General features: G+C 35.3%; 5 protein-coding genes across 5 annotated transcripts; 2 read left to right on the forward strand and 3 right to left on the reverse strand.

Annotated features, from left to right (window-relative positions):
- Positions 1–849: 849 nt before the first annotated feature.
- LOC132546774 (ubiquitin carboxyl-terminal hydrolase 5-like) lies at positions 850–21,773 on the reverse strand. Its single transcript, XM_060210492.1, has 21 exons — positions 21,675–21,773; positions 20,244–20,354; positions 19,770–19,895; positions 19,379–19,433; positions 18,616–18,734; positions 18,220–18,326; positions 17,394–17,629; positions 16,776–16,870; positions 13,900–14,093; positions 13,360–13,431; positions 12,292–12,367; positions 11,208–11,330; positions 10,231–10,384; positions 7,133–7,190; positions 6,634–6,756; positions 6,299–6,387; positions 5,906–6,013; positions 5,262–5,405; positions 4,688–4,824; positions 3,900–4,032; positions 850–3,091 (listed from the first exon to the last, which is right to left on the reverse strand). Exons 2-21 carry the CDS (start codon positions 20,343–20,345, stop codon positions 2,919–2,921), a joined length of 2,424 nt encoding a protein of 807 aa, XP_060066475.1. The 5' UTR covers positions 20,346–20,354; positions 21,675–21,773; the 3' UTR covers positions 850–2,918.
- A 1,815-nt stretch (positions 21,774–23,588) lies between these two features.
- LOC132546771 (cell division cycle-associated protein 3-like) lies at positions 23,589–26,237 on the forward strand. The gene is made up of 3 exons (XM_060210490.1): positions 23,589–23,814; positions 25,594–25,773; positions 25,981–26,237. The coding sequence occupies exons 1-3, from the start codon at positions 23,589–23,591 to the stop codon at positions 26,235–26,237; spliced, it is 663 nt and encodes a 220-aa protein (XP_060066473.1).
- Positions 26,238–28,428: 2,191 nt separating this feature from the next.
- LOC132546763 (ceramide-1-phosphate transfer protein-like) lies at positions 28,429–34,719 on the reverse strand. Its single transcript, XM_060210481.1, has 2 exons — positions 34,598–34,719; positions 28,429–33,114 (listed from the first exon to the last, which is right to left on the reverse strand). Exons 1-2 carry the CDS (start codon positions 34,717–34,719, stop codon positions 32,604–32,606), a joined length of 633 nt encoding a protein of 210 aa, XP_060066464.1. The 3' UTR covers positions 28,429–32,603.
- Positions 34,720–37,528: 2,809 nt separating this feature from the next.
- LOC132546738 (AP-2 complex subunit mu) lies at positions 37,529–47,236 on the reverse strand. Its single transcript, XM_060210455.1, has 11 exons — positions 47,157–47,236; positions 46,662–46,789; positions 45,830–46,095; positions 45,426–45,508; positions 44,767–44,902; positions 43,949–44,099; positions 43,329–43,460; positions 42,905–43,040; positions 40,840–40,937; positions 40,290–40,401; positions 37,529–39,426 (listed from the first exon to the last, which is right to left on the reverse strand). Exons 2-11 carry the CDS (start codon positions 46,733–46,735, stop codon positions 39,292–39,294), a joined length of 1,323 nt encoding a protein of 440 aa, XP_060066438.1. The 5' UTR covers positions 46,736–46,789; positions 47,157–47,236; the 3' UTR covers positions 37,529–39,291.
- Positions 47,237–47,655: 419 nt separating this feature from the next.
- On the forward strand, positions 47,656–49,459 carry LOC132546745 (large ribosomal subunit protein eL22-like). Its single transcript, XM_060210464.1, has 4 exons — positions 47,656–47,671; positions 48,353–48,472; positions 48,869–48,990; positions 49,279–49,459. The coding sequence occupies exons 1-4, from the start codon at positions 47,663–47,665 to the stop codon at positions 49,424–49,426; spliced, it is 399 nt and encodes a 132-aa protein (XP_060066447.1). The 5' UTR covers positions 47,656–47,662; the 3' UTR covers positions 49,427–49,459.
- The last annotated feature ends 78,448 nt before the right edge of the window (positions 49,460–127,907 follow it).

A 127,907-nucleotide genomic window follows, 5' to 3' on the forward strand; every position in this document is an offset into this window, starting at 1 on the left:
CCCCCTTTTCTCTCCTTCAACACCCCCTTTTCTCCCCTTCATCACCCCCTTTCCTCTCCTTCAACACCCCCTTTTCTCTCCTTCAACACCCCCTTTTCTCCCCTTCATCACCCCCTTTCCTCTCCTTCACCATTCCCTTTCTTCCTCTGAACGACATTTTTGACATAGCAAGATAGTTCGTCAGAGTAAGATGTTAATCAATTGTTCAGGTGGCAGAGACGTCATTCCGTATATTTTTTGGCCATATTAGTGGATGTAAAACCAGTTATATATATTGGACGACATCTCTGCCACCTGAACATTTGATTAACCGCTTACTCTTCCGAACAATATGCTACCTCAAAAATATCTCACTTTTTCCATTATGTCATATCATGAAATGTCCTTTACTTTCTCTTTTCCGCTTTGACTTCCATGAGCACTCTTCATTATGTGTTTTCTTCCAATGCACATCACTCCTAATCTGTTTTTTCTCTCATTTTCCCCATTAACTTCCGAGCTTTTTCATCTTTCCACCTCTGTGTGCCTTTCAGGAAGTAGGACAAGGGAAGTAACCCTTACAAATGTCAAAGAATATCAATGCCCTGACAGGAAGTTACAGAGAAACTAATTACCTCATCCAACCCCTGTGAAAAAATATGGATAAAGCAAATTCTTGGCAATTTTAGTCTTCATTATATACTTCTGATAACTGGGATTACTTTTGTACTGTGATTTTGTGGACATGATTTCATAAAAGTAACAAAATGAAAGCATGTTACACTATAATCAGAGGTCATTCCCACCCAATATTGATGTACATTTTCTACTGTATATTTAAGTGTAAAAATAATAACTAAACCATGGAAATTCCTTTTATTAACTTTTATTGAAACAGCAAATGCTCAGGGAAGTAAGATGCCATTTTAAAGTTTCCAGATTATGTTAAGAAAATCTAGCAGTTTTACCAAAAGCAGCGATAATTTTTGTGTATCATTTCTAAAATGATCAATATCAATGTGTTTATTGCTCCTGAATGTTAAAAAGGTTATTTTGTCCACGGTTCAAATTTTTGCAGTTTTAAATAAAGCTTGAAGTAGGAGGGATTGAAGGATGTCTTTTTAAAGCAAGCTATGAAATGACCTTTAGGTGTGTTTCTGTATCTATTTTATTTTCAAGTAATCTATTTTTCCAGCTACTATTCATCCTCAGAAACAGCAAGAAATAGAATCCCTTGAAAGTAATTAACTTTTCAGTAAGTAGGAATCAATCTAATTAGGAGTCATCAGATGAACACCACTGTACAGTACCATACGATATAATATTTAATACAAGTTACAATACATGTATTTCTTATTCATCAGTTTATCAATCCCGTTGCACCAATGCAGCCAAACAAAGTTACATGTAAAAAATCAAATAATTAGAGGCAAATATGTGTTTCAACCAAAACATGAAAAAATTTATAATTTTCCTATTTTTTCACTATGAAGTGTTTGTTGACTGGATGTATGTATCGTTAATCACTTGTGAGAATGTCAATTTCATATCCATTCACACATCGGTATCATTTACAGATTTACAGATCTATAAATAACTGAACTATGATAATCATGATTGTGAAAAGCTTTTTTCTTGGAAATAAAGCAATTAGTGACAAAGCAAATAGTAAAATTGACAGTAATGATATAACTAGTACAACATTAAACTAGATATCCTTTCAGGATAACACATTAACGTATCACAAACAGGCATCACCATACAAGTGTATTACAACTGCGTAACACCTTCTCAAAGAGCAACTCTGTATAACTTTTCACATATATTAAAATAATATTCATCACCATGCTGATTGAAGTCAAAAGATGTTAAGGAACATTATATTGAAAATTATTCATCACTGTCCTGCTGAAAGTCAAATTCAACCTGATATTTAGCACTATATTGAATAATATTCATCACTGTCCTGCTGGAAGTCAAAGTCACCCTAATATTTATCAGCAATAGATACACTAAGGTAAATGAAACCTTGATTAAGGTACAGCGACAGACAAATAGACCAACAGGTGTTTTGTGTCAAAGAAACATTCACAATTTATCAGTTTTATAATGGTAACAGTAAATTTTGCATGGAACTCATATGCTGTAATATTTTTATCAAAATATATGTTAACTCAATTTTCATCAAATTAAGAATCAAAATGAGAAATTCTATTTGTATCAGAGATCTATATGCTCAGGTTTTTTCCAAATTAAAATGTTCACCTCCCCATCTCCAAAACTTTTTTTTGAATACTCGTAATTAAAGAGCATCTTTCTTGTGATCCTGTGTAACCTAGACAATCATGATGAAATATATTTAATGCTGGTAACACTAGTTTATTTGTGTATTTCCATTATAACCAAGTTTGCCTTGAAAGTTCCTTCAGGCTGCAGTGCATGGTTTTCACATCAGAAGATTTACGAGTCAATGTTTTCATACTGGATGCATACCTGGTTACTAAATCAGAAATAATTTTATGTCATACTGTAACCACCAATCTTTCTTCAGGATTTCAAAGTTTCACTACTGAAACATAAGTAAGTTTTGTGCACAGTACTGTTAATGCACATGACTAGCAACAATCCTTAATGCATGTTTTGTTTTTGCAATCAAGAGTGCTGTTTAGTCAGTAATTTTTTAATTTTTGCAACTTTCTTTTAAAACAATAGAATTTTATTTTAAGGAATACAAATTTTGCAATCCAGATGTTAAGGGGTGTTTAAAACACACATCTCATTATTTTACTGATGAAATTTTCAAGATCAGGTTTATGTACTGCAAAACAGGAAAAATATTATTTCCATCAAATTAACTGACATAAATAAAACAAATTCAGCAAACATCCAACTTCACTTTTGCAACATAAAATACAACCACCGTTCACATCTACCAGCCCTCATACTCGCTCATACAGATACAGGTAAGCCAGATCTCGAGGCGGGTTCTCAGACAGTGCCACCTTTTCATCATTAAATATCACCCAGCGACCATCTTTACGGATGTGACACACGTAATGGCCGACCATTGTAGATGTACCCATGTGACTAATGAACGCTTTCAGGCGGTATTCTGTGGAAACAATAGAAACAACTTTAAGTATAAATTTAATTTAGTTTAGGTTAAGTATTTCAATTATACACACATATCTTAACCTACATTACCATTCTGTTATAAGTTCTTAACCTACACAACTATTCTGTTAGAAGTTCTTAACCTACATAACTATTCTGTTATAAGTTCTTAACCTACATAACTGTTCTGTCAGAAGTTCTTAACCTACATAACTATTCCGTTATAAGTTCTTAACCTACACAACTATTCTGTTAGAAGTTCTTAACCTAAATAACTATATTGTTATAAGTTATACAGAAGCTTTCACATATATATTAAGACCATTAGAGCGATGAAACCATTTATTATGATATCCCACTAGTTATAATTTTTCTGTGTATAAATATTCCCTCTATAAAAAACCCAACTCTATCCTGATATTTTCCCATATTTCATATCAGTTAGGATATTTTCTTCTGCTCAGAAATGATTTTTGAAAGCTTGTAATTTCCAGGCTTGTGTCAATATTAGACATGTTGGCCTTTCATTGTGACACCAATTATCCACTAAATAGTTTTAGCCAGTCCAAACTGTATAGGGTATATTACAAACGCCCCAGGCCTGTAAACAACTAAGTACTTCAATTTATCATACAACAAACTTAACCAACATTAAAGAAACACAGAAGTATAAGTATATACCACTAAGTTGTACGATATTTTAAAACTGAACACAAAGAAAACCTGTCACACACAATAGTATCACTGTGCACTTATTAGGAAAGTAGGTGTTTATGACTAGTATACTCAGAGCTTATCCTACATACTTTCTCGTCCGTCCCTGAAGGCAGGCTGTGATGGGCCAGCACCTGCACCTGCTGGCTCTTCAGTTTCCATGGGAGTATTTAGTTCATCAACATGGCTAAAGATCCAGTCAGCAGCTCGTTCCACATTGTTATCCTAATGAACATAAAATATTCATAAGCTTATGTAAAGTTCTGGTGAGAATCATATGATTTCTCATTTTTATTACAAGCAAATGCTAAGAGATATAAATTTATAGAAAATATCTGATTTCTTTAAAATACAAACTACTATTTTCCACTGTCTATATATCACAGAAGTCAAAATTCAACAAAGAAATTGTTCAAATTCATGTTTCCAGATTTCATGTCCTTGTTAAATTAAGAAAAGAAAAGTGATATGCACAACTAATGTCTCAAGGTTACCTTAAAGTTGGTGACATGTTTTGTATGGTACAGGTCAGCTGATCAAAACCAAGGTAGCTCCCTTATATTCCTGACATTACCTATGACATTCAGGACCACTTACTATGGCAGAGAGTGACATTTACTGTGACCTTGAGTGTTACATACTGTGACATTGAGCTTTTCATACAGTGACCTTGAGTGTTACATACTGTGACCTCGAGTGTTACATACTGTGACCTTGAGTGTTACATACCGTGACATTGAGCTTTACATAATGTGACCTTGAATGTTACATACTGTGACCTTGAGTGTTACAAACTGTGACCTTGCAATTTCAATATTGTGGCCTGGAGTGACATTATTTTGACCTTGAGTGTCATTTCTGGTGACCTTACATATCTTACCGTGGCCTTGAGTGCCTTAATAGCCTGGTCTCTAGTGAATCCCATGGACATAATCATGACAAGACTATCCTCATTTGGTATAAAGTCTTTGGCTGCTCCTTTCTTCACTCCGGGTGGCGTGAACGGACTGGAGAAATCTGGAGTTAGACATAAAGATTAAGAGGTCATCACTACAAAGGAATGATTTGATTTATACTATCTTACGTCATTAAAGGAAGATCTTCATGTGTATGCAAGGTGAGTGTGTGTGTTGAATGCATGTTTTTGTGAGATGTTCGTGTAAGCCTCTTTTGTGACAGTGTTTAAATGAAGGTGACTTTATAGTGCAACCACACTGAAGTATACCATGAAATGCCATTAATTTAATTAGTCTAGATTCATATTTTTTTTATTTCATTCAATAAATACATCTCAAGAGTGCAAGGTTGTAGTATAAAAATTCAGTTTTGATAGATTTTGCCTGCTCCTTTTCATGGTACATAATTCTCACTCTTGTTTAAATCTTTCTTTGTGTTCACATCAGTGTCTTACATTTAATCACACTGACCTGTGTATCCTATGTGTTCACACTTACCTGGATCTCCCATATGTTCCATGACCCAATTCATGGCAGCCTCTGCTCCACTGTTGTTAGTGTTGAACACTGCTCGTTTACAGCCCTCTAGAGGAAACCCCATATCCATGAGTTGGGCCACCACTGCCTCATCAATCTCTATAACTACAGAAAACAATCTGATCTACACTGGATGTTTTATAAGGCAGAAGTATAATGCAGATTTCACTGCTATACAACTATATATAATAGATAATATTTAGAAACTGACACACTATGAACATTATGAACTTTGTAACATACAAAGTTAGGGATGGACAGAGTGTAAAACCTATAGTCTCTTTAGTAGTGCCAGCTCCTTACTAATAAAAATAAAATACAACCTTTCAAAATATCATAGGACCATGTAAATCATAGGAAAACTATATCTTAAAGCTATAATGACGACAATAATTTCTAATCAAATCTATATGTAGTAACAATGGTTTAGATAGTTACTTCAGTATGCAACTTTGTTGAAGAACTAATAATATCAGTAAAATGTTGAGAAACTGCAGTAAAGTAAGGTCTATTGTATATCTGTAGGGATAACAGACAGGAAACACTATTTCATAGCTGGGATCACAAGGATGTTTGCTTTAAAGCAGATAACAAATGTAGTTTACCAGGGGTTGAATCATCCTGTTCCTGTGGTAGCTCCTCCTCTCCTGGCTGCAGGCCACACCCCCTTAATGACGCTAAATCTATTTCCTCGGGCACATCTATAGAAACATCTGTAAGAGAGTGTATAAATCATAGGCTTGTTTTTCATGTCATTCTGCTGACCTTTTTTAAGGTCACCTGAAGGCATTTATCTTCCTGGGCTGGTCACACCAATATCATGATTCCTTACTTAGGTCAGTAATACAAATTATATTCCCTAATAAGGTCAAGTCAATGCCATATTTCATAATTCAAGTTTAGATTAAACCATGTTTCCTAATTTAACACTGAATGAAGGTCACGATTCCTACGTCTGATTGCTGGTTATCACTGCCTGTGTTGTTCGTGTTACGTACCAAGCTTTTTAGGAACCCAGTCCTCCCCAACTGTAAATTTCTTAAGCTGTACCATCAAATAATCGGGAAATGAAGAAAGACGTGTGGTTCTGAAAATGAAATAGGATTCTCAGTCTTCGAAGTAGCATCTTCAAACAATATATTTTTTCAAGGGTTATGGTAATAGGAATTTGTCTTATCATAATAAACTGCATACCTTTTCTACTAATTGCATTTAATTCACTTCAATGTTGATGTGAGGGTTACAGAGAACTAATTACAATGTATCTCTAAGGGATCAAAGAAACATTTCTGTCAAAACCTTAAGCAGTGTAAAATGTTTTTTTATTTCTTACTTCCTTGCTGTACATTTTCCTTTCAGTGCAGAACTGTAAAAGTCATCAACAATTTCTTCAGCTTGGAAACAATGTAGGCAAGCAGACAAAGGAATTCTGGGTCGCACAAGCTCTTTAGGATCCCTGTCATTAATAAATGTTAAATTCATTAAGTCTAAGCAGTTATTTTTTTATTTTTGATCAGAAATTAAATATACACCTTCTAAGAACCATGCTTTTCCCTTATTCATTTAAATCATTGTTTTTAATTGTTTTCGATTCTCTTTTATCAATACATTAAATAAAAGACCTGCTAAAAATCCTGATAAGACTGTAGACTTCAGAAATAAAAGAACTTGAACTTAATCTGTCTAATTTTTAATAAGCATTTGATATATGTACAGATGTAAATCAAAATAATTTTTAATCATTACATTAAAAAAAGTATTACATAAACTTTTAAAACACCCTCGTTTAATGTGACACAATAAATAGACACCAAAGTAACAATTAGACTTACATTCTTTTTCCTTCTGCTTCTACTTCCTTCTTCTTTGCTTCATACTGTTTCACCTCATCTGTTAACAAACAGTTACACATCATCACATACTGTGTCACCTCATCTGTTAACAAACAGTTACACATCATCACATACTGTTTCACCTCATCTGTTAACAAACAGTTACACATTATCACATACTGTGTCACCTCATCTGTTAACAAACAGTTACACATCATCACATACTGTGTCACCTCATCTGTTAACAAACAGTTACACATCATCACATACTGTGTCACCTCATCTGTTAACAAACAGTTACACATCATCACATACTGTGTCACCTCATCTGTTAACAAACAGTTACACATCATCACATACTGTGTCACCTCATCTGTTAACAAACAGTTACACATCATCACATACTGTGTCACCTCATCTGTTAACAAACAGTTACACATCATCACATACTGTGTCACCTCATCTGTTAACAAACAGTTACACATCATCACATACTGTGTCACCTCATCTGTTAACAAACAGTTACACATCATCACATACTGTGTCACCTCATCTGTTAACAAACAGTTACACATCATCACATACTGTGTCACCTCATCTGTTAACAAACAGTTACACATCATCACATACTGTGTCACCTCATCTGTTAACAAACAGTTACACATCATCACATACTGTGTCACTCATGTTACACATCATCACATAACATCTGTTCACCTCATCTGTGTTCTGTTAACAAACAGTTACACATCATCACATACTGTGTCACCTCATCTGTTAACAAACAGTTACACATCATCACATACTGTGTCACCTCATCTGTTAACAAACAGTTACACATCATCACATACTGTGTCACCTCATCTGTTAACAAACAGTTACACATCATCACATACTGTGTCACCTCATCTGTTAACAAACAGTTACACATCATCACATACTGTGTCACCTCATCTGTTAACAAACAGTTACACATCATCACATACTGTGTCACCTCATCTGTTAACAAACAGTTACACATCATCACATACTGTGTCACCTCATCTGTTAACAAACAGTTACACATCATCACATACTGTGTCACCTCATCTGTTAACAAACAGTTACACATCATCACATACTGTGTCACCTCATCTGTTAACAAACAGTTACACATCATCACATACTGTTTCACCTCATCTGTTAACAAACAGTTACACATCATCACATACTGTGTCACCTCATCTGTTAACAATTCAAACAGTTACACATCATCACATACTGTGTCACCTCATCTGTTAACAAACAGTTACACATCATCACATACTGTGTCACCTCATCTGTTAACAAACAGTTACACATCATCACATACTGTGTCACCTCATCTGTTAACAAACAGTTACACATCATCACATACTGTGTCACCTCATCTGTTAACAAACAGTTACACATCATCACATACTGTGTCACCTCATCTGTTAACAAACAGTTACACATCATCACATACTGTGTCACCTCATCTGTTAACAAACAGTTACACATCATCATCTGTTAACACATACTGTGTCACCTCATCTGTTAACAAACAGTTACACATCATCACATACTGTGTCACCTCATCTGTTCACAAACAGTTACACATCATCACATACTGTGTCACCTCATCTGTTAACAAACAGTTACACATCATCACATACTGTGTCACCTCATCTGTTAACAAACAGTTACACATCATCACATACTGTGTCACCTCATCTGTTAACAAACAGTTACACATCATCACATACTGTGTCACCTCATCTGTTAACAAACAGTTACACATCATCACATACTGTGTCACCTCATCTGTTAACAATTCAAACAGTTACACATCATCACATACTGTTTCACCTCATCTGTTAACAAACAGTTACACATCATCACATACTGTGTCACCTCATCTGTTAACAAACAGTTACACATCATCACATACTGTGTCACCTCATCTGTTAACAAACAGTTACACATCATCACATACTGTGTCACCTCATCTAACAAACAGTTACACATCATCACCTCATCTGTTAACAAACATACACATCAACACATCATCACATACTGTGTCACCTCATCTGTTAACAAACAGTTACACATCATCACATACTGTGTCACCTCATCTGTTAACAATTCAAACAGTTACACATCATCACATACTGTGTCACCTCATCTGTTAACAATTCAAACAGTTACAACAAACAGTTACACATCATCACATACTGTGTCACCTCATCTGTTAACAAACAGTTACACATCATCACATACTGTGTCACCTCATCTGTTAACAAACAGTTACACATCATCACATACTGTGTCACCTCATCTGTTAACAAACAGTTACACATCATCACATACTGTGTCACCTCATCTGTTAACAAACAGTTACACATCATCACATACTGTGTCACCTCATCTGTTAACAAACAGTTACACATCATCACATACTGTGTCACCTCATCTGTTAACAAACAGTTACACATCATCACATACTGTGTCACCTCATCTGTTAACAAACAGTTACACATCATCACATACTGTTCATCTGTTAACACCTCATCTGTTAACAATTCAAACAGTTACACATCATCACATACTGTGTCACCTCATCTGTTAACAAACAGTTACACATCATCACATACTGTGTCACCTCATCTGTTAACAAACAGTTACACATCATCACATACTGTGTCACCTCATCTGTTAACAAACAGTTACACATCATCACATACTGTGTCACCTAATCTGTTAACAAACAGTTACACATCATCACATACAAACAAAACAGCCTTTTTAAATGTTTTTATGGCAAACTATAACAAATTAACTATTTACACATTTATTAAAATTGGATAGAACACTAAAATCAGTAACCACACTGAACATACATCCTTAGGTCAGCTGAAGTTTGATTCCTGCTCATTTCACTTTATAAATAAAATGTTAACCAAATCAGAAGATTTACCATTATGCAGTGAATGGTGACCCACAACATTTAGATGAAAACATGACAAATATGACATGACAAGAATGGAGAAGTGATCCTTGACATACACCGTCTCACCTTCATGATATATGATACACACCTTTGTTATTGGCAGCCTCCACAGGTACAGGTAGTGCCAGACAATAGTCACACCTGTTCGTATATTTCACTTTATGACTCTGCATACATTCTACTCTCTCCTCCACTTGGAACTTCATACTTCCTGTTGGATTGACCTGCCCCCCAGTATTTCTCTGAAAAATGCACATTTTCTAAAATAGACACCTCAGGTATTTCTAAACAAGCCCTTCGTTGCTGGAATGCAACAAACTCAGATTTAACTATATGATTTATATATGCTTTCTCAGCAAAGGTAGTGTCCACCTGTGCAGGATTGAATGGCGTAAGTACAAATGTATTTGATTGGAGTTGTTATTGTTTTGTTGTTTTGATGAATAAACAGTTAAAAGAAAAAGTAGAAATTTCTTTATTTCTGTTTAATTACTGCCATTTCATATAACAGATTAAATATATATGCGTGCGTGCGTGTGTGTGTGCATGTGCATGTGTAATGTTTATAACTGTCTATATGTATTCAAGATATAGTACAGCAGAATCGCCATTGTACCTCATATCTACACATATTTTGACAGTTGGTAACCAGGTTTACAAAAAGATACAGAATAAGTGATAAACAAAGCCTCTGACTGGTCCATCAGTAACATAAACGTTTACCTCTGTGAGGTTTAAGACCAGAACATGCATCACATGCATATCATCATGAATTGATAGGTATTACTTCTCATTACAGTAAGTATAAATCTATTGCCTTTTCATTCCAATGAAAACTAACATCTCTGCTGATTTCCTCCAATGAAAAGGGAGAACACAGATCATCTTATCATGTTTACCAATCAAAAAGACTGATACAAATACATGTATTCAAATATTTTTCTTTTATGTAGCTAATATTTTAGTATTTTACTACTTAATCATGCAAGAAACAGAAACATTAAACACACTTGTGAAGCACATTTTTTGTTACTGAAGACTCTGATAAATCATACATATACTAACCTCAATAAGGTTTATTAAATGCAAGAGGAATTCTTGTGCATCCTGTTGACGTTTGGTAGAAAACTCTGGATGGCCTTGTCCAATAAGTGTTTTAAACATCTGTGGACGTACACCTGTTGGTGGCTGTAAATCATATAAACAGTAATTCATTTCTATAGGTTTTAATGTCACAGGTTTTAAATAGTTTCATGTGTATTACATCAAATGGTAATGTACTTCTGTAGCCTTTCAGGTTTTAAGTTGTAAGTAATCCTGTCCATTTCTTTGTTGTTGGATTGTTCATCCATGTAGTCTAACATCATTTTCATCTATTCATCATAAAAAACATTTCCTATTCATAGTAACAGTGACCTTGGCCATTGACCTTTGGATATGAAAAGCAATACCAAGCAAGCACTTATGATAAGGAAGCACTGTATGAAGTTTGAGTCTGATTGTCTATATTGAACTCAATTTATTGCTAAAAACCTTTGTGCGGACCATGGCGCTGACATAGTTATACCTGTATGTCGCCTTTGGCAGGTGACACAAAAAACAGGTGTTCAAAAGTGTATGAGAAATGTTAGCATGGTCTCTAACGTTCGATACATGTAGTTTGACAATACAATTGACATAACAAGACAATGCCATTTTTATATCTGTCGCTTCACTTTCTATGCTGTTATCTGGTAAAAATTGCTTACAAAACTGTTTTCTGATCCCAAATTAAAGAGATCCCGAAATGTAGAGGGAAGAAATTTAATGAAAACCAACCTATACAAGATACACTTCAGTACCTAGAGAGCAATGTCCTGATTAGGGGCAGTGATCAGTGGAAAATACTTATAATCATGTTTTTTTCTTTCCAAATTTCTTTTTTATAAATGAAGTGATGAAAATCAGTAGATATCAGTTGGTACTTATATAAACACTGATTTCTCCGCAGAAAAATGTGAAAAAATGCTAATGATCAGATGAGATATAAGGATAGTACCATGCAGTTGAAGATTTCCTTCACACAAAATAAGCCATAGTATTATGCACTTTTAAATAGTATTAGGTAAGTATTGATGAGTATTTTATGAAAGGTCTGAAAGCTACTTACCAGTATGTTTTCACTGACATCCTCTGGTGGCGGTTTAGAGTACTCTCCACTGTTAAGGCCGAGTCCTAACTTGGCCCTAAAAATACCAATAATAAACATACCACATACTATATATACAAGCACCGTGGTCTAGTGGTAGGACATTGCGATAGTGATGGAATGGTCACTAGTTAATTTCTGACATGGATACCTTGCTGTATCTGAGGACAATATACTTTTATTCTAGATTTGTTACAGAGGACTCAACTGTAATATTGTCTACAAGACATTAGTGCCTAATGGCAGCTCTGGCTGTATACTCCCCAGAGAAGATTACGTCTAGTAGCAAGAGCAAGCTGTCAACCAAGTCTTCTTCAAAATACAGGAGGAATATAGGAATATTTTTTCAACAGATCTAGGAGTTTTTTGCTAGTTTTGAGGCAAAATAGTGGAGTTTTCCAAACGAAAATCCTTTCAATCAAAGTCATTTATACTAACAATTCTTATGCATAGCAAATCATAATCTGAATGGGCACCTAAAAGGCCAATAACATGTTGTACTGCCTTACAAGGTGCCCATACAGGTGATAAAGAGATGCACTGAATCATGTTCTGGTGGCTGGTGATGCTGGTGATGCTGTTACTTACAAATTCTCTAACTTGTAAAATAAAGAAGCCAAAAGCAGTATCAAAGAAATGTTTACAATCTCTACATTTATTGGTGAAAAAATTCCTGAAAAATATAGGAATACTTTTCAAAAAATAGGAAAATATACTAAATAAAGGTCTTTGAACCAAAGTATAGGAAAATATAGTAATAAAGGAATTGGTTGACAGCCTGCAAATGGTCTGATAACCATGGACATTAATGGTAATTTGTGAACTATTTTGAGATAGCCTTGTTACTGTAATAAAGAGGTATGTAAAACCTTGTTATCTATAGAGTTCCTTACTTTTGAATGAATGCAAATATGCGTGCTGAGTTTAGTATTGTCTTTGGTCTATTTTTTATTAAGCTACTGAAACCATTAAGGGAATGCTATACTAACATATACATGAGTTTACCATAGTACTGGAGGGATTACTCACATCTGTACTACAAAGTCGCTGGATGGGTCCTCTGAGGCACACTGGAAAATGTCTACAGCATTGTCACAGTACCTGTGGAACACAATAATAAGGCTTTTATTTCTCAGCTATAAAGGGAAAATCTCAAACAAACAAACAATAAACTACCACTTCTTCTGTAACCCATATCTACACAATAACCATTTCTCTGTATCATGATCCATCTATATAAAACAACTCCCATCCTTTGTACAAAAAACTTCTGCAATTAAACAACCCCTTTCTTTGTACACGAACCCACCTCTATAAAACAACCCCTCCCTCTGTGCAAAACCCACCGTAATACAACATGCCCTTATTCTAGACACAAACCCATCTAAATAAAACAACCCTTCCTTTGAACAACCCACTTATATACAACTTCTCCCTTCTGGAGAATAACCCACTTTTATACCAAAACATTTTCCTCTGAACAACAACCCACCTCTCTACAAAGCTCCTCTCTCCATATGACAACCCCTTCCTCTCTTCGACAACTATTTCCTCTCTGGAACAACCTACCTCTGTACAAAGTCTGGTATGGTGAATAGAACCTGCATCACAGAGTTCATGTAGCAACTGTTACCAAGGTTACGCATGCCTGTGTATCCTGGACCATACAATGGAGTTAGCTTGCTTCCAGCTTCCTGGATTACGTCCCACTCTCCAATCTTCTGGTTCAAATCAATTTCCATCTCTACCATTGTCTTGTCTGTCTGAAAGTTTTTTCTCCATGTGTCAGTCAAGTGAATTTTTAATGTCATGAAAAGCATAATTCTGGTGGTATACATGTAGGTTTTAATTTGATATCAAATTACAATTAATTTTCTATAAGGTCAGCCAATTTCATTTCAAATTTTTAGAATGGACAGTCCATGGATTCATTTGCTATTTTTGAGATTGATCAGTCCAGGAAATTTGCGTTATTGGGCAGAATTCAACTTACTGTGTCAAAATGAATATTCTATTAATATTAACATTGTTGCTGACCTGATTCAATCATGAATAAACAAGCAAGGTTGTGTGAGAAAGGAGTGTGTGACAGTTGAAATTGATCTGCCCAAGGGAATTTGAGTGATTGAGCAGAAACAAATTTTCCATTAATAGTCAGTGACTTTAGCCTTTGACCTTTCACATCAAAAAGCAAGCCATGTCTGTAGGGAAGCATTGTGTGAAATCTGAGTTTATTCAGTCAACAGGAAGTTGAGTTATTGAGAGAGAACAAATTTCAGTTTTATAGTAATGGTGATCTGGACATTTCACCTTTCAACTCAAAAAGCAATCCAAACAAGCACTTGCAATAGGTAAGTAGAGAATAAAGTCATTGTCCAGAAATGGTGATGCAGATGGATGGAATTACAGACATTGGTATAACAATGATAATCATTTGTGACCAGAACCTGTTACTATGGTCAGCATATAAATACTGAATTTGGTCTTCTCAGTTGCACAACAAGGTCTCATACTCCCAACAATTAAGGTTGGTCTCACACTCCCAATAATTAAGGTCAGTCTCAAACTCCCAACAATTAAGGTCAGTCTCACACTCCCAATAATTAAGGTCGGTCTCATACTCCCAACAATTAAGGTCAGTCTCATACTCCCAACAATTAAGGTCAGTCTCACACTCCCAACAATTAAGGTTGGTCTCATACTCCCAACAATTAAGGTCAGTCTCAAACTCCCAACAATTAAGGTCAGTCTCATACTCCCAACAATTAAGGTCAGTCTCAAACTCCCAACAATTAAGGTCAGTCTCAAACTCCCAACAATTAAGGTCAGTCTCAAACTCCCAACAATTAAGGTCAGTCTCAAACTCCCAACAATTAAGGTCGGTCTCATACTCCCAACAATTAAGGTCGGTCTCATACTCCCAACAATTAAGGTCAGTCTCAAACTCCCAACAATTAAGGTCAGTCTCAAACTCCCAACAATTAAGGTCAGTCTCAAACTCCCAACAATTAAGGTCAGTCTCAAACTCCCAACAATTAAGGTCAGTCTCAAACTCCCAACAATTAAGGTCAGTCTCAAACTCCCAACAATTAAGGTTGGTCTCACACTCCCAATAATTAAGGTCAGCCTCAAACTCCCAACAATTAAGGTTGGTCTCATACTCCCAACAATTAAGGTCAGTCTCAAACTCCCAACAATTAAGGTCAGTCTCAAACTCCCAACAATTAAGGTCAGTCTCAAACTCCCAACAATTAAGGTTGGTCTCATACTCCCAACAATTAAGGTCAGTCTCAAACTCCCAACAATTAAGGTCAGTCTCAAACTCCCAACAATTAAGGTTGGTCTCACACTCCCAATAATTAAGATCAGTCTCATACTCCCAACAATTAAGGTCAGTCTCAAACTCCCAACAATTAAGGTCAGTCTCAAACTCCCAACAATTAAGGTCGGTCTCATACTCCCAACAATTAAGGTCAGTCTCAAACTCCCAACAATTAAGGTTGGTCTCACACTCCCAATAATTAAGATCAGTCTCACACTCCCAACAATTAAGGTTGGTCTCACACTCCCAATAATTAAGATCAGTCTCACACTCCCAACAATTAAGGTTGGTCTCACACTCCCAATAATTAAGATCAGTCTCACACTCCCAACAATTAAGGTTGGTCTCAAACTCCCAACAATTAAGGTCAGTCTCAAACTCCCAACAATTAAGGTTGGTCTCAAACTCCCAACAATTAAGGTCGGTCTCAAACTCCCAACAATTAAGGTTGGTCTCAAACTCCCAACAATTAAGGTCAGTCTCAAACTCCCAACAATTAAGGTCGGTCTCACACTCCCAATAATTAAGATCAGTCTCACACTCCCAATAATTAAGATCAGTCTCACACTCCCAACAATTAAGGTCAGTCTCACACTCCCAATAATTAAGGTCAGTCTCAAACTCCCAACAATTAAGGTTGGTCTCATACTCCCAACAATTAAGATCAGTCTCATATTCCCAACAATTAAGGTCATATTTGAAAACAAATTTATAACATAGTTTTTGTTTAAACTTTAAATTAAATTTGATTTCAACTTAAATTTAAATTTAAAGTTAAAATTTAAACTTGCAATAATGTTAACTGAAAATCATTGTTCCTAAAAATCTTGACTTTTTATATCTATTCAATTACATTATTGAGTGTTACTTTGTTCAACTTAACAATGCATATCTAAATAACATGAATTTCATATATAAATGAGAAAATGATATACCAATATTATGAAAAAGGTCAAGAATTTTTCAGCAGATCTTTAATGAGGTTATACTCTAGTTTATTAACTCTGCCATGAATGGAAGAGGCCCATCATTGTACATGTTCTAGAGCTGTGATACTGATACCAATGTAATGCTCGGCTGTAGTTTAACAGCTCCGTCGTGGATGACAGAGGTTTGCCATTACCTTTTCTAGAGATGTGATGTTGATACCAAAGTGAGCTAAATGTTTGTCTAAGTACGGGTCCTCCACCATATCATCTTCATCATACGAAAACACATCTGTCAACAAATTATTTAATATGTTTATATATGTTTAGAAGAATAAATATTTTCATATGTTTCGAGGCAAAACGTCCCTATAAATGCAACTGAACTAAACAAATCAGAAAGATTTACCAATTTCTGTAAGACATGAATGTCCCAGCTCTCATACACTGAAATATAAATAGCTGATGGATTTGCAGAAATTATCAAACATAAATTTTGACCCATTAATCTATTATTATTATTGTAACATTCTTAATGGTCCATCAACACATAAAAGGTCATGAGGGCCATCAAACGGTAAAACACACAGCCATTAATCTTGACCACCATATATGAAAAAGGTGTAGAACTTGATGTTATAATATTAACATGTAAATATGAAGCAAATCAGATGTGACATTGATTGAGAACAGGATGGAACAGGACATGACAAATGGACATGGGTAATGCTATATATCCCAAATATATGGCAGAGTTGTGAATTACCCAGGCCAAATGTTTTTGTAGTTAAGCCATTTACATAAGCATGCCTCACCTGCTCCATTGACAGTTATTGTTCCAAGTTTTACAGCCAGAGGGTAGCGTTTTTCATCGTAGTAATCTACAGCGTGGTTGTTGCCTCCACTGCCATCAAAGAAGCGACGACCACACATGATGCTGCCATCGGTCAAATTTAGCCACAAGTTGGTGGTCAGATCACATTTCTCACATTTCCAGCCAGAGGGTGGAATTTTTTTCCCATTGTCGAGTTGTTTCAGATTCTCGGCATGTCTGTGGCAGTGAACAATGAAGGCAGCTATACAATGATGTATTTATATCTTATAACAATTCTACATAGAAAACATGTTCAGATTAATACCATACACAGAATTAGTATATAGTGTTAAACCCAACACTACCAGTACAGTGTGTATATTAACAAGACCTATATTACAAGATGTTTGAACTATAATCCACAATGTCATCCCCTCAGATTCTTGATACCATTTTTTGTTTCTATTGTCAGTGATTTTTGTTCTACATTTCATTTCTATTTTGAATTCTAATTTTGTGCTGTATATTGTTGTATTTTCTTTGTGTTGATTTACGGAGTGTGTGGTATCATTTTCCCACTACTACCCTACAGATATGTACTTATGTCTGCTGAAAGGCAGAAAGGCTGTAATAGTGGACGTAAAATCTGTTATATAGATAAACAGATATATAATACTATTAAAAAGACTATTTAAAACCCTAATTAGTGACATAAAGGCACTATAAATACAGACTGAAATATGTGTTTAATTGTACTGAGAACATTTCATCATCACTTCAATAAGAGACTTAAACTACTTTCTTTTCTAAATACGATTATAACATACTTGGAAACTTTGCGTTTCTCTCCTTCCCACGTCCCTGACATGGCAGCAGCTTCAGCCATTTTCCATGCATCATCAGCCCCTAAAATCGCAGCGACTGAGATCTGGACCTGTAGCAAAATAATCAAATCTTTATTCCAGATCGACATATTGATCTTCTTTATCTTTAGTACAGCCCAGTAACTACAAGGTTCTACAGATCAGTTGTCTATCTGATAGACTGGAGGGTTAGTAGTGCAAAAGAGAGCACACTTGCCAAGACAGCCAGGATTCATTTCATCTAAGTTTCCTCCCGGTACTTTCCTCTAGCATTGTGAACCTCTGCATGCTATTGATAAAGTTAACAAAACTAAACCAACAAACAGACAAAAGGCCTGTGTAAGAATTGTGTGAGATTACCATATCTGGCAAGTCTGGAGTATCCAGGGAAATTACAGTCCACTCAGGCAACACTACAACTGAATTCTGCTCCTCAAACACATATTTCTTTTCATCTACGTTAAATCCACCTTCAAGACCTGTCACATAACAAAAAATTGTAGTAAAGTCAAAATCACAAAACAAAATGACAAGAAAACATGAGGGTATCTGACTACATTCACCTGTAAAGGGGGTTAGATGAAGACAATATATAATTATATAAACAATGTAACTGCTTGCAGTATATTAATGTAGAAAAAGACAAGAAATTCTGACAAATATATTCCCTGCATCATGCTAACTTCATAAGATGATGAGATATTAATCTATCTGCTACGTTACTCTACATACACATTCCCATCCATGGCTTATTAAATCAACTATGCCCCAACTTAATCCTTGACTTTATCACTGTCCAGGAAGGTTAGACCACCATCAGCTGTGTATGTGTGTTAGTCAAAAACCTAAAACGGTTAGAGCTGGGTAGAGTTATAATGACTTACAGAATGACCTGAGTAGTACACACTCAAACAAACAAAACCTTTTTTTACAGGTTCTCTGTAAAGTGCATGTGAACATTGCTAATTGAAAATATTTGTATTAGTATCATCATAGGAAATACAAGAAGTTTGCTATGTATATCCTTAGATCTATACTATGACAGAGGAGCTTAGAATTCAGAAAATCTTAAATTTTTTTGTTAATCAATGAAAAAATAGCTTCCAAGTGAAAGATAAAATACCTATAGCCATTTTTGTTGGTTTTTTCTCCGGTGGCGATTCTGTATCTTGAGGCACCTTAAAGACAATTATTTCACAGTGAATTTATTTATTATACAAAAATAACTTCTCATTGATTATTTTAGTCTGTCTTGTTTCTAAATATACAGGATTTGTCAAATTTTGTATGTCCTTACTTTTTCTTTGCTTTTGTGTTTGTCCAAATAAAGAATACATTTTTCTGTAGACTCATGATCAGTTTTCAAGTTTCTGAACACCATATTGGCAATACAGGAGACGAGTATAACATGAATATCAATGCTTTCTACACTGTAAAGTGTACGTATATATGTTTTTATGTATCATCACTCATCAAAAATCATTCACTGTATAATTAAATTCTATCTACTTAACCTCCTTTCGGATTCTCTTCAGGTGTAGAAATACAGCATTTCCTGTTTTTCTGTAGTAAGCCTCAACAAATCTTTTCCCAAGTCCAATAAACTTGTTCATACATACATACAAGCCTGTCTCACTTTCCTGTAAATCAAACACAAACCACAAGTAATACATACATTGAACTATATAAATTGACTTGGTCTGTATAAATATATGACATTTCAAGTTGTTCTGCCTTGTTAACATGTCAGTTTGTATATTTATGAAATTAGTTAATCCAGAAATGTTTACTAAATCAATATGGTATTTGAATATGAAACACAATCCAATCAAATAAGTATTAAAAAAATAGTGTTTTCTAGGGAACAGTCGGGTTCATGGTTTCAATAAAAGAATACAATTCTTTTGCTTTAAAATTTCACTTAAACCACAAACCTGAATATTGAAAAAAAAAATCACAGTAAGATAAATTTGACTATCTATACTTACAGGATTATCAAAAGAAAATGCACATTCATCCTTGAAAACCTTTTCTCCTCCAAATGGAGACTTAATTTTGGCCAAATGCTGAGACAGTGAACCTAAAGCCATTTCAAATACCTGAAACAATCAAAAGAAAGAAATGAAGTATGTGACATAAGAATTAAGTAAGAATGAATATTTATAAAGTTTGGGCAGGACCAATGAAATACATCAAATTATACAGGGTCTTTAAGTTTTAAGAGTTCCAGAAAACAAGGTTTGACTATATATTTTAAAGAATTTAATATTCACATGATATTGACATCTAGGATCTACCTTGCTGAATGTAGCAACAAAATTTCAGATCTTTATTGACACATTTCTTATACATTTTGGAGAATAAATGCAACCTCCTCCACATTCCCTCCCTTAGTTTATGATGACCAAGACATCCAGCAGAACGACACAGAAGAGGTGGTAAGACGTCCAGTGACTAAAAATCTCATCTAGACTAATTATAATGCACTATATTAGATGAAGCAAAGCTCTTGAAAGGAACATGAGCAGAGCACTATACAAACAATATCTGAAAGACCTTTCATCTACATAACAGGAATTGATGCAACAAAAAATAATTTGTTTAGCTGAGGCTAATATTATCAGCCAGAGGCCTATAGGGTCTGTTTTGCAAAGGAATTCTAAATATCCAACCACACAACACAAAACAACTATTTTCCTACTGGACCCCAACCCTCTGTCCTTTTGGGGTCAGCCAAATTATTCATACTTCAGACCAAATCATTCCTATAGGAGAAGAAGGATTTTAAAGGATTAGCCTTATTTCCAATACTGGGCTCTGCCCCACTCATCCTAGGGGATGGAGACCCACCATTTGTACAAAACTGATTCACCTTCCCCTAACAATGCTTCAGAATGAATTTGGGCAAAATCCAATCATTCCTACAGGAGTAGTATTTCATACAATTGCTCTATTTCCCCTCTTTGGCCCTGCCCCTAAGACCTTTGGGCCCCCAAGAACCACCATTTACATAACATTTGTTCTTCTCCCTGCAGGATATTTCTGACAAAATTTGGCCAAAATCTGCTTAGCTGTTGATGACAAGAAGCGATGTTGCCTTAAGGATCGCCTTCTCTAATTATATCATTTTAACTAAGACTAAACACACTGAAGTATGGCATAGTAAACATTTTTCTACTCCTTTATGTTGATTTCAATGTGTATGTTTTGACAAAGTTTACGTTCTCTGTTACTGCACCATTTCCACTGGGTGCATCATTTCACGAGACACAACTGTAGATATAAAAATATAACACAACTACAAATTATAAGTTAGTTGATGCGATATCAAACGGAAGTTGTTTGACAATAAACTAGCAACTTATTATCTTGCAATAAAAAACTCCTTCATACAAAAGCGAATAAAATATTCCAGAAACCTTTCACGCAGTTAATGAAGTCAAGAAAACTGAGGATTCGTGTGTATAATCAGTCAAACAAACAAATATGTCTCATTCATGAAAGAAGCATGATCATTCTCCGAGATGTTGTCCCAAGTCAATTTCAAGCTTATAAAGGAAATGCTAATTTGTCATATCAGTAAACACATCCCGGATTCAGATTGGCATAACAAAGCCATAACCAATCAAATGAGCCGTTACTTAGTTGCGGACCAAATATAAGAGTGGATTTGATTGGTGAGGGCGGGAACTTCAAAAAAGCTTGAAAAACTAATAGAGTAGAAGAAGAATTAATGTAAGTATTTTGTATTGCTGCTGTTATTGTAAAAGCAAAAAACGAATGACAAAAAGATAATACGTTGTTTAATACTGATGTCTATCTATTACACCAATTACAACAAGATTAAGATAACTAGCTCAATAGCAGATATTTTTCTTCATTCGTCCTTTCGATTATCAACAACAGATACATTTCTCATTTGATAGATTTAGGCATGCAGCACGTACACAAAGCAAACTACTTCGGTATTCAAAATTAAACAAGCTTTAACCAAGGGTGCTTCAGATAGATTGGAACAAATCCAGGCATTCCCGAAAGGAAGCATTTTAGATAATGTGATTTTTTTTCTGTATTGGGTCTGGCCCCAGGAGAACGAAAACCATAATTTATACAATAATGATTCCCCCAGCAGCCACATACGCTTCAGACTTAATTGGCACATAATTCAGACCTTCCTACAACAGGGAAGGGATTTTAAAGAATTTTCTTATCTTGCCCCATGGGGACCAAGACACACCATTTATATAAGCTGATTCCATTTTGTTCAGAAGATGCATTAGACCAAATTTGGACAGAATCCATGTTTACTTACACAAGAAGAACGATTAAGCAATATTGAATTCACTTTACCTAAGGATGCTTCAGACCAAAATTAGGGCTAAAACCCTTCTCATCCTAGGGGGTCAAGACCTACCAGTGTATACAAAACTGATTTGCTCTTTCCCAAGGGTGCATCAGATCGCATTTGGGCAAAATGCAATAATTCAAACAGAAATAGTAGGATTTTAAAGATATTTTTCCTCTTTTTTCTAATGCACCCCACCTCACCTGCTTCAGGGGCCCAAGACCCACTGTTTATACAAAATTGACTTTCTTCACACAAACATGCTTCAGACTAAATTTGGTCACAATCTAATCATTGGTCTTTGTAGCAGAGGGTCAGGGTTTAGTAGGGGATATTGATATAAGTCTTTTTAATTGCTTTTGATTAAGTTAAGATCAAGCAATTTCAGCAAACAAAACCAGGTGAGTAATACAGACTCTATTGGTCTCTTGTTCTGGTAAGTATTGCTGGGAGAAATAGAAAAGTTTCGTACCCAAAAAATGGTTGAGGGTTTGAGTACCTATTGTTTGGTTACCAGTACACAAAGTACTGACTAAGTTTGACTTTTACAAACTTCTTAATAAATTTCATTTTCACATTATCTATTATTGAGTGAGAGCTCAGGCTTTCCTGTACTCTTTCTGCATGTTCCAATACATTTTAAACATTATTTGAGGAGGAAAAGGAGTTAGTCGCATTGATGGAAGATAGTGTCAAGGGTATATAACCAGTTAACCAGTTTGACCCAAGGTGTATTGTTGTAAATCAGTTTTCAAAAAATGCATGGTTTATATTTGAGTGTTAGAATGGAAATTATCAAAATGGAAGGCAATCTAAGGCATATTTACTAAGTGGATTTGAAATTGCTTTTACGTCAAAGACTACAAATGAAATGAATTTGACAATTCTTAGAATTTAATTAAAGATCTGAGGTTAAGTTGTTTTAAATGTCTGATTACATGTATAGATTACAGTGATATTTTGATCATGATTTCAGATAACTAATAACATGGGCATGGCTAACAGTAAAACTGACTTTGGAGAGGGAGAGATGATCACGCCTCCTCGCACTGGTACTCACAAACGTGTCATGGACCATGAATTTGACCCCAGGTCTCCGTCGGTGGGAATAACAAGGACTCCAATTATTGTGGAAAAGACTCCAGAGGGTCTGCTTGACCCGCGGTCACCAACTGTGGGGATAGTTCGAACTCCCATTGCCACCATTATGCCTGGTAAGTAGCTGGTCTTGTAGAAATACACATAGATTCCAATACTTCTGCATGTACATCACTTGTTTAAAAAAAATGTTTTTGTTTCAAAATGTGCACCGGTTGCTCTCCAAACATTTAATAGGAAACACAGTAAAAATGGATTTGTAGCCATAAGTAGGTGGCAGAGACTTTAAGACTACTGATTCCTGTTGAAAATTGTTTTTGTACAACATTTCAGTACCAGTAATATAAGTAACCTTTCATATTGTGCACCTGTCTAAAAAACTTAATTGCTGAAACTTAAACCAAACTTGATATATAGTTAGATCACAAAGGGGGAACTTCATTACACCAATATCTTTTCAAAATACAATGTGTTTGCAAGATTTTACAGACCATGTTTTAGAATTTTATTATTTTTTGCCCGCCATCATCAGATATTCAAATCACCCTAGGTTTGTGGTCTGTTATTTGTCCTAAAACAATTCTTTTTACAGTTATTCTCAATTATGTTCCTCCTTGGTTCTTTTAGATGTGATCAATGTAGATATTTATTTAAGATTATGTATGTAGGTTTACCATTATTTCACCCATCAATACAACATATACTGGTAATGGAGAGCAAATAAGAGGAAAGAAAAATTTCATTTTATAGAGAATCAATAAAGATCATACATGTAATGTATACTGGTGGTAGTCTAAATCCCTTTGGGATCTTTTGTTTTGGTGTGTGCTTTAGGGGGAAACCCCAGATTTTGAAAATTAATATATATACAATATCTTGTTGAATGCAGCAGAGTCAGTTTAAAGTCATTTATATTTAAATTACTGAAAGAGATTTCTTCTTACCTTGATACCAGGGTAAAAAGATGCAAACTTTGTACTTTGTGTTTTACATTGCATATTTGATATGTAAACATGACAAAAAAGTCTAAAGTTTTTGCATGCTGTTAATATGAAATGAATCTGAAAAGTTTATTTTTGGGGGGATCCAGTAAAGCCTAACTTTTAATATATTTTGCTGAAAAATTATGGTACCGACAACATAATCACACACAATTGTTATATAATAGTTTGACTGTCCATACTTCCGTCATGTAGGTCTCATTCACCTTTTTTCACATTTTCCCTACTTATGGCTGCTAGCGTTGCCAGCAAACATATATGATATCATGGTGATTCAATTCGCCCTACGTTCGTGATCTGTCCATCTGTAAACAATGACTGACCAGTGCCTGTGTTGGGATTTTGACAGTGAAGGTTTGTTTTCACTATTTCTTGTAAACTGTGAAGATATTTCTCAAATCTCATATGTAGTTTCCGCTTGGTCCCTAGTTGTGACCTGAATTTGGAACTGATCAGAAAAACAGAATGTCCAATAGACAACCATCTTGGATTTGGCAGTTAAAGATTATTATTGCTATTTCTTCAGAGGAGTTTTCAAATTTCATGAAATCAAGGGCGAGAACAGCTGAAAGAAAATTAAAAAACGAAGGAAATGATTCAAATTTTTGAAAAATTAAGACCGCACAGTGATGGGTACTAGGATTTGTCTGGGATCTCTTGTTTGATACTCATTTCTGTTGCCCTATAGGTTGATAACAAGAATTGTATACCCTTCCAGCTCCATTCATGATATTAAGAAGCGATTTAACTCAAGATCTAATATTCTTTCTTTGTTCACAATAACTCCTTACCTCTGGGAAGAGTGATACTTTCAGATTTATGATAAGTTTAATAAGTTGTATACTATTGTTGTATGTTTCAGTATATCATGTTTTAATGATGTCATGTTCGTAGAATCACGTCTGACCCAGGACCGGGTGCCGTTGATGCCAAACCTTGTAGATGAAGGAGCTGCTGATGATACAGATGACAAATTGGAAGATACAGACGAACTTCTTCGTGAGTTTGACAGCCTCCAAATGACCATAGCAGAGAAAAAATCAAATGATGATGCAATGCAATTTGTTTACAAAGGTATGATATCAATGGTCACAGGAACACAAGGGGTTGTCATACATAGATCATTTGTTAAAATGTACTGTAACTCAATAAACAGTTGTGATAATTATATAACAAGTTTCAAATGATTGTTTCTGAAGTTAATTAAAGAAAACATCTTAATAAGGTTCGCATCATAATTAAAAACATTGATTACCGTACCTTTAAAATTCTGTATTACAGATCATATAGAGAAAACTGTTCACAGAAAGCCTATAAAACCAACACAGCCAAAGCAACTGTTTCCTAAACGTCCCTCATCTTTAAATAAGGACAACACGCGATCACCTCTAGCCACAAGGACAGTCGATATGAACTCACCACGTGTAATCATCCATCAAAAACAGACCAAGCGAATGGAGACAGCCAAATCATGTGTGCAGGAGGTGATAGGTAGTGGTCGGTACTGTGTGCATGAGAAGGAGAATGTGGAGTACTGAATTTTGTGTTTGATTGTTGATAACTTGATATTATTACAGTTGGAAATATATCTGCGTAACATACAATACCATGTATTCTGTGTCATGTCTTTGACTTCTGGCCAAACCAGTACCAATGTTAAAACGTTTCTGGTTTCTTTTGTAACACTTTAAATAGATGTATTATTCGAGTGTGTGAAGTGAAAAGTGGTAGAATGGTTGAATTTGATTGGTTGGAAATAAACATGTGATGTATGAATGTCTTTAAATCTGCAAACCTCTTGTGAATGTCTTTCCTTTACAACAATACCTTCTACAGTCTTTCACACTGACACAGTTACATTGGCATATTAGACCTGGCTGTGTCATACATAAACAGCAATGAATGATTTTATCACAAATATACCATGAAACAGTATCATATATACAGACAGGTCTATACCTGTCAAACAGTATCACATATACAGACAGGGCATATACCTGTCAAATAGTATCACATATATACATACAGGTCTATACCATAAAACAGTATCACATATATACCTGTCAAACAGTATCACATATATACAGACAGGTCTATACCATGAAACAGTATCACATATATACCTGTCAAACAGTATCACATATATACAGACACGGCATATACCTGTCAAACAGTATCACATGTACAGACAGGGCATATACCTGTCAAATAGTATCACATATATACATACAGGTCTATACCATGAAACAGTATCACATATATACCTGTCAAACAGTATCACATATATACAGACAGGTCTATACCATGAAACAGTATCACATATATACAGACATGACATATACCTGTCAAACAGTATCGCATATATACAAACAGGACATATACCTGTCAAACAGTATCACATATATACAGTCAGGTCTATACCTGTCAAACAGTATCACATATATACACTCAGGTCTATACCTCTCAAATAGTATCACATATATGGATACGTTTCAAACAGCCACATATTTACAGGCAGCCTGTCAAACAGTAGCACACAAGTAGAAAGGAACACTTATTCTCCTAATGAATTAATTTAACTAACTTGATACAACAAATAATTTACCTTCTTTCATCAGGACTGATTTCACTTTTTGATCCACATCTTGGAGAGAGAAAAAAATCAAAGCTATTCCAGAAAATATCTACACTTCATGCCAGGACTCAAATCTGAATTAGTTTTATTCATGGTCTTGTAAATTAATTCTGGAAAAAGGTCACCAAAACCATGAGTCTTTGGATAGGATAGATTCACTTTTGCTGGAGTGACTGTTCAAGAAGTGTAAGTTTATAAATCTTAAGAGTTTCTCAGGGAAAGAAGACAAATTCTATATGCAGAACTTAACTTGCTATGGTATGTTTCAATAGCACTGGTAAGTTGTTTTCAATAGTGCATTTTCATTCAAGCAAAAAGGCTGTTAAACACAGAAGAGGTGGTACAAATGATATATTTGATGGTGTTTTTTTTCCCAAGGAAAAGTCAGAGTTTAGGACACCAATTATGATGTAGTGTTGAAATGTACTTGTCATATAAAGTTTGTAGAGTATTTGATGAAATAACTCACTACTAAACAATGGAAATATTCATACATGGCCTATCTTAAAGGGAAGATTTCATCACATAGGGCAATCCTGTATATTTATGATAATTTTACAAATAGATTAATATGTAATGTATTATAGTGTACAAATTGTTACATTTTTCTGAAAAATAAAAATTACTATGTATTAACACTTTTTGTGAATTTCTTTGTCTAGAATTCATCATGTTCATTCTGTAGATTTTTTCAACATAGCTTTGTTTTATAGTAAAGATACTTCTGTAATGCAAATAACAACTTTTGGGTCCCTTTTTTATTTAAATGAATTTTATCAAGAAATGAAGCAACTCGCTCAACAACAGTACCGATCCAGTGTCTGTGGCTCCCAAAAGCATCTCAATACATTTTATTACAGGCAGTCAGATAATATATTTTGCATGTATATATCATGTACATGCTATATTCTGGAAACTGCTTTGTAAGGCCACACAAAACATGTTGAAGGTATTTAATTTGGCTGTTTATTTGACACACGTTATTGTCCCTTTTGAAGGAACAAAATAATGGCTTTACGGTACGTAGGCTGAAGCAGAAATTTAAATATTAGCATGATTCATGATGTTAAAAACTCATTAACAACAACAGCATGAAAGGTTCAAAAGGTTTAATAAAATCAATACAGTCAGTGTATCATAGTCAGGATAATGAAAATATATTTTGTGGTATTTTCAGTGCTTCCCACAGAAAAGATTTGAAGAAAGAAAAAATCCAAGTACTGTGAAGGTATTTTTTTTCCCTGATGGTTCAAACTTTTGTACATTCACAAAAGGCTGTTAACAAAAGGGATGTACTTTTCACAGAAGTCGTAAAACCAGACGACTGTTTTCTTTTTTCAATTTTTGTTTTGTTTTTTTTTTCAGTTTCATTCCATTCCCCAGCATACTGCAGAACAAAACCCCGAAAAAACCCAACCTTAACAGTATATTCAAATACCATGTAATAACTATACAATCTTAAATGTGTTTTCATTTCATATGTGATATAAGTAAAAATTACAAATTTGGTTCGAAACAGAAACAACTTTATGATACTTTCTGTCCCATGATTGTTACAATTTGACAGGTTTTCAAGTAAAAACATGGAGAACGAAATCAAATAGGGGCAGTCATTTGTTGTGAAATTTTTTTAATTCATGATGTGATGTTGTTGTCCATATTATGACATCACAATTGTTTTCTGACTTGCACAGCCAACAAAAAACTCTCCAAAGTATATTACACCATTGAAAATACTTTAAAATATTACATATTAAAGGGACATCACAGTAAAGATATTCAATTTGTTATTGATTTAATCCTGTAATTGGCAGTGCCATTGTCGGAAAACACCTGCCACATACATTTTACTGTACACGGCAGTGATGGGAAAACAGCTGTATTTCAGCACATGCAGAAATTCAATAGAATTACTCTTTGAATTTACTTAAATATTCGTTTAGCGTTATAAATACTTGTTGAAATAAGTGATTTTACATGTTGTAATGAAGAAGTTGATTCATGAAAATATATAAAATCGCTGTTATATCAGATGAAGTTTGGAACTATGCAAAAATAAAAATCAGGCAAAATTCAGCATTACATCAATGTCAGGTAAATAAAGACTGAACACCAAAACTGTTTTAAGTTTCAATAGTCTGATTATCAATCAATGTTAATCAATCGGGATAAATAGATTACATGGTCAATGTTTTAAAATATAAGCTGTATTTTGGCTGAGGTCTTCCTTTACCCTCGCCAAAATACAGCTTATATTTAAAGACACTGATAAGATGTTCTCTATGTACATGTTTTTTATTACACTTAAAGTTCAGGAAACCCCTCTCAAATTTATACATAATTAGTGCTGATAACATCACGCAATAATTTTGAAAATGAGGCAGTTCATTTTCAAAACACAAACACATGATGGTGGGCAGAAATGACAGTGACGACAGTGACACAGTAAAATCCATTTTTTTAGCACCTGATTTTGTCATGGGTGTAGCAAATGTTATTTGATAACTCTAAATCAATTCAGAATTACGAATAAATAGCATTAATTGCCAACTGATTCAGGCGGCAAGTCATATTTTACAGGTGATGGCATTTTGTGATCGTGAGCAGGCGTTATCATGTATGATACAAAAATTTACAAATTCAAACTGGATTTCCCTTATATTATTATAAGATCACCTCTTTTTGTGCATATGTCAGCAAAAACCAACTACCTTTGTTCAGAAGGTGATACACTTTATATATAAATGCAAAAACTAAATATTGGTAAGGAAAAACATGTTTTACCGTGATGTCACTTTAATTCCCTAGAGAACATGCAGATTTTGTGATGATAGATTGATATGTATACACAATCAATAATTTCTGACCTCATTTAAATTTTACTTCTTTGTATATCAAAAGAATTTATGTATCAACAGAACACAACGAAAACTTTGGAACTCATTTAACAAAAATATCACAGCTGATAGATTTTAACATGAAAAAAAATCAATAAGTGTGGGTCTCCCGTCTCGTGTAAAGGTTACAAAACAATTATATAGTTAAAATAGTAGACATAACACAAAAACATCACTCACAAACCCAATGTATCACAGATTGATATAAAGTAAAGTTTGAGACACTAAATGATTTCATTTAATCTTTAATAATGTCAGACATTCAATTCATTCCAATGACAAGCAAATCGTTCGAAATTGTTCCTTACACCTGTGCATTAGGCAAAAACTTTGGTTCAATTTATTTACAACATTTGTATCATATGTTACTGACATTACAATCTGATGCTAATTCAAAGCAGACCTTTCATGACTGTTTCTAACACTTTGTACAGCATTTATCATCTACTCAAAAGAAACAATCAGTCTGGAATGAGGACATATGCTGCCTTGTTGTACACTTGCTTTCCAGAATAATTCTGAAAAGAAATTTGGACAGGATAAATTGATTGCAGACACATTTCTGAAATTCCAATGTTCAGATAAAGTGGAGATAACTCTTTATAAACTTTATAAGCCCAAGTAACACATCCGTAACATCTGTAGATATATGTTTATGTATATATAAAAAACACAACTGCCTGCAAACTTATTTCAAAAACACAATTTCCTTTAAACTTTTATTTTCAACGACACATTTTAAATAATTTCTGAGAATACATTTTTAATGTAATTAAGTGATTTATCTGCCTAATAAAATTTTACTTCCAAAATTATAAGCTACTTGACTATGATATAGAAATGATAAGCCGTATTGGGTTTACTTTCAGTATACTTGTTTATTTGTTTGTATAATCCAACAACTTTACAGCAATATCATTATGCACATGTGGGTGTACACCATATTTCATATCACAGCCTCACTAAAACAGAGCACTAATTAACACAACTATACCTAGCACTATAATTGTATTACTTTTAAAGCTTATCAGCATAAATTTTTTTGAGGGGGAAAAAAGATACATTAGAAAGTATTTAGGACTACTTCCACAAAAAAAGCACAATACACAACACGGTACAATGAATTAACATTATTTTGGGACAAATAAATATTTCTGATTTTCTACATTGTCAATTTTTTCAGATCTGTTCTTGTCATGTTCTGAATTTAAAAGTTTAACACATTTTTACAAAGAGAGTGATATATAGTGAGCTTTATCTATATTCTAAGACAGTCATCTCTCCATTCCTCTCAAACACAATAGCAACAATTCTTCATTATATTTATAGTTTTCATTATGATAATACCTCTCTCCCATCCAAGGTTAATAGAATCTTTCACTCCTTTATGGGTGAAATATGGGGATGTCAACCCAAGCAGCAGATCATCAAGCTGTCAAACATGAGGCTTACCAAGTGTTTTACAGCTTAATAATCTTCCCCCAAGGGTTGAGATCCCCTGTTGCATTCTGAAGCGGGTGAATGGTTATTTTTCTCTTACCTTGTTTGCCTTGTCCAAGTGCAAGATGAAGCGTATTGTGTGTAAACGAAAACATGTGGATGCTGTATGAACAGTGACAATTCCCGTGCCTCAGACATTTCACAGATTTTGATTTAATCTTGCACCTAGTATAATTCAAGTACACAAGCCAATAAAATGGCAAATAAATCTATACTCTTGATATTTTATATATATTTTTAATAATATTTTGATAACACAGGGTTTTCAGTTTTGAGGATAACACAAGATTTCAGAAGCAAATGAACTAGTGTATATGTGTGACCTCATGAAAGTAGTTCCACTTCTGGATAATGTCATTGACGTCACTTCAAATGTTTTCACAACGTGCAAAGAGCATGTGTTGCATGCCTCAATGGGGGTTGCATGTCTCAACCCTTGAGACAAGGAAATCTCATAACGGGAAAAAGGGTGGATTTACCTATCCAGGGTAAGAGAAAATATCTCTCCCGTATTACTGCAGCATTCATCTCACCCACAATCACAAACTTCTTTTCCATAAGATAATTTCATCTTCAATTGTAAACAATGTTTGTTTAATTATTACAACTTTCATTTCAATTGGTGATGACATCCAAAGGCCTGCAACTCTGATTTTTAAAATTAATAAAACCAACTTTTATTTTCACTCTATATTCAGACCATTGCAATATTTATTCTTCAAGTCTAGAATTAATAAGCATCTTAATAGTCTCACTGCAGAGAAATTCTGTAAACAACATGAACATCGTGTTCCTGTGAAGCAATAAATTAAAAACTGTAGATATCCTTGTAAAGCAATAAATTAAAAAATACATATATCCTAAGAGTTAAATCATGGTAAATTGAGAAGATTTTCTTTCTTGTATATATCTTGAATGATATCATACATCTTTCCCTGAAGATTTGCTGCCTCCATAAGGTCTTCAACCTTTGACTGGTCATCAGTTAACATAATTTTCTCCAGCAGTTGTTTCCGTGATGGTAGTGTGTACATCGCAACATGAACACCTTTACGTATAAGCCAAGGGTGGTGTTTAGACAATGTACCATCGTAAGCTTTCCTTGTTATGGTGGACATCTTTGCCCCCTCTTCAGCATTCCGCACATCTCTCATAAGCTCTGCTGTAAACTCCATCGCACGGTGAAGTCGAAGCAAGGTCCTTGCTCCTGAAGCCTTTTTCTTGTTATCTGTGATATTTTGCTGTACCTCATAGCTAATCATACTTTGCACAGATTTGTAATGCTCTCCCTCAGGAGATTTTCTATAGTCCCTCAGTATTTCTATCTTTTCCACAACATCTGCGACAACAAAGCCAAATATACTACCCAGAAGACCAAATAATCTGCAAGATAAAATATATTCTTTTTTAACTAACATAGAATTGCTTTTGAAAATACATGTATATTCTTAAGTCTATTAACTATAGCCAACTGACAGAATAAAATGAATTTAAGCACACTTATATTAGTAACAGGACATCTGATTGGTCAATGATTAATAATTTACAACAACATAACAATAATATACCACCTACAAATTTCTTTTTTGGGTATCTAGCCCATAGGATGATTGCTTATTTCGGCTATGACCATGAAAGGCTCCTGATTTTGAATGTTACTGGCATTCACAAATTCTGCAAGTTTTTTTTTTATTGTGCATGAAAATGGCCCTAAATTATCATGTTTATGTTATGAGTAGAACTTTGTGGGTAACAGCACAGTCATGTTATCCCATCAACAAGTGTGCAGCTAAATCTCTGTCCTGTTGTAATGTTACATACTTACAGCTTTCCACAGAGATTAGATTTTGTAAAACAGTTTTGAAAAGAAGTTTTATATTTATATTTTATACAAATTAGCTCATGTATGCTGTCAATTCTGATGTGTTTTACTGTTAAAGATTCAATGCATGCTATAAAATCATGCTCTTTATACTAATGTGTGTATATATGAATTTACTACTAAAATGGGCAGGGACATCAAGCTTGACTTGGCACCTGTCTCTTATTAGGGAGACCATGCACTGAGTCAGTTCGTTTGAAAGTTCATATCTGCCTGTTGTTTCCAATCATAAACAAACTAGACCCAGTGGAGACATATCTCCAGTTAGCTTTTGTGTTTGCATGCCCCAATATTGTAGTTAGTAAGGACTGACCAGAGCCATTTTGTTTGTCACTGAGAAGTGAATCTCATTTTTGTAGAAAAATAATACTAATGAATATTACTTAAGTATCACAAACCTTACACCAGTCAATTAGAAAATTACCCAGTTTTTTTTCAATTTAATGCCATTTAAGTAAAGATCACTTCAGCTGAAAGTGATATACAACATAGGGTAATATTCCAGTGTAAATAGCATTTTTGTTTCATAAATATCGAGAGTGGACAGAATTTTTGTCACAATAACTAGCACAATAAATTTTAAAATATTAAACTTTCTACTACAGTTTATTTTAAAAAGTACTTTTGGAGAGAAACGTGTTTTCATAACACAGTAAGACAGTTCACTCGAATTATTTCGCTTTAGCGTTACAATGTGATATATACAGCTTTTTATTCCTCTGTATTACCGGGTATACGTCCGCAGTCTGACGCTCTACCAATTTTGTTGTATCTCTCTTGACTCGATAACTTCACAGGAAGCTGCTTTTAAAGTTTTAGACGTTATCCACTAAGATCTGTGGATGAGTTAGAGTTTTCAGTTTGATACATTCTTCCAAATCCAAGGATATTCCCCAGCCGGTTAATAATTAATTGTAACGTTCAAACGCTTTTTCGGAATATGATAAATTGACAACATAAAAAAAACAAAATCGATCCGCTTACTTGCTCAGTTCATCGTACGCATTAACGTACGAATCTAAATCTATAACATCGTCTTCTTGGAAACAGCCGAGAAAGAGCTGATTCAACTTGACGAGGTTGAAGTTCTCGGTCGTCTCTGCCATTTTCCTCGCACGACATCAAACAAAGCGTTTCTCTCACCCCGATTCTTGAAATAAAATTCAGATAAGATCGCTATCAAAAATCCGGAATTAGCATGTAAAGCTATTTTACTTCTTGTTTACAGTAGTAATTTTACCGAAAAATAGTAGTCCAAATCTCGACATGATTTCAACAAAATAATTTTTTTCTGTGTTTTTTTTTTAAATTTTGTCTTTTACTAGAATGGTTTGTTATTTTGTCTTTCAGTAGAATGGTTTACATTTGCGTGAACTGGAAAAATTGAAGCCTCTTAAAATCCAACTTTTGGGGAAATGTGTTTGATAATTTTCCCCTTTCAACATGTTTGTACAGAGTCACGAAAATACGAGATGATAGAATATATAGAATTACCATGGAATGTAAATTGTTAACCACAGTGGAATGAACAATACAGCTTAACAAAAATGCACCTCTGCTGAAATGGTCCTTCACAGACAAGTTGCATTGAAATGCCAGTATAACTTGGAAATTTTTGCTATCTTTTAGCAAGGACGTATATGACATATACGTCCCTGCTTTTAGTGTTAAGCATGAACACCTAAAGTGTGTTAGGTGTAATTATATTAACATGGGGCTCTCAGTGGACTACTTTTTAAATGCTCGAATAATGGAGAATGAATACGAGAATAGAGAAAGGTGGCTGCCATCTTAGGTTCTGAAAGTTACAATTTGTAATCACGTTTTCGCAAAATACATGCAGCTTAATTACCTGGGTGTCCAATTAAATTTTTGAGACTGTTCAGAAGCAAAATTACCGAAAGTTCACCATCTTGTATTTTGAAAGATAAAATTTGCTGTGGCTATTTTTGAGAAGTAATCAATTTATAGACAGATTTCTCAAATTTCACATCAGATTTCCTTGGTCCTTTATGGTACCGCTCAACTTTTAGACTAGTCATAAGCATGCAATAACCAAAATGTCACAGACTTTAAGAGTTTCTTGCTATTTCTTAAAGAATACTAAATTTTTTTATTTATTTTTGTCACCAATCTACAGAGGTCACTTTTTAGTTTCCCTGTGTATTGCAATTCATAGTAATTGGACCTCTATAAAGGCCATCTTTGTATAAAGGCCACTTTTCTTTGCTTCCTTGAGTGACCTTTATAGACAGTGTTGAATATTATTAATTCTACATATCCAGTTTCACACAAGAGGTAGATAAAACATATTAACATGGCTACATTATCATAATCCAAACTTATATTCCATAAAACTAAGGTAAAATATGAAAAAAAGAAAGGTTTACACGGAGAAGTACAAGGAGAATAAGAACAGTGACGGTCAAGTGAATAATTATCCTTATAACATAGCTTGTAACATGTTGAAGTTTTGTCTGTCCGTTTCTTTTGCTTGGTTTAACACACCATGAACAGAAAAGGTTATTTTTTAAGAAGGACCTCCTTGTATTTGCTGGAAGCCTATCTCAATGAACATCAGGAGGAGGGCTGCCCCATGCTATCCACAGTAATTTGGATAAAGTGTCTTGCCCAAGGGCACATCCACAGCAGCACAGGACACATGCAAACCGTGATCTTAACTTCTCAATCCTTCACGGTGGGACCTGAATAACACATATCTTTACTGGCAGTTGTGAAATCTAATGCTTTACCCACTAAGCTATCATTGATCTGGAACTTTGAAACATTTACTTGCACATAACAGAAGTCAAAGGTGACATATTAAATCTTCTTCCCAAGGTGCTAATGAATCTGAAACATAATTTAGGAATACACAAGTTAAACAGACCCATTAGGCCTCTTGATTCCTATAGACTAATTGTTAAACATGGTATACTTTACCAAATGGAGGTCATTACATATTCAAACCAATTGGGAAGTAGTAACAATATCGGAGATACTAGGAAATCACGGTGAGGCTGAAGTTAACAATAAAACATCAACAACAAATTTAAAAGAACCAGATGAACTCAGGTATAATCAATTCCAGTGTGACATCCTCAATGTCCTACATTATCACATATGTTACAGACTCATGAGCTTAACCTGACATCCTTCTAATTACAGGCACTGAGATTTGGTTACATCAGAGTATGCATGATTGAGATATTTGTTTTTAATTAACTGCTTGATCTATGGAAATGACACTGGAAAAAAACAAACAAACAAACAAAGACGTGTAGCCGGTGTGAGGACTGTGAAAATTATTGCTAGGCAATTACCCATCCACTTCAAATTCACATTACAAATGTACCATTACAATTCCCTGGAAATGATCAATGTTTATCAAATATCTTGTTAAAAGTAAGAATACAATATGTATGGCTGACAGCTATCTTTTCTTTAAATCAGTCAAATTAAATTCATCCACTGCTTCTGGAGGAATTCAAGACAACTGTGGCTGTGTATGCTTTCAGTTACAGGTGTGATAGTTGATTGAGTTTAGCTGTCTAGTCCTTAGTCAGCTTGTACAGTTGAGTGTCTAGATACAGAAGTTAAGTGATACCTAGCAATGTCCATTGCTGTCAACCACTTGGCATAACCCGTTGGTGAACCTTACATACATCTAGGAAGCAAAAGGAAATTAATTTGAAATTTGAGATACATGTATTGTCAAACATTGTCAATATCAAAGATGGCGACCTATGGGTCATTTGTTTGCAAATTAAACTTTTAACAAAACCTGTAACACTGTGGATTGACACAAGATATTTGAGAATGAGCTTGTAATCTAGTGATTAAGGACAGACAGTGAAGGGTGATATGAACAGACTACCATTTGATAAAAGTACCAATGAAAAGTATAACGCAAAATTGGGACATGGAGTGTTTATTGTTATATACTATGTATACATACATATACAGAATGTGTCAATGATAATCATGACATATCAAATGATTATATGACAGTAAAACATACTGCTGTGTTTTTAATGTAAACACCACTACTGAATGACTGGTTTTATTCTAGAAGATGGAACACAGGAATGGCAATCGATTACACAGTTCAATCAATATCTAACTACGCATGTTCTATTGTATATGTTCTGTTTTTCAATATACATGATATTCTCATGTGATATCTTGTTCCATATGTTTGCATTTTACAATTTTCTTCCGTAGACCTAAAAATCAGAGTAAATACATACCATAGTTTATTGACTTGTATATATAATTTGATTCTGCAGACTTATTTTACTACCCGACTTGTTAAAATTAATTTCACAGAATATAATCTACAGTGATAATACGGAACACCACCTTACTCTTCCATCTCATCATTAAACATTACACAACCATTACACGTAGGAATACAATATGAAACAAATCTGATCACCCAAACACAGTTCACAACTTAATTCCTACAAATCATAAACTGCTTTTAGATATACAAATTCCACATATATGCACTTTAAAGACAAAATATCCCCTGAAATTAGCTTGTCTCTGATTACATATTCAAAAAGATAATGACCATGTTACAATCACTTCTACGAAATGTGACAATGGACAAAATTACAAGGTCGTATGCAGACAACTAATTCATCGCTTTTCATGTGTATTTAATCCTGACAGATTTGAGAAGTCAACACTTGTCAGAAAATAAAATGAAATCACTAGGTCCAACAATAATGAAATGTATTCAAGCAGCCTAACACCCAAGGAAACACCTTACTTGAAAAAGCTGTTTACTAGCTAATCACATGATCAGCAGCTGGTGCTGAGATAATATTTGTGACCTTTGACCTGCAGCCAATATGGAAATTAGAGGTGATCACATGATTTTCTAACCATTCTGAGATTACAATACAATCCCTGATGGAAAACAAATTTATATAAAGTAGCACTTTGCACATTTAGCACATAATAAATATTCCTGTTCAAAAGAGTAAGGCTATATACCATGTAATAGGAAGGGTTGACATATTGATTTTTAAGCATTTAACGTGGAATGAAATTGGGGCATAGACAATGGACAATTTCATCAGACATATTCACTACCACATAATGAAAATCACAGACTAGAATGATCGATTACATTCTTGTAGTCAAATTGTAATTAGTAATATCCTTCATCTATAACATGTACAGATATATACTTGTACTTTCATGCCCGTCTCCGGATTTTGATGATTAAAATGAAACTACCATATTCTGCTATGATACATACACTGTTATACAATCCCCGATATATTAAGCTACAACATTAGAGTATTCTAACAACTGTCATACACAACAGTAAGACACATGAAGCTGGAAACTATCCTATGTCTGTTACTCAATCTATTTACACCAGGTGATAAACAATATCAACACATCTTGCACAAAAAAATCTCATTTGTTCTACTTTCAATTTACATATAGATTGCACAAGGTGATATTTTGTATTCATTTTGAAACAATTTCAACCAAACGATACAGTAAATTCTGAATGTGCTTTCATTTAACCCAGATGTAAAAAAGGACAGATTTGGCCATGCTAACATACAGAAATTGCCAGGTTTTAATGGTCTAAGAACTATGGAAACTCCTTGTCCTCATGAGATGTTTCATTCCTTCCTATAATTTCAGTGTGATCAGCATCTTGTTTCATACAGTCCACTCCTGCCAATATATCGGACCCACTTGATGACATCATGATCACTATAATTTAGTTTGGGTTCAAACACCTTCAAATACCTAACCTTGAATCCAGATGGTGCAAAGGGTACCTGGAACACCAAACATCATATATTTATTTCATTTGAAAAAAAATTCACTATTCAACAAGAATCCCATGTCATTATATGTCTCGCCTGCCATCTTTGTTAATATGGTTAACTTTCACATAAAATTCATAATACACTTCAACTTATGCCCCCTCCCACCAAAATAAAGTTTCCAAGCTAATTTTCATAATAATATGTGAAAAACACAGATATTTTGTCATGTTCAAATATTGATGCATTGTAAAACATGAAATCCAATTTCAGTAAATTCTTCAATTCTCAAAATTCATTCAAATATGATATTTTTATCCCACAAATCTCAATCTTTCCAGGAAAAAAAAGAGGAAAACTTGTTCACTATATTTTACAGTACTTGTTTAAATATGACTGAACTAAATCTAAATTGAATAGCCATAAAGACATTGTAGTTCTTTCTCAAAATCAGAATGTTTGTCCCAAAAATACACACACAAAAAGAAATAATAAAAAATAAATGAAATTCATGGAGTCTATTTGGTCGGTTAAAATACAATGTAACCATATTCCAGGTTTGTCTGGAATAGCACATGTACTATATGAGAAACTTTAAATCACAGATTTTTGAAGTTGCTGGACTATAAGTTATGAATGATAACTTGAAAATGATGGATGTGTTGAGGTGTCCACTATGATCTTGTTATATATAAATTTTGCTTAATCTTCATGAGCAATAGGTCTAAATACAAAACTTAATAGTGACATGTTAACAAAACCGCCAGCTTTGGAAAAGATCCACCAAACCTTGCTTTGTGACTTTTCATCCTTGGCAAAACTAAAATTACTACTGCCATTTTGCTAGATGTAAATACTAAGATGTGATATATTACCTCAAAATTCATTGAGATTGGTGGCCTGGTCCACTTCTTTTTGTCGCTAGTAGTAAGTAATTCTATCTCGGCACTCAGCTGACACTCCTTCATTCCACCCATCCTCTTGATCCTAAGGAACATGGCAATGTGTTACTAATGATACCATATAAGGAAAATGGCAATGTGTTACTAATGATACCATATAAGGAACATGGCAATGTGTTACTAATGATACCATATAAGGAAAATGGCAATGTGTTACTAATGATACCATATAAGGAAAATGGCAATGTGTTACTAATGATACCATATAAGGTAAAGTAATAGCCAGAGCTGAACCTTAGTATCTGCCATTCATTTTAGATTATCATTGTAAGTTTCTTTTTGATAGAATTTGAAACCTATAATACTTCTTATATACCAAATGACAGTGATTTCTGAGAAATATTTTGTACTGAATACTTTCTTTAACAGACCTTTAGCTCATGCAGTCATTCCTTGATCAGGGATTTGAAATGACTAAAGGGGAACTTCCCTAAGCAACATCGTTCCATGAGTAGATACTTACTTCCACACAATAGCATTCTCACTGGCCTTGTACTTAGCTCGGCCCTTCATACAGATCACCTGAACACCACTAGTGTTGAGAGGAGTTGGAATGCGTACCTGTTACAACACAAAACAGACAAATTAAGTGATGAAATTTTTAAATGTTTTAGTGGTAGCTTACCACTACTGCTGTATACACAGGTGAATCGTTGACAAATTGCCATGAATCTATACTTTCAGAATGCTTTATTATAAGCAAAATAAGGTAGACAATTACTCATTTAAATTGCTGCCTCTCAGAAGAATTATTGAATATTTTAACATAGGTTTCAGCAGTAATCTTATTTCAGTTTTTTTCAGACTGAAAGTATCACACTACAGTCATAATATTTCTTTGACATTGCTGATGCAGCAATCATGGTGCATGTATAAATTCATCACTGAACTTATTTGACAATAAGTGATAAAGAGGTCAAATGTGTTTACATTTACAGTGGTCAATGAGTACTGGGAATAACAGTAAAAGACTAATACTGAACTCATTTTTTTGGGTAACACTAACCTCAATATTCCTCAGGGTATAAATATTAACCTTAATATTGGGCAAGGAGTGGGCAGGGTATAAATAGTAACACTAACACTAACCTCAATAAAGAGTCAGGGTATAAATAGTAACACTAATCTTAATATTCTGGGCAAGGAGTCAGGGTATAAATAGTAACACTAACCTCAATATTCTGGGCAAGGAGTCAGGGTATAAATAGTAACACTAATAAATAGTAACACTAACCTTAATATTCTGAACAAGGAAGGTATAAATAGTAACACTAACCTTAATATTCTGAACAAGGAGTCAGGGTATAAATAGTAACACTAACCTTAATATTCTGAACAAGGAGTCAGGGTATAAATAGTAACACTAACCTTAATATTCTGAACAAGGAGTCAGGGTATAAATAGTAACACTAACCTTAATATTCTGAACAAGGAGTCAGGGTATAAATAGTAACACTAACCTTAATATTCTGAACAAGGAGTCAGGGTATAAATAGTAACACTAACCTTAATATTCTGAACAAGGAGTCAGGGTATAAATAGTAACACTAACCTTAATATTCTGAGCAAGGAGTCAGGGTATAAATAGTAACACTAACCTTAATATTCTGAACAAGGAGTCAGGGTATAAATAGTCAGGGTATAAATAGTAACACTAACCTTAATAACAAGGAGTCAGGGTATAAATAGTAACACTAACCTTAATATTCTCTCAGGGTATAAATAGTAACACTAACCTTAATATTCTGAACAAGGAGTCAGGGTATAAATAGTAACACTAACCTTAATATTCTGAACAAGGAGTCAGGGTATAAATAGTAACACTAACCTTAATATTCTGAGCAAGGAGTCAGGGTATAAATAGTAACACTAACCTTAATATTCTGGGCAAGGAGTCAGGGTATAAATAGTAACACTAACCTTAATATTCTGAACAAGGAGTCAGGGTATAAATAGTAACACTAACCTTAATATTCTGAACAAGGAGTCAGGGTATAAATAGTAACACTAACCTTAATATTCTGAACAAGGAGTCAGGGTATAAATTAATAAATAGTAACACTAACTTAATATTCTAACACTAACCTTAATATTCTGAACAAGGAGTCAGGGTATAAATAGTAACACTAACCTTAATATTCTGAACAAGGAGTCAGGGTATAAATAGTAACACTAACCTTAATATTCTGAACAAGGAGTCAGGGTATAAATAGTAACACTAACCTTAATATTCTGAACAAGGAGTCAGGGTATAAATAGTAACACTAACCTTAATATTCTGAACAAGGAGTCAGGGTATAAATAGTAACACTAACCTTAATATTCTGAACAAGGAGTCAGGGTATAAATAGTAACACTAACCTTAATAGTAACACTAACCTTAATATTCTGAGCAAGGAGTGAGGGTATAAATAGTAACACTAACCTTAATATTCTGAACAAGGAGTCAGGGTATAAATAGTAACACTAACCTTAATATTCTGAACAAGGAGTCAGGGTTTAAAGTTTGATTTGATAGTTACACTAACCTCAATCTTCTGAGCAAGGAGTGAAGGTTTAAAGTTAGATTTGACAACGACTTTAACCTCCATCTTCTGTCGTCCTACTTCCCTGACTAATGGAATGACACGGAAGGGAAGACTGATGTCCTTGGTGGTCCGGTACCTAAACATACATAAATCATGTACAACAGAAATAGGACACTTACAATACAGTGCTCAGTGCAACATTTAGTGTCTTTTTGCTTCCTTAAAACATAAAGGGTTTTTTTTCACATGAACTAAATTCACTATGTAAGTAATGAAATTTTTCATTTTCAAAACTTTAAATGTTTATCTCCTATTACTAATTCATTGACTGGATGTAAACATGATTACATCATTAGGAAACTCATAACTCACATTTCAGAAGATTGTTTTCTAGACTTTGTAGTATAAACATGATTCTACTTACCTCATCAATTCAAACTCGCCATCCGGAGGAATGAAGCTAATGCTGTGTTCCGTCTCAAACTTACTCAGCTTGACACACTGGTGGAACTGACAGTCATCAATGGCAATGGAACTCTTCCCAGAGGTTGTCCCACTGTTAAACAAATTCTTGTCTCATTAAACATAAAGCAACCCAGGTATTTCTTCTAATACTATCACCAAACAAGTACACTATTACACCATGGAACACAAACAGGTTCAGTGGCTGTCAGGATGTATGTCGCACTGTATATATCCAAAAATATTCTTTTCCAATTTTCCTTAGAGATTTGTTAAACTTGTGCAAGAAATTGTAAATCTGCATTTAAGTGGGTACCTCTACATGAAATCTTTAATAATTTAATAGGAATTTAAGACAGTATATGCAACACAAAATAGCAACAGGACAAATAGATAGCCACTATGATAATTCAATATCTAAGGAATGCTTCTATGACGTCTAGCGTGGAATTTAATCTTTCCTGGAATATTTGAATTTTCCTAACTTAAGTACTGATCTATTGAATGAGTGTCAATAATGGTCACCATAAACCCTTTCCTGAATCTATATAGAATTCCAATAACCATCAACATTGGACTTACCCAACAGTGCGTGGAGTGGGCTCATCTATACTGCTTTTCCCTTTACTTTCCATCAGGACTTTATCATTGATGCCAAACTTACACTCGGGCATCCCACTTAAGTAGCTCTTCATCACAATCCTCCCAGCCACGTGGGCACTCAACACCTGACCTGGAATTTACAAAGACGGACATCTTACAATCCTCTCAGTGACAGATCTCTCCTAGTCACACCCAAAATTAACTCAGGAGTTCATGAGATATACTGTACACAACATTTTTATTTCAAACGTGGTTAAGGTGTGACCTTTTGACTTTAACTGATAATCAACAAAATCTAATCAGTGTAAAATTTGATGGCTGACGCTGTTTAGTGAATATGGGATGAGTTCAATCTGTTCTGAAAAATGAAAAACAAATTTGTGAAAGATGAAAAAAAAAATTAGTGATTATGAATTTACTAGTGTGAAGTCTTGCCTTGGTGGGTATGTAATTAACTGACGGCTAACCTACCCTTGGTGGGTAGCCTAATGTTCATGAGCAAGTAATTAACAGGTGGAAAGCCTAACCTTTGTGGGATGGTTATTAACAGGTGGACAATAAACCTTTAATCGGTAGATAATTAACTAGTGCACAGCCTAGCCTCCATTAGTAGATATCTACCTTGTGAGCAACATAGTCTGTAGGTAGGTAACTAATTGGTGGACAGCCTAGCCTTTGTGGGCAGGAAACAAACTTGTGGATAACACAGTCTTGTACATAGGTAATTAACATGAGGATAGCCAAGTCTGTGATGATTGATATTACCCATTAAACTATAAAATTACTAGAACACGAACCTTGAGGTGACATGAGGAGGTTGACTGACTCCAAAACATCTAGGAACAGTTCATTACGCCGGTACTTAATTCCCTCACGTCTCCATCCAATCTGTCCCGTTACTTGTGATGTAATTTGGCTGGTCTCCTCCTTACTCTATGAAACAGTAAGTGACCAAAACTTTAATAATAAGAGAAGACATGAAACTGCAGTACAATTAACTTCACATCCAAAGGGTTTATAAATTATGTCTGACAGATTCACTTTATTATGGTGTTAGACTATATGCTTCTTCTGGTATCACTCAGAAAGGATTATTCCCCTACCATTACTGGGATTATGTATCAATGGGAAAGGATTATCCCAATTGTATCACTGGATCATCCTCGCTACACCATGTTATGATCACTTTTGCACTCTTTCATGTGAATTGATAGAACCTGTATGTGTTAGCAATATATTTATCTCAGTCCGAGATGAATTGATTTCAAACACACTAAGGTAATAGATTATGTATGTATAATTTGCATGAAAATTTAATTATCTTCTTTTCTGAAATCTTTTATTCCACTAATCATCTCACTCCTTGGTTATATGTCAGAAAAACAACTGAATATTACATAATTTTGTGCTAAATATGGCATAAATCCTCAAATATCTATGGTAACTTTGAACACACCTGTGATTTGACTCCCTGTTGTGTTATGAACGTCTTCAAAATACCAGTATCTGTATTTTGTGGGTATCCAAAGTCCAAAATTTCTAAGGAGAAAAACAATACAGATGAGGTAATAATGCTAATGTCAAATATTTTTTTCTCTGTAACATATTCTTCATTTACCGAGATAAAAAATATGTACCAGAACTGTAATTTTTTTTTTACAATTAACCTTTCACAAACCTCTTTATATTCTTACAAAAATCAGTATATGTATAATTTAAAAACAAAATCTCTTTATCATGAAACAGAAAAATTAAAGTTAGGAAGCAATCATTTTCTTCCTTTTATTTTTATCTTATGAAGAATCTAATCATATGAAAGTTAAGAACATAAACAATGATAACTGAAACTTATTCACCTACCATCTAAAATTTCATAGATCAACACAAAATTGTTTTTGATGTTTTCTTCTGAAATTTTCCCAAAATAGGATTGCATGACCTCCACCATTTTGAGAAGAAATTCGAAGACCATGGCAGCATTGACATTCTGTTTGGTGACTGCTGCCAACCAGATGTTAGATCTTTTAATATGAAAGAAGCTGGTTCGGGCAATGTTGGTCACAGGTGACCGCACCTGTTGTCTGGCATGAATGACATTGACTCTGAACGCATCCACAGCATTGCGTCTGTATCAAAACAATAACATCAGAAAAGATTTTACATTAACATTACATAAAAATCCCACCATATAGTTTAGTTTACCTTTTGCAATAATGACAAAATATTTGTACAATTGACATACACCAAATATGTCAGATAAATGACCAATAAAATGATATATCCTAGGAATGGAGAGTAGTTATAGATGGCAATGCAATCACATTGACTTATTTTTCTAGATTATTATATGTCCCTTATAAACTTTCAAACATTTATGAGTAACAAGTAAGGTATATTGACTGGCCAGTTTAATGGTCATTTGGTACACTGTCTATCAATATCAAGGTATACAATTATATGTAAGATGTCCTTGAAGTGCGGCCCTGATATGTTAATTGTATTCTCTCAGATACACACTTTGCATCCATATCAGATAACAAGCACTTAAAAGGTTATTTGTGTGATGAAAGTGTCAAATTGAGAAAAAAAAATGGAACCGCGGATTTTGTTTGCATGCGATAAAAACTATTTAGATGAAAAGAACCACATTTTATTCTGGAAAATGGATACCTTTGTAATGATACATGCTTACCCAATATCATCCCTATACACGCGGGAAATAAGGACTTCTCCCTTGTGGTTGTAAATGAACAACCCGCCAATCATATTGACATTCTCCTGTCAACCAGTCCGTATGTCACTCTTCCATGGGCACGAGTACTGGAAAACAATAAATATTAGTTACTTTGGTAAATGACATGAACATTATACATGAAAATAAAAACTGTTCACATTTCTACATTGTATCAATTTCTAAACGGGATGACTCTAAGTAATAATTGGAGTATAAAGTGTGTTGGTGAACATCGTATTAACTATATGAAGAGAAACTGTACTTGCACTTCAATGCTTTACATCTATCAGGAATCAGGAACCGCCCACCAAATGGTCTGACGTTAGCAATCAAGTATGCAGATTTTAAACACACACCCACTATAAATGTTCATCACAACGTTTGATGTTTCTTATCATATGCAGCAATTACTTTAAACGTTAAAAGCTTTATACAAAATTGGAATTGTCTTACCCCTTGCTTATCCGATAAGAAATAAGCCCAGTAGCAGGCGTTTTCGATGGTTTTCGATCGATCCGGCAACTTACAAATTCTACTTCCGGCTATAATTGATGGTGAAAATACTTTTTTTTAGCGGTAAACATGTTCCGGATTTATATCAAGAAGTAAGCCAACTTCCCAGAACAAACCTTTGAAATATTGAAACATCAAGTAAATATTATATTATCTTCTAATATTAAATACATTTCAACAGAATTAATCATTTTTATTAATCTTATATCGACTGAAGATGCGAATTTATTCACAACCGTTTTCGGTTAATTTATTAGTGCATACTCTCGCGACCACGATAAAAGAAAATCTTTTTGATACATGAAATATTTCAATACATTTTATTGTTTGCCTCAACTTTCATTATAAAAATACACCCTCAATGATTTAAGAAGAATTACATTGAAGTAATTGCAAGATCTTACAAGGTCTCGTTGTGAACGTCCTTTTCCTATAAATCCGCCATCATGCCACAGGTATTGAAGTCGTCTCCGATCATATTTCCTTTTAAAACATTTATGCCACACTCAAATACCCCAAAATAAAATGCAGATTGTTTTTTAGTGCACGTATTTTCATAACAAGCAAATCATAACCGCCAAACAGATCTTAATTCGTGGTGGGCAATATTTTGTAAAACGTGATATCAGACACGTGGGTTCAGGATACCGAATTCACAATGTCTTCAGACCTACGTTACATAAATGAACTTTGGTATTTATGATAACTTCAGTAGTTATTATCTGGTCGCTAACCATTATTGTGTAAATAAATCTATGTCCTTTCAAGTGAAAAAAAATAGTATATTACATTTCCTAAGTAATACGAGAAACCAAACGTAGTGGGCACACCTCGCATATCGGTACAGTACAGCATTGATATGCGAGGCTGTTGACGGCCTGTTTCACAATACTGATAATTACCCTACAATGGAGGGGTAGATACTGCTTCGAGGAATAGAAAACCTACTCTTACCACTGCATCAATTGTAATGAAAACACGAAGTTCTTTTGAAAATTTGCAACAAAAGCATTTTGTTGTTGAAGCTGAGAGTACGGATCGCTAGTTCGAACCTGTTAAGAGTCGCTAATGTTTAATAGAACTTAACACTTGTGTATTTATTAATATAAATATGTAATTGTTTTAATGTCCTGCAGGCTGTGAAGAGAGCTGGCAAGCCCGCCGGAGGCAAGGGCAAGAAAAAGAAGACCAGTCTCAAGTACAACATTGATTGCACAGTGCCTGTTGAGGATGGCATTATGGATGTTGCAAGCTTTGTAAGGATTTATGGTTTTGATATGTATAATCTTCATCAAATTGTTGAAATACATATATATATGTAAAACCTTTTATATTCTTCATTAATTATTTTGATGTATATACATATAGAAATTCTTAGAGCACATAGTTTAATATAAATCAATCACTTAATGTTGAATTAATGCCTTTTGGTCAGTCTATGCTCTTCACTTAAACTGTTTTTGTACTGATAAATAAATGGTTGGATATACAATGAACGGATATTGTAATATCTATATTGTATTAAGATGTTTTGTATATAGTACTGGCAGTGAATATAATGACTGACCAGCCTCTATAACTAGGGTTGACTTCCCTAGTTAGGATTAGGGCAATATTCCCTAATCCCATGGATCTCCATTTCTGATCTTTAGGAGAAGTTTTTACATGAGAGGATCAAGGTTGGAGGAAAGACCAACAACTTTGGAACCAATGTGAACTTGGACCGAGACAAGAATAAGATCATCCTCAATGCCGATATTGCTTTCTCTAAAAGGTAACTCACAATAACAAGTATGTGGTAAAGCCTGTATGCTCACTCTAAACAAAGAATGCTTTCAGATTTTTTTTTTCATTTTACAAAGTTATCATCCATGATTGCAGTAGTATCTAGCATGGCTTTAAGTTTGAAGTTTAAATATTCTCGCTAGCTTTTTACCTGATTTGGCCTGATTAGATATGTATTGTAATGAAAGCCACTATAAACTTGTCTTTTGTACTATTCTTCAATTAATTTTATTTTAATTTTTCAAATATTAAAAATCTCTTTTATTGATACTTATAGGTACTTGAAATACCTGACCAAGAAGTATCTGAAGAAGAATAACCTTCGTGATTGGTTGAGAGTAGTGGCCAATAACAAGGAGAGTTATGAGCTGCGATACTTCCAGATCAACAACGAGGATGAGGAGGAAGATGACGGTGACGAGTAATGATAAATGTTACATTAAAGTCGCTCAACAGTCTAGTGTTGTTTTGGTTGTATTTTGAAATTTATCCCATCAGATAGTGAGTTGTTCCGACAGTTCAAATTGCCCTTCGTCTGTGTGTCCTTTAATTATTCTTATCACCATTTATTGAGAAGTACTGTGATCGCTCTTAATTTCATACAAATGTTCCCAAAGTTGCAAGGTTGCAACTCGGTTTCAAGTTGTGCACAGACAATTTTGGGACTTATGAGGAGGGGAAAATGTCTGATGATTCTGGATTTAAATACATAAATTTCTTGAGGATTTCTTAATTATTTTCCAATTTCATATGCGAGTTTCCTGTTGGCCTGAATTGTACATATTCAATTTACGGGAGAGTAAGGAAAAGACCAAAACCACACCATGGTAGAAGTGAAGATCCCTTTAGGAATTACATTGCTTGAAGGTTTTTTCCACAATTTCAGATTTCATTCTATTTTGTTGATTCATAATCGAAATAGTTGAAAAACTTACCTGCATAGGACATACTGGAGACAGTCCAGGTTTCTCCAGTCTTTACATTGTAAGTGAAGTATCCAGATCTATTATGATCTATATTATTAAATTCTAAGAATGGAGGATGTATATTTACAAATCTGATGTATGAGAAAATTTGGTTGTATATGGTAAAAGCTAAAAGTCGATGAGCAGAGGAAATATTTGTATCTTTGAAAATTGCCAGAGCTTAAGCAGTTTCATATCTGTGATCAACATATCATTTGCAGGCATTATAGGTCACCTCATGGTGACACAATTGCAATCGCCTTCATTCGGCATAAAGAATTCAACAATTTCAACTTTAAAAAAAAATCTGTTCTGACTTTAATGATATTTCGCAGAAAACTGCCTTTGCTTAAGATGAACCAAAATTGTGAATTATACAGTCCTCACCCCACAAGGGCCCAAAAATTGTCAAATTGACTTGAATTTAAAAATTCTTCTTAACACACAGATATGGAGGAATCAAATGCTCTTAGTGGATGAAAGCATCTTAAGGTGCTTTACCAAAATTGTGAATTTGATGGCCTAAGGGTCTTGCATATCCTGTTCGGAGGGGGTAGAGTTTACTATAATTTATATAGGAAAACTAGATTTTTTTAGCATAATTTGTTTAATTTCCATTGGAAATATTTCAGACTTTGTTAGAATTATGAGTGATGGATGACAGCTTGATGGTTTGTACATATTGATCCTGGCTGATGGGCAGGGTCAAAGGGGTGAAATTGTGTTTTTAAGTCGCCTGAGCCGAAAGCTCATGGTGACCTATTGCCATCATGATTTGTCTGTCGTCATGCGTCGTTAACTTTTCACATATTCGACTTCTTCTCAAGAACCACTGAATGGATTTTGACCAAACTTGGCACAAAGCATCCCCATGGGAAGCCTCTTCAAGTTTTCGAAGAAAAAGGGCATGGCCCCAGGAGGGGGGAAAAGGGGGTAAAATTAGGTAAATCTTTAAAGATCTTCTTCTCATGAACCAACGGTCAGATTAAATTCATATTTGATATTTAGGGTCCTAATGGCAAGGTCTACAAAGTTTGTGAATGAAAAAAAAATCAGGTCAAAAGCGGCCCCACTAGGGGGCCCTCAAAAAGGAAGAAAACTCAACTTTGACCGATTTCAACCAAATTTGGTAAACAGCATCCCTTAGTGAAGGACATATGAAATTACGTTGAAAAAAGTGAAAATGTCCCCTTTGGGGCCCATAAGGGGTGTAAAAGTGGTCATATGTAAAAACCTTCATTAAATGACTACTTCTCAAGAACCATTGGATGGATATTGACCAAACTTGGCACAAAGCATCCGCATGGGAAGCCGCTTCTAGTTTGCAAAGAAAAAAGGGTGTGGCCCCAATAGGGGCCCCAGGAGGGGGGGAAAGGGGAAACTTTATACGAATGTTCTACACAAGGTCCTGGCAAGTGTTTTAACTTTTTGGGGGGATTCAAAATCCAAAATGGCCACCCTGACCTCTGTTTGGCTAAGACATTATGGACTACCTCTCAAACTAAGTACAGATGTTTTACACATGGTCCTGCACAAGTGTTGTTACATTTTTGCAACATTTTAAAATCCTTAGATTATTGACATATATTCCTCAGGTAACCGTTAAGGCCCCTTGGGCCTCTTGTTGAGCTTAACATTGGTTATTTCCCACTGGAAATAAGAATTATAAGTATAGTATGACAGTTCCAATGATATGCATGTATTGCCACTTGCTTACTATATTCGGTGCCAGAATTTCTGTTTCATGACACTTGATAACTATCCTGTAACCTTTATATTCAGTATTGCTCACCGTCAAGGCCACTAGGCCTCTTGTTTATCCACAATTTTATAATTATGATCGGGTTAATACTGAGCAAATCTTGTTAATCACATGCTTTTATATAGCCAAGACCGTGGTCACTTAGAATTCATTTAACACAAGGAAATGAGTAATATCTGAAAGGTGATAGCAACACTACAATATAAATTTTGACTTGTATCAGCATAGGTTTCTCTGTTAACAGCTGACTAAAAACTTTTTTAGAGTCTTGAGTAAGGTGAACCAGTCTGTAACGTGGCGATGGATGTAGGCTACAGATATTCTATGTCGTTTTTTTTAGTATGACTTGTCTACTGATACCTGTAAAACAATGTGACGAACTTTATTTATAATTGAAATTTGGAATATAAAAATGCGTGTGTTAAGTCAGATACCGAAAACGATCACATCCCTGTCCAACGCAACAGTCGTGATCGCCATTCAAGATATTGTCAACATTGGTGGAAATTGTAGTATAGTTAAGGACTTTCAAAGACATCTTCAAAATTAATTGCGTAAACATGTATATTCAAAGTATCGTTTTTAGTGAACTACAAGCTTAAGCATCAAACTGTCATTCTGAGGAAAAGAAGACAAACTTTGTGTATGATCCGTGTAGAATTGATGTGGTTTCCGTAAACCTGCCGTTGTCGTCTGGTCTGCGATTGCAGACACTTTCCGATGGAGTCGCGTGTGTTTTGTTAATAGAAATGAATTTCAACCAATACCACCATCTTAATTCTGTTGTAAACTGACCTTATCCGTACATAAACTAACTGACACTATATTATGCATATGTTCCTGGAAAATGAGCTATATTTTTTATTACATAATGTTTCACACGTATTGATTATATATCATAGGGAATTAAAACAACTTGCAAAAACACACAGAAACAGCACATTGTAGAATTACATATACTCCTGTTTTAAAATCTTGTGTCGGATAATGTTTGGATACATCTTTATATCATCAACCCGTGCACAATTCATATTTACGATCAAAGAACATTGAAACATTTTGTATGCTTTCCTGTTCCTACACCGAGATGAGACATAAAAGCTCTTGGAAGGCAAAACCAAGACACCGAGCAAAATTTGAGCAGTGGCGGACTGACTTCATAAGAGCTGTTTTGCCAGTAACCAAATGTTCCATTTTTTCGCTTACCCAGTACGTACTGAGATAATCATCTTGTGCACAAGAAAGGAGAAGTAAAAAAATCATGTTATATGGGTCCGACGTTCCTCATGTAATATTACTGGTACATTTTGTAGTAACGCGTCTATGAGCTTTATCACAAACACACGGTGTGAATGAGTATGAATCTAATTTTTTATATAGTCGCCATTTATAGGGATGATTGTTGTATCTGAACAAATTAATTAGAGGTATGGACGGTTTATAGTTATCATCTTTTTCCGATCCTCTTTCACATTCACATAATTTGTTGGAAATAACATATTGTTTTGACTTAACTCCCTCAACAGGAATTTTAGTCGCCGATATGGTAAAAAGGAAAGCATTTACAATTAGTCAATCACACAACATTATTGATTGTACCTGTTGTACCGATGATCTCACCTTTAGACCAAACACTTACTAGTGTTAACCACTAATTAGTTTCATGAGTCACCTAGCGATGAGGTCATCGTGTGTCAACGGAGTTACCTCCCTTACAATATAAACCGATCAGTTTATTGTTTCAATGTCGAGTTATTCCCCCTAGTACAGGAAGAATAGTTACTAACTCTTAAACGATTTTTACCTTAAGCTTGCCAAGTTTGCGTAAAAATATTCAAGAAAATGAAAGAGGAGCTGTTGGTGTTTTTATTGATCGTTACGAAAGCTTGTTGGGATTGATCAAAGGAAAATCAAGCCGTCTGATAGTGGTAGGTGAGTAATATATCGACATCTCGTGACGCACTCGCATATACCAAGATCTGACTCAGTACCTTGTACGTATCATTCAGTCGGTCCTTACCAATGTGTCAAACATTATATTTAGCAAATGAAGCAGGACGGGGTCGGGACACAGTCAGCCTCTAATCACACACAATGAATAAGTCGGTTTGTTTATTCCGACATATTTGCGAGTTAAAAAAAAAGAGAGAGAAATCGTCGCCGTTTCACTCATGCATTTTGTTTTCATACATTTTCTAAAGCAGAAAAGAACCGAGATGATAAAAAAACCTCCGCACCAATATATCAATTTATTTGTTATAATGTACGCAAGTGACCGTGCGTTTATGAAGTCAGTTGTTCGATGTTGCGAACGATAATTTAGAGACGGCGATAGTGCATTGTAAGAACGTTAAGACACGTGCATATAGGCAGGTGATATCGTAAACTGTCAACAAGGAGAGATACATATAATCTTGTGATAAACCACCTAACAGGGACATCAGCACGTGCAAATGGTTAAACCCCTGCCAAACATAAACACCGTGTATATGGTCACATGATCAACGGTTGACATGAGGGTCAAGGTTAAATGTCAGTGTAGTATCATGATAAATAGACAAACGAACGTGCATTCACGAACGGGGACAAACGAATGTGCATTCACGTGGTCAAATGTTAACATGAGGCCAAACGGCCGTACATTTACGTGATCAAACGGACTAACATGCACGTGAGCAACAATTATTATTGGGACAAACGGACGTACATTCACGTGACTGTTAACATAGGACTAAACATACGAAAGTCAATTGATCAACTGGTATTTTGGGAACACATTATTCTAACTGTTGAAGACAACATTTTATCATAAGGGAAACGTAAAGGACAAAATAGCTTATGAATACAGCGGCGCTCATACTGGAAAGATCCAGACGGGGCGATCCTAGAGTGGTTGGAAATGTTCCATAATGAAACATCATGAATATATGAATAATTCACCATCTGCCAAACGTTTATAACATTGCAGTAGTTTGCCTTTCTGGAATCGTACCATACATTTGGCCTATAACGTGTCCAGAGACCAGTCCATGGTCACATCGAAGCTGGCTCTCACCGAGGCACCTTATCCTAATGTTAAATTTGAATTAAATGTAAACCTTTCTGAAGTATGTATGGACACGTTGAAATTTGACGTATGGAGATGATGCAAAATGTATGTTCCTAGTCTCTATAATCTCGTCTACACAGAGAACACGATGCAATGGAGTGAAATCCATATTCCTCAAGGGATAACTCCATTCCTTTAACATAAGAGACTATCATTTTGCCTCGGACGAGCGAACCAGCTAATCAGAAATTGGTCTCGGGTCACAATTACAGTCTTACTTAAAGCCAGCCGAACAATGAGGTATAACTGAAATAAAGATATATACAGTTTGCGCGTATTTATTACTTTATCAGTCAGTACATTCATCACAAGAATTCACAAGTAATTGACTGATATTATAATTGGTATTTCTGTAAGCCGTGGCGCGTTCTCAATAACCCAGAGACCCAGGGTTACGACATTTCGTATTTGGCATGCTGGGAGGAAGGGCTTTCATGTTTAATCAAATGAAAGACCTTGGCCGTTTTTCAAGGCTACATGGGTCAAATGTGTTTAAAAATTAACCAATGGTTAATTAAACATGTAACATTCTGAAGGGCTAAAATTTTATTGAATTTAGTGACCTTGACCTCTGCAATGATGGTAACATGAGCTAATTGTGTTAAAGCTTTCTAGCTTCTTTAGGATAGCAGAAAGGGGTGTAGGAACAAAAAACTTATTCGGTGAATGACCTTGATCAATAATCAATTTCTATGTCAAAATCATCAAACGAACTCGCTAAAGTCATATACCACGTGTTTTGGTTTTGTTGTATATGGTTTAAAGAAGAGGGTTAACTCGAAAGCCTTCCAATAACATTTCTTTAACAAAATGAAGAGCTAGTGAACTATACAGGCCTATTTGGCATATGGCTCATTGTTTTGTCTTGACAACAATTTCTATCCAATATGAGTGGATTCTTTTGCTGTGTGCGGCTGTCTGTATGCGATAGGTTTGGTCGCCAATATTTAGAAATACTGACCATTGCTTCCAGCAGCTGTTATAGACTACATAGACTTAGGAGATATATAACACAGTCCTTATGTCAACGGCTTTTCAGCTGCATCACTTGATGTGACCAGTCTGTGACCTTGTAGTTGTCCTGACTACGATAATTTGTCGTCTGCGCAGTCAATATCGACGTTTTGTTATGCGTGGTTAAGTCGTCTGGTCTTCTGTATTTAGATATATGTGTCTATATGTATCTGATCTTGTGTCAGACGTTTCCTGGCGTGTCTCTCGCGTCATTACTGATCAATACTTGACCACTAGACACCAGAGGGAAGCCAACGGTCTGTGCGAGACGCCAGAGTCCACACTCTCTGCTTACACTGTGATCAACTCCAATTGTTGTGATACATATATCCTTAACGAAACACATGCACCTGTGTGATTGTATGAAATCCTAATTATAGCCATTGGGATTGCCGACAGTTGTCTCCCCATAACGAGTTACACCGGGTGTAGGCGGTACCACGGGGGAATTGTTTGTCGCAGAGGGGGTCTCTTTACAGAGGATCGGACAGAGTGTGTTGGTAAGTTTTGGTATTTTTGCTTACTGTGCCTAGAAATATAACAAAACATGTACACTGCCGAGCATCAGATTCGTCTATGTATCAACTGCCGCAAGTATTTCAAGCTAAAGTGCGTAGTATTTCACACAAGTTGGTAGTACGCGAAGATCGAAGTAGTAGCGAAATAAAATCAATATTTCAAAACATAATCCGATTGAGATCATAGCGTGCCTACAGCGAAATGGAGAGTGGAGGTGTGTGTGTGGGGGGAGGGGGGAGGGGGGAATCTCCCTTACAGTTTTGATATTATTTCGGAAGGAATCGCTAATGAAGTGACAAAATCTATATGAATTTTGTCTTTCCACACCTGCTTACAGAATATGATTTTTAGAGAACCAGTATGCATTTAGGATTCCTTAGGCGAGGCAGACACAACAAAATTTTGTATTTTTTCCCATTCCAGTAATGATTTCCTCCTACGCGAAAAAAAAGATTCCATCAGCAGTTGTGACACAACAAAGCCTATGTTGTTGTTTTCATTTCAATAGCGATTCCCTCCCACGTATCTTTAGATTGTATGGTGTTCCCTCCTACGTAACATTTCGCTGGAAGGCATTTTCTTCCCTCGATTTATTTTATCCAGTCGGTTAAACAACAAATTGTTGACTGACACATAGTTACCAGAAGTAAAGCGTCACTACTTCGACCTTCGCGTAGTGCCAACAAGTTTCCAAACTTGCGTGAAATACTACGGTTTTTATCTTGAAATATTTGCGGGAATAGATAGATATAAATCTAATGTTCCGTAGTATGCAGGTTCTTGTTATATCTCAAGGTAAACAAAGCAAACACTTACTAACATATTCTGCAAAAGCAGCAGAATCTTATGTATATAGTGACACCCCTCCCCCGCACAAAAGAGTTGATATTTTACTACTGATGCGACCGGAGTTCGATTCCCGTTCGGGCATGGAAAGGTTGTTTCCCTGCCTGACTACAAGGAATTTAGCCATATTACATATCACCATACATACTCGAGTCATCACACATAACATCGGAGTCACCATATACACAGGAGTCACCATACACACGGGAGTCACCACACATCACATCGGAGTCACCATAAACACAGGAGTTACCATACATTTGGGAGTCATCACACATCACATCGGAGTCACCATATACACAGGTGTCACCATACACACATCACATCGGAGTCACCATACACACGGGAGTCACCACACATCACATCGGAGTCACCATACACACTCGAGTCATCACACATCACATCGGAGTCACCATAAACACAGGAGTCACCATACACACTCGAGTCATCACACATCACATCGGCGTCACCATACACACTGGAGTCATCACACGTCACATCGGAGTCACCATATACATAGGAGTCACCATACACACGGGATTCATCACACATCACATCGGAGTCACCATACACACAGGAGTCACCATATACACAGGAGTCATCACACATCACATCGGAGTCACCATATACACAGGTGTCACCATACACACATCACATCGGAGTCACCATACACACGGGAGTCACCACACATCACATCGGAGTCACCATACACACTCGAGTCATCACACATCACATCGGAGTCACCATAAACACAGGAGTCACCATACACACTCGAGTCATCACACATCACATCGGCGTCACCATACACACTGGAGTCATCACACGTCACATCGGAGTCACCATACACACAGGAGTCATCACACGTCACATCGGAGTCACCATATACATAGGAGTCACCATACACACGGGATTCATCACACATCACATCGGAGTCACCATACACACAGGAGTCACCATATACACAGGAGTCATCACACATACAGGAAAGTCGCAATACACACACAGGAAAGTCACCATATACACACAGGAAAGTCACCATATACACAGGAGTCATCACACACGCAGGAAAGTCGCAATACACACACAGGAAAGTCACCATACACACAGGAATCATCACGCACACAGGAAAGTCGCAATACACACACAGGAAAGTCACCATACACACAGGAGTCATCACGCACACAGGAAAGTCGCAATACACACAGGAAAGTCACCATATACACAGGAGACATCACACACACAGGAAAGTCGCAATACACACAGGAAAGACACAATACACACAGAAAAGTCACCATATACACAGGAGTCATCACACACACAGGAAAGTCGCAATACACACAGGAAAGTCACCATATACACAGGAGTCATCACACACGCAGGAAAGTCGCAATACACACACAGGAAAGTCACCATACACACAGGAGTCATCACACACACAGGAAAGTCGCAATACACACAGGAAAGTCATCATATACACAGGAGTCATCACACACACAGGAAAGTCGAAATACACACACAGGAAAGTCACCATACACACACAGGAAAGTCACCATATACATAGGGAAGGCATCATAAAGACAGGGACAACATCATACACACATGAGTCAGCGTTCACAAAGGAAAACCACCAAATGCAGTTATTGCTCTAGCGCAGACTGAAGCTAAAAGGATCAGTTTGTAACAAAAATAGATTTTTTATGTTTAGATAAATATTGTCGCTGAAAACATTAAAATCAGTCCCGATAGACTATTTTAGGCAAGGGCAATGAGCTCTTGGTGCCTGTTTTATCAACACAATGTTAATGGAAACTAGTACATTTAGATCTAGTTTACAAAGGTAATTAATTAAAACTATCACGTATATAACTAGGGGACATGTGCTAATCAAATATTCGTATCATTTATTAATTGATTACACGAGCAGTTTCTAAATTTAGATCAGTCCTGACACAATGGATGTATCTGAGGACCACGAGAAGAAATATATCATTTCACCAATATATGACGAAAAAAACGGACTATGAACTCTTCTGTGACGTTTGAATGACATTCTCGTGTAGCGATGCGTACTTCCCCGATTCAGAACTTGCACTCGCCTTAGAGGTCAACCGTCTCAGGTCAACCGTCTCGTGCTGTGAAACCATGAATGGATTTCAAGACAATGAAGGTATCTAAAGCCCGCGAATCTGAAGTATTTTCTGATTGGTTTAAATAGGGAATGTGTGATGACTTGTGGTGTCTAATTGGTGAAGGATGCAATGTGGTGGGCAGGTCAGAAAACTTGGAATATCAAAATATTTTCATGGTGTCCGATACTGTCTACCCGACTTTAAGTTGGAATTTATATCAGATTTGGTTAAATTACCTTATTTACCCATGATTTGTATTTAAAAATACAAAGCTTAAAAAATGACATTCCATATGTACATATTCAGCTTGAAATTTGAACAATATTATCGTGAATCAGTGGTCGGTCATTTCAAATTTCAAAAAAAGAAATTACGTGATGCTTTCAGTAAAAACATGTTCTGACAAAACTCTGACATTTCCGAGGATCACGTCGACTTGTTTTTTTTTTACTCGACAGTGTTTCTTCATAGATTAACGGTAGACACTACACAAGAGTTCGTGTGAAATGTTCTGTAGGTCGGGTTTCGTTTTAACTATATCAAATAATGTTCGTGAGTGTTCAGATAACTATATAATCTCTTCAAAGCTACGTTTGACAAGGATTTTCCTAAATCAGTGGAGTCAGAACAACCCGGTAGCCAATTTCAAATATACGAGGTATGCACCTTTCAGGCAGTCTATAGTTTACAGAATGCCTGTAGTATTTTTATTTCTATAATTATTTCAGTAGCCTAAAGGCTGATGGATTGGGAGTGTCTGGCTGGTAAACTGGGTCACTGGGTCGGTCGCTACACCAGGTGCCCTCAGTAAGTCCTCTGGAGTGAGTAAATACCTCCACACACACTACCGTGTCTTAACTTAATTAAGATTTCAATTATTTGAATGACTAATAGATTTTTTGACGTTTAAGTTTGCATAGTGTAAATATTAAATTGATGAATGAGTAATTTGAGAGATTACGGCAAATGTTTTAATTAATTAATTTTGGTCTCCATACCTGTCACGATCACACAGTTATCAGTGTGTAATTGTAACATGTGTAATTTATGATGGCGCCCGATTTTCATGTCTGAGCGACACCGACATTTATCATGGCACTTGTGCTATAATTAATTTATACTTAATTATCGGAATACTTTGTAAAACAAATAAACTTGGTTTATCTAGATTTATATAATATTACAACGTCCTTGGTGGAAAAGATCAAATCTTTGGACACTCTTATGCAAGGTCTGAGGTTTTTTTTTATAAAATATACATAAAGCGCCGTTAATTTAACTGATTACGTTCGTTTTATCTACGTCTGTGGAAACTTTTGAAGAGATAGATAAATAAGTGTTCTGTGATACATGTAGGACGTTTCGCTAAATTCTCATACTTACCATAAGGCTAAGTGATAATTCATTCACGTTTAATGTTAAACGCTCACCCAGAAATAGATCAACATTTATACTAAATAGGGCGTGGAATTTGACTGCACGCACAAAACTGTCACGGTCAGTTATATCTAATTAACGACCGTGTCATCGTTATTAGCAGATATTATCGTTAATGATGAGCTTATGAAACTGTCTCCGACAGAGATCATACACACGCTCTCTGTGTGACTAGATACAGACGATGTCTGTCAGGTGATGCGAGGGAGGGGTGAAAAGTTCAAAGTTAATCTTCGGGAAAAAAATCGAAACTAGAACTTAATGGTGTGGAGAGCTACGTCACCGTTGTTATGACCTCTGATTTCAAATGATGTAGAATTCTAGTTTGCTATTTCTAAAGTGAAATCCGGAAAACCTATTGCCCCGACTTTAGTTTTAACTATACATCCATGTTTTTGTTTTATCGTTGATAGTCAGAACTCTTCCGACTACCTGTCATTGGACCAAAGTTCCCGAGATAATGTTTTGTTTTTTGCATGTTGAGAAATGTCTAGGTTTTTTCCTCGTATTTACATATGTTGTCAACCGTTCTGATAGTGCATTATACTGCTTGCATTGATATTTTACAGCTTCATATAAGACAATCTTTCCCAGACAAGGATGTGTGATCCATTGTATGGAATTCAAACGGATTTAGGAATTAATTTGTCTCCGGTCTCACAAACACAAAACACAGTTTATAAATAGTGTTCAGGCTCTAAATTTGGCTTAGATAAAAGACAATATTTAAGTTCAGTGACTTACAATGATCAAAGGTATTTTTTGTTGAATGATTTCTGACGTGACCAAGAAGGACGAAACAGCTGCTTGACAACTTCAATTCATAATTTGGCGCGAATGAATATAATTCTAATTTTGTATCAAAAGGTAATATTCACTTGTGTCGCCAGTACAGTCTTTGAGATTGCAGGTGATGGACACTGCTTGTGTCCCCGACGTATACTGTAACCTACATGCCACGTTTTAATTCGTTCGAATAGTGGCCTGGTTCAGAATATACACATGTACTTAATGTTCGTCTGAATTAATCACATATATGAACATAACGACATTTATTTAGTTTTTTGGCTAGTACAAGTCTCCATCTAGAATTTGACATTTCTTTACAAGAGGTCTTCCTCAGTCGCCGCCTAGGTTTGAAAATTCAGGACCTTCGCATTACTGACAGGTCCTAGAAAGACGAAACATCTGTGTGATGTTGTATGATTCTTTATGTGTGCGTCTCTTGTATAATTTTGTGAAAGCTCTCCCGAATATACAAGTCCACTGTACATGTTCCTGGATCAATACTCCACAAATACATTTGAAATTAATTAAAACCCAGATATCTTATACACTTCATTTATTGTATGTACTAGTGGAACATAGGGCATAAATACCTCTGATTGTAGCATGTCTTCCAATAAAAAAAAATCAGTTTCTTTTCATAAAAAAAATATGAGTACGTTACATGTGCCAGTAATCCTAAGGAAAGTACCGAGAGGAGCTGTAAACAATGCATGTAAATATACTCAACAGGTAACACGATGATTGTCAGAAAATCTCTAATATTGACAATGTGATAGTGAAATCTATCACTCGTTCGTAATAATACAATTATTATCTAGCACCGATTTATGAAGACTACATGGTAACAACATCACTCCATTTCAAACTCAAATTCAATGAAAAAAAATAGGACAAAATATGAACAAAAGAAAAATTTACACAGAGACGCACGAAAAAAGTACAAGGAGAATAAGACCAGGTGTTCCGGAAGAGTAAACGTCTCAGTCTGTTTCATGGACAACACCCGCCTGTAATGTTATGAATATTTGATACACATTACAAACATTCAGCTTTCATGTTCTTCAGTCATGCAAGTTAATCCACTCCCAATTTCCTTGGAAACACTTCAGTTGTCTTTCATCCTGTACTCTCAAACATATCATTGTAACTTTTTTTTCAAGTTTAATTTATGATTGTTAGTCGAGTTTGTAGCCTCAGTACACTCCTATAGATTGGTTTCGAATCATGCAAATCACTTCGGTTAAACACAACAATTATATACCAGTATATCAATATTTCTCTATGGTATTTGAACATAAGATTTTATGTAGTGAAAAATTAAAAACAAACACGGCTTTCACAAGTCTTACGTGGGCGTTATTGGAGGTTACACAAACCACGTTTATTATATTAAACTGAGAGTTCATGTTGAGTTCCTTACAGCTGACAAAATTATACTGTCAGGAGACAAAAATTCATGTACAAGCAGTAAGTAAATAATCTAAAACGAGGCTAGTAATTCATAAATCACGGTTAAACACACTCGGCAGTTATGTTCAATTTTCATCAAAATCAATTTAAAACGAGGAATTACACGACACTCCTCTATAAAAGAATTCTTGGTCATAATTAGAACTGTTTCATTCATATATTTCCATCATTTTTATTTTTTGAATCCTGATTATTTCTGGATAAACGTTTTGTATTTTGTATAAAGAAAGAGTTAAAGAGAAAACGACTATTTGAATGATGTCTGGTTAAACAACACACTTTAAAGGTGCTTTCTTGAGAAGACCAGACCATCCCTAGAGAGTAGATACTGATGGTTTAGAAAGTAGACACTGGTAGTTTAGAGAGTAGATACTGATAATTGAGTTTTTCCATTGCAACAAAACATGACGTAAAAAGAACAACGAAAGCCATCCGTGAAAGGAGGTATGATATATTATCGTTTATCATATAAAACAACGTTTCTTTATAAAATAATACATTATAAAATCATCCTGGCACGGTTTATTGTCACAGTGTTCAATGATGATAATAATTATAAAAAGCCTACTGCCTATAGATAAAAGACTGATAACATCATCCAGGACTTTGGTACTACGTTTAACTATGTTCATCTGATAAAACAAGGGCAGCTTCTCATCACAACTACGATGAAGAAAGTTACACCAACACGTGTAGTACTACTAAAAAGACTATCTCGTAGATAAGAGAAACGAATAAAGAAAAACAACTGGCAGAAACGACATTGTGTTTGAAAAGGACATAAAAAGGACGTTACTTAATGACACGATGTTAGGAATTTTCTAGTAAGGATATAGACACCCATTGACTAGAAAACAAATGCATAGACTCAATATAAATCAATTGTCTTTATTCATCACAAGATTTAAATTTGATCCCGCTTTCAAGACAGACAGCCTGTTGTTGCAACAAAAAAGATTGTTATAAAGTCATGTACACATAGGATCTTAAAGTTGTTTCCATTTTAAATATGATTTAAACCAGTCTTAGATTTTTTAGTGAGATTTTGGTGTGCTATGTCAAAAAAGACGAGTTTCATGAAACATACATATCATACCATCCTTTTTATCACATGATCAATTCTTCAGGTCTGGGAAATATTGTGGAATAATAGAATCTCTCATTCCCTTTAGGATAAGATATTGAGGAACTCCACTCTAGAGGAGGGTTATTAAGTTGTCGAACACCGGGTTTTCCGAGTGTTGCACAGCTTAATAGTCTTTCCCATGCCATGTTTTCCTTGTCCAAGTACAAGACAAGATGTATTGTGTGTAAGCAAAAACACGTGGACGGTGTATAAATAGCGGCCAGGCCTGCGCATAAGACGCCTTGCGCATTGCGATTTAATCTTATACAAAATTTAGTTCTAGTGCAAATGTTCATAAAACGTCCAATAAATTATACCTTTGATATTAATATGTATATTTGATTAAAATTAAAATGACTCCCAATGTTGATCATAACACAGAATTTTCAGTCTTGAGGACAACAAAAGTTTTCGGAACGTTCAAAGAACACGTGTAGCTTGTCTCAACACCAGGATGAAACAAGGAAATATCACACCGGGAAAAAGCCAGGATTTACCTGTCCAGGGTAAGAGAAAAATCTCTTTCTACACGTCAAACGTCTATTATATTTTATTTAATGACACTGCAATATTTGACGTCGTTTAATATATAAGCCGGCCGTCACATTAGGCTACATTACAGGTGTAGTACGCAAAAATATTACATGGGTGTATTTACCGAACGAAACTTTTCAAATCTAAATAAGAATTAGAAATATTGAACTCACTGTACATATATTTGTAACTTCTAGCAAGCTACTGACAGGTCGTTAACACGGACATGTATAATTTATCAGGAAGTTATTTTCACGGCTTGCTACTTCCGTTCCGTGAGCAAGTGGTGTGTTTAATTAAAGATCCTGTCGCCGGTGATGGATACAGTCAAGTCTATACGGATGAACGGGTGTTTCCGGATGTTGTAGTAAAACTATTTGCATGTTTGTTTATTTCCGTATTCATGATGCAGTTGAATGGTGTCAGGCAAGGTGAAAAGTTCAGGGAATGTTATTATAAAACTACATTCATGCTCAAATGAATTAACTCTTCCTTGATGAAAATACTGTCGATTTCCGATGACAAATTTTTGTACGAAGTGTTCGTTATTGAGAGGTGTTTTGTTGTCTTCACACTACGCAAATAAAGTCACTGTCTTCAGGTTCACTTCTCATGCTTTCTAGGGAATTATTAAGGAAAATTAGTTACCCAGAGGATCATGTTGCTGTTTTTACCATACTAGTAATGAAAATATAGTTTTTCCGATGATTCTAGATGTTTATAATAGAAACTGACACCTTAAACAGTGATTCTAGTGGTTAATGAGTAGAAATTGACAACACAAACAGTAATTCTAGTGGTTAATAAGTAGAAATTGACAACACAAACAGTAATTCTAGTGGTTAATAAGTAGAAATTGACAACACAAACAATAATTCTATTGGTTGATAAGTAGAAATTGACAACACAAACAGTAATTCTAGTGGTTGATAAGTTGAAATTGACAACACAAACAGTGATTCTAGTAGTTGATAAGTAGAAATTGACAACACAAACAGTAATTCTAGTGGTTGATAAGTTGAAATTGACAACACAAACAGTGATTCTAGTGGTTGATAAGTAGAAATTGACAACACAAACAGTGATTCTAGTGGTTAATAAGTAGAAATTGACAACACGAACAGTAATTCTAGTGGTTAATAAGTAGAAATTGACAACACAATCAGTAATTCTAGTGGTTAATAAGTAGAAATTGACAACACAAACAGTAATTCTAGTGGTTGATAAGTAGAAATTGACAACACGAACAGTAATTCTAGTGGTTAATAAGTAGAAATTGACAACACAAACAGTAATTCTAGTGGTTAATAAGTAGAAATTGACAACACAAACAGTGATTCTAGTGGTTAATAAGTAGAAATTGACAACACAAACAGTAATTCTAGTGGTTGATAAGTAGAAATTGACACCACAAACAGTGATTCTAGTAGTTGATAAGTAGAAATTGACAACACAAACAGTAATTCTAGTGGTTAATAAGTAGAAATTGACAACACAAACAGTGATTCTAGTGGTTAATAAGTAGAAATTGACAACACAAACAGTGATTCTAGTGGTTAATAAGTAGAAATTGACAACACAAACAGTATTCTAGTAGTTGATAAGTAGAAATTGACAACACAAACAGTGATTCTAGTGGTTGATAAGTAGAAATTGACAACACAAACAGTGATTCTAGTAGTTGATAAGTAGAAATTGACAACACAAACAGTGATTCTAGTAGTTGATAAGTAGAAATTGACAACACAAACAGTGATTCTAGTGGTTAATAAGTAGAAATTGACAACACAAACAGTGATTCTAAGTAGAAATTGACAACACAAACAGTAATTCTAGTGGTTAATAAGTAGAAATTGACAACACAAACAGTAATTCTAGTGGTTAATAAGTAGAAATTGACAACACAAACAATAATTCTATTGGTTGATAAGTAGAAATTGACAACACAAACAGTGATTCTAGTAGTTGATAAGTAGAAATTGTCAACGCAAACAGTAATTCTAGTGGTTGATAAGTTGAAATTGACAACACAAACAGTGATTCTAGTGGTTAATAAGTAAAAATTGACAACACAAACAGTGATTCTCGTAGCTGATAAGTAGAAATTGATAACACAAACAGTGATTCTAGTGGTTAATAAGTAAAAATTGACAACACAAACAGTGATTCTAGTGGTTAATAAGTAGAAATTGACAACACAAACAGTGATTCTAGTGGTTAATAAGTAGAAATTGACAACACAAACAGTGATTCTAGTAGTTGATAAGTAGAAATTGACAACACAAACAGTGATTCTAGTGGTTGATAAGTAGAAATTGACAACACAAACAGTGATTCTAGTGGTTGATAAGTAGAAATTGACAACACAAACAGTGATTCTAGTAGTTGATAAGTAGAAATTGACAACACAAACAGTGATTCTAGTAGTTTATGATAGAAATTGACAACACGAACAGTAATTCTAGTAGTTGATAAGTAGAAATTGTCAACGCAAACAGTGATTCGAGTGGTTAATAAGTAGAAATTGACAACACAAACAGTGATTCGAGTGGTTGATAAGTAAAAATTGACAACACAAACAGTGATTCTAGTGGTTGATAAGTAGAAATTGTCAACGCAAACAGTGATTCTAGTGGTTGATAAGTAGAAATTGTCAACGCAAACAGTGATTCTAGTGGTTGATAAGTTGAAACTGACAACGCAAACAGTGATTCTAGTGGTTGATAAGTAAAAATTGACAACACAAACAGTGATTCTAGTGGTTGATAAGTAAAAATTGACAACACAAACAGTAATTCTAGTAGTTGATAAGTAGAAATTGTCAACGCAAACAGTGATTCTAGTGGTTGATAAGTTGAAACTGACAACGCAAACAGTGATTCTAGTGGTTGATAAGTAGAAATTGACAACACAAACAGTGATTCTAGTAGTTGATAAGTAGAAATTGACAACACAAACAGTGATTCTAGTGGTTTATGATAGAAATTGACACCATAAACAGTGATTCTAGTGGTTGATAAGTTGAAATTGACAACACAAACAGTGATTCTAGTAGTTGATAAGTAGAAATTGACAACACAAACAGTATTCTAGTAGTTGATAAGTAGAAATTGACAACACAAACAGTGATTCTAGTAGTTGATAAGTAGAAATTGTCAACGCAAACAGTAATTCTAGTGGTTAATAAGTAGAAATTGACAACACAAACAATAATTCTATTGGTTGATAAGTAGAAATTGACAACACAAACAGTAATTCTAGTGGTTGATAAGTTGAAATTGACAACACAAACAGTGATTCTAGTAGTTGATAAGTAGAAATTGACAACACAAACAGTAATTCTAGTGGTTGATAAGTTGAAATTGACAACACAAACAGTGATTCTAGTGGTTGATAAGTAGAAATTGACAACACAAACAGTGATTCTAGTGGTTAATAAGTAGAAATTGACAACACGAACAGTAATTCTAGTGGTTAATAAGTAGAAATTGACAACACAATCAGTAATTCTAGTGGTTAATAAGTAGAAATTGACAACACAAACAGTAATTCTAGTGGTTGATAAGTAGAAATTGACAACACGAACAGTAATTCTAGTGGTTAATAAGTAGAAATTGACAACACAAACAGTAATTCTAGTGGTTAATAAGTAGAAATTGACAACACAAACAGTGATTCTAGTGGTTAATAAGTAGAAATTGACAACACAAACAGTAATTCTAGTGGTTGATAAGTAGAAATTGACACCACAAACAGTGATTCTAGTAGTTGATAAGTAGAAATTGACAACACAAACAGTAATTCTAGTGGTTAATAAGTAGAAATTGACAACACAAACAGTGATTCTAGTGGTTAATAAGTAGAAATTGACAACACAAACAGTGATTCTAGTGGTTAATAAGTAGAAATTGACAACACAAACAGTATTCTAGTAGTTGATAAGTAGAAATTGACAACACAAACAGTGATTCTAGTGGTTGATAAGTAGAAATTGACAACACAAACAGTGATTCTAGTAGTTGATAAGTAGAAATTGACAACACAAACAGTGATTCTAGTAGTTGATAAGTAGAAATTGACAACACAAACAGTGATTCTAGTGGTTGATAAGTAGAAATTGACAACACAAACAGTGATTCTAGTAGTTGATAAGTAGAAATTGTCAACGCAAACAGTAATTCTAGTGGTTGATAAGTTGAAATTGACAACACAAACAGTGATTCTAGTGGTTAATAAGTAAAAATTGACAACACAAACAGTGATTCTCGTAGCTGATAAGTAGAAATTGATAACACAAACAGTGATTCTAGTGGTTAATAAGTAAAAATTGACAACACAAACAGTGATTCTAGTGGTTAATAAGTAGAAATTGACAACACAAACAGTGATTCTAGTGGTTAATAAGTAGAAATTGACAACACAAACAGTGATTCTAGTAGTTGATAAGTAGAAATTGACAACACAAACAGTGATTCTAGTGGTTGATAAGTAGAAATTGACAACACAAACAGTGATTCTAGTGGTTGATAAGTAGAAATTGACAACACAAACAGTGATTCTAGTAGTTGATAAGTAGAAATTGACAACACAAACAGTGATTCTAGTAGTTTATGATAGAAATTGACAACACGAACAGTGATTCTAGTGGTTAATAAGTAGAAATTGACAACACAAACAGTGATTCGAGTGGTTGATAAGTAAAAATTGACAACACAAACAGTGATTCTAGTGGTTGATAAGTAGAAATTGTCAACGCAAACAGTGATTCTAGTGGTTGATAAGTAGAAATTGTCAACGCAAACAGTGATTCTAGTGGTTGATAAGTTGAAACTGACAACGCAAACAGTGATTCTAGTGGTTGATAAGTAGAAATTGACAACACAAACAGTGATTCTAGTAGTTGATAAGTAGAAATTGACACCATAAACAGTGATTCTAGTAGTTGATAAGTTGAAATTGACAACACAAACAGTAATTCTAGTGGTTGATAAGTTGAAACTGACAACACAAACAGTGATTCTAGTGGTTAATAAGTAAAAATTGACGACACAAACAGTGATTCTAGTGGTTGATAAGTAGAAATTGACAACAAAAACAGTGATTCTAGTGGTTGATAAGTAGAAATTGACAACAAAAACAGTGATTCTAGTGGTTAAGAACAAAAACAAAATATGAGAGGCGTACCTAAACATAGGATGACACCAGATACAAACAAATAATAAGCGGCTGAAAAAGTCGATACTTATAAAAATGTCATTAGGTGCAAACAATATGATTTTTGCTTTTACTAATGATTTGCATGATCAAACATACAGCAGATGTGAACATAAAAATGACAGATGGTACATGGCTGGATGATTCTCCCGCCACTGGGGCAATGTTGGTATTTTTTGTAGTTGCTATTTTATGTTAATTGGTGTATGGCTATAACACCTGCTTATTAATGTTATCGAGTGCTTCGGTAATGTAGATTTATCGGAGCTTGACGTTTACCAATCCGTTTAGTTAATTATTGTCTCGTCATTTTTTCTACTGCTCTTTTTAATCAGGCAAAGCATGCTATCTGAGTGTAATTTAGACGGGTATTTCTGGGCATGAGTATGGACTTTTCTATATATGTAACAGAATAAGTTAGATAACTTTACATATGTTTATTTTCAGTACAATTCGTTATTTTTTCTGCCGTTCTTTCAAATAGACATTTAATTAACCATTTGTTTGTACATATAACTGCTAAGATGAGAAATTTTAGTAGATACCCGGTGTCAAAATTGAAATGTCTTCAAGATCCCGATAAAAATGTTCTGAAATGAAAATGTCTGACATTGTATCATGGCTGAATACTTTTATTTTTCTATTTTGTTAATTTATGTCTTAAGGGCTACGTTTCAGATTGTCTAAAGATCTCAAAAATAGTAGGTATCGGTTTATACAAGACGGACGTCACATAGTGATGAGAGGCCGAAAACAAGAACACAAGTTGTAACATTCGTAACTTAATTGAAAATATCCAAGAAGAATTTGATATTTACTGATTGTCCAGAAATAGGTCCATGCTTGTGTCTCGACACCTCAATGGGGAGTTGCACTTCGATCCATCTCTTTCTCACATTGCAAGGCGAACAATAGACTAACATATTAAAAAAGTTACAAAACAACAGACAGTCGACATTGTTTGTTGTTCACGATGTGAGATTCTACATCTCATACAGTAATTGTTGTTTACGTTGTGAGATTCTACATCTCATACAGTAATTGTTGTTTACTATGTGAGATCCTACATCTCATACAGTAATTGTTATTCGCGATGTGAGATCCTACATCCCATACAGTAATTGTTGTTCAAGATGTCAGACCCAACATCCCATACAGTAATTGTTATTCGCGATGTGAGATCCTACATCCCATACAGTAATTGTTGTTCAAGATGTGAGATCCTACATCCCATACAGTAATTGTTGTTCAAGATGTGAGATCCTACATCCCATACAGTAATTGTTGTTCAAGATGTGAGATCCTACATCCCATACAGTAATTGCTGTTTACGATGTGAGAATCTACATCCAATAAAGTAATTGTTGTTTACGATGTGAGAATCTACATCCAATAAAGTAATTGTTGTTTCCAAATAACGATATTACCATCGTGCAGTTTGTATGGAGATAAACCTTGTTTCTTTTCTTGCTATCAAGATGTGCGCTTCGCAAAATTTTCCATTCACTAAAACAAACAATAGTAACTGTAAACGTGTACACTTAAATGCTGCACGGTGATAAATCTGTGTATTTAAAGCAAACTGATGAGAATATGTATAATTTGTACATCAATATGTTATGCGTTGATACTGTATTTATTAAAAAAAAACATACAACAATGGTATATCAAATGTGTATATCTTAGTATTGTATGTTGATAAATCTATGGATTTTTATGTTTATGAAAATAGATATAGTTAGTTAAAAACTTCCTTTGGTAATCGCATCCGTTTTTATTTGCAATCTAGCATTTTGTTGATGTAAATTATTGAATTGGACAAATCTTTTGCTTTTGTAATTTTTCTGTGGTTTTTCAATTTGTTTTGTGTTTTACCACTAATCGAATGAAAAAGAACAAGAAAATATCTCGACCATATTTTCAGCGACAGATGTACGTTAGATATCAATAACCTCTGAGACACCGTTGTTGTTAAGGACGACACGCGCTTGACCTTTTAAGGTGAACAATGACAAGAACAAAGGTAAAACAATTCGTCAAAGTATTCTATATAGAAATATGAAACCATTAAAACTATATTTGGGCGGTTGTTTCTATATATGAATCGTTTAACGACCGAGTTGGCCGGCTGCCTGATTCCTTATGTGTCTACAGGTAAATCAGCCGTTATAGGCACTTGTTAACATCAGGAAGTCGCTCATCTCCATTACAGAAATGGCTGTCGTTTTGTGTCGATGCGTCATTCACAACTTTAGGTATAACATTCGTGTAATCCTTTTAAAGATTAATTGATGGGTCAAAACACCGACAAATCTAATGTAAAAAGATGATCACTGAAATCGTGTAATGCACAATATGATGTTTTTGTGTAGTGGTTTTTAGTAACTTTTTCGCTTTTCGAATGTTTCCTTTTCTTTATCTCTTCTGTTTTCTGTTTGCTTCTCTCTCATAATATCAGTGTAACACTTCCAACCATTGTCAAAAAACTCTTAGTGTGTGTTTTCCGCATGAATCTTATTATTCTGATATGTAACAATTAACTAGCACTGCCTAATCAGGTATAGATAAATGTTATTCGCAGAGAATATCCATGATGTGAATGTAACAATGTATCCTATAAGCTCCTTTAACTACATTGTTAAAGTTAGGTACCCTATACCCAAATAATAATTATACGACTTATAGGACTCGTCAGTGATGTTGTAGGGGTCTAAATCGTAGGAGGCGACAGAGGAAATAAAACTTTGTCGAAATAAATATGATATCACGTACATGAAAATGTGCCGGGACGGGGTATAAAAGGGAGACAACTTTGGAAAACGAAGGAAATTTCAAAATCTTGGGTGCCTTCTTATTAGATTGATGATAAAATTCATATTCATCGTAGCAATATTTGATTTGATTTTGTCAAGGTTACTGATAGGTAGGAATCTGAATATGTTTATGCCTTTTTTAACTTGGAGGTAATCCTAATAAAAATATGTGTGTGCTACTATTTGAGGAAGTATTCCAAGATGTTTGGTAGCCTACGTGTAGTTCAGTTCTAACGAAGCATGTCTTCTAGACCAAATACATTACAACTGATACCGAATATGACGATTATGTATGGCCTGACATGATATTTCCGTTATTTATTATTCCTTGCCCAAAGGAAAATACTAGATATCTAATCATTAGGTGAGAGATAGGAATGCCGGGAATATTCCTCAGGCACCCTATACCACTGGCCTACAGACCCAGTGACCTACATTTGGAGAGTGGGTGTTTGATTGAAAGGTGTCGTTTGTGTTATGTCGGCAGCAATAATTAGCTAGAGGTTCAGTGCTGCCAATGTTATAATATTGAAACAGCTTAGGCGTAAGAAGCTTTGCTGTCAAGTCCAATACCCACTGTAAACACCATGGCAACGCTTTGTTACGTCATGTGATTTATTACGATGGTACAAGTATTAGTCGTGGGCGGGAAACCGAAAGCTCATCATCGCCGTAAATATTACATAACAAAGCCTCCCATTCTTTTGTCAAGCTTTTCACCACCAATCTCCGCTTCAATATCTCTACTGGAATATGATTTTGTTCCAAAATTCCAAGTTATTTATTTGCAACTGTACTATTTTTATTTAACTCTCCGTATTCTGTAATTTTGTACATATCAATTAACTCAAACGCTAACAAAAGGAAAGACAAACAATGAATAGAGGGTTTGTTATAGAAAGATGTTTTAAGTATTTGAACTGGTAATTGGTGTTGAATCAAATTCAAATTAATTTCTATTAGGTATGAATTATACTGGGTTATTTGATCAAGGATAAAAGCTATCATGAGTGTGTTTTACGTTACTTATTCAAAAATTCTTATAAAATTCAAACTAAAACGTTGTGAATTTGGTGTTTAAAACTGTGCTTACGTGACGAAATTTAGAATACAGAAACACTGCAAATTAAATGGAACCTGTTTATTTCTTGTTATGAACTTATTTTACCAAAAGAACGTGAAAACAATCTTATTTAAAAAGACGTACAGTTCTCTTTGTTTCATACCAAACGTTTGGAACGTTTTAGAAGAAATATTGGTGACGCATATGATGGATTTTGATAAAATTCTGGAATTTTCTGAGTCACCTCCTAGGTTAGGTCCAAATCAAAGAAAAAATAAATCGAGTTTTGAGTTGACTACATCTTCGTCGAGTTTGATAGTAAGACCTTCCAACAGACTATTGGCGGACTTATGGGAGATAGCCGTGTCTGGCTGACTTGCTTTTGTTTTCATACGAGGCTGAATTTATTGAAGAGCTTACCAAAACAGGTCACCTAGACCTTGCAAAATCGTTTTATTTCACCTTCAGATATATTGAAAACGTATTGTCCTTCAGATTTCAAATTTAAGAAATTTATTGACAATGTCCATCGTATATATATCCACCAGAACTGGAAATCAAAGACAGGGCAGACTCTTCTACATCAGCTGCTTATCTAGATCTTTTCCTACAACGAAGCCAACACGAACAGCTTGCCATCAAGCTGTATGATAAACGTGATGATTTAAATCTCCCTATTGTGCATTTTCCATTCCCGGATAGCAATATCCCTGCATCTGTAGCCTATGGTATTTACATGTCACAGTTGATTTGATATTCATGGGTCTGTTCCTATTATTACGAATTTCGTGCAATAAGTCGTGAAACTGGACGTGTTTGATGCTCGTTAGTTTGTCTGTTTGTTTCGTTGTTGTATACCTTGTTCTCATTTGAGAACGTGACATTACTGACTTACTTGAATTTATATGGCTTGTGTCGTAAATGAAGTAGAAGACGCTTACTCTACCGTAACACATGGTCTTATTATCCATGTACTTTTTTCAGTAAACTCAGTGTAAAGCTTTCTTTTGTTCATTTTTGTCATAGTTTTATGGAATTTGAGTTGAAATTATGATCATATTGCCATTTTGTTGTTTTCTTGATTTTTCTTACACCATCCAGGTCCTTAACAACGAGTCAGAAGGATGAAAATGACGCAATTTGTACGCAATTTGTATGATGCAAGTTGATCGAGTGTGTTTCTCTTCTGTCATTCTAAATTTGTACTGAAAGGTACTATTTACGTGTGTATCTTTCGTACAGTCTTTGAGACTGAGAGACTTTTGAAACACTATGAACATAACAGTGTATCGTTACTGCAGCAGATCCTGGCTAAAAGTCATATACCGCCAAAAAAAACCACGAACTAACTTCTGCAGGTGTCAGCAAGAAACTCTAACAATGCGCACTCGGGAAACTGTCCAAAATACACCAGGTTCGGGTAGGATGTGTGCAGAGGTAGAAAAAGTATGTAAACCGCCAAGAGACTCATTACTGGTGCCATGTGTACACCAGACTCGACATGTAAAAGCATGTAAACATTATATAACACTGATCAAATACAACAAGATGATATATACCTACATGAATAACAGACATGGATGTATTTTTCATTAATGTTGGTAATTTTTCTTGTTTTCATTCCAGAATTTCACAATTTTAAGGCACAGAGGAATTCATGAAACCGGTTTTGGTAGATTTTTTCCATTTCATGTTCAATACGCTGTATACTTGGATATCATTCGCCCTTGTACCAATATACAAGGATTCAACTCATGATCATTTCACATGATTATATAAAAGTGTTATGTAAGTATAACATATTTTCGGCGCTATCTTAAATTCTTCGTCCCTGTTCAGGGACGAAAACAACGAAGATTGAATGGAAGCGAAACATTTCCAGTCTACATTATCGATTTTTCATTGTTTTATTTTAAATTAGCAAGAAAATACAATATGATAATGTCTTGACCATTCAGAGAGAAACAGTATGATGGTATTACTGGATTGACTTCGCCAATCAAATCTACACCGTTTCTCAGGTTTTAGAAAGAACAAACCCCTGTTGTATGAATTATTATATTTTATTGATGCCACACGTAAACAAAATTTTAATGTGTAGTAAACAAGTCTAAGCAGTTCATGCATAACGTTGTTGTTTACTTGAAACTAGGAACTACCTACGCATCACGAATTGCACACTTTAATTTGTTTATCAATAATTAAGATTGAGCATACCCCATACACGTCTAGTTAGATAAAAAAAAGATCGATAGCATGCTAATAAGTCGTCGTGTCTATGCCATGAAAAAAACATTCGTCATCGTTTACACTTTAGTGTATGCATATTTTATGTAAATATATTCCATATAATCAACGCTACAGTCGAAAAAGTAACACAGATAGTAGGGTCCACGTTAGGGTAAGCTTCCAGGCATATTGATCACAGGAGACAAAATAAAACCGTAATCATGCTCGTTTACTCAGTAGAGCTTTCATATTGAACAAACTAGGCACAAAGTTGATGACTTATGCAGACATCTGGATAAAAATCTCGCTGTAGCTTAATGTAGAAAATGTGAAAAAGAGACTCAATAAATAGATAAAAGACATTTTAGTTTGATTGAGAATGTCGGTTTAGGACTTGGCTATATCTGCTTACAAGACTTATATAGACAGTAAGCGTGATTCTTTCAATAGCCCTGTTTTGAATTTTCCATTTTTAGATAGTATACTCCCAAACATATGTTTTTACATGCCTATGTTCACAATATCAGGACCTCATGACTTTATGTGAAGGATAAACTTACCAAACAAAATGATGAAGATATTTTCTCACTGGGACGTATTCTTCACTTTTATTTCCTTGGGTGGTTTTATGTGTTCGATTTTAGTGGTAACGATGTTATAAAGAATGTTTAAAAACACCACTTAAAGCGTAGTTCTCATTTGAGAGCGTGTCCTTACAAGGAGTGGCCAAATCTTTGCTTTGTTTGACGCTGTTTGAAAATTATCAAATGAAAAAATGTTGACTTTTTTCGATTGCTTTGGATTTCCTCAGTCGACTCATTGATTTAACATTATGCTCTTAGCATCACTGACGAGTCCTCGAAGTATAAATCAGATGTATGATGAAGTTGTTTGGCTCTACGGTATCTTACTCTTAAAAGGTGCTATTCACTTGTGTGTCTTTCTTTACAATCTTTATATATTTTCCCACGTGTAAACGAACCTACTGAAAATAGAGAAGGACGTAAGAGCGTCAATATCCTGACTCACATTTTATTGCTGAATATATCTAGCGAAAGTATCATATGAACATATTAAAAATGAAAAAGATTGAAGTCATTTGCGCTGCGGCTTTATCTGAACTATGCACAGTTGTGAAATAGTTGGGGGATGACTTAGCTCTACTAGTGGAGGAGGGAGTATTCATAGTTAGATAGATTTACAGTGAGGAATGCTGACATTCTTAGACAGTGTATCCTAGACTGACTCCCCTGCTGGCGGGCCATTGAAGTTTCCTGAGAAGATACACAACAAGTGCTCAAAGGTGTCTCTATACTTTCATATATATCTCAGGACACGTTTACAGATTTAGACAGTAAAGTGAACATTAATTATCACATGCACTTTTCCTCACGTACGCCTGCCCTTTTTTTTTATCTCCTTAAGGCGTATCTTAAAAAACAAGAATTCTTGGGCCTCAGTGATAACGAAAGCATATGATAACGCGAAAAATAGAAAAAAATACTTATGATTACAATTTTAGATCAAAGACTATCGGTTGAATATAATAAATTAATCTGCGCCACATCAACAAACACAGCAATGATTGAAACAAATGTATGGTCATTTAACGGTTTCTGAGGTCAGATACAAAACATAGAAATAATTCAAAAAAGGTCAGACGGAGTTTTAATGCGGAAAATTCGAACTTTAGACTAACTGTTTAAACGAGCTTTCAATTGCTTTAGAACGCTCAGACACACATACCAAGACAAAGTTCATCCAGGTTTAAGACAAGAAAGAAAAAAACACTCATTTCGTTGTAAAATAAAACACCATTTACACAGCAGACTAACTGTACATTCTGCACGAATTCTTAAAATAGAACATTTAAGTAAAAATATATCGAGTTTCGACAGTGCTCTACACATTAGCTTTGTTTCTATCTTTAGAAGTGCATGATCTCGTGTTGATGCTTTCGTAGATAAGTTTCCTAAAATAACCTCGATATTGCTTGATAAATGTGATAAATTTAATAGGTACACTGTGTTCTGTTTTGCTGAAGGCGTGATTATCATGGTTTCATGAAATTATCCAGTGTCTTCATATTTTACGTTTTAAAATAGATACATTTAACACCATTTCATCATCTGTCTGTAAAATCGATAAGTACTCTTCGGTATTCATCACTCTCAATATAAATATGATTTCTGGGAAAGTAAATTTGCCTAAAAATGATTTCTTCTTTGCTTATGTTTCATCTCTCTACGTTTTAGACAAAATATCTGGTAGGCAATCCTTGTTCAACCTTACAAGCATTGTTCCTCAATAGAAGACGAAAAGCTTCTTTCTTTACTAAATTGTACCAAAATGTGTAACACGTTCAAATCAATTATCCAATGACTCTTGACAGGTAATTGCGATAAACCATTTGAAAATGGGTTTGATTCATTAAAAAATGAAAGCGGATCTCTGCCCTGATTAAAGAGAGGAACGTTTTCGGATTAATTCTCTAGTGTCATGGGGATTGGATTACTGCTGGCAGATACAAGAGGGCATATACATATTAATATAAACATCAAGGTGGTAAAGCCTCGAAATTGGAGGAATTACTTCAAACTGTTGGTTCTGTCACGTGAACTAATGTTACCTTGGATACCAAAATAACTAGATCATAAGGGTCCAATAGGGCAACCGTGACCCCAGGGTAACAAGAATCCAACTAGAATCCCATGGTAACTAAGATCACAGGGTAACTAAGATTCCAGTGGCAATTAGGATCCGAAAAAGGACAACTAGGACAACACTCCTCTACCAGCCGCTGATTAAAGGAGAGCTTAAAAAATGTACAAAAGACGCACAATTAGAATTAGAAATAGAAGACAACAATCTGCATAAAAAAGTCGATATCTCGGAAACAATCGTAATGGTTTGCGTGTTCTAAAATCAGTACATTGCTGCTATATTTTTACACTGATCTCTTTAAAATTAGTATTAGGTCCTCGCCCCCACACTTTATACATTTACGCCCTTGAAGATATTGTACACGTTCGAAGGAGGATGTTATTGTATTGTAAGTGGACACAAGGATGTAAATCCCGGATGTAGAACTTAAAATTGAAATTACTCCGGCCCGAATCTACAACAAGTTCTTTTGTTAAGATTATGTTTCAGGAAAATATTATAAATAAATAACAATGTTGATACATTGCTATGATTAAGTAATTAAGATAAACGGTAACAGTAAACGCTGTGTCACATTTCAGGATCGATATATGAGAAAATATCACAGTTCGGATGCATCATATATACATCAATCAATAATTTTGTATACAACATGCACAAGTGAACATCACTTTTCATTACAAATTTAGAATTAGATATAGCAGTGTCAAATGATGAATTAAATTTAATCATACAGCTGTCTTACTAGGACTGGTCAGTGATGTTAAGGGTCTAAATTTTAAAAATAAGAGGCGACTGCAGAAAAAAAGAATTAATCCAAAGAAATGACAAAATCTAAATGGGGATAATACCAGATAACTAATTCTCTTTTAGTAAACGTCAGTAACACTATGTAACTGATATCTATCCTAGCCAAGTTGGTGTTTGTACTCTACAGGATGTCATTTACACGTGGCTTTATTGATTCTTTAGGAAATGTATCGTGTATCTGTTCCATATTTGGTTGCTTTCAACGCATTTTTAAAACGAAGAGCATCAGGTGGTTTTTCAGGTCGACTCTGTATATTTTAATCTGCAATCAACCTGATTCCCTATAATAATGTGCACTTTTGTAGAACGTATTGGTCTAATTCCATACCAACTCATAATTTCTCTCGGTAGACTCGTCCTTAAACAAATTACAAGTATTCAGGTTATTGTAATAACTCCTTCTGGACCATGTTGGTAGATACCATACAGTGATGAAACATCTCGATCACATCTCGCCCACGCTCATGCAACAGACGATCAGGAGCACGCGGGCAAAACATGTACAGCAAACACAAGGGTACAAAGTCCACAGCTCTACATAAAAAAAATATATCCCACTCTACGCTTCGTTGAGAATAGAGAGGTTTTCTAGACTTGCTTGGGTTTCTGCTCAGATGTATGTCGGTCATAGAGGTTTCTCTAGTAGGGTCTCGTCCTAGGAGAGACTGTACATGCCTTTGTGAGGATATATATTGGAGTAGACTGGCTACCAGCCCCACTCAGTTTTATTCATCTAGGGACAAGGGCCAGTTTGCATGAATTTATAGTGTTATATGTGTATGTGTGTTCGAGTCTGTAGGGGGTCTCACTTAATGTGTATTTAAGCTATACATTAGCAAATTATCTCAACGTGTATGAAAGTGTAAAGGGTATCCTTTCGCATCATGAAGTAGGAGGGGTATTTGTGTCTGTTTGAGGGAATATCAATACTGTTAAATAAATACAGAATATCTTTGATATTGCTGCTGTGCAGCCAGACAGACAACAGTATACAATTCTGCGGTACAATATCTGATCCAACATAATCTAACAAGGCCAGACTCGTGTCTGTACTGTTGCCAGCTTGCTTTGTGTCCGTATGGCAAACATGTGTTGAAGTTGTATTTTTGCTATGGCTTCCATTATCCTAATAGTTATTTAGTGAATTATTCAGTCGATTACTGAACATACATAAAACTACGGCAAAATATGAACTAAATAAAAAGATGCTTATGAAGGCATTTGTCTACTAGGTAATTGTAAAGAAGACGTAGAACATAAACAACAATGTTTACAATGAATTATAGTATAGCCAGCTGATGAATTTAACAACTACAACGAAACCCAACAAGGACAGATTTTCTAAAAAGCTGTATGGTAAACATGACTTCATGTTTCCTATTATGAATTTTTCGTTTCTGGATACCAACATCTGTACATCCCCTAGCAATGTTGCAGCTGATATTTAAGGACCTGTTCCCAATATCATGATTTTCGTGCAAGATGTCGTCTACGGACAGACAACTCCACCGACAACACCCGCCATGAAAATCTTGGCCAATTAAGCAAGCAATGTCAAATTCCAACATGGAAACAAGTACAGCAACAGAGCTACTTGGCATTCTAGCTTGGTGTTTGTAAAATCAGACATCTTCTAACAGAGCAAAATGTTCCAGTTTCGCGTCTTCTTTATAGATCTGAGTCAAGGAGACATCTGAGAAAGCACAGGAAAAAAATTAATTGCAGGTGTTCCGTCAAATGTCTTCTGCCTCTAAAGACGAAAAATATGGTAGTATAAAATCACATAAATCAAACAAATCAAATTCATTGCATACAATGAAAATTCTGTATGATAAGAGTGATGATTCCAATTTCCTTGTGTGAATTTTCCATTTCTGGATGCAACCATCCCTGCATCCAAAACCTAGGGTGTTAACATATTCAAGGGCCTGGTCCCATTATCGTTTTTCGATTTCCGTGCAAGAAGTAGTAAACTGAGAAACAAGCTCGAAACACAGGTTTCAAAGATGCATGTTGAAGATTATGAGGAAGATTTATGATTGTCATAATGATCTCATTCAGAAATTTTCTTTTTCTTTTTCAACATGAAGCTGGACGTGTTTGATGCTCGCTAATTTTTCTGTTGGTTGCGTTGTTTTATGCCTTGTTCCCATTTGAGACATTACTTACTTGGATTAACAAACATTTACATGACGTGTGACGTCGATGAAGCAGAGATGCTTACTCATCCGAACACCTAATCTTACTTTCCATGTGCATTTTCTGGATTCTCCATGTAAATATTTCTTTTGTTCATATTTTGACATGGTTTTATGGTATTTGAGCTTGGATGATTCTGTAAACATGTTGTTGTTGTTTTTTTTCACAATTAGGATCTGACGATACCTTCTATGTTGTTTTACTCCCAAACAGTATTGACATTTTCCTTATATTTACATAAACATAGCGATCAATTTGAGCTCAAAACAGTATCAGAAAAAGAAACTGTAAATGTCTGTAAAGGTTAGATAACGAGAAGAAGATTGACAACTTTTGGCTCCTTTTTTTCTAGCACATCTTTTTGCCAAGTCACTTTGCTAACGTCAGCATAAATGAAATCTTAATCTTCAGAAGGTTCTGATGGCATCTTCCCATCCCTAACTCCTGCTTTTGTCTTTAAGAATGGCTCGTGACATGATGTTTTTCTGAAATTGCTTTTCTTAATTTCCGTTGTTGTCTTCACATCAGACCTGAGTTGCTTATATACCAGGAATATTGTCATTGAATGCATCAGGAATTTTTTGCCATTAAGGAAGAAGAAAAATATTAATTTATAACGTATACTTATATAAGGATATTGCGTAGAAAGTGAACACACTAATATATTGTAAACACCAACCCGAAATGCACTAGATCGTTACCTTCAAAATATTAACTTAAGCATTGTTTCGGAGGCTGTGTGTTGCTGTAGGTAATAGTTTCATTTTGCGGTGCATATGCAGATCAAAGCAAAAAACATGCATCTTACGGGATTTGGTATAAAGAATTAAGCCTTTGATTGAGGAAGAAGATGAAAGTTTGATCGATAATATCTGTATGCCTACAACAAACTAAGTTTGATGTATCTAACAAATGTATCTCCCCAAGCATTTTGGTTGTATTTATTTTTGTGATTTTTTCCTCAGATTTTAAAGTTACCAATAGAGCTCGTTTTAAATTCTGTTTTCTATGTTTTAACAATAGTCAGTAACAAGTCATGCTACAACATACTATATCCGAGAGGACTTAGTCTTATCAACTACAGTAATAAAACTCAGACAATACCCGATCTCTGTAACATAACGTTTCTAGAATAATATTTCTATACTCCGGTATAATACAAGTATATACCGGTATAATATAAGTATATAGCGGTATAATATACGTATATACCGGTATAATACAAGTATATAGCGGTATAATATAAGTATATAGCGGTATAATATAAGTATATAGCGGTATAATATAAGTATATAGGGGTATAATATAAGTATACAGCGGTATATAGAGGTATAATATAAGTATACTGCGGTATAATATAAGTATATAGCGGTGTAATATAAGTATATAGCGGTATAATATAAGTATATAGCGGTATAATATAAGTATACTGTGGTATAATATAAGTATATAGCGGTATAATAAAAGTATACTGCGGTATAATATAAGTATATAGCGGTATAATATAAGTATATAGCGGTATAATATAAGTATATAGCGGTATAATATAAGTATACAGCGGTATATAGTATATAGCGGTATAATATAAGTATATAGTGGTATATAAGTATACTGCGGTATGATATATATACTGCGGTATAATATAAGTATATAGCGGTATAATATAAGTATATAGCGGTATAATATAAGTATACTGTGGTATAATATAAGTATATAGCGGTATAATATAAGTATATAGCGGTATAATATAATATAGTATATAGAGGTATAATATAAGTATACTGTGGTATAATATAAGTATATAGCGGTATAATATAAGTATATAGCGGTATAATATATAGTATATACGGTATAATATGTATACTGTGGGTATAATATAAGTATATAGCGGGTATATATAGTATACGGTATAATATAAGTATATACTGCGGTATAATATAAGTATACAGCGGTATAATATAAGTATACTGAGGTATAATATAAGTATATAGCGGTATAATATAAGTATATAGAGGTATAATATAAGTATACTGCGGTATAATATAAGTATACTGTGGTATAATATAAGTATACAGCGGTATAATATAAGTATATAGCGGTATAATATAAGTATATAGCGGTATAATATAAGTATATAGCGGTATAATATAAGTATATAGCGGTATAATATAACGATACTCCGGTGTGATATAACAGCACTTTGGTAATCAGGTGTCATATAACATACATCAAAGTGTGATTTAACGATACTGCGGTGTAATTACACAACACTCCTGTATAATATGATAACACATACAACAAAATAACACTACAGTCATGCGATGCAGTGGTAATTCAATGTTATATAACGGTAGTGCAATGAAATACCATTGTGTAGTAAACTGAAATACTGACTTGTAAATTCTTATTAAATCACAAACTAGGGCAAAACAAGAACAAATGAAAAAATTACACTGAGGCTTGTGGAAGGAGTGCAATGAGAATAAGACAAAACGTCTTCAGCTTCATGGACCCCCGCAAAGTAAATATCGGTCAATCCATGTAAGTTATGTCACGTCACAAATGAGAACAAGGTAAACAACGACTGAATAAAGGCATACTAACAGGCATTAAACGCGTCATGAAGCATATTTCTTAATAATGATATCATACTAGTGTTATAGAATCCTGCCTGTTTTCTCTGCTACAACACTTTAAATTAAGCATTTGTGACTAGTTTCTCTAGATAAAAAAATAATGTCATGATTTATATTTTCATTCATTTCGCTTCTGAAGGGTGGTATCATGTTAAGTATTGGTTTTATTATATTTGCGAGTGACCTAGTTTCTAAGATTTCCGCTAACTCTCAACCAATGCCCATGAAACTAAACATAATAAGTATCGTTCGTTGAAAGCAAATACGTAAAGCCACAAGGAAGATCAATCCGTGTTTTTGTCAACAAGGGGATGTCCCTAGTGTAACGTAAGTCATAAGCACGCGTCCTTCATGTTTTTTTTTTATAATACCTCTTCCTGGTATTTAAATGCTAAAATTGTACAGAGTTTGTATACATTTAGAGCTACCTATTGCTACACAAAAGTCGGTCATCCGATAGACCTTATGCAATTAAATCCATTAAGTTAAGCAGAACTAAATTTGTTCCGGGACAAAAATAGAGTAATTGTGTAATATAACTTGTTTACAAACCAAAAAAGTCATAAAATGTATGTCACAGAACTAATTATTCCAAAACTTAAAAACGTTTACTTCTTTTTTTGGTAAATACCTTCACAAATGAACCTAAAAAGCGCCAAGTTTGTTGAATAATGAAAATAACTGCGTCATACACCGTCCTTTTGTATAGTACACTATTACGAAGAGGACTTTACAGAGATAAACGTCAACCTTTGTGAATATGCAGATATAGTGGAGGGTGTGTTTTATCCGTTAACGGTATATATTGTGGTAAATGTTTTTCGTCATTGCTTTCGATCTATTTTGGTTTTCTATGTTGTCTCCTAGGTTTCACAGCTTAAGCGATTGGAATTACTGACGGATCCTAGAAGGACTAAGAAGTTGTATGTACAGTTTACTTCAATACATTGTCTCCCTGTAAAAAAACCTTAAAGGCTACCTTTTCTCTCTCAAAAAATGTAAATTGAAAGAACGTCTTTGTTCTCTTGTTATGGGCACTTTCTTTTCTAAGAAAGGTGAACGGCGGTACAAATATATGGCTGAGAACTATAACTGAAGCTTATCTCGTACGATCAAATAAGTCCTAATCAAAGAAGAAATATATGGAGAACAAAATCATAAAAATGATTGGTTTCTGTTTGATATCATCTTCGTCGAATTTGATGGTAAGGACAAACTATTGGCGTACCTATGAGAACCAACTGAGCCCCCTCTGATGGCTAATTGTTTTCATACGAGGCTGGATTTGATTTAAAGTTTATCAAAACAGGTAACAAATACCTTGCTAAGTCAATGAATGTCGCTTTCAGAAATATCGATGACGTCTTGTAATAACAATAACTTTATGGACTACGTTTATCGTATACACACCTTAACTGGAAATCAATGACAAGACAGACTCTTCTACATCAGATGCTTATCTCGATCTTATCTTACAATGAAACCATCATGTACAGCTTCCCACAAAGGTGTATAGTACGCGTGATGATTTCAATTTCCCTATTGTGAAGTTATGTTTCTGGATGGCAACATTCCTGCATCCCCAATCTATGGTGCTTACATATTGCAGTTGATTCATGGTCATTGGCCTGTTTCCATTATCATGTTTATCGCGCAAGAATTCGTCAACAGACGGGCAAACTCTTGATAAAGAGTTTCAAATGATTAGGACTGTCATAGTTATCTTATTGAGAAACATTCTATTTGTTTCTGCGATAGAAAGCTGGACATGTTTGATGCTCGTTAGTTTGCCTATTGGTTAGATCGTTGTATAACTTCTCATTTGAGAACGTGACATTACCGATCACCATTGACTAAGGCTTAAAAGGTGTCGTCGATGAAGCAGAGATACTTACTCATCCGGAACACCTGGTCTTATTCACCTTCTTCTTTTTCTAGAATGTCCATGTAAATCCTTCTTTTGTCCATATTTTGTCCTAGTTTTACTGAACTTGATATTTTATTATAATTATGGTGACATGTTGGTATTTTCTTGTTTTTTCTGCATGTACCCTTAATTCTAATAAAAATATCCCTGGAAGGATTGTAGATGAATATTTTTATTTTGTAGAGTGAGGATTGCAGATACCGCGTCTTTGGTGCAAAACAGGAAAAGGGAAATGGAACAAAAATATGGGGATAAGTACAAATCGGGAAGTGTTGCAGTTTGTTAAAGACCCTGCACACGTGACAAGTCTGACACACCAAACAGGCAATACACAGTCTATATGGAACTTCCTCAGCTGATGTTGCTGTCCTGCGTCGTCTACATATGTTCCTGAATGTAATAATGTGACTAAAAACAAAACAAAAGATGGATAACATTCGTAGATTTTGAAAAAGGTCAATGATGTGCAACACCCTGTAATTGAATTATCGTTGAAGTAACAACTGAAGTGATATTGTTTCTGTAACGATGTGGTCGGGCTTCCTTTGTCTTTACAGTAGTCGCGCATATTTTGTGTTTTGCATGCAATCCCCAAAGACAAAACACTCAATAGACAACGACATGACACAAACTTGTGCGGATGTCGATTGCGTGCGTTCTAATGCCTTAAAGATAAAAAAACTAGACGTTTCCTTTCCTACGGTATAAGAAAATTGACATGTCTATACGACATAACAAACAAAACAATGTAACAATTCTTAACTTCAGTGTCACATGATATAAAAACGTAAAGTTACTTAATGATTTCATAATTGAATTGAAACAAGAGCTGCTAACGAGTTAATTTTTATCTGCTCTGCCAATTATGAATAATGTGCATTATAGTTGTTTTCCACAAACAATATCATTCAATTGTCATTACCGAGAAGTGATTTTCGCAACTTTGTTGAATTTTACGAGAGAAATAATGCAACGTTATACAAAGCATAGATATTTACAAGATAATTATGTACAAATGAAAAACTATATGCTATTTTTCTTTAATTAGCTTATCATTCTAATTTAATCACATGGTTTATTTATAAGTAGGAATTTAAAAAGCTCCTACCTCACGCTCGTATTTACCTATGTATAATGTATAGGTAAAGCGGTGTGAACGCGGTCATGTAGATTTCATGCAGACGATAGGGTTATGATGTATGATTCATTGAGACTGCCGACTAGACTACATCCGCCGTGCATGCCTGTCGTCATAATGTGTTGTCTTTTGTTTAGTTCTGTCATTTGACATTGAGAGGATACGGTAGTTTGTAGAAAAAAATCACACGCATTAAACAAAACAATTAAACGACACTAATATTAATTAGAGTTCTTTGATGGTAAACGGTACCTGGTTTGATAAAGGTCTACTTGTTTTGATGCACTGACATCAAAGAGTATTTGTTTATTCATGTTTTTTTGTTGTATAGAAGCATTGAAATATCTTACTTTGGATTAACTTGTCACTAGCGTAAGGACAATTTAATGAATATCACAGGTCTTGAATCATATTTCAATTTCATCAAATTTTATTTCTCAAAAAGGGCAAAAGGATAGGGCATCAGGCATTGCCCGTTTAAGCTTTCTCCCAGCAACTTCTGGATGACAATACCAGCAACTGAATTGTTAAACACACAGATAATACAATAGTGTCTCTGTTTCCCAACTGGAATGTACAATGACTTTCAGTAATAATATCATCATATTTTCATGCTATTTTATAAAAAATATAATTTTTTACCGCCTCCTCCCTTTAAACCATTGTTGGTAATTCATAATGAATCCGTGCAATTTTGCTTTCGATGTTTCATTTTTTCCTGTTTATGACTGATGGCAATTCATAATAGATAAATGCACCTTTTCTTATTCCATTTCAACCATTTCCTTTTCCCGTCATATGACTGTACACACTTAGCTGTGTGATGACAAAAAGACCGAAATAGTCTATAAATTGCTGTTATATATAAAGATAGTGTATTGTTTAAACATTATGTTTTACAAGGCTGGTTTTAATATAAAGATGTGAGTAATAATGGTAATTAAGCGATTTCCCAGACTGGATTAATGTACAACGATAAGGTAAATATTGTTTATCAAGCAACATTTACATAATTTGAGCATTTTTCACATTTCATCAAACAGCAACATTTGTACAAACACGACACTTTCTCCGTATATAGTAGAAGACGTTCAAATATAGCTGATAAGTCAATCATTTGTGGTGGGTAATGTAAACAAGCCGTGTGCAGAAAAGAAGGAAAAATTAATTGGATTCGGGCAGGTCACATTGCAGTACATGTGCTCGCATGACATAGTCACCTACTTTGCTTAAAGCTGGCAAGAGAAAGTTGAGACTGATTAATTAAGTCGCAAAAAACAGCTTTTTCCTGATGTCAATAATTGATTTTACATTGTTTGACTTCATATTTTTCTTTTGATAATATGTGAAAGATTAATATAATAATGTAGCAGTAATAGACATTAGACTGTTAAATAATGTGTTGGAGAAACTGATTTATGCAAGAGTTCCAACTTTCTCCTTGGTGTCGGCTTGGGTCCGAAACATTACGTCATTGTCGGCAAGGATCATTTTTACAAGCGACACCACGTATCATAGTATCTATTGTATTTAGGTTAACTGCGCATTTTAGAAAACGTGCTGAATTTGTATGTTATTAGCACATTAACGTCAAGTCAAGCGTGACGAGAAGAATAAATCATCCTTGCAATAGATAATAACACAATTAAGAGCAGTTCGTGATTGCAAACTGTCTCGTGCAGGTAATTTTTTCGAATATATTTAAGAAATGATATGGATAAGAAGTAATCCATCAGACGTGCTCATTTCTTGTAGTCATTCATTAGAAATGAGGAAAATATGTCTACATCTCACAAGCGACTAATTAAATATTGTTGTAAGGAGTACAAAATATTAAGGTTTATCATCTTTGTCACAATACCAATTCAGTTATAGTAAGAGACCCGTCTGATACAGTGTTAATCACTGAGACTAACTGCACGCATTTTAATCGGGAAGGAACATTTAAGAGTTGTAAATATTGTGTAACTGTGGTCAGAAATTACCCAAATAGGAAGTGTATTTTTGTGTGTTTGTCTTATTTGTTGCCTCTGAATGTTTAACTGGTATGAAAGATATGAGATATCTACCATTGTCGGTAACCCACAATCAACTTTACTTCGCTTATCGTAAGTGAAGAAACGTAACGTTACTATTGTAATCACCCACGATGGTACCTCTCGATACTAAGAATAAAAACTAGAGTCACGAATCAATTGTTAAGGAATGAAAACGATGATAAGCAGCTGTCGAGCTGTTAAGTATTGGGGTGATACTTGATTTAAACATGGTTGATCGGTTCATTCTAACAAATGTTACTTCGCACAAGTTATCACAACTTTAAAATACCTTATCTAAGGTAATACATTGTTCGTACAACCAACCCGTCAACAGTGTTAACAAGAAAATGCATATAACTTGGATCGAGTAAAGTCACGGGAAAAAACAGAAAGCAAACAATGACATGCATTTAAGTAACATTTTGACATTTGATAGTTTAACTGCCATAACGGATGTTAATCATAGGGAAATTCACTGCGATATGTCTAGTATATAATTACACTGTCAGTAATGCAACTCAGAGATATTTTAACACACACTGAAAACTCATCTACAATCAATATATATCTTTAATTACACTGCTGTCAATGAAATATTAAAAAAATATATCAATAAGATAAAAGGGACCCCTTGTAATCTCTATAGAGTGAAAAAAGAATGTTTTTTTGTTTTTGTTCCTGTATAATTCCTAGTACTGATTGACCTGAGCAATGTTTCTATTCTTGTACTGAATCAGACGGTTTTTGCTGTTTGGATAAAGATAAAGCGAAATTGGATGAAATGGTTTTTGGGTTCTCATCCCTGGCAGAGACATCCTGCAGGGCTCCGTATTGCTCCATATTGTGGTAGTGTAACGACTGTTTTATCTGTTGTCGTTAGAATGTCACAGATTGCGAAGGGATGTCCTGCCTGGTGCCTTCTCTAGAATACTGCAGTGTGGTAGCACCATTATAACAAGGCTTTCATGAATACATCGCAGCCGAAAACACGCATTCAATACATTCGCTCATACTTGAACGTTTAATAGACAGAAAATCAAATTACTCTGACGTTGTTCATTTGATCAAACTTTCGTCTCTGGGAATAAATCTAGCATAGTAGCAAATATTTCATACCCAATGCCGTTGTTCAATTTCTACAACTTAGCAAATTAAATCGCACATGTGGCACATGTTGACCTCGACTAGAAATCTATGCAATTAATTTAAGAATAAAACCACATTTCCTTTCATGTGTTACCTTTGTGTTTCTTGTACATTTGTAGCCACATGACCTAATTACCACAGTTCCAATGCATTCCATTGAACCTGTGTCGTCTGCAGTCTTAGATGATAACACATGCCTTCATTTGCTTCAAATGGTAAAAAAAGCAATAAAAAAATGCTGAACTATCTATTTTTTATGTTATTATTGCGACCTGTATATAAAAGCCCCTAGACTACATGTGCTTGTCTGAATTCCGGAATGTCGGTGAGACATGACCGATGACGTGTGAGACCCACTGGGTGGCCATCAGTCCCTGTCTCACTAGAGGCCCGGACGAGGGGGGTAAAGTTTCAGATCTAATAAGTTTGAAGTTGGAAATAATGTTAATGACACATTTACAGAATGCATTTAAAACTGAATTACGAGCCGTGGTATTCTTATTCTTCCACATTGTTGATGTCCTTGTAGAAGTTGTTTTTTCTGCTAATATTCATCAAGTAAAGAATTAAAACTAAAAAGAGACAAGATTTTTCTGATATTGTACCATACATAAGAGCAGATGACTTTATCTAAAATCATATTTCGTATTAAATCAATAAAAATATAAAATTTAAAAAAATCCAGTTAACTAACATCCCTATGGAACACCCTTGCACGTTTTAAATTAACCTTCAATTTCCGGTGATATTGCTTAGCTGTGAATAGACGTTCCCATGGAAAAACAAAGGGAATTGGATATCTTCACAGTACAAAGATATCAGTATGGCAAATTAACTCCTCTTCAAGTACATGTGCTGGTTCCCATATCCCAAGGACTGACTCCATTACGGATGAACTGGACTGGAGAGACCCTGACGATATGTCGTGTGAACCGTACTGGTAAACTCCTAGAGTACTAGTGCTCTAGCTTACATAATACAACGTTAATTAAACGTAACATTAACCCGGTCACAAACTATGTTCACTACTTTTAAAAGTCTAGACCATTGTTTCAGGAACTTTTGAAAGCATTATAAAAGTTAAGGTTAATGGCCAAGGCCAAGTTTTAGGCCTATTTTTTTACCCCTTTTTAATTTAGAGCAGAGTTTATTTTGATATATTAAAAGACGGAACATTTTTTGAAAGTTGGGTAAGTAAGACTTGATAGCTCTATAGATGGAGTCGGTTGGCTGTAGAACATACAAATAAATAGATAATTATTCTAGGATATTATGAATTTCAATTGATCCATCAAATTAGCTACCTGACACATTTTGTTTCTACCATAATGGACCCTTGGATCCTGTCTCGGCAGCCAACGACTCTAACATCTAAGATAAAGATGTGTACTTTATAGTGGATGCATTATCAACATTACTCCAATCCTTTTATAGTTGTATTTAAATACAACGTCAAACCCAGAACTCAAATTTCACTAGATAAGATAGTCGAATAATATGAAACAGCAGGCATCACACGGACAGATTCTGCGTTGAAGGTAGGGTGTAAGAAATATACCAGTTGCCCCTATTCCATGGTCGTAAGAGGCGAATAAACGTGGCTTCTTTATTTCTAAATATCTTGTTTCCTTATGTCTCTCTTGACACCGCCTCACTTTTGGTATTAAGTTTAGCGTTCATCCCTTAGAGGAAAATTGATTCTAATTCCAGGCCGAGACTGACATACAAAGGTTTCTAACGATGGTCATTACAACTCCCTGCTTATGGCTCCGTATTATGGTAGTGGAACCAGTCATTTGCGCATTGTCGGTATAATAAGAATGGTGAAGTGTTCTTCTGGAGGCCTTCAACAGTATCTTTCAATATGACAGCACTATAAATTCTCATTCAGTTCCGCATTACGATTCCCACTAATAAAACAAAACCCTCAAATATAACGACTCCCGCTAATATAACGACACCCGCTAATATAATGACTCCCGCTAATATAACGACTCCCGCTTATATAACGATACCCGCTAATATAACGATACCCGCTAATATAACGACTCCCGCTAATATAACGATACCCGCTAATATAACGACTCCCGCTAATATAACGATACCCGCTAATATAACGACTCCCGCTAATATAACGACACCCGCTAATATAAAGACTCCCGCTTATATAACGATACCCGCTAATATAACGACACCCGCTAATATAACGACACCCGCTAATTTAACGACTCCCGCTAATATAACGATACCCGCTAATATAACGACTCCCGCTAATATAACGACTCCCGCTTATATAACGACTCCCGCTTATATAACGATACCAGCTAATATAAAGACTCCCGCTAATATAACGACTCCCGCTAGTATAACGACTCCCGCTAATATAACGACTCCCGCTAATATAACGACTCCCGCTAATATAACGACTCCCGCTTATATAACGATACCAGCTAATATAAAGACTCCCGCTAATATAACGACTCCCGCTAGTATAACGACTCCCGCTAATATAACGACTCCCGCTAATATAACGACTCCCGCTAATATAACGACACCCGCTAATATAACGACTCCCGCTAATATAAAGACTCCCGCTAATATAACGACTCCCGCTAATATAACGACACCCGCTAATATAACGACTCCCGCTAATATAACGATACCCGCTAATATAACGACTCCCGCTAATATAAAGACTCCCGCTAATATAACGATACCCGCTAATATAACGACTCCCGCTAATATAACGATACCCGCTAATATAACGACTCCCGCTAGTAAAAAGATTCCCGCTAATATAACGACTCCCGCTAATATAACGACTCTCGCTTATATAACGATACCCGTTTATACAACGATACCCGCTAATATAACGATACCCGCTAATATAACGACTCCCGCTAATATAACGACTTCCGCTAATATAACGATACCCGCTAATATAACGATACCCGCTAATATAACGACTCCCGCTAATATAACGATACCAGCTAATATAACGATACCCACTAATATAACGACTCCCGCTTATATAACGACTCCCGCTAATATAACGATACCCGCTTATATAACGACTCCCGCTAATATAACGATACCCGCTAATATAACGATACCGTTAATATAACGATACCCGCTAATATAACGACTCCCGCTAATTATATCGATACCCGCTAATATAACGACTCCCGCTAATATAACGATACCCGCTAATATAACGATACCTGCTTATATAACGACTCCCGCTAATATAACGATACCCGCTAATATAACGATACCGTTAATATAACGATACCCGCTTATACAACGACTCCCGCTAATATAACGATACCCGCTAATATAACGATACCGTTAATATAACTATACCTGCTAATATAACGATACCCGCTAATATAACGATACCCGCTAATATAACGATACCCGCTAATATAACGATACCCGCTAATATAACGACTCCCGCTAATATAACGATACCCGCTTATATAACGATACCCGCTAATATAACGACTCCCGCTAATATAACGATACCCGCTAATATAACGATACCCGCTAATATAACGATTCCCGCTAATATAACGATACCAGCTAATATAGCGATACCCACTAATATAACGACTCCCGCTAATATAACGATACCCGCTTATATAACGATACCCGCTAATATAACGACTCCCGCTAATATAACGATACCCGCTTATATAACGACTCCCGCTAATATATCGACTCCCGCTAATATAACGATACCCGCTAATATAATGATACCCGCTAATATAACGATACCCGCTAATATAACTATACCTGCTAATATAACGATACCCGCTAATATAACGATACCAGCTAATATAACGATACCCGCTTATATAACGACTCCCGCTAATATAACGACACCCGCTAATATAACGATACCCACTAATATAACGACTCCCGCTAATATAACGACTCTCGCTAATATAACGATACCCGCTAATATAACGACTCCCGCTAATATAACGATACCCGCTAATATAACGATACCCGCTAATATAACGATACCCGCTAATATAACGACTCCCGCTAATATAACGACTCTCGCTAATATAACGATACCCGCTAATATAACGATACCCACTAATATAACGATACCCGCTAATATAACGATACCCGCATAACGACTCCCGCTAATATAACGACTCCCGCGAGATGGTGTGTTATAAACAGAATGGCGTCTGTAAACAATGGGTTCCGGCAAACTACGAGGCGTTTTAAGTGTTTTAAATTAACATTGTGGTTTTGTACTTTAATAATCATTCACAAATTCTTCTACATGTAAAATATGCAGCCTATTTTATCCTGGCGATCTGATTTCCTTCATAATACATGGTTATCTTACAGCATTGTTTTGTTTCTGGGCATTTACACGCCTCGCTTGGTTTGTCATTAGTCTATTTAAACTTCTTTATCGTTAATATCCTCTTTACATTCGGGGTTCCACATTAGTATCATTGTTATCTTGGGCGCCAAATCATTGATATATGGCTTCCATTCTTCACAGGGTAACAATGCACCAATTAGCATAATATTTCTTTTGTCACGCGTAAAAATTCCATACCGAGGAATGAATTATCATGTCTTGTAGTGGTTTTCGTCTAGTTAGTTTAAAAGGAGCGAGAGATAATAGAATAGCTTGGATTTTGAGTATAATAGAAATGTTCTCTTAAAAATTATTGTGAATTGGGACGGGATAAATGTTAATCAGGACATTTAAATGTAAACAACAGAACGTATAAAACAGGAATGAGATGGAAATCTGTTTAACCATAAACATTAGTAGTTATCTATGTCACACTAATGTGACAATGACGTCAGATCCTATTAACATAACAATTATCACATTTATATGATTTGTCGAAATGAAAATTATTTATTCACACATTCAGTTCTGACGTCATCAAGTACTATCATATAAAATTAATGAATCCGGGTTTTCTGTGGTTTCTTGTGAATTTGCATTTCTCATGACGTATTTGAGTCCTGTTTGTCCGTATTCTGATATGTGTACAAGTATTATGACAAGTCAACATCCGTGTATGTTTACATATATACAGTCCTATTTGATATAATAATATATCGTATTTTGTTGGTATTAATGAATTTTCCGTATTTTTTCATACTGTTATCCATTCTTTAAGGTATTTTTCTTATATCCCCTCCCCTAAATTTTGTACTGGGTGGTTGCTATTTATAGATTGGTTTCTATTCAATATTGTCGTTCCTGAAAACGGTGACGTAGCAATTAGACACACCAGAGCATATCTAACACATCTAGCTTGAACTCGAATATTTCTAAAAGATATGTCGACAACCATAAACCTTCTTAAACCTTCTCAATTGTCTCATTCAACCTGCACGGAAACGGTGGTGTTGGAAATAAACGCTTGAATTTCCAGTCAATACTGGCACGTGGAGAGTAGAGATTGATACTATCTAGAAATGGAAAATTCATAACTCAGCAATCGAAATAATCTCGCTTATCAACTAACTTGATAGAAAGATGTCCTTGTTTGTTTTAATACAAGGAAAGATCGAGAAATGCGGCTGATGTAGAGGAGTCTGTCATAAATCTCGGGGGAACATTCGAGTTAGACATGGTTAATATTTTGGTATATAAGGGAAGACATCATCAGTGATGTGGGTTACTTCCATGGCCGCTTTATAAATGACGTCATCAAAACTCTTGCAACCTTGACAATTACTGTAACCCGAGCGTCTCTCAATATCTCATGGAAAGGTCACGTGTCTGGCCAGGCATTATGCTCAATTAAAGGACAGAATAAAAATACACTAATTACTATCTCCGATAACAATTCATTAATTGCCACTGGTCCGATGAAGAGAAGCACAATTAGCATGAGTCTAATTTGTGGAAAGGTATCATAAAAACGTGAATTGATTAATGTTTAATCATGCTGTTGTACGATCAGTTTTGGTTCGTTGCCTCTCGAAGTTGATCATCTATCTACGTGCATCTACTAAGAATTTATGAGATGGCTGAAACGACAAGGGAATGTTTCAGGAAGGGCATTGACAGCTGACATATCTAAAGACAGCCAACTATCTAAAGCAACCAATTTCTGTCAGTCCCTTGGATGGTCTCTTAATGCAGGTTTCACTCTGCAAACTGTAATAAATATCTATAAAAGCTAGTGGTTCCACGCCCCAAATCCCCATTTTCGAAGTGACCTAGCTAGTATATCGAAGATGCTTTAAAACGAAATCGACTTTTTCGCAATTTTGAAAAGAAACTTTCAAACTGTGTATATAAATCGTAAATAAACGTGCAATTGTCAGTGTGTAATCTCGACACACCGGTAAAGTGTCAGGATTAGTCGGTATGTGAAGCAGATACACCGATGCAGTGTAAGGATTAGTCGGTATGTGTAGTGTAAGGATTAGTCGGTATGTGCAGTGTACGGATTAGTCGGTATGTGAAGCTGATACACCGATGCAGTGTAAGGTGAGATAAAATGCACGTTATACACGAGGCCAAACCCTAAATCAATGCTATCATGGTCTTAAGCAAGTAACCCGCTGTATGGAGTCGAGTGCCATCACGACGTGTTCGCTTCTATCAGTGCAGTAATTGAGGAGATGAAAGAAAATTCGTAATGTATTATATAACGCTATCAGCTATTTCTATTGTGCGGCACACTGACACAGTCTGTGAGAGGCAAACGTGACCTCACTCTGCACTGCATATTACTGCACAGGCCGAGCAACAGATGCGCAGTGGAGGATGATAATGTAATACTCGTGATTCTCATAATGTCAAGAAATGAAGAGGAACGCGTTAGAGTACGGCAAGATATCTTAAAATAGTGATCTGAACAAGCTCGTTTAACAGGTGGACTTTGAAGGCTTTCATCAGATGTAGAGATAATGTTTGTCCTGTCTGCTACCATCAGTTATGTAATCGTTGGTATGTCAAGCAAAGCCCTGTGTAATCCGAGAGTGGTTCTTACGAATACGGCTGTTGTAACGGGATTCTTGGCTAACCAGCCATCGTTCTGGTATTCCGTTGTCATCCTAACCTAATTCAACACGAAAAAAAAACGGTACTTCATATGGTAACGCTATTCCGATAAAACAAAAATTTCATGACACTACAATGATATATCAAATAACACCATAGTGACGCTGCAATGATAAATCAAATAACACCATGGTGACGCTGCAATGATAAATCAAATAACACCATGGTGACGCTGCAATGATAAATCAAATAACACTATGGTGACACTGCAATGATAAATAACACCATGGTGACGCTGCAATGATAAATAACACCATGGTGACACTACAATGATAAATTAAATAACACCATGGTTACGCTGCAATGATAAATAACACCATGGTGACACTGCAATGATAAATAACACCATGGTGACACTACAATGATAAATTAAATAACACCATGGTTACGCTGCAATGATAAATAACACCATGGTGACACTGCAATGATAAATTAAATAACACCATGGTTACGCTGCAATGATAAATAACACCATGGTGACACTGCAATGATAAATAACACCATGGTGACACTACAATGATAAATTAAATAACACCATGGTTACGCTGCAATGATAAATAACACCATGGTGACGCTGCAATGATAAATAACACCATGGTGACACTACAATGATAAATTAAATAACACCATGGTTACGCTGCAATGATAAATAACACCATGGTGACACTGCAATGACAAATAACACCATGGTTACGCTGCAATGATAAATAACACCATGGTGACACTGCAATGATAAATAACACCATGGTGACGCTGCAATGATAAATAACACCATGGTGACACTACAATGATAAATTAAATAACACCATGGTTACGCTGCAATGATAAATAACACCATGGTGACGCTGCAATGATAAATAACACCATAGTGACGCTGCAATGATAAATCAAATAACACCATGGTGACACTACAATGATAAATCAACTGACAAAATTTACTGACACCCCCCCCCCCCTTTTATTGATGTACATTGTCTAATCGATAATACCTTACAGCATACTGTTAATGCTAACTAATTTATTGTTATCATACAATGATGTATGGGTTTTGATGCTTTGTGAAAATGTCGAGTTTTTCGAGAAAATGAAGCATTCAAAATAAAACAATGAGACTTGACCTTTATATGCTAAGTGTACTTCAACGGGATCACGACCTCGATATACAAGTTTATCTAAGAGATGTATATTTAAGTGAGGAAGTTATCTAATTCATAACCACTCCAGCACGAAACTGTAAACAAAACATCCGGTTTTTCAATGAATTCCACGAATTCAATTGACCGTTTTTGTGAGGAAGTGTTCATTTGAAATTCCTGGTATGTCGAGTAATTGTTGTATGATAAATTACCGAGAATTTTCGAAATATTTCCTGAATAGTCTAGGAACTGATTCATACCCTAGATAAGTTTCTGAAGGAAACAATTCACCGGTTTAAAACGGACTATTAATTCATTTTAGAACTGTTTATCTTCTAGTATTGCGTAAACCACCATTTATGTCTTGTTAATGTTCATATCGTTTTGATGACATTACGAAAGGAATATCAAAACATATTGAGCCTGAAGCATTTCCCCTATGATAAAATATACTATACCTAACATCAAGTCGTTGTCTTAGCTGCTGGATCATGTAGGACCTTTCTGTGCCTTCTCTGTAAAACTGTAGGATAGACATACCTCCAACAGAAGTGGTAATTTGTTATTACTGAAAATAATGTTTGCAAGAATACTCTGTTTATCAAATCTTATATTTCATTTTTTGTATCAGTCTGTTTGATAGTCCAATTTTACAGGATGGAATGTAATCTCTTTTTCCATTGGTGGAATTCTTTAACGGTATTCAGTTATTTTTCACATGTGAATTCTCTATATTTCACTGGTGGAAATATAACAAATGGTTTTCATTAAAGTGTGTGACGTTATAGATAGTTTTCCTTCCTGATTCGTGTTAGGATAATAGTTGGTATTAACTATGGAGAAACGTGTCTGTAAATAAATGGTAGAATTTGACAAAGTCTGTGAAGTTTTCTACAAACTATTCCCAGTAGCCCACAGTGACATTTACAAGATGACATTTTACAGGGATGTTTAATGTCGACCTTTCCATTGACTGACTGAGTGTATGTGTTAGCTAACGTAGTGATGTTCCAATGGGTGATTATTTAACAAGCAAGTTGTAGCTACGGGATAAGCTGGACTATGTTCAGTAAAAGCCCTTGTAATCTCCCCATTCTTAACCACCGAGATCGCACTACAGGATTGTAAGTGTGTCCTACATCTATAGCTAGACTTCACAAGACATATATATTGGAAATGTCAATCTCTAGACATATATAGAGGAAAGGTCAATCTCTAGACATATATAGTGGAAAGGTCAATCTCTAGACATCTACAGTGGAAAGGTCAATCTCTAGACATCTACAGTGGAAAGGTCAATCTCTAGACATATACAGTGGAAAGGTCAATCTTTAGACATATATAGTGGAAAGGTCAATCTCTAGACATCTACAGTGGAAAGGTCAATCTCTAGACATATATAGTGGAAAGGTCAATCAAATTAGAGAATTGTGTCTTTGTTTACTTAAAAGTGTTTCGATAAAAAAAAAACGATATTTTGTTCATCATGTGCACTATTCAGTGAGAAAAATATATATAGACTTGTAAGCAGGGCCATTTTTCCACATTATCGTGAAATGTTCATTATTATTATTATAATTTTGCTGAATTCACTAAAACATGAAACAATATAAAACTGATTCAAGTCTTTTTCATAGCGTTTTCTTATGAGTATACAACCGTATCCTATATACAAATGCATGTAGTTGGAATAACCGATGACATATGTCGTGTTATGTAATACATACTCATATTTAATGTTGTACTGCTTCATCATAACCATATGTGTAAAGCCCAGACTGTAAGCATCAAAAGGAAATGTTAGAAATGTACATCTAGTGGAGAGGAAGTTAATTGAATGGAATTTCTTCATTTGAGGTGACATCACGACGGAAGAGGAAAAACACGTCATTTTTATAGTTTCAATATGAAATCTATATTTAAAATCCCACGCATCAGAATATAGATAGTTTTTTAAAGATCTTCCTGTCAAAAAAGTTGTATATATATATATATATATGAATATGTTAAATTATATTAAAAATGCCATGTATCAGAATAATATTATGTTTTAAGATCTTCCTGTCAAAAAAGTTGTCTGTATATATAGATTAATACATTAAAAACCATCTGTGCTTATACCAGAATAAAAACACCTTTACGTTTTTAAAGTTTATCAATAGAAAAAATTAAACAATTCGTAAAGTTCTTTTATTATCTTTTTGTCGTCACTGATATCCAATTGTGTGATATAAACAAGGTAATATTTTTTTCATTTATTTGCTGTAAAACACATCAAGTTTACGGTCTATTTTTAATACATTTTGGTTTATGTTGTATAAATGGTATTCAACCTTAAATAACTAATATCTTCACCAAAGTCTAAATTTGTTTAGATGGACTGTTTGAAAGTTGATTTTGAAACTTGTAAGTTTAGTACAAAATATCTACAATACAGAACTTCAAGTTTCGGATAGCTATCTTTTACAGAAAGGTTATAGCTGATTTCAACAAGGACCTAAATCTCTCTATCTAGGGTTGAGTTCAAAATGATCAAGAATCTCCATTATCTGTAAACGTATTTGATTAAAGTATTAAAAGTTTTGCTGTTTAGCTTGTAATTGATAATTTGGAAAACCGTTTGGAGGAAATCAAGAACCCTATGATAAAAAAAACATGTCGAGAATCAAACACGAAAAGAGTAAGCAATACAAAAATGATAAAGATATTGCCTTAGGGTTGTAAACATAAACAAGATACAGCAGCATTGTTTACAAGCAAAAAACTCCTGTATAAACTTCCCATTTAAAGGTCAAGGACTCTTAATAAAGAGGACCCAAAGCGGTCATTGGCTTTAGGCATAGACCACGGAACTTTGCGGAGATGGGACCGCTGGGTTCGAGGTTAATCTCCTGTATGCTAATTGATGAGGTCAATAACTCTGTAATGTCGACATACGTGGAACTCCTAGTGGGCTTCTATGCGGAACCCCTCTACTTTCCAAACAGCCACAACCTTGTTTTACTGGATGCGATATGCTTTTATTCAAAATTTGATTTTAATGATCTTCATGTTGATTGATTGGAAACAACACATAGTGCGCTAAGTTGAACAGCACTGGTGCCTTTGTCCAATACTGCAACCGTAGTATAAACATATTGTAAACGTATCCGGGAAATAGGATATGTTTTCATATACTTATTCCATAACAGAAATGTTTTAAGCACCGTATATTTTTCTTGATAAAAAGACGACCAACATCTCTATATATAGTAAACCATGACCATGTTACATGGTCATCTTGGAAAAGGTCCTTGTGCCTGTTTTAATTTGGTAACTGAAACCATTCTTTAAATATGAAATAAGATATCCCCGTTTTAACCACGTCGTTTTAAGTGGAGATAATTTCCATAACGTGGTCCCAAACAATCTGTCTTTCCAATGGTACTGCTGTCCACTATTTGCCCTCTAGAAGAACTTTTTGACAAGTGTACCTGATAGAATACCAAAGTAGAGAGTTGCCCCACATTTCTATCTCCACGTGAGAAAGGATTCGCGGTCAACAACCTATATTAATGATTCCGTGTCGAATTGGTGTGTCGTATCTGGTGTATATGTAGATTATATAAGACATTTATGACAGCAATCACTACTGTTTGCTGTGAATACAGACACTTTGACGAGATATAGTACATATATAACAACTAGTACACGAAAACAAAACACAATAAGTAATGATTTAGTAGTAAACAGTCTGTGATGTAGTCGTTTACTTCTTCACCTTAGCAAACCATATGATGAACCAAAGTCACGCCTTCGTCCGCCGAAAAGTCGTAAAACCCGTTAAATATATAAATTGTGTCATTGTGTACGTTAATTCGTACATAGCTCCATTGAAATCCGTATCATATTTGATTTAAAACACTAAAACATTTGTAGGTTATTTACAAATTACTTTTATGATGATGATTAAATGATCTCTACAAGGCGAAATGATTGTTAATATGTCCTCACAAACAACGCACAAGACATTGAATTAAGAGAGAGAGAGAGAGAGAGGGGGGGGAGAGAGAGAGAGAGATGCAAGATTGTGCAAAAGAAAATAGCACCCTTCAATACATATTCAGACACAACAGAGTCAAACAATTAACAAAACTTCTAGGATTCCTTAGTGATGCAAGATGTAAAGGGTCCAAATATGGAATTCTATGGGGCGGTAGAAGAAAATTCGTAGTGAACGAAAGAAAAGTAAAAACCTGTTCAATAAATATCGAATAGACCTCCTAATTTTACTACACCTTAAGTACATGTGTATACATTAAATGGTGGCATACAGGTCACGAGTTTTTGTCTTTGTCGATATCTTCACAAATCGTGTTTCACAGTAGCCATCAGCCTCCTTATCTTCAAATGCTGGACAACTCCTTTGATTCATGAAAAATATTTCAGCTTTGTCTTTGTCCCACTTTCTAGTTCCTTTGATTGTCTTTGTCCCACTTTCTGGTTCCTTTGATTGTCTTTGTCCCACTTTCTCGTTCCTTTGATTGTCTTTGTCCCACTTTCTCGTTCCTTTGATTGTCTTTGTCCCACTTTCTCGTTCCTTTGATTGTCTTTGTCCCACTTTCTCGTTCCTTTGATTGTCTTTGTCCCACTTTCTCGTTCCTTTGATTGTCTTTGTCCCACTTTCTCGTTCCTTTGATTGTCTTTGTCCCACTTTCTCGTTCCTTTGATTGTCTTTGTCCCACTTTCTCCTGCCATTAATTGTCTTTGTCCCACTTTCTCGTTCCTTTGATTGTCTTAATCCCACTTTCTCGTTCCTTTGATAGTTTTGGTCCCACATTCTTGTTCAGTGTTATTTCACTTGGCGTGTTTAATAAATACAGTTGTTTTTTTTACACAACGTGCACGACACAGCCAAAATATCTGAGATAAGGGGGTCACGTCCACTACAGCTTAATGTTTCGCACCTACAAACAACGTACATAATGTACATGACATTGTGTATAATTCAAATATTAAATATATGTTGGCGCAACAAAAATGTTGACTACTTAAGACTGTTTTGTTTTCCAAAAGTGGTTTTGTACAAATGGAACTTTTACAATATTACACATGTTCAGCACAAACAAAATCGTACGTAGGTAATAGTTTATTTGCAAATAATACATTTCCATGTAATTATCACATCAGTCACGACGGTCAAGTCCGACCTCGCTGGACACGTTAATAACATATCGATCCCAAGTATTAGAATCAACAGCCTTCTAACCTTCTGACTTCAGACATATATGTCTCTGGTATAACAAGTTGGAATATAATATGACATATGAAAAAGGTGAGATTTCGGTGAAATACTCTCAGCTGGTCTGTAGGCTAATATCTATCACGACAGGTGTAAATAAACATACCTGACCTCTTTGGTCATATGACATACTGTTACATCAGATAAGCTATACACGTGACGTGTAGGTGTGATATTGATAGTAGTATGAGATAAGAAAGATCAGAACACGTATCTCAACACGCTTTATACCTAAACACCTTTAAACTAAGCAAAAGTTATCTCGTCCTTACTTGTTTGGGTTTTGTAGTTCATTTGACAAAGAAATAAATAAATCGATTTGAATGTTGGGATCAACATATCGACAATCTCACTTTCCTTATTTTCCCGTGGAAACACTAATAAAAGTATTTTTAAGAGGTCTGTAGAGTTTTCAGAATCTCGAGAAATTTAAGTTAAACAGTATTAGACAGTTTTAAGTTTTTGGCTATGACATGAGATTTGTATTACAATGTATTAAACTTACCTCTGATCAGGGTAACCAAAGATTGTACATGTACAGAAGTTAGATCAAGTAGAGCTAAACGATGATTTAAACTGTACCAAACAGCTGTTTCGTCCTTTTAGGACTCATCAGTGATGTTAAGTACTTTATTATTGAAGCCAAGGAGGCGAATGAACAAAATCTAAAGTGATCGAACCTAGATAGGAAGGTGCATTAGCCCCTATACTTCAATGTTACGTAATTTTCAGATATCTAGTGAATTTATAACACCCTTAAGTACACGTGGTTATTCTTAACCATGTCGAAATTCGTTCTTGTTACTATTTCTTTGAAACTCGCTCTATAACTAGTAAGCCTATACTTAGTATAACATAAGCCATCAAGATTTAGGTATATCAATGTGATGGCAGGGTAAAGACACCTAAAATACAACAAAGACAATGTCTGTATATCTTTTGGTATGTTTGCCTGTTGTGGTTCAAACACGTGTTACTGAAGTCGGTTATGGGGCCACCAGAGGGAGCGGGAAGCAGATTTTTTTTGAGAATGGCCCACATATGATGACATTTGAAAGTGGTGTGATAACACATTACATCATATATTTTGTGCTAATGAGTGTCAAAGTGCTGCTGGTATGTAGACTAGAGAATTTGTATTGTATCTGACGTCACAAACACGTGCGTTTGCAATAGACGTCATCGTCTAAACAAAGATAACGGGATTTGATACAGCGCTCGTGTATTGCATACACGTGACAAATACCAAAACACCAAAGATACAGGTTCTTATCCTACCATTCTCTTTCGTTATTATTTAGAAAACACGTGCAGTTTGACACCCGACCGTAGTAAAGGGTATGGATAAAGAAGTTATGATCGATCAATTGAAGAAAAATCTAAAACACAGACATCACAGATATGATTGATCAAACTGCGTGCTTTTTTTCGGGCATATTCAAGCGCGTGTTCTACTGACATCCTGATCCTTCATTGCATCATCCTCTTGAGGCGTTCAGATATGGAAGTCACATCGTATCAGCTTGTGACTGATCTAAGCGTTTCTGGTGCTAATAAAATTTTCCCTGAATTAGTCACCAGTAATTATGTTAAAGTGTATCAAAGAATCACCGTGAAATCAATCACAGCATCACTTCAACAACTAAACGAAAATATTGGATATCGATCGCCGTTCCAGAAAACAATCCCTGTGATACTTTGATATTTTTGTGTCCTTGGTGAACTCTTGTGGAACAGCATGAAGTTTGATGTATACTCACTAATGGAAATCAGAATATTTGCAAAGAAAATTATAGAAAAATAAATTTTCTTACACTGTTTCTGATATATTTTTCATTTCAAACCTCTGGCTGAATTCGTTCTTTGGTGGCGGTAGATATTTTTTGGTAATAATAATGAAGTAAGGATCTTTGACACGACCTGTTTTTACGTAAATTGTTACCTGTGATCATGCAACACACGCGTGATGACACAGGTGATTGAGTCCCACGCTCGTATCTAGGTTATCATGTCCTCACGATATTATCTACGTTGTTGATACCTCAATCGCTATGTGAAAAACATTATATAAGACAATATTGTTTTCTAAATATCATTTTTTAAAGAAAAGGTCATCTTACGTATTTGAAACTCGTTATGATGAACTGATGTCTCGTTTAAAAAGTATAATGATTGAAATACAGAAATGGTCCTCAAAACAGTCAACGAAAGGATTGAACCGACTACTTGAAATGAGAGACTGGAAAGAAAGCGAAATCTACTGGTAATCACGTGAAATGAGTGTTTACTGCTGAATAATTATATACTTGATTCACACTGATGTGGTCCACAGGTCATGGGTTGTGATGATGATACATAATCAATGTTTGTGTGATGAAAGACATTGAAATCATCTCCCACCAAGCCCAATGACACAGGACATCGTGACCAAGGAATTTCATCAGCTCTGTCGGACATGCTCGACATGCTGTTATTTAATTACTTATGTTGAAAGATGGGGGTTACCTACATTACATGTCCCACGATGTATGACCTAAGTAGGGGCTGTGCATGTACACACCAATAAGTACTTGATTTTAATGCTATGAATAGCTGTGATTCTAGGTACAAAGGTTGATTGGTCACACGACATTATTAGTAAATATGCACGTCCCCACGTGATATCGTCCACGTTTCACAAATGTTTTGTCGTGATAATTTTCCCCAGTACTGTTGCAAATATTTCCATTTTGCATAACGAACCCAAGTATCAAGACTTATTCTAATTAATTAAATACCTCTAGCGTAATCGACATTAATCATTACATTTGTTTGGCCTAGGGTGATTTGAGATGGGGTCTCCATTTAGTAGCTATTGACTACCTTACATTACAATAGAAAGACACATTATAAATACAGATAGATTTTTAAAAAATACCCTTGAGAAGCTTTGTTTATAACAGTAAATACATTACAGACAGAAAAGTTTTTTTTTTATTTGTGTCTTTTTTATACAACCCTTCTTCACACAGTACGGGCGTACCACTTTCACATGAAATACGATATACACAGTAAACAATACAAGCATTGACACAAGACACTTTACACCAGAACATTGTATAAAATATATATAATATTTTTTATAACGGACGTGTTCTTTACACATAACATTATATATACGGGAACATTGTATACAATAAACTATATATATAATATTATTTGTATATTGTTTAATGGACGTGTTCCTTGCATATAACTCTATATATACGGGAACATTATTTAAAATAAACAACATACAACAATATACATAATGTTTTTACTTTGTATATTGTATAACGGAGATGTTCCTTACACATAACACTATATATACGGAACATTGTATGAAAAAATTAGACATAATATTTCTATTTTGTATATTGTATAATGGACGTGTTCCTTACACACAACATTATATATATACGGGAACATTGTATAAAAATAAACTATATCCATAATATCATTTGTATATTGTTTAATGGACGTGTTCCTTACACATAACACTATATATACGGGAACATTGTATAAAAATAAACTATATCCATAATATCATTTGTATATTGTTTAATGGACGTGTTCCTTACACATAACACTATATATACGGGAACATTGTATAAAATAAACTATATCCATAATATCATTTGTATATTGTTTAATGGACGTGTTCCTTACACATAACACTATATATACGGGAACATTGTATAAAATAAACTATATCCATTATATATAATATCATTTGTATATTGTTTAATGGACGTGTTCCTTACACATAACATTATATATACGGGAACATTGTATAAAATAAACAATATATATAATATTATTTGTATATTGTTTAATGGACGTGTTCCTTACACATAACACTATATATACGGGAACATTGTATAAAATAAACAATATATATAATATTATTTGTATATTGTTTAATGGACGTGTTCCTTACACATAACACTATATATACGGGAACATTGTATAAAATAAACTATATATATAATATTATTTGTATATTGTTTAATGGACGTGTTCCTTACACATAACTCTATATATACGGGAACATTGTATAAAATAAACTATATATATAATATTATTTGTATATTGTTTAATGGACGTGTTCCTTACACATAACATTATATATACGGGAACATTGTATAAAATAAACAATATCCATTATGTTCTTACTTCTTTTATTGTATATACACAAAAAATATCAACATACAAACATAAATCCTGACGTATCACTATTTACCTTCCCATTTCACAAAAATAAACAAAGATAAATACCTATATGTGAAATTATGTACATTTTATAGACCTGTAATAGTGCATCGTGATGTTAGGAAGTAAGACGAGTATTTACGATGTTGTACAGTAATGTTAAACAACATCTCCCTATGGGAGTGTATACATATGTTAGATATATTCTAGACCATAACACATCATCAGCATATCACTAGATACAGGCCATCAAAAATGGCAGGAAATAGTTATACACCGGTTGAAACCTAATTGGACCTTAAACAGAAACAAGACTGGTGAAATAAGCCTGTCTTCCGCGTGAATAATGCCCCTCTCGGATGTAGATCTGTTAATTTACACTACTTGACTTTATACACATAACAGAAACTAGAATGAAAATTGTATTCCTGTTTAAAAATACATCAAATCGTAACAACCGCATTGGAATTTCAAGCGATTTAGAACAAACATGAACTAAATGTGACGTATGACGTTATTTATATCACGGAAAAATAAAAAGTAGATGAAAACGTTACATGTGATATGCATGTGACTAGAGCATGTAAAGTATGTAAATAAGAGTACAACTTAAACTAGTGGAATTTTCTTAGTTTCGCTTCCATAAATAGTAAAACATCATGTAAACATTACAATTTACAAAAATATCCTGGCATTTCTATTTTCATTTTCATATTTTGAAAACAACGTCTCAGTGTAAACAAACCTGGGTCGTAGGGTGCTGAACTGTTTTAGATATTACTGTATAGGTGTGAATAATACGAAAATAAACAGCAGTTTGTAGTTCTACAACAAAATAATATATAAGCATATTGTTTATAATGCGACAAGTCAACAAAGGTTGACAATACGATAAATAACACATGGCTTACTGTATGAAAAGTAAAGGTAAAATCGATAGCATAAATTACATGTTTTAAATGTTAATTGTCAAAACTGGTACAGTGCGTGCCTGAACAACAGAAACATGTGGGGCGTTAACGTTGAGATCTAGAGAGACTGAAACTGAACACCTTTTTAGAATTTCTTTGCTAATAGACCCTCACCATTGTCTTATTTTTTACTAACTCTATCACTTGTATTACTTTCGATCCTTACTGTCATTCAATATTATGTGAATTTCTTTGCAAACAGTCTCTCTCAACATTGTATGAATTTCTATGCTAAATGCCATTCAATGTTTGTCTTATTTCTAAACTGCCACCCCATATCATCTTAATTTTTTACTTACAGTCTTTTTAAAGTTTCTGAGTTTCTAATCTAACTGCCGCCCCCAATTATCTGAATTACAATGGTTACTGTTACTTAACCTTATAAGAATTTCCATGCAAAGTACACGTCACTCAACATTGTCTTCATTTCTTTGCTAAAAATCCAAACATTATGTAAATTTCCTATGTAAAAGTCTCTCAACATTATCTGAAATTAGCTACTAGCTTGAACTCCATAACTGTCTTGACATTTTTTCTAACTATCGATCCACGTTATCTAAGGAAGATTGAGTCAACATTACCAAGAACATAACATTTGTATTGTTTTCTTCTCTGAAAAAATATAATTGACAACGACATATGAAACAAAGCACCAATGTGGTTGATAATGTTCGCACATTATTGTGATACAGACGCGACAACAGTTATAAAACACGAGCTCTAAGTTGGCCTGTATCATGACGTCAAACGACTATAAAGAAACCCATGGTATGCTATTGATGATAGTAGAATCAGCGGTAGAGCTCTTTCATGCTTTCAGGTCAATAAAACGTTTCAATGAAATTTAAAAACTACACATATTGACATTTCATAATGAACGTCAATACAAGTATTGACAGTGAACGTGGCTATTGAAAGGAGCATGCGTCATTGAATTCATGGCAACGTAACAAATTGACAATGACGTTCACACAGTTGGTTGGATCGACCTAATACCACAATCAAGGTCGGACTAGAAACCTACTTCCTAACTGCCCTTTGTGATAATCACTACACTGCTGTACACGATAAATTATTTATTCACAGCATCATTTATCAAAACTCGTCCACTTAAAAACTGTGGGGGAAGACCCAGCTATATGAGTAGTATTGTGATTGAAATTTCAGCAAATGTTATATCATACTTCCGTATACAAAATGACAGCAACAAAGGGATAAAAATCGCACCAGGAAATTGGCATACGGAAAATTGATATATCTATAGTAGGAAGTTTGAAAGTGCAAAATTCAACCAATGAAACTGGCGGTTTTTCGCAGCGGACGTAGATAATCGTGATCGGTACACATAAAGTGTCAATAAATCATGTTTTGTCGAGAAATATTTAAACTTCACCATAGCATAGAACTTTAAACCTGGTCGCTTAATGTCGGGAGGTGACAGAAGTGTTCCGCTAAAGTCACGTCAGGACTAGTCATAACACGTGTATACGAAACATCAATAAGGAAATGCTGTTGAAAAATCCTAATTTTAGGTAATAATATGGCTACCAAAGTATTGGTGTTTAATTTGTAATAAATGATAATATTGGTGTATAATTTACGTTTACAAAACGCCACATCTAATCTAAGTATCAGTGCTCCTAAATTAGTAAATAGTTGAAATGAGCTAGGTCTATGGCGAAACAAATAAAAATACACAATGTAAATGTACAATGACGGGGATCCATTAGAGAAATGTGACATATTGGTTCAAAATGATGGAAGAAAATTTCATTTAATGAACGTAAGACGAGAAATTCAGATAGATGATATTCTACATGTTTAAGTCTCCTCCTCAACACCAGCTGGAAAGACACGTTGTTTATCTAGCGGATGTAACCTTCAGAAAGACATAAAACCAGAGCTGAACACAATGAAAAGGCGATACCCCAGATACAATCAATACTTAATCTAGAATAAACTGTAACAAATAGTACCAGATCGTTTAAATTACTAAGGAAATCAGTGATATTTAGTTCCACAAGATTTAATGAAATAAGACAGAATAAGCTTTGGATTATATGTTACATTTTACGTAACAGATCGACCTACATTTTATATAACAAACTTACTTACATTTTATATGCAAGATTGACTTACATTATATACACCAGATCGACCCACGTTTTATATACCAGATCGACCCACGTTTTATATACCAGATCAACCTTCATTTTATATACAAGATCGAACCACATTTTATATACAAGATTGACCCACATTTAATATACAAGTTCGATCTACCTTTTATAAACAAGATCGACCTACATTATAAATAAAAAAAACCTACCCACATTTTATATACAAGATTGACCTACATTTTATATACAAGATCGACCCATATTTTATATACAAGATTGACCTACATTTTATATACAAGATCGACCCAAATTTTATATACAAGATCGACCCACATTTTATATACAAGATCGACCCACATTTTATATACAAGATCGACCCACATTTTATATACAAGATCAACCTTCATTTTATATACAAGATCGACCCACATTTTATATACAAGATCGACCCACATATAATATACAAGATTGACCTACATTTTATATACAAGATTGACCCACGTTTTATATACAAGATCGACCCACATTTAATATACAAGATTGACCCACATTTTATATGCAAGATCGACATACATTCTATTTACAAGATTGACCTACATTTTATATACAAGATCGACCCAAATTTTATAAACAAGGTCGATCTAATTTTTATAAACAAAATCGACCTACATTTTATATACCAAAGTCATTTGTTGTAGTGAAAAAAATACACATTAGGCCTATAGGAGGAAATATCTTCTCTTGATATATATCTATACATTGGACACTGAAGGGAGAATAGAATTACTTCATATGTTTGTTTGATGTTTAAGAGATCTACAAGAGACACATGAGAAATTATTACTTTTCAAATCAATTTATATTAACACATCTGTATCTGTCTGTGTTTAGATTAAAGTCGTTCTTAAAAAAGGGAAAACAATAAACATATCAGTTGATGGCTAAACCACCACAAAAAAAATCCCGAACGTTTGATTTCGGGTTTAGTGGACAAGTTTTCAAACCAGTATAGTCGTCCCGTTGACAATACGATAAGGATATCATGTTTACTCAACACAAACAGAGACCGGTAGTGCGACAGACAAATCTGCTCCTATGACGTCACGATTTTATGAATGAACACGTTTGTAGTTAAAAATACTTTCTCCCTCACGGATAGGTACGTACGGTATACCTATTGGCCCAACACGGGTCAAAACTAGACCACAGGTACACATTTTGCCCTCTACTGGGAGTGGCAAGATATCTCACTTTAAATGTAGGGCTTTTTCCCATGGCCACGTGGAGCTTTGGGATGGTGTTTCAACCACAGAAATCCGAACTGAAAAACGTATCTTATTAGATCTGACAAGCAGTTCTACCATAGCATATAAGATGAATGTCAGCGAGACCCAGTTCTGATAGGTAAACAACAAAATTCTAATGAATTATCCTCGGTTTGTTAATTTCGTAAGCGAGCTCACCTACACTTTCATTTGCGCATTGATTTATCACTGGTGTTCACGTGATAATATCCACAATTTTCTTAAAGCGGAATTATCACCAAGATTTTGATTAATTAATGCGTTCGTTTTCTTTTACATTGTCTTCGTCAAATCATCCCAATATCATGAAATCGTACACAATCTCTTTCCCAGGATTGAATTCAATGGATTGTGGTGAGAGGAAAGCGATGATGGGGCAGTCACTTTATTGTCGACTAGAAAGCATTAATAATTCATCAGAGAACTTCAAAGAAAAAAGAGGGAGTGGAAGAGAAAAGAACCAGCAATATTATATTAGAAAACCTTATCCTAACATCTTTTTATCTAGCTAACATCCAGATGAATATTTTTTTATTCCGAAGTTTTGAAAGAAATGGGAAAAAAATAAAACCGGTCTAAGCCACAAATATGTGACATTCCATACATTTCTTTTAAGTGGAAACCAATAGGTGTATATTAAGTATATATAACAAATAGGCATACTGCTGGCATTAAGTTAGTATCGTACAACAAGGGCTGACCGTATCACGACAACAACAGGATATATAACAGTCATGAGTGTGAGATATTAAGACACTACACCAGGACAAATGTAACACCCGTGGGAGACATAAGCTTTCCGTTTGTAAATAAAAGTATTTCTGTAATACAACAAACATTATAACATCTCTTGAGTATCACCTGTGTGTTTTGTTTGTGATAATTTTGAAAACTATTTTATTGCTGTTCTTACATGACTATACATGTGATAGGGTGTTAAACAATAGAAAACAAATCCTGACATTAATTTGTAGAACTTATTTCCTTACTTAACTCACTGGCTTATATCTTTGTAATTGTGTCTAAAACACATCTCGCCTTGTTTAGAATGTGCCTCCTATTGTCCTTGTCACGTGGTAGAATTAATACATCATACACCTCACTGTTAAAGCCATTCGGTGTTTTAGGATTCTTCGTACATGTAATGCAACCGTGATTCAAAAGTAATGGATTTGATAAATATTTTTCCTTTTTGATTTGAAAATGATAACGAAATATCAGTCAACATTATAATGACTTCATTAAAGAGTGATCTTTCTATAACGTAAAAGTAAGCTATTCACACTCAGTACACGTGTACCGGATATGACGTCTGGATCTCGGTTTTGTAACTGGTTTCTGTCGGATTATACATCATCGGTATAACAACGTTGCTTACGTTCCACAAATCAATAAAACTGTATTTCCTTAAAAGGAATATCGCATTTAATGTTGGGTTACTGGTAGAGTGAAGAAGAGACAAGATTGGGTTACTAACGAAGATTAACCGTGGTCCCATTTATAAGCAAAAATATGGAACAATTTAATTATAAAGAAATATGTACTTGACGTATATAATGATAATTAAAAAACCGTGCTGGTAAAAATTTTATCAGGTCAATCAATAACCGAGATTTGGTAGTCTAACATGTCAGACAGACATCTGGTAGTCTAACCTGTCAAACAGACATCCGATAGTATAACCTGTTAGACAGACATCCGATATTCTAACCTGTCTGACAGACACTCGGTATTCTAACCTGTCAGACAGACACCCGTTAGTCTAACCTGTCAGACAGACACCCGGCAGTCTAACCTGTCAGACAGACATCCGGTAGTCTAACCTGTCAGACAGACATCCGAAAGTCTAACCTGTCAGACAGACACCCGGTAGTCTTACTTGCCAGACAGACATCCGGTAGTCTAACCTGTCAGACGGACATCCGGTAGTCTAACCTGTCAAACAGACACCCGGCAGTCTAACCTGTCAGACGGACATCTGGAAGTCTAACTTGTCAGACAGACATCCGAAAGTCTAACCTGTCAGACAGACATCCGGTAGTCTACCCTGTCAGACAGATATGCATTAGTCTAACCTGTCAGATGGACATCCGGTAGTCTAACCTGTCAGACAGACATCCGAAAGTCTAACCTGTCAGACAGACATCTGGTAGACTGTCAGACAGACATCCGAAAGTCTAACCTGTCAGACAGACATCCGGTAGTCTACCCTGTCAGACAGATATGCATTAGTCTAACCTGTCAGATGGACATCCGGTAGTCTAACCTGTCAGACAGACATCCGGTAGTCTAACCTGTCAGACAGACATCTGGTAGTTTTACATGTCAGACAGACATCCGATAGTCTAACTCCAGACAGACATCCCATAGTCTAACCTGTCAGACAGACACCCGGTAGTCTTACTTGCCAGACAGACATCCGGAAGTCTAACCTGTCAGACAGACACCCGGTAGTCTTACTTGCCAGACAGACATCCGGAAGTCTAACCTGTCAGACAGACACCCGGTAGTCTTACTTGCCAGACAGACATCCGGAAGTCTAACCTGTCAGACAGACACCCGGTAGTATAACCTGTCAGACAGACATACGGTAGTCTAACCTGTCAGACAGACATCCCATAGTCTAACCTGTCAGACAGACACCCGGTAGTCTAACTCCAGACAGACATCCAATAGTCTAACCTGTCAGACAGACACCCGGTAGTCTTACTTGCCAGACAGACATCCGGAAGTCTAACCTGTCAGACAGACACCCAATAGTCTAACCTGTCAGACAGACACCCGGTAGTCTTACTTGCAAGACAGACACCCGGTAGTCTTACTTGCCAGACAGACACCCGGTAGTCTTACTTGCCAAACAGACATCCGAAATTCTAACCTGTCAGACAGACATCCGGTAGTCTAACCTGTCAGACAGACACCCGGTAGTCTAACCTGTCTGACAGACATCCGAAAGTCTAACCTGTCAGACAGACATCCGAAAGTCTAACCTGTCAGACAGACATCCGGTAGTCTAACCTGTCAGACAGACACCCGGTAGTCTAACCTGTCAGACAGACATCCGGAAGTCTAACCTGTCAGACAGACATCCGAAAGTCTAACCTGTCAGACAGACACCCGGTAGTCTAACCTGTCAGACAGACACCCGGTAGTCTTACTTGCCAGACAGACATCCGAAAGTCTAACCTGTCAGACAGACATCCGAAAGTCTAACCTGTCAGACAGACACCCGGTAGTCTAACCTGTCAGACAGACACCCGGTAGTCTTACTTGCCAGACAGACATCCGGTAGTCTAACCTGTCAGACAGACATCCGGTAGTCTAACCTGTCAGATAGACATCCGAAAGTCTAAACTGTCAGACAGACACCCGGTAGTCTTACTTGTCAGACAGCCCTTTCAAATCGAACATGTGGTGGTCTGAACACGTTTTCATTGCCATACAATTACGAACATTTTTTTTTCAGAAATAGACGAAAACTACTTTGGTTCACATAGTTTACTTGAATTTCAGTACAAACACAGACGATGTGTAGTGTACTTTTATTTACCTACGAATGCGTGAACGCTAAAAAGCCATCGAACAATGGGCGTCTTCTTTCTGATATTTGTGTCGTCAATTACAGATGCCTTTCACACACTGCTACCTGGGCGGAAGAAAGAGTCTATATATTACAAAGAGAACTAAACATTTCGTACACGATAGTGACAGTGATAACAGAAACATCATAGAAACGGGACTGGGTGTTTCCACAATGGTTACTCTGAACCCTTCACTTCTCCGTGTGTGAATTCCTTGCACATCAGCGTGTGAAGTGATGGAAGCTGGCCGAGGGCGGTGCTTTTAAAGGGTTTAAGTAAAAAACCCATTAAAAACTTGTAATTCATGTCTTTTCCATGAAGCAAATGTTGTTTGTGTCTAAAACATCATTCTGAATACGATAACTTTCTGAGTGGAAAATTGGCTCTCGGTATTTAATATACAATGGGATAATTCAGGGTAATTTGTTTTTTTCAACACTCCGAGTTTCCCCGGCAAACAGCAATTGTGAAGAGAAACCAACTCGTTGGAGACGCATACTTATATATACTATATACAGTGTATATGTTTATGTATACATACATACATATATTATATGTGTTGCATAATATATCCTTTATGCTCTACTTTATACATACATTGCACACATACTCACACACACACGCATGCACCCACACACGCACGCCCCAACACACACGCACCACCACGCACACGCATGTACCCACACGCTCACACACATATACGCACTCACGCACCGTTACACTTACACACGCACTCACTCACACGTACCGCCACACGCACGCACCACCACCTCACGCGTACACACATGTACCAACACACTCACGCTTGCAACACGACACACACACACGACACACACACACATACACACACACACACACACACACACACACACGCTCACGCACGCACCACCACCACACACACACACACACTCACGCACGCACCACAACACCCACGCACGCACAGAAATAAAGAATGTTACAAGTAGTGTCTTCATTTGTTGTCTATATATCCGTGCTGTAATGTAACAAACTCGGATAAGAAGCCTTACATATCGGGTATACAATGAGATATTGTTTAACTGCAATGGTCTTTGTTATTCAGCTTCAACAGTATCACTTCTATAGAAAAAACTAAAACTGCCTAAACCAGGGTAAAAACCATGCACGTGTTCTGTTCAAGCCATTATACAAAATGTAAGGTGAAATAATTCTAGTATCAACTTATTAACTTTTCTATCGGGGGGTAGGAGGGGGGTGGGTGGGGGGTGGGGCTGTTAAGAGACAAATATTATGGCTGGAAGTTACACAGGAAGTGTGAATTTTGTTTAATATGATTCACTATTTTGTTTGAATAATGAGATGATTGTAAATTAATATTTCAAAGAAAGGTTATATTACAAAACAGCCATATTGAGGTGCCTGTTTTTAATCTATCGTCTGGAAAAGTAACACCGTCTGAAGTATGAGTAATGTAACTCTACATCATTGTGTAGTTATTGGGCCGTATCATTTACAAACCCAACCCAATGATATGCAACTTTTACATATGTAACCTACCAGGAAAGGAAGTCAATATGTATGTATTGTTGGTGGGTATGTGGATACCCTAGGGACTGGTTGTAGATAAAAGGCAGTATGACACTCTTAACTTGTTATTCTGTGAATGGAAGCCTGAAAGTTTTATGAACCTACGTCATAGGGCAATCAGCAATTTATGATGATATCTTTGTCAACGGGATTTCTGGCAACCACGATACTGATATGTCATATGTGAACGTGAAGAATTGCTTTCGTTTCTCAGTATTTTTTTTTTAACAAAATGAGCAAAAAGATCAGGCAAAAATGATCGGTTATCTAACGCTATTTCGCATTGGTAGTTAGTTATAAGTTGTTACAAGAATAAAACCTAGTTGTACAATACTACTGGTATGATATTCCACTGCGATCGTCTTCCGTAGACGTGGTTACTTCTAGTATATTTATACACGTTTCTGTAATAAGAGGTAGAGAAGAACTTCCATTTTGTTCTAATTTATATTCTATCAGGTCATATTAAGTAATTTCACGTGAGAAGTTAGTAAAATGTAATTTTATTATGAAATCAGTAATTTTCAATAATCGTTATATGAAACATTTCTGAATATAAGCATTGATAACAAATTTTGAGGGGTGGTTTGTCCTCGTGTTCTATACACCAAGTCGAAGGACTTGATCTAGAACTTATAATGTTAATCCGGATGTGTAGCTAATAACTAGTATCCTGTAAAATTACTTGACCTTTTAATGACCCCGACAGATAAATATATATATCAACTGTCCTTAGTTTACAGCCGAGTAAAACTCTCGTCACTAACAAAGCTGTACCAGCTCTACGTATCCTGTTGTTACCATTTATATCTACATCATCATTACGATCTCTTCGTTTTACCGGATGTTATGATCATATGCATGCACGTGCGAGACTTTATTTCCTGTTACATAATTTCATGTGTGTAATCTGTTTATGTATTTTCTATTTAATTAATAAATCAATAATTCATTTTCATTACTTTTCTGGGCAAGTGTAAAGAATGGGTGATAGGAACTACTGTCCTCAAATAAACACTCTCCTAATTGAACTTCCCTCTCTCCCAAATAACCCACTCCAGCCGTCCACGTAGTATGTTTAGTTTCAGCGCACACTTATTCCAGGTGATCCACCCCTCTCCCGTCTCCAATCCATTTCTGGTGATGAACTTTCCGTGTCCATGGAAACCACTTCCTCGTTGAACCTAACATCTGTCTCCCTCTCCAGCTGTCCTTTCCGTTGCCTACCGCAAACACTGCCCCGTCCTTGGTGACACACCAAATCCCCGTCCCCGATGTCTACCGCAAACACTGCCTCGTCCTTGGTGACAAACCTAAATCCCCGTCCCCGATGTCTACCGCAAACACTGCCTCGTCCTTGGTGACACACCTAAATCCCCGTCCCCGACGTCGGGTCACGAACTCTCCGTATCCAGGGGAGCTCCTTACTTGGGCGGTAGTTTAAAAAGGTCCCTAGGTACCAATCTGTCCTTTTTGACCCCCTTCCGCCCTCTACAGCTAGTCCCTTGTGTTCCCTTCTTCCTGTTGTGATTGACTGCTCCGCATGGCTGCCCCGGTCTTCACCGGTCAGTAGCCCACTGACCCCTTCCTCCTACCTCCCCCCTCCTCCTCCTTTCTATTAAAATTACGGGTCAAGAACCGCGATGGACCGTAGGAATGCATTAAAATCAATCCTGACTTTTAACTCTGCTACAAGGAGGATCCTGCGTTTAATTTAAGTCTGATCATGCACCATCTCCCCCGTCCTCTACCCAACGCCACCCAACTCATTTTTCTTTTATTCATTAATTGCATAATGACGTCTCTGTAAAAATGCCATAAGAAAAATACTAAGAATAAAGCTATAACGAACAGAACATTTTTAATATTTTTGGCGTGAGAAATATAATGTGTTGTAAATTTCACCTCTCATTATACCCGCCAAATCGATCACGACTACAAACGGTCTGTTCCCATGTTTGTATACACTCGTGACTCAGTAATGTTTTCAAACAAACCTTTCGTGGAAACCAGGCCACGTGTTCATATACTATTATCAACATTTCCTCGTACTATCACGAGGCTACTGCTCGCTGATTGGTCAATCTCCCTAGTGATCCTACTGGCATTCCATTCATGCTGATAAGGACATAGGGTAATACTAACAGCTATGAAGGGTAGTCCAGCCCTTACCTGGGTAAAACTGATATTTTTCTAGGATCAGTAATGACAAAGTGAATATGTATAAAAATACATCACGATACATAGAATAATACTGCAGAGAGAGATTTTAAGAAGAAATTACTTATTTCTTAGACAACCACAAAACATGATTATATTTTCCCCGCTGGTGTAGCTGTCATTCAACACTACATAGACACTCCCACAGTCTTTACATGAGGGCGCGAAGGAGAAATTGGAAGGTTGCCAACAAACGGATTGCAACGTGTAGGCCAATGGAAACTGAAGTATTTCAGGGGTGTTATCGTGTAATATGAACATGTTTCGTGATATTTCTTAAAAAGCGTCCAAAACTTCAAAATATTTCTCACTACATCGTTTTTCTGATAGTGGACGCAATATATTTATGACAAAATTTATTCGAATTCGCAATTAACTCACGAATGTTTTGAGTATTTCTGTGTAGCTGCATTGACTATAATATAGAATGGACTAGTCCACAGCCAGACAGACGTCAATTGAATCGTTGCCAACTTTGGTCTATTGGCCCAGTTTGGCTCGCTAGATAACTACACAACACTGAGACATACACATTCAGTATTTGTTGATCATCGGAGCTGTCAAGACCTGTGAAGTCTCAGCGTTTTCTATAACAACAACAACAATCCGTTTGTTTATAATCAAGCGATATAAAATGGCTATGTTTCCAAACGCAAGTCGTGGATATATGCCCTTTGCACCGGGCAGCAATGGACACAAGAAATCTCATGGAGTAAGATTTCCAGCCAAACATGGGAAAAATGAACATAAACGTTTGAAGGCAGGAAAGACTTATCAAGTCACACTGAAAGACAAAAATGGTTTCACATACACCTACATTGTGAAGACAGACAGCAATTCAAAATCTCTACCGATTCTGTGCGACTCAATGGTCAGTGGACTCAGCAGTACAGATTCTCTAACAAACATTGGATTAAAAGCCCCAAGCAAGAGAGTTTTAACGAGTTCAATGAACCTGCCGTTGGATACTAAGGACGACGGTGAGAAAAAGGAGGGACTATTCAGTACCCTAATACGATTTCTGAAGGAGAAGGCTGGCAAAAGTAAAAGTGGAAAGTCCAAGAGAAAGCCGAAACCACAAGTTCAGAGAAAGAGACAGAGAACGGTATCGGCAATGTCTAATTTGGACCCCATCCAGGAGAGCCCAGACGAGGACGAATATGAGGACGATGACTGTGATTCCTATACCCATGATTGCAGTAGTGTAAGTGACTCTGATGTTGGTAGTATAGTGTCGACAGAAGAGACAGTTGATAAAGAGAATGAGGAAAAGAATGTACCTTGACCTTAGATGAAACTTCTAGGTTTTCATCAAAGTCGAAAGTGCCAAAATTACTCCCATAACACTTTATGGGTCGTTCCAAGTCTGGAATACCAGCCCTCGGACACCCCTTGTCCGAGAAACCGACGACGGATCGAGACAAAAAAGACACCACGTGGTCAAAAACCAAAGGCAGCAGAAGTCCGAAACGTGACCCAAGGCTTATAAAGCCGTTTATCATAGGACTGATCTGGTTGTGAAGTTGTTCATAGAACAACACATGAACTTTCCATACTCTGGCCACATGTGTTTGAGGGGCGAGCTCTCCTCGCGAGCTCGCGCTTTGACGGGAAAAGACTCCCAACGAGTAACAGATGGGTCAAGCCCATGTGATTGAGCGGTTTAAACCTGGCAACATCTGTATCATTGACAATACTTTTGGATCAAGTAAGATTTTGGAGAACTTTGCGAACGTACGGGGAAAAAAATACCGAAAACCCATGGGAGGTTTTGTGCACTATTTGAACTTTTAGAAACTATTTAAAAATGGAACTTTCATAGTGACTTAAAATTTCAACTTTGTTCGAAGGGACCAAAATTTCAGTTTAAAGTAAGTTTTTGGTAAATGTTTGGTTTTCAATATGCTTCAGAAATCGGTGCTTATAGTAAATATGTGGGCAGCTTTTTGATGAACCGTTAATTATGTAATGCTAGCTTCAAGATCGGAAATATCGATGTGTTCAGATGTCCAACAGGCTTTGTTTTACTCGTTAACACGCGTGTAATTTATTTATTGAAAGTTGTTGCGTTAAACATGTTGAAAGATTTTGTTTGCTAAATTATTTCCACTAGAGAGGTAGTATATAATCACCTTTATGTTATTATCATGCTGTTGAGAACGAAAGGAAAAACCGTTGCAATGGCGGTGTGTTATGGTATCTGTTAGTGTTGTGTGGAAAATGTCAATATCAGTGATAATTGTGGATGTTGTATAAATGATTATTTATTTGTATGGAAGCTAGTGTGGTGAATCATTGATGAGAAAGTTTTCATTTGTAAATATGTAATATTTGAGAGTGGAGAAAATGTGGGTTAAAAGTGATATGGATCAGTTCAACCGAGTTCACCTCTGTAGAACCCAGACGGGTCACGTTTTGGATCGATATACCAGCACTCCCGACTTGGCGGTAAAATTCCCATATACATATTCATGAAGTCACGAGGAATCTATAAATAGATCCACGTTATATGATCATGTTTTGTGTAAATTGATGGAACCCAAGGCAAATTGTACTTTCTTTTTAGGACAAAACTTATTTTAAATGTCTGTTTTATCTTTTCTGAACAAACGTTCCAAAAGTTTGTTCGTGATTTTTGTATTTTGGCCATTTTTTCCTGACTTCATTGATGGCCTGTGACGTAGACAAGGCGGGAAGCCAACTTCACCTTATATGGCACAGCGCTCGCCATTGGCAACGAGTAAATAGTATTGAATGGCTACGATAGTAGCTGTTTACATTCGGTTTAGAAATTCGATGTTTAATATTGTAATCGGGTTTAAGAAATTAGGAGGTGAATTCGAGATTGACTGATACAAAGTGCGAGACTTGTATGTGTGTGTTATAGAGTCGATGTGTTCATGTGTGGAACATGCACAATGCAATGCAATGCCACATTCCCGAACTTGAGAAAGGGGGGAAATGTTGAATATTTAATTAAAACAAATTTTGCATTTGTCTTTCCGAAAGGTTTGATGAAAGCAAGTTGTTGAAAAATAAAATAATGAAAATGAATTGATGAATTTTGTTGTCTTTCTGTTAAATTATGCGAAGATTGGAAGAAAAAAAAAACTCGATATCATGGACGACATGACTTGAATAAGACATTTGACATTCTGGACTAAGAGGACCATTTAATTTATTAATTTAAGGGACATTTCGGTCAAAATTGGATTTTAGTCATCGGCTGTATTACAACAAAGACTTGTAGTCTATATATATAATATACATTATATTTCCGTTCTCGATAAAAAAAAATTTAAAGTATGATGCTTTGTATACGTTTTACGTGTACAGATAGATATATTTGCCACTCGTTCAGAATAGCCCTTTTAAAACAAGACGCAAAAATGTTGGCATAACTTTTGTATTGCGCACTCAACCTAGAGACGGCAACACGTGCAGATTTTCAGAAGCTTTTCTGTGAGTCGTGATACAATGTTTACATTACACCAATGGCGCTATATTAGGCTACGTGTGTATATTTGTAAACAACTATATTCACGTGCATACAAGTTTGAGGGGCGGTGTTGTACATCCGTCTGACTCAACACTCACTTGTGCGGGATATGTAAACGGACGCTAACCTACTCGTGTTATCTTGTACACCTCTAGGTTAAACCAAGAGCGTTTTGTATACAAATTGACCTTGTTTATGTACATTTCTTGCAAAAGTTACTTATAGTTACAGATGTCGGGAATCAAGGAAGTGCATTTTTAATGGTTTGACAAAAAACGCATACCATGTAAAAATTTGGGGTAATAAATTGAATTCATCGTTTACGTAATAAGAACAATGTAATAGTAACTGTAAGTGATGTAACATAGTAGAATATAGAGGTAATGGCCACTGTTTTATGTCACCACTCTAATTATTGTTACGTCATAAACAAGATGGAGTGTTTTTTTCTGTCGGGAATTGTTTACAACCTATTTCTGTCCCTTTATAAAGAACAAAACAGACATACGTATTTTTTTTTGGTATCCGATACGTTACATATATTTTATAAAGTTTCGGCTTCTTTGGAACGTTATTAGCCGTTCCAACCTAATGTGTTAATATCTAAGGCAGCCAAACGAAGACAGAACGCAAAATGATCTCTATCTTTCCAAAAGTTTTTGTCCTATATAGAAAAATAAACTAGATTGAAAAACTAGTTTGGGATATCATGAAAAGGTATATATATGTGTTTTTTATCAGCAAACGGGTTTTTTTTTTTTTAATTGGGATAAGGGTGGACATATTGAAAAAAAATCCAGCGACATGCGTGTATATATATATATATCAAGATTTGTGTAGCGCTAAGATATTAATTTTTCCTTAATCGTATTCAACAAATGATCAACGCTTTTCTCGAATATCGAGAGTTTATCTCCGGAAAAAAAGCACGAGACATGTGTTCTTCTGAAAAAAAGAAAACAAATGGACGTATGTTCATCGGAAAGATTGCATCGGGACACTTGTTCACAAGAAAAAAAAAATAAGACATAGGGACACCGGAAAGAGAAAAAGAAAGCTTCGAGACACAGGCGGGATATTTGGACGGGAAAGAAAACATCGGGATAATTGTTCTCGAGAAAGAGAAGCTAGAGGAAGTGTTTCTTTCGTTTAAACAATCAGACTGGCTTAGTATACTGAAGAAAATACTACCTGTTAATCTGCTTGTAGGGGCAATCTAATTATCATATAACGCCATTATCAACGTGGACAAGTAGTGACCTAGCAGCTTACTTGACAAAAGAGGAGTTAAATATTGAATTGAAATATAAAGGAGACAGACAATAAATATGGCACTTGATAACCTTTACACACTGGGAGAGTTTATGTTTCCACGATCTGTATCACTGCCAGTAATTAATGATTGATGTCAACCGCTGGTTTTACAGGCGGATTAACCTCGGCGTACTAGCTTTACTACTATAGACCAAATAGGAAAACATGTTTATGTTCGTTTAAAGTATCCGGACTTTGTAGAGGCGTCGGCTTGTCAATACAGAGGACAATAAAGAATCAAAGTTATACCTAATGTCAGACGTCCAGCCGGTCATTCTGTTCCAGCATACATTTCAAAACATCTTTGTTGTCTCTATTCCACATCCTGTTTTCCTTCATTCTCATTCCAATCACGCTACTCAATCCCCAACCGTTTGTTTTTCATCGTATTTCAATCCTTGGGGCAAGTAAACATCGCCATTTAGACTTTTGACAATTTATTTTATCATTTTAGATATACCTTTTTGTGTATATATCTATTTTCCTCGCTACTTCATTTTCACCTTTTAATTGTCAGAATTAACAATTAGAAATTAGTGATAAACAGAATATTAGACTTTGGTGTCAAGTATCGTTTTACCTTCAACCCTGTATATATAATTATAACCGGTCTCCTGGCAGCTCTGTCTCTAATGAAGTATTACAGTAAAATTAATGGTTGTGATGTAACCGGTGAGTGTATCGTTGGATTCCAGCTGTGACATTCAAGGAGAGCTAATTACTCTATACTTACACTGCCCACCTCCCTCGGCTAGCTATATAGATAATGTATATAAATAAATCATTGGAATTCCTTACATATTTCTCTACAGCCTTTACGATAACGTCTTAAGTTAGAGTATGAATGTATCTATAGACATTTTGTCTGCTAATGGACCCATTTAAAGCCTTAAGATCCCTTTATAGGTCCTGAGTGACAAAAATAGTGGTGTATAATATAGGGTATTACACGAGTTTACATTTCATATGTGATTAGTAATTGATGGAACAATTTATGAATTTCTAAGGCGAGTTTCAAAGTTTCAAAATTCGCATAAAATTGGAAACGAATTTCAGATCCTGTTCATCATATATGACCGATTCTACATCAAAAATAAGAAGCCCTGGTTGCGGTCATTAACCTCAACTTAAAGCAAAATTAGGCTGATAATCATCACTATGGACCTCATCAAAGGTACATAGTTTATAATTACCAACCGTATTTTCTTTTATGCATTTAACGTAATCTTAATTACAGTTGATTTCTCTTTGAGCAAATATTTTGAGAGAATAGAAGTATTATAAATTAGTTTGAAATTCGGAAGGCGGACGAGCCTTTTGTAATTTGTATATAGGGTGTACATAAATGATACCCTCTGGTCCCTAAAATCTTAATCTATTTACGTCAGACCTTCTGTGTTCAAGAAAACAACCATCCCTCGAAATGATCTAGACCGACTAGGACCGCTATTAAAGATTTCATACCTTCCACTGCTTAAACATACATAAATATCAAATATCATTAAAAAAATTGATTTTGGTGTAGTATACCAACATAAATATGATAATGACACATCAACCATATTGTAATATGATACATGCCACAGCTTTTAATGTTAGGAAAAATACTTTATAGTTTTTCAGATGATAATTGTAAGACCACAAATTCACTATACGAACTTAAACTTAAACTAAAGACGTGTCCTTACAGGAACCTTGACACGTGGGCTCATAGACAAACAGCAGTTGTATTGATTTCGATGGCTGTGTCTTTTAATGAAAAGGGATACTGCAGCAGTGTTCTCAGACAGAACCCTCGTGGCTCGCAGACTCTCCCGCCTAATTGATTCAGCATTAGCATCTCTTGGCGGGAAATTGTGCACGAGACAATATCGATCTGGTGGCCATGGTTACGACCAAAGAATTGTTGTGGCAAAGAAAATATCGATCAGTGATGTGCGTACGTTACTACGTCGTAGTAAAGGAGCAGACACAATAGTGCGCAGTAATAGAATCGGTCGATATACGTCAAATCTCGTGTGTTTAAGAAAAACAGAGCTAGCAAGCATGCCAGTGTTCCATTGCAGATAATTATGATCTTCACGAGTTTTATGTAAAATCTTTGGAAAACTGGAAAGCAAACCAAATGGATAGGCATTAATCCAATTGGGCGTGACTTTCACACTTTAGACTAAACTAAACTAAATTAAATCAAATTTGAAATAAAGTTCCCAGTATGACTATAGTATTATTCCCTCCCCCCCTCCCCCTTCCCCAACCTAAAAAAAAACAAAAAACAAAAAACTTTTTGTTCCGAGAGAAGTGCTTTAAATACGTTTTTGGTACATGTTTTAGTTACCATTCTACAGTAGTGTAAACGCTATTGTATCTGTTATAAATCCTGTTAGTGACTCTTTGCAATCCCTATGGGTACCAGCATCGACATGTTCAACTTAATATAAACAAATCAAAATCTATCAATATCATGCTGTCAAATTGAGATAAAAAAAAACACGAGCACACGTTACAATAGCCAATCAATTAGTAGTTTGCCGACATTTAAACCAATCAAAGTCCAGACGGAAGTACATAATGCAGCAACAAGTAATCAATTTTCACAGCTGCAACAACAAATTTTCCCGACCACTGACGCACGGGATGCTATATTTACGTCAGCCTGAGCGTGGACTGCCTTATCCAGAACCTTTTATTTCCGATTTTCCTTGAGCTATATCCGGAATTCCGATACTACCGGTTGTGGTTTGTCGTAATTTCCCCACTTCTAATACTTACGGCTGAAGCACAGAGAACCCTCCTCGATAAGACTTATAAATCTCAGAGTGGGGCCGGCTTTAATATTAATTAACTGGTATGTTTTAGGTGATAACACCGACGGCGATCTATCATAGATGGATGTGTTTTGCTTACCGGATATAACACCAAAACAGTTTAAATGTACCAGGATATGTACATCCGTGTAATAAATTAAAAAAAAAAAGATAATGATGAAGGAGAAAATGGATTTCAATCGTCAAATCAATGATTTAGAATCAGGATTGAA

The sequence above is a fragment of the Ylistrum balloti genome, unplaced genomic scaffold (genome assembly GCF_031769215.1).
Source record: "Ylistrum balloti isolate Yb309-2 unplaced genomic scaffold, AGI_CSIRO_Ybal_v1 Utg369912, whole genome shotgun sequence".
Classification (NCBI taxonomy): domain Eukaryota; kingdom Metazoa; phylum Mollusca; class Bivalvia; order Pectinida; family Pectinidae; genus Ylistrum; species Ylistrum balloti.

What these genes read in the sequence shown, in the direction of transcription:
- LOC132546774 (XM_060210492.1), bottom strand. Translation starts at nt 20,345, where the DNA reads ATGGCTTTAGGTTCACTGTCTCAGCATTTGGCCAAAATTAAGTCTCCA. An exon ending in ACCAACAAAAATGGCTATAG is followed by an intron (nt 18,735 to 19,378) that starts GTATTTTATCTT and finishes GTTATGTGACAG; the next exon opens with GTCTTGAAGGTGGATTTAAC. An exon ending in GGAGGCTGCCAATAACAAAG is followed by an intron (nt 7,191 to 10,230) that starts GTGTGTATCATA and finishes GTTTGTTAACAG; the next exon opens with ATGAGGTGAAACAGTATGAA.
- LOC132546771 (XM_060210490.1), top strand. Translation starts at nt 23,589, where the DNA reads ATGGGCATGGCTAACAGTAAAACTGACTTTGGAGAGGGAGAGATGATC. An exon ending in CATTGCCACCATTATGCCTG is followed by an intron (nt 23,815 to 25,593) that starts GTAAGTAGCTGG and finishes TCATGTTCGTAG; the next exon opens with AATCACGTCTGACCCAGGAC. An exon ending in AATGCAATTTGTTTACAAAG is followed by an intron (nt 25,774 to 25,980) that starts GTATGATATCAA and finishes TCTGTATTACAG; the next exon opens with ATCATATAGAGAAAACTGTT.
- LOC132546763 (XM_060210481.1), bottom strand. Translation starts at nt 34,719, where the DNA reads ATGGCAGAGACGACCGAGAACTTCAACCTCGTCAAGTTGAATCAGCTC. An exon ending in GCGTACGATGAACTGAGCAA is followed by an intron (nt 33,115 to 34,597) that starts GTAAGCGGATCG and finishes TTTATCTTGCAG; the next exon opens with ATTATTTGGTCTTCTGGGTA.
- LOC132546738 (XM_060210455.1), bottom strand. Translation starts at nt 46,735, where the DNA reads ATGATTGGCGGGTTGTTCATTTACAACCACAAGGGAGAAGTCCTTATT. An exon ending in GGCGAGTTTGAATTGATGAG is followed by an intron (nt 43,041 to 43,328) that starts GTAAGTAGAATC and finishes ATGTATGTTTAG; the next exon opens with GTACCGGACCACCAAGGACA. An exon ending in TCCTTGCTCAGAAGATTGAG is followed by an intron (nt 40,938 to 42,904) that starts GTTAGTGTAACT and finishes GTGTTGTAACAG; the next exon opens with GTACGCATTCCAACTCCTCT.
- LOC132546745 (XM_060210464.1), top strand. An exon ending in TTATGGATGTTGCAAGCTTT is followed by an intron (nt 48,473 to 48,868) that starts GTAAGGATTTAT and finishes TCTGATCTTTAG; the next exon opens with GAGAAGTTTTTACATGAGAG. An exon ending in GATATTGCTTTCTCTAAAAG is followed by an intron (nt 48,991 to 49,278) that starts GTAACTCACAAT and finishes TGATACTTATAG; the next exon opens with GTACTTGAAATACCTGACCA.